Genomic DNA, 144,179 nt, shown 5'->3' with positions numbered 1-144,179 from the left:
TTATGTTAGGATTTCTTTAAAATATATACCATAATAGTAACTGAAATCGAAACACAGTAAATTGTGCACGCGATGTACTTTTGTCTATTTTGAAACTAACTACCTATGAAGCCGCATACGACTTTTTCTCGGTATGTGATGTGATATATAAAATAATTATTGCAAGATATCTAGATCGATTTTTTTTGCAATAATTTAAATTACAATCGTTCGTATTTTGTCTAAATCTTGGGATATTTCAAACGGTGAAACCTTAAAAAGAATCAGAGTGACAGGCCTGCAGCGGGGCGGATTCAGTGTTGTTACACTTGGTTTCACTGTTCTTCATTTCAAGTCCGCTGATCGAGTTTTTGAGTTGTAATGATTTTATATTGTCGTAAGACGTAAGTCGTCGCAACTGCAGGTTTCATTGAACACAATTAAGCCAATAAATACAGCATTTTAAATATTGCCGCATCCAGGGGCGCAGCCAGGATTTTTCAATGGGGGTTACGACGAAATTAAAAAAGAGTGCGCCAAAAGTGCAATTCACGACGACGTAAGGCGTTTAATAAACTAAAATGTATGGTCGTTCACAGCGAAATTCCACAGTTACGTTGTAGCCCATCTCTCTTTGCCTGATGGTGTTGGTGAATATTTTACAAGTCGTATTTCAAACGTCTACTATTAATCCGTAGTCAGCGGGTACCCGCATTTAGAAATAAAACATTAAAAATTCGGGAAAATTAATTTCAGAGAGAACTAAAACTCGCAGATGTCAGTAGTGTCATAATGGTTTATATGTACAAAAATACGCTCGCGTGTAGCGCCGATCAAATGCATGAAATTTGAAACTATTACTTGAAATTTATTGTTATGAAGTTGAACTTTTATTTCCATTCAATGATTATTTACTTGCGCGTGATCCGTGGCGGGCATAATCGTATTTTTTAATCGAGTTAATCGAATATTTTTAACGGACACCGAATAATCAGTATTGTCATTTTGAACGATATCAATTGGGATGTCGGCCGCCGAAACCTCCGTCGTGACAATATTTTTTTTTTCGGATTTTACTAGAACAGTGAGGCGTTTTTTATTTCATAATTTTGTCGTAATCGAAGGCCTCAGTGAATTATTTGTCACCGCGATCGTTCTGGCGGCCGACATTCCAATTAATGTTGTTAGACTATATTAAAGCCCTTTTTTATTACAATGGGGTTTGGCGGGAGCTTTCAGGATACCGCAGGGGTTTGACAGGCTCGTTAGGGTTCTGGAAAATCTAAAGTGTATTATTTTATTTGATGTTGCCATATCGCTAGAGCAGACAGGTACGAATAGATTTGTTCAAATATATATCGATTACATATCTAATTTATCGAATTACATTTTCGGTCATTCATAAACCCAAAACTTGACATAATTCATATAGTTCACATAATGTCATAGTTCGAAAAATTATTGGTACATTCGAATTTTAACCCCCAAGCCGAAATTAGATCGAAATAATTAAATTTACCATCTTCGAATACCACATTGTCCCACCACAACTTTTTGTTGAATTAAGTTATTTATTCAATTCTCGATTTAATGGATTATTCAAATTTTCCCCCGCTGGGTCCGAAAAGTTCGAAACAATTCAATATTTTTGAAAAAACGTATAGTGCAATATACTAATTATTTAGGTATATTACCACAGTTGTAAATGTTTCTTTGAAAAATGAGAGATTTGATTTGACCCAGATTTCTTTGGTAAATTTTTACTTAAATACAAAAAATTCTGATAAATAATAATTTATTTCTAAGTCATTGTCGCGTTAATTTCTCAGCCGTACAAAAATACATTTGTGAATGCTAAATGATGTTTATTGTAAGAGTAAGAGTAAGAGTAAGAGTAACAGTAAAGATGCAAAGTAAGAATGTTAAGCTAAAAAGTTAAATAGTGGGGAAATGAAAGAAAACGTATCAATAAAAAAGCGTTTGACGTTTCCACAAATTTAAGAAAGAAATGAAATGGTCAATTCTAATTCTCTGATGAAGCTTAATAAATTGGTAGATTCTAAAGCACGCAACATGAGAACTTTCGAATTTTCTGATTTTGTCGCAACGACACTGATCAGTTTGTTCTTCATTAGGGATTGCGAATACTTTTGCAGAGCAATGCTGTATTATATAACGATATTTTGAAATTGAAATCTTAAGCTGTGTAATGAAGAGAGGTAAATGAACTGCAAAATTCTTGTTTCTAACACCCTTTTTATACAAAATTTCTCACACTATATCTCCACGATAACAAAAACGCTTGATCGGATGTTTGAAAGCTGCACAGCAACAGATTCATATAAAAACGCAATTAACTTTTCGGATTTTGTCTCCCTTAGTGAATTCATTGGTGGTAAAAAATGTAAATCAAACAGCAGGGTTGTACAAATTATAATACAGGAGGACCAGATACAAATAACTGGGTGAAAAGTAATTACTTAGTATCCCACGAGCCAACATTGAGTTTCGCGTGGAATTTTATCGTATTTTCAACCCTAAATATTAACTTTTTAATATGCTTGTAGGAAGTAAAATGATATTTTCTGTTGTTTGCTGTCTAGTTCTGTTTTATTAGCTTTATTAGCTGTTTTATTTTACAAATTGTTATTTATCCGACGCTGACACTGAATATTCATAGTTTCTAATATTTGTATTAAAATGGTAAATTTTTGAACAAAAAGTTAACATGTTTTAAGCAAGCTGACAAGCTAGAAAAATCTTAGTTACACTGCACGCATGCCAGGTCATATTTATTATTCCCTCCTCGCTTAATCGTATGTTTTAATTTTAGCTGATTCTCTGCTAATAGGTGGTCATTTTGTACACGAAACTGGAAATAATAAAATACAATAATATGCAGCAATAATCGCGAAAGTCGTTCGAGTTCATTCGCGGGCCGTTTTTCCGGAGTTCCTAACATTTCAAATTTTTCATTTTGTCAAGGCTAGTTTTTCCTTTCACATTTTGTTTTGTCTCTGTACAAAATATTTCATATAGTTTTTGATTGTGATTAAATTGATGTGTTTGATTATTGCTCGATCTGTTTATCCTCGGTTTGTGCGCTTGATATTCCAACGGTTGTTGTTTCGACTCCTTTTCAGAAGGTGCACTCTGGCTGTCGGGTATCCAATGTAGTAAAAAAAATGATTTCTTGTGATTGGTTGCTAAATCTGTTGTATGCTGCACTGTTGTATACTTGACGCTTACATTGGATATTCATATTTTCCAGCGCATAGAAAACAGTCCCAAACAGGCTGGCAAAGCAGAAAATATTCAAGTTACATTGCACACATGCCGAGCCATAATATTTAAGCCTTTGCCCAATCGTTTGTTCTTCTATTTTAGCTGATCCTCTGCTAATAAGTGGACATTTATAAACTCGTTTTACTACTTTAACTTGCTTCTAATTTTAATGTTGGAGAGTGTTAGAATATTTTAGAATAAAACACGTCCAACTAACTGTTAACTGAAGGCGCGTGTTGGATGTAATTGTGACAAAATCATATCAGTTTGAGATTTTGAAAAAATAAAAATGCGAATTCTACCGGCTTTCATGTAGGTACATCATAAAACTCCTATTTGTATTGCGATTGTTTTAAAATCATATTCTAAAATATGTTAACGTGACTATAAATATTAAAGAAAACAAATCTCCCAAATCAAAAAAACCCTCTTTGGGTTTAGTACAAAATATAGAACGCCGTTAACATTATAAAGAGGAAAATATGGGATACCTGTAGAGAAGAAAAATGTCTGTTCATTACATACTTCTACAAACATTTGTTTCTGTAGTTCTTTGCGTTTCATACTTTTTCATTTTTTATGTTGTCAATACTTTATGATAGTTTTTGATTTTACAGTTTTTTGCTCTTGGTTTAAAAAAGAAAATATTATAGTGTGAATTTTTACACGCATTTTCTACTTGTTCTACTTGTTTCTACTACACGTCCAAATTTTAACTGAGGACAGCTAAACTAACCCAATATGATATGTGTATTTTGCAATAATATTGTCTGCCTTGAATAGTGATTTTTTAACAAATGTTCATATTACTATCGTGTATTATTTACTAGTTTTATTTTATCATTAATTGCGGTATATTGACTTTTCATTTATTCCAATTTCGGTTTGGAATGCTTAGTGTTTTACCTTCTGCTTAAAACAAACATCAATGTCGTTATACATGCTGTCAGTGCTGGTCAAAGCTAATATAAAAGGCTTTCGGTAAAAGGTATCGGTAATATCGGCAATATTTTGGTATCGGTATTCGTATCGATATCGGTTGAATGTAGACTGATATTTTCAAAATAATTAACTTTTAATCTATTCCTGAATGTTTTAAAAAATTGAAGGTTGAAATACTGATATAAAAATTATTTTTTGCTTGGAGTGATCGTGTTCGCGGTATTAGCCTCGTTAGGTAGGAGCAATGATGTTTCCCAACCGCGCGAATAGAAACGGGAATATGATTATGAACTGATTTTAGCCATTCATCAGCCCAACTAGCTCAACTAATTTGGCTAATTTTGCAACCTATTTTTTATATTGACAATTTTAACATACCATAGAAATTATGAAGAAATATATCGAATGTGAATTTTTCGATAAGCAAAATACAAAATAGGACGTTGGCATGGCATAAAATTCTGCGCACACAACTCGATTTATCAGTTGGATAGATTGAGTGAACATTTATTTATTTTACCACCTACAGAAGTACTACCACCTACAGTAGCCAAAACCGAACACCGATTTAATTAACATCAGTGTGCAATGTATTTAAATCAAAAAACGTATCAGGATCCAAAACATTAATTTCTTTTTTTCTGAAATATGGCTTTTTCAAATCTGAAAAATTGTGTGGCATGAATAATGCTTGTAAACTGTTACTTTAACTTGTTTGGACTGCACACCTGAGATAATAATTACATAGCATGTAAATGTCGGCAATTTCTGCTTTAGAATATTAATATCGTCGTTTTATCGTTGTTGTCGGATTGGTATCGGCGACAAAAGGTATCGGTAAATCTCTTAGTTGGAATCTCTAGCATAATGTAATGTACGTTAATGTAATGTTTAAAATAGATATACACTTCATGCGTTATTGTATCAAATAATATGTTGTAAAACAATGTACTCTTGCACTGCAAACTTAAAAAACTTGTATGATATCAAATACCATCTTTTTAAGCCATCTCAAGCATGTAATAGTATGTTATACATACTACTACTAAGATTTATTTTCTCAGCAACAGACAAAATTTAATTGTTTTCTTCCGTATATATATTTGACCCGGGGTTATTTCGAAAGTTATCGGGCATTGTACTTTCGGTGAATGACCGCTCATATACCTTTTTCGGGGCTCCCGAAGTATGCGAACCAAGATGGCGGACATCGGAATGTAATATGTGTACTAGGTTAGGGTTAGGCCATAATTTAGGTATAAATACTACGGGAGGCTCTTTGCTAGTCTTCGAACTCATAATAGGGCTAAAATAAGAAAAATGGAAAAAAATTATCGCCGAACCCTAGCCTGTTACCCATGTTACGTTCCGATGTCCGCCATCTTGGTTCACATACTTCGGGAGCACCCTTTTTTCTTTAAGGCAATTCATCTTCTGTTCGGGGGCAGAAAAGAGGCATGTTGACTTCAACAAAATCTTGTATCGGTCTTGTCTCTTCATACTCTTGTTTGTTTATAGTTATTTCGGATCATTGCAGGTCGGCTATTTAAAAGTTAATTCGCATTAGAAGTTTGTCGTTCAAGTAGTGTTAATTTATTTGCTGTAATAATCGGATTGTTTGCTTGTTTTTTTATTTTGGACCCTATGCAGCCGAATCTGCTGGATAATTTTGTATACCCCTTCTAAAAATTGTCATAACTGTCTGTTCAAACGTGCGAGAGCCTTCACTTTAATTTCATCGGATTGCGGTATTTCGTCGCCTTTTGCCAGACGTTTTTCGAATAGCGTGTGCTATTCGCTAGACCGTGTTACGTTGAAAATGAGAGATTTTTTTTTTTTTAAAAGTTTTGTTTTACTATCGGTGTGATCAATCCAAGCGAAACCGATTCGACAACCAGTTCTCTCAAAAAGGACAATTACGTCTTCTACCAGACAAGTCTAAACCTGCAATTCTAGACGGCGTGGAACTCTAGAAAATAAAGAAACAACGAACGCTTGTCGACGCGAGGAATTTCTCGCGCACGTAATCATTGTTTGTTTATTATTGTGCGTGTAATCATTTTTTAGCTTGTTTACAAGTCGAAATCGAATGCTCGTTTGCTCAAATTAGTTTTGTTAAAATAGTAACAGGTTCATTGTATATTTTTTGCTTTTCAAATACATAAGATATAAAACTCGTAAAATTGAAAATATAATTAAGAAAAATGACCGCTACCGTGAAAAAGAACAACGGACAAGCATGTATCATGCTTAAAAAGTGACGCAAAAGTTTCTTATTGGTTTTGTTTTGACTTAGTCCACGATAAGACGTTAAACTCACAATCATATTTGGGCCATATCTTCATAAGCGGTTAAATGCTTGCCCGAAAGAAAGAGGTTTTAATTAAATGATAGGGTTTATTCATATTACATAAATTAATGTTGCTATTGTTTGCATCTTTTGGGAATTAAGTATGTTGTCGACATACTTAGGTTGGTCGTAAACTTTAGCAGCCCAATACATTATGACCAAGTATGACAAATGTCCCAATATATTGGCATACGTGAAAAGTAGGGTTAATAGTTTTGGCTTCTACATTATGCGTTTCGACCTCTACAATAATAATTTTTATCAGCACACTATTTGACGTTTTTTATCACATATTATTCGTTTCTTGTACTTTGTTCATGTAGACTGGATATTTCATTGCCAGTAATAAACTTCAATAATATTCAAAGATGTGGAGTTGTTAATATCGAGAAAACTGGCAGGTTATAAGTCTTAAGGGAGTTGATGTCGCGCAGTGTCACCGCTCAACACGTTATAGGCGTCTTGTAGAGCCTCATCATACGTAATAAGTTGCTCATCATTTACTCCCTCTACTATGAAAGGACATAATACCTAAATGTATATATATTTTCACAGGATTCTTCAATTATGGAACTTGACGAATCTTTCTGTTTTTCAAAAAAAAAATACAACTCAATTATTTGAATGTAAAGAAGAGTTTTATTAAAGATAACTGAGATGTGCTAGCCAACAAATGCATCGAGTCCACACACAAGACTTCGATATATAAAAATAGACTGTTGTTTGAGACTGTATTTCATTGCCATACGAACTTTAAGCTCGTATATATGTGCACTGATTACCAATATGTGAGCGCAAAGAAATGCATTGGGCAGCACATACACATGTCTTATATATCAAATAAGACTGTTGTTTAAAACTATACCAAAATGTCATAAACACTGCAAAAGGATGATATGCGAAAGTTAAAACATGGGTCGACTCGTGATGAACTATTTATGTAATTTGAATAATTGCGAAAGGATTTTTGATTGTATATTTATTAATGAATTAAATCATAGTTCAGAAAACTAAATACAATTGTTAATTGTATTCTAACACCCTGCAATGCAATCCTGTATTTGATGTCCCGGTATGATAAGTTTAAAATAACTCTTTCGTTTTACATTATTCTTATTTTAATTACTGTTATTGTATATTATTGATTTATTAATTATATTGTCGTTTATTACTGATATTGTATATTTTTTAATAGGCTTTTTTGTAATATGCTGTTTCCATATTTAGCTCTCTTCTTTGTCATATTCATTATTTTCTATTGTATTTTTGGAGATATTTTCAACAGGAAAACAAGATATCGTGACAACGACAAAGGAAGAAAAGTATTAACAGGGCTTGCCATCTATAGTGTTCATTTTGATTTCAGTCGACATAATATTTTTCTGGATATATTAATACTGATACAATAATGCCCGAAGTATTATGTTTATTGCTGATATTGAATATTTATTATTAATTAATAAAGCTTTTTTAGTAATATGCTGTAGCCATATTTTCCTATATGTGTTTGTCATAATCATTATTTTCTCTTCTATTTTTAAGACATTTTAAACAGGAACCAGGATATCGTGACACTGACAAAAGAAGAAAAGTAATAACAGGGCTTGCCATCTATAGTGTTCATTTTGATTTTAGTTTGATATAATATTTTTCTCATTATATTAATACTGATACAATAATGCACGTAGTATTATGTTTATTGCCGATATTGAATATTTCTTAATAATTAATAAAGCTTTTTGAGTAACATGCTGTATCCATATTTTCCTACCTGTGTTTGTCATAATCATTAATTTCTCTTCTATTTTTAAGATATTTTCAACAGGAACCAGGATATCGTGACACTGACAAAAGAAGAAAAGTATTAACAGGGGTTGCCATGGCTTTTTTGTTTTTGATATTTTATTTGGTATAGATAGATTTTTAGACCCCTTCCCGCCATTAGGAATAATAGGGTTTTTATTAGGCTTAGATATATTTAATATTATTCCAGTTTCTCAGGCACAGAACTATGAAGGGACTGGGAAAATGAGGAAAAGACGGATACAAGGAAAATCTACAAATTACATGTAAATATTTTACGAATTTATTTAGGCTTAGATATTGTTAATATTATCTTAGCTTCTCAGGCACAGAATTTCGAAGGCACTGGAGAAATTGAAAAAAGACGGAATCAGAGACAAATCTGAAATTCCGGTAAGTATGTTACAAGTGTTTCATCAGTCAGGCTTACTCCTATCTAGTGTTCATTTTGATTTGAGTTGGATATAATATTTTTTTGATTATATTCATACTGATACAGTAATGCAAGAAGTATTATGTTCCTGGCTGATATTTAATATTTAATAATAAAGCTTTTTTAGTAAAACGCTCAACCATATTTGCCTATCTTATTTGTCTTTATCAATATTTTCTCTTCTATTTTTACGATATTTTCAACAGGAACCAGGATATCGTGACACTGACAAAAGAAGAAAAGTATTAACAGGGGTTGCCATGGCTTTTTTGTTTTTAATATTTTCTCTGTTATAAATAGATTTAGACCCATTCCCACCGTTAGAAATACCCGCCATTAGGATTAATAGGGTTTTTATTAGGCTTAGATATTTTTAATGGTATTCTAGATTTTCAGGCAAAGAATTATGAAGGCACTGAAGAAAATAGGAAAAGACTGATACAAGGAAAATCTACAAATTGAATGTAAATATTCTTACAAATTTTATTAGGCTTAGATATTGTTAATGTTATCTTAGATTCACAGGCAAAAAATTTTGAAGACACTGAAGAAATTTAAAAAAGACGGAACCAGAAACAAATCTAAAATACCGGTAAATATGTTACATGTTTTTCCATCTAGTGTTCATTTTGATTTTAGTTTGATATACTATTTTTCTGATTATATTAATACTGATACAATAATGCACGTAGTATTATGTTTATTGCCAATATTGAATATTTCTTAATAATTAATAAAGCTTTTTTAGTAACATGCTGTATCCATATTTTCCTACCTGTGTTTGTCATAATCATTAATTTCTCTTCTATTTTTAAGATATTTTCAACAGGAACCAGGATATCGTGACACTGACAAAAGAAGAAAAGTATTAACAGGGGTTGCCATGGCTTTTTTGTTTTTAATATTTTCTCTGTTATAAATAGATTTAGACCCATTCCCACCGTTAGAAATACCCGCCATTAGGATTAATAGGGTTTTTAGTAGGCTTAGATATTTTTAATGGTATTCTAGATTTTCAGGCAAAGAATTATGAAGGCAATGGGAAAGTTAGGAAAGACTGATACAAAGAAACAATGAAGAAAATAGGAAAAGACTGATACAAGGAAAATCTACAAATTGAATGTAAATATTCTTACAAATTTTATTAGGCTTAGATATTGTTAATGTTATCTTAGCTTCACAGGCAAAAAATTTTGAAGACACTGAAGAAATTTAAAAAAGACGGAACCAGAGACAAATCTAAAGTACCGGTAAATATGTTACATGTTTTTCCATCTAGTGTTCATTTTGCTTTTAGTTTGATATAATATTTTTCTGATTATATTAATACTAATACAATAATGCACGTAGTATTATGTTTATTGCCGATATTGAATATTTATTAATAATTAATAAAGCTTTTTTAGTAACATGCAGTAATCATATTTTCCTACCTGTGTTTGTCATAATCATTGATATCCCTTCTATTTTTAAGATATTTTCAACAAGAACCAGGATATCGTGACACTGACAAAAGAAGAAAAGTATTAACAGGGGTTGCCATGGCTTTTTTGTTTTTAATATTTTTCCTGTTATAAATAGATTTAGACCCATTCCCACCGTTAGAAATACCCGCCATTAGGATTAATAGGGTTTTTATTAGGCTTAGATATTTTAATGGTATTCTAGTTTTCCAGGCAAAGAATTATGAAGGCAATGGGAAAGTTAGGAAAGACTGATACAAAGAAACAATGAAGAAAGCAGGAAAAGACTGATACAAGGAAAATCTACAAATTGAATGTAAATATTCTTACAAATTTTATTAGGCTTAGATATTGTTAATGTTATCTTAGCTTCACAGGCAAAAAATTTTGAAGACTCTGAAGAAATTTAAAAAAGACGGAACCAGAGACAATTCTAAAATTCCGGTAAATATGTTACATGTTTTTCCATCTAGTGTTCATTTTGATTTTAGTTTGATATAATATTTTTCTGATTATATTAATACTAATACAATAATGCACGTAGTATTATGTTTATTGCCGATATTTAATATTTATTAATAATTAATAAAGCTTTTTTAGTAACATGCTGTATCCATATTTTCCTACCTGTGTTTGTCATAATCATTAATATCTCTTCTATTTTTAAGATATTTTCAACAGGAACCAGGATATCGTGACACTGACAAAAGAAGAAAAGTATTAACAGGGGTTGCCATGGCTTTTTTGTTTTTAATATTTTCTCTGTTATAAATAGATTTAGACCCATTCCCACCGTTAGAAATACCCGCCATTAGGATTAATAGGGTTTTTATTAGGCTTAGATATTTTTAATGGTATTCTAGATTTTCAGGCAAAAAATTATGAAGGCAATGGGAAAGTTAGGAAAGACTGATACAAAGAAACAATGAAGAAAATAGGAAAAGACTGATACAAGGAAAATCTACAAATTGAATGTAAATATTCTTACAAATTTTATTAGGCTTAGATATTGTTAATGTTATCTTAGCTTCACAGGCAAAAAATTTTGAAGACACTGAATAAATTTAAAAAAGACGGAACCAGAAACAAATCTAAAATACCGGTAAATATGTTACATGTTTTTCCATCTAGTGTTCATATTGATTTTAGTTTGATACAATATTTTTCTCATTATATTAATACTGATACAATAATGCACGTAGTATTATGTTTATTGCCGATATTGAATATTTCTTAATAATTAATAAAGCTTTTTTAGTAACATGCTGTATCCATATTTTCCTACCTGTGTTTGTCATAATCATTAATTTCTCTTCTATTTTTAAGATATTTTCAACAGGAACCAGGATATCGTGACACTGACAAAAGAAGAAAAGTATTAACAGGGGTTGCCATGGCTTTTTTGTTTTTGATATTTTATTTGGTATAGATAGATTTTTAGACCCCTTCCCGCCATTAGGAATAATAGGGTTTTTATTAGGCTTAGATATATTTAATATTATTCGAGATTCTCAGGCACAGAACTCTGAAGGGACTGGGAAAATGAGGAAAAGACGGATACAAGGAAAATCTACAAATTACACGTAAATATTTTACGAATTTATTTAGGCTTAGATATTGTTAATACTATCTTAGCTTCTCAGACACAGAATTTCGAAGGCACTGGAGAAATTGAAAAAAGACGGAATCAGAGACAAATCTAAAATTCCGGTAAGTATGTTACAAGTGTTTCATTAGTCAGGCTTACTCCTATCTAGTTTTCATTTTGATTTTAGTTGGATATAATATTTTTTTGATTATATTAATACTGATACAGTAATGCAAGAAGTATTATGTTCCTGGCTGATATTTAATATTTAATAATGAAGATTTTTTAGTAAAACGCTCTATCCATATTTGCCTATCTTATTTGTCCTAATCATTATTTTCTCTTCTATTTTTAAGATATTTTCAACAGGAACCAGTATATCGGGACACTGACAAAAGAAGAAATGTATTAACAGGGGTTGCCATGGCTTTTTTGTTTTTAATATTTTCTCTGTTATAAATAGATTTAGACCCATTCCCACCGTCAGAAATACCCGCCAATAGGATTAATAGGGTTTTTATTAGGCTTAGATATTTTTAATGGTATTCTAGATTTTCAGGCAAAGAATTATGAAGGCAATGGAAAAATTAGGAAAAGACTGATACAAAGACACAATGAAGAAAATAGGGAAAAGACTGATACAAGGAAAATCTACATATTGAATGTAAATATTCTTACAAATTTTATTAGGCTTAGATATTGTTAATGTTATCTTAGCTTCACAGGCAAAAAATTTTGAAGACACTGAAGAAATTTAAAAAAGACGGAACCAGAGACAAATCTAAAATACCGGTAAATATGTTACATTTTTTTCCATCTAGTGTTCATTTTGATTTTAGTTTGATATAATATTTTTCTGATTATATTAATACTAATACAATAATGCACGTAGTATTATGTTTATTGCCGATATTGAATATTTATTATTAATTAATAAAGCTTTTTTAGTAACATGCTGTATCCATATTTTCCTACCTGTGTTTGTCATAATCATTAATATCTCTTCTATTTTTAAGATATTTTCAACAGGAACCAGGATATCGTGACACTGACAAAAGAAGAAAAGTATTAACAGGGGTTGCCATGGCTTTTTTGTTTTTAATATTTTATTTGGTATAGATAGATTTTTAGACCCATTCCCGCCATTAGGAATAATAGGGTTTTTATTAGGCTTAGATATATTTAATATTATTCGAGATTCTCAGGCACAGAACTATGAAGGGACTGGGAAAATGAGGAAATGACGGATACAAGGAAAATCTACAAATTACACGTAAATATTTTACGAATTTATTTAGGCTTAGATATTGTTAATATTATCTTAGCTTCTCAGACACAGAATTTCGAAGGCACTGGAGAAATTGAAAAAAGACGGAATCAGAGACAAATCTAAAATTCTGGTAAGTATGTTACAAGTGTTTCATTAGTCAGGCTTACTCCTATCTAGTTTTCATTTTGATTTTAGTTGGATATAATATTTTTTTGATTATATTAATACTGATACAGTAATGCAAGAAGTATTATGTTCCTGGCTGATATTTAATATTTAATAATAAAGCTTTTTTAGTAAAACGCTCTATCCATATTTGCCTATCTTATTTGTCTTAATCATTATTTTCTCTTCTATTTTTAAGATATTTTCAACAGGAACCAGTATATCGGGACACTGGCAAAAGAAGAAAAGTATTAACAGGGGTTGCCATGGCTTTTTTGTTTTTAATATTTTCTCTGTTATAAATAGATTTAGACCCATTCCCACCGTTAGAAATACCCGCCATTAGGATTAATAGGGTTTTTATTAGGCTTAGATATTTTTAATGGTATTCTAGATTTTCAGGCAAAGAATTATGAAGGCAATGGGAAAATTAGGAAAAGACTGATACAAAGACACAATGAAGAAAATAGGAAAAGACTGATACAAGGAAAATCTACATATTGAATGTAAATATTCTTACAAATTTTGTTAGGCTTAGATATTGTTAATGTTATCTTAGCTTCACAGGCAAAAAATTTTGAAGACACTGAAGAAATTTAAAAAAGACGGAACCAGAGACAAATCTAAAATACCCGTAAATATGTTACATGTTTTTCCATCTAGTGTTCATTTTGATTTTAGTTTGATATAATATTTTTCTGATTATATTAATACTAATACAATAATGCACGTAGTATTATGTTTATTGCCGATATTGAATATTTTTTAATAATTAATAAAGCTTTTTTAGTAAAATGCTGTATCCATATTTTCCTACCTGTGTTTGTCATAATCATTAATATCTCTTCTATTTTTAAGATATTTTCAACAGGAACCAGGATATCGTGACACTGACAAAAGAAGAAAAGTATTAACAGGGGTTGCCATGGCTTTTTTGTTTTTAATATTTTCTCTGTTATAAATAGATTTAGACCCATTCCCACCGTTAGAAATACCCGCCATTAGGATTAATAGGGTTTTTATTAGGCTTATATATTTTTAATGGTATTCTAGATTTTCAGGCAAAGAATTATGGAGGCAATGGGAAAGTTAGGAAAGACTGATACAAAGAAACAATGAAGAAAATAGGAAAAGACTGATACAAGGCAAATCTACAAATTGAATGTAAATATTCTTACAAATTTTATTAGGCTTAGATATTGTTAATGTTATCTTAGCTTCACAGGCAAAAAATTTTGAAGACCCTGAAGAAATTTAAAAAAGACGGAACCAGAAACAAATCTAAAATACCGGTAAATATGTTACATGTTTTTCCATCTAGTGTTCATTTTGATTTTAGTTCGATATAATATTTTTCTCATTATATTAATACTGATACAATATTGCACGTAGTATTATGTTTATTGCCGATATTGAATATTTCTTAAAAATTAATAAAGCTTTTTTAGTAACATGCTGTATTCATATTTTCCTACCTGTGTTTGTCATAATCATCAATTTCTCTTCTATTTTTAAGATATTTTCAACAGGAACCAGGATATCGTGACACTGACAAAAGAAGAAAAGTATTAACAGGGGTTGCCATGGCTTTTTTGTTCTTAATATTTTATTTGGTATAGATAGAGTTTTAGACCCCTTCCCGCCATTAGGAATAATAGGGTTTTTATTAGGCTTAGATATATTTAATATTATTCGAGATTCTCAGGCACAGAACTATGAAGGGACTGGGAAAATGAGGAAAAGACGGATACAAGGAAAATCTACAAATTACACGTAAATATTTTACGAATTTATTTAGGCTTAGATATTGTTAATATTATCTTAGCTTCTCAGGCACAGAATTTCGAAGGCACTGGAGAAATTGAAAAAAGACGGAATCAGGGACAAATCTAAAATTCCGGTAAGTATGTTACAAGTGTTTCATTAGTCAGGCTTACTCCTATCTAGTTTTCATTTTGATTTTAGTTGGATATAATATTTTTTTGATTATATTAATACTGATACAGTAATGCAAGAAGTATTATGTTCCTGGCTGATATTTAATAATAAAGCTTTTTTAGTAAAACGCTCTATCCATATTTGCCTATCTTATTTGTCTTAATCATTATTTTCTCTTCTATTTTTAAGATATTTTCAACAGGAACCAGTATATCGGGACACTGACAAAAGAAGAAAAGTATTAACAGGGGTTGCCATGGCTTTTTTGTTTTTAATATTTTCTCTGTTATAAATAGATTTAGACCCATTCCCACCGTTAGAAATACCCGCCATTAGGATTAATAGGGTTTTTATTAGGCTTAGATATTTTTAATGGTATTCTAGATTTTCAGGCAAAGAATTATGAAGGCAATGGGAAAATTAGGAAAAGACTGATACAAAGACACAATGAAGAAAATAGGAAAAGACTGATACAAGGAAAATCTACATATTGAATGTAAATATTCTTACAAATTTTATTAGGCTTAGATATTGTTAATGTTATCTTAGCTTCACAGGCAAAAAATTTTGAAGACACTGAAGAAATTTAAAAAAGACGGAACCAGAGACAAATCTAAAATACCGGTAAATATGTTACATGTTTTTCCATCTAGTGTTCATTTTGATTTTAGTTCGATATAATATTTTTCTCATTATATTAATACTGATACAATATTGCACGTAGTATTATGTTTATTGCCGATATTGAATATTTCTTAAAAATTAATAAAGCTTTTTTAGTAACATGCTGTATTCATATTTTCCTACCTGTGTTTGTCATAATCATCAATTTCTCTTCTATTTTTAAGATATTTTCAACAGGAACCAGGATATCGTGACACTGACAAAAGAAGAAAAGTATTAACAGGGGTTGCCATGGCTTTTTTGTTCTTAATATTTTATTTGGTATAGATAGAGTTTTAGACCCCTTCCCGCCATTAGGAATAATAGGGTTTTTATTAGGCTTAGATATATTTAATATTATTCGAGATTCTCAGGCACAGAACTATGAAGGGACTGGGAAAATGAGGAAAAGACGGATACAAGGAAAATCTACAAATTACACGTAAATATTTTACGAATTTATTTAGGCTTAGATATTGTTAATATTATCTTAGCTTCTCAGGCACAGAATTTCGAAGGCACTGGAGAAATTGAAAAAAGACGGAATCAGGGACAAATCTAAAATTCCGGTAAGTATGTTACAAGTGTTTCATTAGTCAGGCTTACTCCTATCTAGTTTTCATTTTGATTTTAGTTGGATATAATATTTTTTTGATTATATTAATACTGATACAGTAATGCAAGAAGTATTATGTTCCTGGCTGATATTTAATAATAAAGCTTTTTTAGTAAAACGCTCTATCCATATTTGCCTATCTTATTTGTCTTAATCATTATTTTCTCTTCTATTTTTAAGATATTTTCAACAGGAACCAGTATATCGGGACACTGACAAAAGAAGAAAAGTATTAACAGGGGTTGCCATGGCTTTTTTGTTTTTAATATTTTCTCTGTTATAAATAGATTTAGACCCATTCCCACCGTTAGAAATACCCGCCATTAGGATTAATAGGGTTTTTATTAGGCTTAGATATTTTTAATGGTATTCTAGATTTTCAGGCAAAGAATTATGAAGGCAATGGGAAAATTAGGAAAAGACTGATACAAAGACACAATGAAGAAAATAGGAAAAGACTGATACAAGGAAAATCTACATATTGAATGTAAATATTCTTACAAATTTTATTAGGCTTAGATATTGTTAATGTTATCTTAGCTTCACAGGCAAAAAATTTTGAAGACACTGAAGAAATTTAAAAAAGACGGAACCAGAGACAAATCTAAAATACCGGTAAATATGTTACATGTTTTTCCATCTAGTGTTCATTTTGATTTTAGTTTGATATAATATTTTTCTGATTATATTAATACTAATACAATAATGCACGTAGTATTATGTTTATTGCCGATATTGAATATTTATTAATATTTAATAAAGCTTTTTTAGTAACAAACTGTATCCATATTTTCCTACCTGTGTTTGTCATAATCATTAATATCTCTTCTATTTTTAAGATATTTTCAACAGGAACCAGGATATCGTGACACTGACAAAAGAAGAAAAGTATTAACAGGGGTTGCCATTGGCTTTTTTGTTTTTAATATTTTCTCTGTTATAAATAGATTTAGACCCATTCCCACCGTTAGAAATAATAGGGTTTTTATTAGGCTTAGATATATTTAATATTATTCGAGATTCTCAGGCACAGAACTATGAAGGGACTGGGAAAATGAGGAAAAGACGGATACAAGGAAAATCTACAAATTACACGTAAATATTTTACGAATTTATTTAGGCTTAGATATTGTTAATATTATCTTAGCTTCTCAGGCACAGAATTTCGAAGGCACTGGAGAAATTGAAAAAAGACGGAATCAGGGACAAATCTAAAATTCCGGTAAGTATGTTACAAGTGTTTCATTAGTCAGGCTTACTCCTATCTAGTTTTCATTTTGATTTTAGTTGGATATAATATTTTTTTGATTATATTAATACTGATACAGTAATGCAAGAAGTATTATGTTCCTGGCTGATATTTAATATTTAATAATAAAGCTTTTTTAGTAAAACGCTCTATCCATATTTGCCTATCTTATTTGTCTTAATCATTATTTTCTCTTCTATTTTTAAGATATTTTCAACAGGAACCAGGATATCGTGACACTGACAAAAGAAGAAAAGTATTAACAGGGGTTGCCATGGCTTTTTTGTTTTTAATATTTTCTCTGTTATAAATAGATTTAGACCCATTCCCACCGTTAGAAATACCCGCCATTAGGATTAATAGGGTTTTTATTAGGCTTAGATATTTTTAATGGTATTCTAGATTTTCAGGCAAAGAATTATGAAGGCAATGGGAAAATTAGGAAAAGACTGATACAAAGACACAATGAAGAAAATAGGAAAAGACTGATACAAGGAAAATCTACATATTGAATGTAAATATTCTTACAAATTTTATTAGGCTTAGATATTGTTAATGTTATCTTAGCTTCACAGGCAAAAAATTTTGAAGACACTGAAGAAATTTAAAAAAGACGGAACCAGAGACAAATCTAAAATACCGGTAAATATGTTACATGTTTTTCCATCTAGTGTTCATTTTGATTTTAGTTTGATATAATATTTTTCTGATTATATTAATACTAATACAATAATGCACGTAGTATTATGTTTATTGCCGATATTGAATATTTATTAATATTTAATAAAGCTTTTTTAGTAACAAACTGTATCCATATTTTCCTACCTGTGTTTGTCATAATCATTAATATCTCTTCTATTTTTAAGATATTTTCAACAGGAACCAGGATATCGTGACACTGACAAAAGAAGAAAAGTATTAACAGGGGTTGCCATTGGCTTTTTTGTTTTTAATATTTTCTCTGTTATAAATAGATTTAGACCCATTCCCACCGTTAGAAATAATAGGGTTTTTATTAGGCTTAGATATATTTAATATTATTCGAGATTCTCAGGCACAGAACTATGAAGGGACTGGGAAAATGAGGAAAAGACGGATACAAGGAAAATCTACAAATTACACGTAAATATTTTACGAATTTATTTAGGCTTAGATATTGTTAATATTATCTTAGCTTCTCAGGCACAGAATTTCGAAGGCACTGGAGAAATTGAAAAAAGACGGAATCAGGGACAAATCTAAAATTCCGGTAAGTATGTTACAAGTGTTTCATTAGTCAGGCTTACTCCTATCTAGTTTTCATTTTGATTTTAGTTGGATATAATATTTTTTTGATTATATTAATACTGATACAGTAATGCAAGAAGTATTATGTTCCTGGCTGATATTTAATATTTAATAATAAAGCTTTTTTAGTAAAACGCTCTATCCATATTTGCCTATCTTATTTGTCTTAATCATTATTTTCTCTTCTATTTTTAAGATATTTTCAACAGGAACCAGGATATCGTGACACTGACAAAAGAAGAAAAGTATTAACAGGGGTTGCCATGGCTTTTTTGTTTTTAATATTTTCTCTGTTATAAATAGATTTAGACCCATTCCCACCGTTAGAAATACCCGCCATTAGGATTAATAGGGTTTTTATTAGGCTTAGATATTTTTAATGGTATTCTAGATTTTCAGGCAAAGAATTATGAAGGCAATGGGAAAATTAGGAAAAGACTGATACAAAGACACAATGAAGAAAATAGGAAAAGACTGATACAAGGAAAATCTACATATTGAATGTAAATATTCTTACAAATTTTATTAGGCTTAGATATTGTTAATGTTATCTTAGCTTCACGGGCAAAAAATTTTGAAGACACTGAAGAAATTTAAAAAAGACGGAACCAGAGACAAATTTAAAATACCGGTAAATATGTTACATGTTTTTCCATCTAGTGTTCATTTTGATTTTAGTTTGATATAATATTTTTCTGATTATATTAATACTAATACAATAATGCACGTAGTATTATGTTTATTGCCGATATTGAATATTTATTAATATTTAATAAAGCTTTTTTAGTAACATGCTGTATCCATATTTTCCTACCTGTGTTTGTCATAATCATTAATATCTCTTCTATTTTTAAGATATTTTCAACAGAAACCAGGATATCGTGACAATGACAAAAGAAGAAAAGTATTAACAGGGGTTGCCATTGGCTTTTTTGTTTTTAATATTTTCCCTGTTATAAATAGATTTAGACCCATTCCCACCGTTAGAAATAGGATTAGGATTAATAAGGTTTTTATTAGGCTTAGATATTTTTAATGGTATTCTAGATTTTCAGGCAAAGAATTATGGAGGCAATGGGAAAGTTAGGAAAGACTGATACAAAGAAACAATGAAGAAAATAGGAAAAGACTGATACAAGGAAAATCTACAAATTGAATGTAAATATTCTTACAAATTTTATTAGGCTTAGATATTGTTAATGTTATCTTAGCTTCACAGGCAAAAAATTTTGAAGACCCTGAAGAAATTTAAAAAAGACGGAACCAGAAACAAATCTAAAATACCGGTAAATATGTTACATGTTTTTCCATCCAGTGTTCATTTTGATTTTAGTTTGATATAATATTTTTCTCATTATATCAATACTGATACAATAATGCAGGTAGTATTATGTTTATTGCCGATATTGAATATTTCTTAATAATTAATAAAGCTTTTTTAGTAACATGCTGTATCCATATTTTCCTACCTGTGTTTGTCATAATCATTAATTTCTCTTCTATTTTTAAGATATTTTCAACAGGAACCAGGATATCGTGACACTGACAAAAGAAGAAAAGTATTAACAGGGGTTGCCATGGCTTTTTTGTTTTTAATATTTTCTCTGTTATAATAGATTTAGACCCATTCCCACCGTTAGAAATACCCGCCATTAGGATTAATAGGGTTTTTATTAGGCTTAGATATTTTTAACGGTATTCTAGATTTTCAGGCAAAGAATTATTAAGGCAATGGGAAAATTAGGAAAAGACTGATACAAAGACACAATGAAGAAAATAGGAAAAGACTGATACAAGGAAAATCTACATATTGAATGTAAATATTCTTACAAATTTTATTAGGCTTAGATATTGTTAATGTTATCTTAGCTTCACAGGCAAAAAATTTTGAAGACACTGAAGAAATTTAAAAAAGACGGAACCAGAGACAAATCTAAAATACCGGTAAATATGTTACATGTTTTTCCATCTAGTGTTCATTTTGATTTTAGTTTGATATAATATTTTTCTGATTATATTAATACTAATACGATAATGCACGTAGTATTATGTTTATTGCCGATATTGAATATTTATTAATATTTAATAAAGCTTTTTTAGTAACATGCTGTATCCATATTTTCCTACCTGTGTTTGTCATAATCATTAATATCTCTTCTATTTTTAAGATATTTTCAACAGGAACCAGGATATCGTGACACTGACAAAAGAAGAAAAGTATTAACAGGGGTTGCCATTGGCTTTTTTGTTTTTAATATTTTCTCTGTTATAAATAGATTTAGACCCATTCCCACCGTTAGAAATACCCGCCATTAGGATTAATAGGGTTTTTATTAGGCTCAGATATTTTTAATGGTATTCTAGATTTTCAGGCAAAGAATTATGAATGCAATGGGAAAGTTAGGAAAGACTGATACAAAGAAACAATGAAAAAAAAAAAAAAAGACTGATACAAGGAAAATCTACAAATTAAATGTAAATATTCTTACAAATTTTATTAGGCTTAGATATTGTTAATGTTATCTTAGCTTCACAGGCAAAAATTTTTGAAGACACTGAAGAAATTTAAAAAAGACGGAACCAGAAACAAATCTAAAATACCGGTAAATATGTTACATGTTTTTCCATCCAGTGTTCATTTTGATTTTAGTTTGATATAATATTTTTCTCATCATATTAATACTGATACAATAATGCAGGTAGTATTATGTTTATTGCCGATATTGAATATTTCTTAATAATTAATAAAGCTTTTTTAGTAACATGCTGTATCCATATTTTCCTACAATACTGATACAATAATGCACGTAGTATTAAGTTTATTGCCGATATTGAATATTTATTAATAATTAATAAAGCTTTTTAGTAACATGCTGTATCCATATTTTCCTACCTGTGTTTGTCATAATCATTAATATCTCTTCTATTTTTAAGATATTTTCAACAGGAACCAGGATATCGTGACACTGACAAAAGAAGAAAAGTATTAACAGGGGTTGCCATTGGCTTTTTTGTTTTTAATATTTTCTCTGTTATAAATAGATTTAGACCCATTCCCACCGTTAGAAATACCCGCCATTAGGATTAATAGGGTTTTTATTAGGCTCAGATATTTTTAATGGTATTCTAGATTTTCAGGCAAAGAATTATGAATGCAATGGGAAAGTTAGGAAAGACTGATACAAAGAAACAATGAAAAAAAAAAAAAAAGACTGATACAAGGAAAATCTACAAATTAAATGTAAATATTCTTACAAATTTTATTAGGCTTAGATATTGTTAATGTTATCTTAGCTTCACAGGCAAAAATTTTTGAAGACACTGAAGAAATTTAAAAAAGACGGAACCAGAAACAAATCTAAAATACCGGTAAATATGTTACATGTTTTTCCATCCAGTGTTCATTTTGATTTTAGTTTGATATAATATTTTTCTCATCATATTAATACTGATACAATAATGCAGGTAGTATTATGTTTATTGCCGATATTGAATATTTCTTAATAATTAATAAAGCTTTTTTAGTAACATGCTGTATCCATATTTTCCTACAATACTGATACAATAATGCACGTAGTATTAAGTTTATTGCCGATATTGAATATTTATTAATAATTAATAAAGCTTTTTAGTAACATGCTGTATCCATATTTTCCTACCTGTGTTTGTCATAATCATTTATTTGTCTTTTATTTTTAAGATATTTTCAACAGGAACCAGGATATCGTGACACTGACAAAAGAAGAAAAGTATTAACAGGGGTTGCCATGGCTTTTTTGTTTTTAATATTTTATTTGGTATAGATAGATTTAGACCCATTCCCGCCATTAGGAATAATAGGGCTTTTATTAGGCTTATTATATATTTAATATTATTCTAGCTTCTCAGGCACAGAACTATGAAGGGACTGGGAAAATGAGAAAAAGACGGATTCAAGGAAAATCTACAAATTACATGTAAATATTTTACGAATTTATTTAGGCTTAGATATTGTTAATATTATCTTAGCTTCTCAGGCACAGAATTTTGAAGGCACTGGAGAAATTGAAAAAAGACGAAATCAGAGACAAATCTGAAACTCCGGTAAGTATGTTACAAGTGTTTCATTAGTCAGGCTTACTCTTTCTATTTAGTGTTCATTTTGATTTTAGTTCGATATAATACTTTTTTGATCATAATAATACTGATACAGTAATGCACGAAGTATTATGTTCATTGCTGATATTGAATATTTGATAATAAATCTTTTTTAGTAATATGCTCCATCCATATTTGCCTATCTTATTTGTCTTAATCAATATTTTCTCTTTTATTTTTGAGGTATTTTCAACAAGAAACAGAATGTCGTGACACCGACCAAAGGAGAAAAGTATTAACAGGGGTTGCCATGGCTTTTTTGTTTTTAATATTTTCTCTGGTATAAATAGATTTAGACCCATTCCCACCGTTAGAAATACCCGCCATTAGTATTAATAGGGTTTTATTAGGCTTAGATATTTTTTATGGTATTCTAGATTTTCAGGCAAAGAATTATGAAGGCAATGGAAAAGTTAGGAAAAGACTGATACAAGGAAACAATGAAGAAAATAGGAAAAGACTGATACAAGGAAAATCTACAAATTGAATGTAAATATTCTTACAAATTTTATTAGGCTTATATATTGTTAATGTTATCTTAGCTTCACAGGCAAAAAATTTTGAAGACACTGAAGAAATTTAAAAAAGACGGAACCAGAGACAAATCTAAAATACCGGTAAATATGTTACATGCTTTTCCATCTAGTGTTCATTTTGATTTTAGTTTGATATAATCTTTTTCTGATTATATTAATACTGATACAATAATGCACGTAGTATTATGTTTATTGCCGATATTGAATATTTATTAATGATTAATAAAGCTTTTTTTAGTAACATGCTGTATCCATATTTTATTACCTGTGTTTGTCATAATCATTAATTGCTCTTCTATTTTTAAGATATTTTCAACAGGAACCAGGATATCGTGACACTGACAAAAGAAGAAAAGTATTAACAGGGGTTGCCATGGCTTTTTTGTTTTTAATATTTTATTTGGTATAGATAGATTTTTAGACCCCTTCCCGCCATTATAAATAATAGGGTTTTTATTAGGCTTAGATATATTTAATATTATTCTAGATTCTCAGGCACAGAACTATAAAGGGACTGGGAAAATGAGGAAAAGACGGATACAAGAAAAATCTACAAATTACACGTAAATATTTTACGAATTTATTTAGGCTTAGATATTGTTAATATTATCTTAGCTTCTCAGGCACAGAATTTCGAAGGCACTGGAGAAATTGAAAAAAGACGGAATCAGAGACAAATCTGAAATTCCGGTAAGTATGTTACAAGTGTTTCATTAGTCATTTATAATTTTGACAAGCCACTATTTGTGGGAGTCAACGTTTTGAGTGTCCACTGTGGTTTCATTGGTATAGTCATGTATACTTTTGGCATTTAAATATGGGCATAGGGCGTTTCAGATTTTTCTGAAGCGCGAAAGGACCCCATCAACAAGTCCTAACGAGTGGGAAAACCGACACCTCTTGGGTCCACATGGAAGCTCGGTATTATATTTTGACATTTTAGAAAATAATTTTTTTATTTTAATTATTAAAAAATGCAATGTTACTATATGCAATTGAATATATATTACTTACAAACCTATTTAGATTATTTAATTAAATATGTGACTACTCCACTTACTTTGCAATATGTTTTAGTTGTATTTTGCATATATATATTAAATGGAGAAAATATATCTGTATAATAAAATAAATTTATTTGCTTTGATCGATTTTGACTGTCTTGTTCTATTCCGTTTCGAAATGACAGAGCTAGTCCACAGTTAAAGTAATATTAGATACTAGACAAATATGCCGGAAGGCTATCACCAAAAGAAATGCAGTGAGAGGCCACCAAGAAACTTCATGCATGGGTGTTGAGCATAGTCAGTTTTACTTTGCAACTTCATGCATGGATGAGCATAGTCGGTTTGCTTTGCAACTTCGAATGGCAGTTTTGCCACTTCATGAATGGGTGAGCATAGTCAGTTTTACTTTGCAACTTCATGCATGGGTGAGCATAGTCAGTTTTAATTTGTAATGTCATACATGAGTGAGCGTAGTTGGTTCATTCTTGGGGTTGTACTTTGTGACGTCGTGCATGGGTGAGCGTAGTTTGTTTTACTGTAACTTCATGCATGAGTGAGCATAGTCATTTTAATTTCGTATCGTCATGCATGAGTGAGCGTAGTCAGTTTCACTTTGTAATGTCATGCATGGGTGAGCGTAGTCGGTTTTACTTTGTAACTTCACGCGTCATGCATGAGTGAGCATAGTCGGTTCTACTTTGTAACTTCATGCATGAGTGAGCATAGTCTGTTTCATTTTGTTTGTAACTTTATGCATGGGTCAACGAGTCAGTTTTACTTTGTAACTTCATGCTTGGGTGAGTGTAGTCAGTTTTACTTTGTAACGCCATGCATGAGTAAGCGTAGTCAGTTTTACTTTGTAACGTCATTAAAGCATGATTGGGCATAGTCAGTTTTACTTTGTAACGCCATGCATTGATGAGCGTAGTCAGTTGTACTTTGTAACTCCATGCATGGGTGAGCGTAATCAGTTTTACTTTGTAACTCCATGCATGGGTGAGCGTAAGCAGTTTTACTTTGTAACGTCATTCATGCATGAGTGAGCGTAGTCAGTTTTACTTTGTAGCTTCATGCGTGGGTGAGCGTAGTCAGTTTTACTTTGTAACGTCATTCATGCATGAGTGAGCGTAGTCAGCTTGACTTTGTAACGTCATGCATGAGTGAGCACAATTAGTTTTATTTTGTAACTTCATGCATGACTAAGCGTAGTCAGTTTTACTTTGTAACGTCATTCATGCATGAGTGAGCGTAGTCAGTTTTACTTTGTAGCTTCATGCAAGGGTGAGCGTAGTCAGCTTGACTTTGTAACGTCATGCATGAATGAGCACAATCAGTTTTATTTTGTAACTTCATGCGTTGGTGAGCGTAACAGTTTTACTGTGTAACATCATGCATGACTGAGCGTAGTCAGTTTTACTTCGTAACGTCATTCATGCATGAGTGAGCATAGTCATTTTTACTTTGTAACGTCATGCATGGGTGAGCGTTGTTTTAAGTATACTGGTAATGCGGTTTATTAGTTTTCTATATCCAACTTATTATTTAGTATACTTGCGTGATTAACATACAGATCTACCGTACAGCGGAAATTTTTATATTAATTTATGACATCATATCACATGAACATCTTTGTTATGACGCCAAAATAAATTTCACTTTGAAAACAATATGACGTCACTATGCTTTTTCGCATTGTTGGAAATACATGATACTAATTACATTAACTGGCGTAACTTATTTCCAACTATCCATAATCAAGTGAATTATGGTAACCTCTAGTACAGTGGTTCTCAACCTCTTTCAGTTCGCGGACCGGTACAATTTTAAAACAAATTTTGCGGACCGGACCTTCAAAATTAACCAAAAATGTCATGAACACAAAGAATAATTACAAAAATGCTATTACGACAAAAGTAGGCGGTGCAAAAGAAGACAATCCAATTTAAAGAGGAATTTGATGTTATACGTGTTTAATCCGGTTTTAATGAAGTTTATGCAAGGCGAAGTAGAACGTTGACTTCCACGCGATTTCGTTAGCTTTGCGGGTTTCATTGCGTCGTTTGAATGAATTTTTGCGCAGACTAGGCACATGGAAAGCGGTACTTTTTTGCTGCTGGGAACAATAGTAAACCTAACTCCAAATACTTGTTATCATACTGCCTAATGAAGTCTTCCTTTCGTTTTTTTTGCTTGGTTCTGCGTGATCCATATCAACATTGCTGCAAGCTCGTTTCGGGGCATGTTGTGAAGTTGAAGTAGCAGTCTCTTCCCCTGTACTGTCCACACCACTAACTTGGTTTTCACCGCTGAGTTTCTTTTGAAAGAACTGGGTAATAGTTTACTGTTTGTTTGCCACCATTTTACTCTCAAGCGTCGCTCAATTATAGGCCTACTCAGGGGCAGGCACTTTCAATAATTGGGGGGGAGGGGGGCGAACTTGGAACGCCGTGCAATAAACGCAACCGCGTATATTGTTACATAACAATAACATAGCGTTTTGAATGCGCGATGTATGTATATTAAAAATACCTGATATTGGACAATTCATTTAAAATATTCTGGCAAAACGATTGGTAGCCCAAACACTGGTGCAATGAAATAAAACTTTCATTAAATTTAGTAAATTGTACTATTTCACGAAAGCGTGATGGAATTAACGATTATTTTATATTTCGAATACAAAAACGTACATCTTTTTTGGATAGTTTCTGTGGTCTGAAAAGTCGGATAAACGTTTCGACATACTAAATGCTATGATATTTATCAAATTATGCTCGGGCCTTGCACAAACTTCATAACGTGAAAAAATATGTCCAGTGCTTAAAATTGTGTATAACAACGTTAAACCTATTTAGTGTTTTTAGCGATGATGATTAATTGTTGTAATGAAATACACTTCGTTGGCCCCTTCCACTTCTCTCGCAAGTGCCGACAATGGGAGAAACATATCAAATTATAACAAAAATGAATTAGGTTGTGCAAAAGTGAGAACACCTGTGATACTAATAACGGCGTAATGTGGAACGGAAAGGTAGAGCAAAACCGAAGCGCGTGATCGACGGTACGTTCGAAGACCACGTACTACCACCCTTGCGGGCCCTGCATCTTTTACAAAAATGGGCAGTGCTCTGAGGCGCTCTCGTGTACAATATTGTCAGAAACCAGTTATAATATCGGTAAATTTTAACCATTTGTTCGTGCTCGACTATCGTACTTATCCAAAATGATAATTTTGTAAGGCGGAAACAACATGCGTTTAAATATAGACAAAATTATAGGGGGCGACCGCCCCAATCAATAAAAGGTAAAAAATCACAAAATTACCGGACACGCCGTAAATTTTGCGATTTTCTTATGTATAACATATTTTATTATTGGAATATATTTGGCGGACCGGCAGCAAGGTTGCTGCGGACCGGCACCGGTCCGCGGACAGGCGGTTAAGAACCACTGCTCTAGTACATTGTGAGCTATTTTCACAGAAATATAGAGTGTGCTTCTCTCTCGTTTTCGTGGGATCATTTGAAGCCTCTCTCGTTTTGTCGACATGCTTTCGAATTTTTCGATGTGCGCAATGCATTTCTTATGGGAATTTAACAGTAATTTTTTATTTGTGTCGATTTTTTTTTGCATATTCGCATGTTCTTGATTAGTTTCTCATTATATATCAAACGCTAATATACCCCAGCCCACCATACGGTCTAATTTTGGCAGTTATATGAATATGCGTAAGTCGTGGTTACTAACATGGCCAACGTATCAGTCAGAAGCGAACAAAAACGATCACAGAGCATCAGCCAAGAGGGCTTTTCGGAATCGATTACCCATTTGCCTATATTTGGCCATATTTTATTGCCGTAAGTATTTTGCGTGGCCTGGCGCCGTAGTGGCCTACCCGAGATATATATTTAAATTGTCCAATATGGAGGTAACTAATATTGTTCGCCTACTTTACATCAAGTTGTGTAAAGGGACCGAAGGGTATATCCATTTGGGTAACACACACAGTACTCGAACTTGTAATGGAACTAATATAAGAAAAGTCGGAATAAAGTTATGGCCTAACCTCAACTTGGTACACAGACTACAGCAGTATCAACTAAACTTTTCTTCTTCCTATACTGGAGACTTAGGTGAAATCTTCCCCGTGGAGGTTATTGCATTTCATGATACCAGGCAAAAACAATTGTTTCCACTTATATCTATTGTACAATCGCCTAAACCTAAACAACCAAATTTTTTCAAGAACGAGACCTACATCAGGCTCTAAAAATACAACTCGGATACATTTGTATTTGAACACCCACAAAGTGTCGAATATAAATTCATATGCGGCGCACTGGGTAGTAAAATAGACGAAAACTGGCCAAAACCATATGCAACACGAAGAAACTTTGGAAGCATATATGCCAAGATGGCGGCCATCATATGATCCCGCGGCGAGACAACGCAAAACGAGAGAGAAGATCGTTCCATATATTTTCATTTCAGTGGCTATTTTCGACGAATCCCACTCGGAAAAATAAATTACCTGAAAATCGGAAATTGAACGCTGCACAGTAGAAATTCAGATTACAAGGAGGTAATTAGCCCTAAAATCTATTTTAATAAACTGTGGCATATTTAAAAGCTCTGTGACCTTTCAGCGGCTGTGTTCCTAATTAACAAATGGAATACTTGAAACTTGTTATTGAGACTCGTAGAAATGTAGGAATTAGGACAACTTTCTATACCGCAAGTCTAAGTCGCTCATGCCGATACCAAGTTGTTTCATTTTCCACTTTCATTCCCTTTGTTCTCCAGTTTGAATTATAGGATTAAGCAAACTCACGGTCATCAGAACACGAAACTTTGCATTCAATGGGAAAGGAAAAGTTAATTGCCTTCCTAGACCGGGCTATTGGATTTAATTCTGCGAGAATTCGAGTTTTCATACATCGCCGATTCTTCTTCCTGTTCCCGAAATGGCCGTATTTTCTCGACTATACGCCTATCACGCGGATAAGCCGACTCCCTGATAACAGCTTCAAAATAGTGAATTTATAAAAATTCGCATATGCGCCGTTTCCACAAATCGTAACACAGCGCACACATCTATTACAGTCAATGATGTTCAATTCAAATTTAATATTCAAATATCGCGATTCGCTACCTTCTTGTATATGGCATACACATTCTAGCGGCCGTCCACATTTTGATTAAAACTATTTTCGATTATTATATTTTCTGTTTTATCGTAATAGAAGACAGCACTTTGCGGCACAACTAAATTACTGCCAACATGAAAGGAATTAAATCAGCGCCGACTTGAAGTACCAAACGTATAACATGAGGACATTTTTGATTGAAAATATTTTACAATCATTATTTTATATTAAGGTAGTCGAGATATCCTGAGCGGTCACGGCAATAAATTTGGTTATTTTTCGCAAGTCTTCTCAACCATGATTTGTGTGAGCTTCATATATGGGCTGATATATTATATAATGTATGCCAAAGTGTCTGCCGATTATTTAATTGACTTTGTATACCAGCTGTTATTTGTCTTAATCCTAAAAACAAAAACGTGGCCGGTGCAATGAAGCACGTCCTGCCCGATAACAGCACTTCAGAAATAAAACGGCTACCACGAAATAAAGTGATTGATTTATGACCCTTCCATTTTGCTGATTCAGGAAAAAACGGAAAACACAGCTGTTGCCTAACCCATGGACGTACAGCACAGCATTTATCACATCCTATCCATATGTTATTTCAACCTTTCAGTTACCGTAAATGGTTGTTCAAAATGATTGAAATTACAGTTTTATTGTTAAGAATTAATGCTGTGAGTATTATTCTACCCGAAACTTCTATCTGATTCTTACTTGTGCACAAATGATAACGTTTTGACCACGAGGCGGCTGGTAGATCAATGCTGTTGCTCTTATGCAAAAGATACAATTAAATTTAATCAAATACAAGCGGTCACGTTTATGATCAGACAATCACATCTAGACAACCGATCGCGTGTGTGGTGGGTGCGTGCACGCTCTTTATCGTGAGAATTAAGCATGGTTTGTAGCTGTTGCAATTACTTGCAAGTCAGCATTATATCATTTCGTTGCGTGATCAAAGTCTCGATGCGCGAAGGAGCCGATTTTTTGGTGCTATTTGGTGCTGAGTTATGCGCGCATAAGACGGTCCCTTAGTTGGGCAACTTTTTTTTTGAGTTTTAAACTCGGCGTATTTGCGAATAAATACGGAACTATATTTGTTTAAAAAATGGTTAATTAATCAGGTGAAGGTTCGATTTAATGATGTGAAATACCAAGATACTAGGTTTAGTTTTAACTTGCTCATATAAATACTTTTAATTGCTAATACATTATATTATCGCTAGAAAACCTAATAATTACGGCGAAAATTGCGTTTTTGATAACATCACCATCCATCTTGAAGCGATATTTTGAGTTTTTTGCCTGAAGTTGATAGAAAGCACGTGCAATACACTTGTTATAATCAAATATATTTTAATACAACAAAAAATCGAACATCAAAGGCGGAAAATCAAATTATAATCAATGAAACCCTATAGTAACTTAATTCGATATGCGATAATAAGTAGTTTCTCAACCCCATTTATTTGCAAATTTCAAAATTTTTAATTTTTTTAGCTATCCAATCATTAAGTAATATATCGTCTCTCAAATACCAATTGAATGGTAACAACATTTTCGGTTTGTTTTAATTATATCAAAAGTTATGACCAAAAAACGATGAATAAAAAAATGTTGAACCCTATTTTCTCGAAAATTATTCAATGAATTTTGATTATAATATTATTTTCAGTTGTGTTTTATTGAAATATATTCGAGAATACTAGAATTTTCAGTACAGCTTCAACACAACAATTTTTATTTATTTGGGGGTCAAAGGTCAAATATGTAATTGAAACCACTCCGGCCACGATTGGGCACCAACTCGACTATATTAAACGAACTGTATTACTTGCGTAACATTTTGTCATACCATTTTTTATTAAAAACCGTTAAAAATAACGCTGCGAGTAGCTCATTATATGCCACAAAAAACGAGTGGCCCAACTGCAGCAAAATAAAGCTTATGTATATGTATATATATAGAGAGAGAGTCATTCGAATGATTTACATAAACAGTCAATGTATTTTAGATGCATGTACTCTATTCACATGTCACACAATTGTGTCTGTGTTATCGACCCAACTCCGATAAGAAAAGGATTCGCCTGCACAACTAATATTTATCACAATGCATTCTGATAGGCTCGCGAAATTCAGGTTCGCAGGCCGTGGGCAAATGTAGCTGCAAAATTTTGAAAATATTGCTTTATGCGAAAAGCGAGAATATGGTTTCGCGAGCACGAATTACATTTCCTAAAATAAAGCTATTGTCAACCCGGATTTTTTCGCCAATATAGTTTTGCAACAACGAACGTTTGCGCACTTGCCAAAACGAACTTACGTGAGAATGTAATTTTACGATAACTAACTCTTGGTTGGAAGAATTTAGATTTGCGCGTATGAACTCTTTCAGAAAAGGTCTAAGAAATTTCGATGCCAAGGCTTTTTCAATCGAAATCAAATAGACATGGACACAGTATATGCACAAATGAACCTAAGTTCTACAAGGAGAATTTGCAAACATCATGCGATAATATATCTTGGAGAAAAATCTTCAACACACGTCAACACAGTTTTTGTGATATCATATAATAGCTTAGCATCTTTAAGGAAAAGTTTTAAAAAATGGAAAGTCATAGATCTGACAAAATACCGAAACTTATGCCTTTTTAATAAAACAAACTAAGCACTGTTGCAATCTATCACTATAACAAAAAGGCGGTATGCGATACTGTTGTATAAAATATACCAAGTAACCCAATAGTAAACGAAAGAAATCTAATGAAAATCCTAATTTATGATCTGATTTATTTAATATTTGTACATTACTTTCTATTGTGACCACTTGTAACACAAACATTTGTATAACTTATGTGTTTATCTATACAGTTGAATCTCATGTGAATAGCAACACAAAGATCTTATTTGCATCAGATTATTTAACAAATATTCTTGCTGTTGATTGTAATAAATTTGAAGGTAATCTTTGGAGTGTAACAATTGCAGGGAACAAATTAGTTTTTACTTTGCGTGAAAGTAAACATGAGTAGAAATCTTATACTTTAAGTCCCCGTTTCGAGAAACATCAAATGCGTTAAATGAGACAAAAAAAACATAGTAGCATTGTGTTTCCAGCGGAATCAGTCACGCACAAAATAACAGATGTCAAAATCTAATAAAATGAAATAAAATCCAAATTGTGTGAAATTTGATACCAAAACGGATACCTTGGTGTACTTAGTTTTGATCAGTTCTTACTAATATTCACTACAGTAAATATTTTCATAATACAACGTTTATTACAACAAAGTCTCAAATTTTTCAGGGATTCGATGGATCGGAGTGTTTACACCAACACCATATCCAACAGCGGAAGATCTTCTTGGCGTCAGAAATACTTTGATTGATTCGAATGTGACATCGCCTCTAAATTTTTCTCAATGCCACTGCCGAAAATTGGATTGTTTGACTCATATTATATCCACTCATCCTATTATAGAAAATTATAGCAAATAAATATTCAGACGCATAACAAAAAATATTCACCAATTTCACTGTTTGTTTGATTGACAATGTTTGGAATACTTGCTTTATTTACTATCGGATCTGAAAAACTGATTGCTCCATTGGTTGTAGCAGAATAAATTGCAACAAACAGTAAACTTCAATTATTCATTAGATTTATTAGTGATACCTCTGCTGCTGTTTTTCGGTAACCAATTGAGAGATACGTGGCTTCGATTCAAAAGGGGCAATTCTCACTCGCCATTCTCGCATCGGAGTCACGTTCAGTTGAGCAGGTAAAGCCATACTTCAAATAGTCATCAGACCAAGTTCTTTTCTTGAATGACATATTTAACGAAAAAATCCTCGGAATTGCAAACAGTTTTTGTAGGAAAGAAACGTTGAACCAATCTGAAAATTGTGGTGTAATCTTAGATACCAGTACGCCGGGTCGAAATGACTTGGACGTCATTTGTGATATTTTTTATAGCTTGACAATTGACTACTCTCGAAAACATTCCATCTGGAGATTTAGATGCCAGATATCAGACTGAAGAAGGTATCTATCAAGAAAAGTTAAATATAATTTGATCTTATTTGCAATTGGGTATTAAAGAGTTTCCCAAAATTGCCGTACCCCATTTCGAAGGGCAAGCGTTCTCATAATTACTTATTGAAGTATTCCATTAGTTTAGCATGTATACTTCATACATCAAATACGTTCATAAATACTTGCTTGAGACCAGTCTACATTCTCATTTGGTGTCAAACCACATTTGTAATAAATGAACGAGGTTGGATGGCTATGGACATCTATAACCACAGTAATGCACGCTGTTAGAAATAGGATGCATGTCAACATAATGCAGTTTAAACAACCTTCTTCCAGCAAGATTTTCAGAATTATATCGTCAGATGTAAGTCATTCCATGTAGATATCAGACGGGATAGAAAATGACGTTTTCAGAGATACTACATGATTTCTACAGCTTTGTTTACAATTCTCTTCCATGTACTGTTATATATCTGCACATTTTCTAGGTGTACTTTACAGTTGCAAAGCTTTAGGTTTTCGCAAAAAAAACGGCAGAATATAATTCAGAAAATAAAAATCACTCTGAAATTAATGACTTTCGAAATCAAAATTTTAGACAAGTTACAGTAAGGAATATCGATCACGACATTCTTCATTCCATCATATTATATGATACTACGTTTCAAAATCCTTACTGCAAGAATATTATTTGACTGTTTTATTATGCTTTGAAATAAATACCCAGAAAAGAGAAATGCTCATAAAATTAAACGAAACCGTGCAGTAAAACGAAATTCGGCATCTTTTCATTATTATGGCGGTAGGCAATTGGCACGGATATAAAACCTATAGTTACGCCGTGGAAAATTCTGTTGCATTTCTAATGCAAATTTTACTTCAAGCATATATATGTTTGCTCATTTGTTCAACTAAAGCTAATTCATCACGAGTTTATTAAAATTTGTGATAAAGGCAATAAAGCTTTCAAAGTAAGTTCATATATATATCTGGAATTGAGTTAAGTAAATATTTGTGTGAAATACATACTCTTGACATATCAAAAGTTTTATATGTATTGCAAAAAAACAATTCGTAGCATGAATTGGTGAGAGATATCACAAAGTGTGGTTCAAATCATTGTCAAAGTAGTGCCGGACCTTTTTCTCCCCCTTGTACCCGAATAAGGAGAGGAAATATATATAAGAAATCCACTTTGAACAAATCAATGAATCGCAGTGGTTATGAATATTATTGGTCAAAATTTATTCGGAGTGCATCATCTTTCAAATCAATAAAGTGTGACTTCGTTTAACTTATTTTATATACACTGTAACAAAGACATCGAGAGCGAAATCATTGAGGGTCATTGGTCAAAAATTTGGGTGTGGTCAACAGAAGCAGCCTCAGTCAAGGCAACTTCATTACATATTCTTATCGATACCACCGATGTGGATTGCTTCGCGTTGAGACTTGATTTGCTATTTGGAATTGAAAATGTTGAATGATTAGATAACGAACTTTGTGGTGAGTTACGCGTCAAAATAATTCGTGTCCCAATTGTATGATTGTCACCTCATGTGAATACCGTAATCATTTGCTCCAAGATATATATATATATATATATATATTCTATAATCTATATGGTAACAGTTCAGTTGGAATAGTGGGAATTTGGTAAATGTGAGACAAATGCCCTAAAATGGCACAAATTAGAAAACGGCATTTTTAGACACCGTGAGCTACGGGTACTGTGTCATTGTTAGTCATTGTACATTCGTACCCATCTTCGGACATTGCTCTCTCAAAATGGAAAAAATAATAAATACTTTTTTAGAATAAAAACGAAGACTTCTGCATATTTCAGAGAAAAAAGTTGTTTTTCATTCTCGTTCAATCTGACCAATTTGTTTCTCTGTGGAACTAGAGATGAGTGGAATTCTATCAAACAATAGTGGAACGCTGAGACACGAGACCTGTGGCAAATAAATTTATTGAAACCCTTTTTCCTGCCTTTACTAGCTATGATACACCAGGGACTCTATTGAGCCCACTTGCCTTTGAGTCACCAATCGTTTTACACAGTGCATAATATACTTTCTTTATTTTCTATCAGCTCTCTCTATCTGTATTTTTGTCTATTTAAACGGTAAAGAAAAATTAACATTTACATAAAATCGGCTTAGTTTTCATGGCATTATTTATAGGGTTTGAATCAGCAGAAATCGATTACAGCCACTTCAATGAACTGAGCTGATCTTAGATGACGCTGGAAGCAGAGTCCGATCCCAAACTTTGATTCAAGTTATATATATGTCGTCGTAAGGTACCATTATTTTCTATATTTGATTGAAGCTTCTCTTCGCGTAGGTAGGTGGAGAGAAAAGAGAGAAAGTAATTCACGTAAGGACGCATATTACAATATATATCATAGATGTGAAGTACGTTTTGGTAGGAGAGTGGGTACTGAAATGCTGATTGTGTAATTAGTTTGGGGTTTCTTTTTGGCTTGTAAGCTGTGTACATAGTAAAGTTACTTCCAACGTAAATGTACCGCCCTTGGAGATTGCATCGTGCGCTGCCTACATGCTCACATCATATTCAGTGTGATGCGAGATTGTAAGATGTTCAGAATGCCAGAAGTTATTGCATGAAGACTTTTATTTGGGGGTCCAAGTGACAGGACGTTTAGAATAGCCTACTTTCCATATTTCAAAGAATTTGATTCTATTCAATTATCTAGGAATTTTGGTTTACATAAAGTCGATCAAGTTTCCAAGTAATGCCATTTTAAGGAACACTGAAGGAAAAGTGTGCGAAATGAACTAGAAAGTGCCTTGCTATATTTAAACAGCAATGGTCGAGGTCTAGGTGAAGTATAGGGTCCCATAGTAATCGGGGAAAAAATGAATAAATTCAATAAAGCTGCTCTGGCTGCTGCCGTTGACCATCTATGTTAGAGTCGTCAAACCCAGTGGCCCGCGTGGTATTATTCGAATCGCAATGTCCTTCACAAATCTGAGCCTTTATTGAAACTTCTAATAAAAAATGTCGTTCAAACGCACGAGAAGCACCACCTAGCTATCGAAAGCTTCTTTTATGTCCATTTATGGTCGTTATTGCTAGTGAGACATGTTTGAATTTATTTTTATCGTCTGCCATGTATTTCAATCTGTTTTCCTGTATTTTTTTTCTGTGAAGCTAGAAGAAGCAGTTTCATGACCTCAATATTTGACAGCATTCACTTCTACGAGCAATTTTTTTTCAAGGATGAACCAAGGAAAATCCTCCGTAAGACTAATTTCTGACAGCCTCGTGAAAAATCCGTTCCGCATTTCTACATCGTCCATTGCACCTATGATTGACAAACTTGTTGGATAAACGCAGTGCCATACTTCCCATAAATATTTATGTGTGGTTAAAACTTTTAACTTTACTGTATCTTCGTATTTTCATTGTTCTAATAATTTAGGTGCTTTGTTTGTTTTTCCTTTTATCTGTAGTCGGTGAAACTAGAATATAACTACCATGTCAAGTGGACCGCGCAATCATTCGTAAACTAAATGTGGCTCTTCGTCCATAATGGTTGGACAACCCTGATCTATGTTATGAGCTTATGAGGCCACACTTCAATGGTGAAAAAGATGATGCACCTCGAAATAAGTTTGAGACCAATCATATTAATAACTCATTTGATATTGGTCATGAAGGTTAATAACAGTACAGGGAGCACCAGCACAAATGTGGCAACAATACTCCATAATAGACTCCATCTTCAGATTGGTATCTTTCGTTCAAATCATCAAATGAAGTATTTTCGAAAGTTGTCAGGTGATAAAAATTATCACAAAATGACCTCGAAGGCAGTGCAAAATTTTAAGAAATATTATTATTATGGGTGAGTTACTAATCGTCCTAAGCTTTGGGAATACGCTCGCCAACGCATCTCTAATTACTCTGTATGGGTTCGCAGGTTCGAATACCATGCGGGGATAGTTATGTGCGAAAGGATTGCTGGACTCCTCGCCACCGTAGGGTGATTCACGTAACCGCTGATCGGATACGCCTTCCTCCACCAGCAAGTCCATGGTACCGAAGACAAATAACTAACTAATCACATACCCGACATGGAATGGAAACCGGACGAGAGGCCGTGGTTCGCCATATGGTACCCTTTATATACGTTGGTCCCAATCGACTTTTTATACCCCTTTTATAATATGACATAAATAGTTAATCAAACACGCTAGTACATTTCCCAATATATCTTTAAAAAGCTTATTTTCGTCGCTTTCCACTAAAACGCGCCCGAATTACGTAGCGCAAATGCGTTCGACCATATGCCGGTAAGAAGAGAGAAATTTCAAAAAATTTCGAGATAAAGTTTCTCACTTTTAACGCTTGGTCAACACGTGATTGATATGCTAGAGAAAGAGTTTTCTTTTGGACGAGCTTTACGTCACCTTCAAAATAAAACAAGAGTGGGATTTGATTTTGAAGTGAAGTGATATTCGTTTTATCGAAGAGCATTTGATCGCGTGCTGTCTGGTATCTTTGTTTGTTTATTTATTATGAGCCGGAGAACGTTGCTCGCGCGTTCAAATTACTTCGTTTTCAACTAACAACAGATTCTTTGTTTATTTTTAAGCTTTGAAATATTCATACAAATAAAATTGATCTTGTATCAAAATAAAAATTATACATTAAAAAAAAATATGATGACGTCACCGTAATTAAGAACACTCGGATCAAGCATGGATGATTTAAACTCAAACATTTTGAGTTTTGAAATTGGTTTTGTTCACATGCAGACCACTATGCATACTATTGACCCCCCAAAATACATTTAATTTAGCCATAATCTCAAATTATGACACAGGTACGTCACCGTAATTAAGAACACTCGGATCAAGCATGGATAATTTAAACTCAAACATTTTGAGTTTTGAAATTGGTTTTGTTCACATGCAGACCACTATAAAATATTATTGACCCCCCAAAATGCATTTAATTTAGCCATAATCCCAAATTATGACACAGGGCACCACTTTATTACCAGGCCGATCCTATAGCTTATTTGAAAATACAATGTTAATAATGACATAGTCAACATCTCGCAGGGATTCAGTGGATCGAAGTGTACACACCAACACCATATCCATCGGCAAAATACCTTTATGACATTGGGAATACTTTAATTGATTTGAACGACATCACGTCTAAATAATTCTCAATGCTCAGATGTTATGAGTGCTTCTCAACGAAATAATGCAACGACGCAAATATTACATTATCTGACGGTTCTTATGACTTATAATTATCTACTCATTTTATTATAGAACAATGTAGCAAATAAATATTCAGACATAGGCTATGATAGAATGTTTCTTTTAGAATAGTAACGTAGATTTCGGCAGGCCTGGAACGCATTGTTTTTAACTTTTGTATGGTCTTATGCGATCGCTTCATTGTGGAAGTGGGAATAAGTTGAAAGCGATCAAATGAAAGTCGAGCCCTCGGACGAAGTAACAAAATTTGTCGCAATGCCGCAGGAACGCTTATTAATGCTTTACATATTATCAGTGATTCGTTATGTCACAATCCGAAACATACCTACCGTAAATACTTTTGGGTCATTGATTTTATTGTTCGTTTGATAAACTTTGTTTAGAATACTTTCCATATTTACTATCTATTTTGAAGGTAGGTTACCACGGAAAATTTATTTTCGAGAATTTGATTCTATTTAATTATCCAGGACTTCTGGTTTTCGAAAGGTCGGCTAAGTTTTCAAGAAATGAGGGATTTTTGAGGAACACTGAGGAAAAGTGTGCAAAATAAACTAGAAAGTGTCTTACTATAAGTAAACAGCAAAGTTCTAGGTTAAATATCGAGTCCTGTAAGAATCAGGAACAAATTGAGAAAAATGGATTTATTTAAAAATCGTTGCCTTAACTGCTGCTGCTGTTAACCATCGAAGTTTTAAGTCAATGTGACTCAACACTTCATTGGTGAAAAAAATGACGCATCCCGAAACAAGTTTGAGACCAGTCATATTTACAACTCTAGATATTGGTCATGAAGCTTAATAACAGTACTGGGAACGCCAACGCAAATGTTGTAACGATACTCCATACAGCGGCAATTAAGTGAATAGTTCAAGAAATGCTCTAATTTGCAATCATTGTTCTATTTGGTTTAAAAAAGGCTCTTCACCCCTTTGATTATAATCTGAACCAGACCTTGTAATATCTTTCATCAAATTATGCGAGGAATTGTTTTTACGACCCATATATAAATATACAACTTTTAATGATATGTCAACAATATATTTTATATAAAAAGATGTCTGACATGAAACGTTACTAAACTTGAGATATATGAACATTGACAGCTTTTATCTCGAAAGTTATTGACATCGTTATGAATTAATTTAGTCCGAGGAAATGAGTAAACTCATATATTATAGTTAAAATAAAATTAGCTTCAGGAATGAAACAAAATTTTTCACGGCGTGACTGAGTTTTCCTTTAACTTATATCCAATGTATGTATGTTATGCCAGTTGTATACCGTCATAATATTACGCTTTTTTTTATTTATACAAAGCATATTGAAATATCTAAAATAATATTCTTTCAGTTGTGATTTTGGAACCTAGTTTTGTAAAGTGGAACCTCGAAGCAATATATCTTGTGAAAACCCGAAAACATGATTTGCAATTAAAATTTGTGATACGATTCAGCGGGTTCGTGCGAACCCGTTATTGGAATGAACGCGTTCTTGTTTTAGACGTTAAACAAATGCAACACCGTAGTTAACGATTACGATTATATTTGGCGTTCCGTAGAACCTGTTGTTGGAGGTCGATACAAGAGAAAATTCATTTTTAAATAATAAAAATTTTACAATTGATCCAATAGGTGCTGTGAAGTTTCATTTTACAAATTACTATTATTCGGAGTAGGTCACCGTGAAAATGAGATTTTTTAGTTTGAAGGACATTTTATCATCCCATTTCCGTGGCCGGAACATGCTTTTGCTTAGTTCCAGAAACAGATCAAATGTTCTAATAAATAAATTTGAGTGTGAATATAACCAATATTGCAGGGGAAGATGGGGCACGTTGGGACATGGGGCACAGTGGAAAATCAGCTCTCGCACTGATACTATATCCGCAATCCTGTCCGCGATTCGATGTTTCAATCCGCCCATCGGTCAGTTACAACGTCCCCGCGAACGGACAACGGACGGGTAAAGCGGCGCAAGTTATGAGGTGAAATTGGTTTTGGGAGGTTGAAACTAAAATTTCACGGTTCCAGTTTTTTTTTCTACCTTAGCTTTTCCAACATGACAAACCACCGTCTGATATTTTTCATTTTTTCAATAATATTTTCAGATTTAGATTCGAGGAAGGAAATATTCAAATTTGTTTGCGAATTTTTTTGTCAAAATATTTGAACTATTTCAGTTGAACATTGATTTCAAAAATATTAAATCTTCAAATTTGAAGTCTCCCTGTTCGTTAGACGATTATGCAGATTAATTGCCAATTTTTAAGGGCTCACTTCGTTGAATTTTGACAGACTGACCCACTGGGCCCCAGGGTCTGACCGAATGTGCCCCACAAGTGGAGTACAGTGGGACACTTAACAGACGTTTTTCAAAGCATTTTGGTAGTAAGATGTGTGTAAGAATTTCTTATTCGCTGAATAAAATCTACATTTACCCCACTATGCATTAGTCCCGCCAAACTAAATTTTTTATCACCAGGTGTACCCAAACAAAACGTTGTAGCTCATGATTAACTTTAATATCAAGTCTCTCATCATTAAGTTCCAGTCAGTAATTTGCCTAATTTATAATACAAAATATCGAGTTAAATGGAGAGTGAATAGCCTTTCCCCTCAACTTTTCGTTATTCAGTGATAATACATCTATCGATCCAAACTTTTCGACAACTAGTATTGCATTGTATTTCGCAAATTCGAGTCGAGTCCGTATACAGTCGCCAAATTAGTGGGCGCTTTGTCTATGATTCATGTTTTTTTGAAGAGAAAATATAACAGTTCGATGATTGAAATCTATCCATCTTGATTTTTCTCAAATACCGATGGGCCGATTATAGAGTGGCTTTTATTTATTTTCAAAAATAGCACATTGCTCGCTTGTACGTATGGTGCTATAAAATCTAATCTATTACCTAATCGATTCCTCTACCAGTTTAGAGTCGATGTATCGGTATCGGGTATCGGTATCGGCAATATCGGCTATTTTTCGGTATCGGTCATGTATCGGTATCGGCTGAATTAATACCGATATTTCCGATATATTAACCTTTTAGATATGATCCAGAATGTTTTAAAAGGTAAGTTAAAATATTACTTTTTAATTTATTTTTTTGTCCAGACAGATCGGGAACTATGAGCCATGCATGTCTACACCCCCGCGAGTGGTAACGAGAATATGATTCGCCTGTTTTTAAATATTTACTAGCAGAACCAGCTCATCTAATTTGACTTTTTTTTTGCTGCCAACTTTTTATATTGACATTTTTAATACATATTACATATTAATTATGAAGAAATATATCAACACGACACAGAAAAGAGAGCAACTAGGCGCTCAGTTTTAAATCATACAGTGGAATCGAAGTCCTTTTTACAGGACATGCACTGTTTGGCACAGTTATAAATTCTGTTTATCGTCAAGCGCGAGTGTCATTCAGTCCATGGACATCGTTAGGCTAAATTCCGACGCAATTATCTCTCTACACAGGTATTAAATATTGTGATTATAGTAATTTTAATTTTGTTCAAATACACAATTTCTTTATAGATTTTTTTATGTGGCCGCCTAGTATCATACGTGGTATAGGTATTTCTAGTCGGCACTGATTGATATCCTTTAATTTTGGCAGTAATTGTCGCGACGATCACGATTAAACACAAAATAAAATATTTGCATATATTCGATATTCTTTTAAACACAAAAAACGATATTCGAAGGTCGCGATATTAATAATAAATTGGAATTGGACATCTCGGCATATGAGTTTTCTAATTGGACACCGAGATTACTAGCGTCAGTGTACAATGCATCCGAATCAGTTAATGCATTCGGATACCAAACATCAATTTCTTATGTGATATATCTTTTTTTTCAATCTGAAATATCGGTGACAAAAGTGGTATCGGTACATCTCTAGTTTAGACCCGTTTTATGGTGGTCATCCGTTATTGCCCGTTGCATATCCATTTATATATAGGTGAGGTTTAGAATATCAATATTTTCTTAGATATTTGTACCAGTGTATGAACAATTGTTACATTGATGACAAAATAATTTTAATGACGACACTAGGGATGATTATCTGTAATATCTTTCGAATTTTGAACAAACATACTTATTCATACTAGACTTAAACCAGGAAAAATTTTAGGCGTTTTTGGATATTGAGATGTGACGTTAAAACAAAGTAAGGCCAGATATATTCGAATAAGAGAAAATTATTTGCGAAACATCTAACCTTCCATGGCCATATAATTCCGTTTGGTATCCATGTCTTTCAGTTGCGTTTCGTTCTTTATATATAGCAGAAAGAATGAAAAGTTTTGACTTTCGGATTCCGGTTCTTTTTTGAACGACATTTTCTGTCTTTGAAGTCGTCTTTTTCTAAAGCTTCCGGTTTTTGAATGTATACTACCATTACGATTGGAGACCACATGGGTGGTTTGTTGTTGTATAGATGTTATAGATTCCATTTTAACATATTATAGTAATTAGACGTATTGATGTACAGCCTAATTCTAAACTGCTCTCTGTGTCCTAAAGTACCACTAAGAACGGGTATATAAATGAACATCTTCCATCACTCAATGCTGTATGCATCAGATAAATGCTGATGACACACTTTTTTATACAACCACAAATTTCTCTATAATTTGCATTTACGTGGTTTTTAAATTATAGGTGAATTTCAATAATCAAAATATATGAAGTTACAACACATTTTATCTTCTAAAACAATATCATTTTCTTTTATTCGCGAACTTTTCAAAGTTATTTGCTATTATACTGTATATATACTACGTTGTCGAGTTTAAGGAAATGTTAGGTATAGTCATAACATAAGGTGATTATTATTCACTACTCAGCTACTATCAAAAGGCGGTAGACATAAACGGTAAAGTGTTGAAGGTACCGATTAGGTATTTTTCATATGTTAGTACTCTAGATATAAACTCTGCATAAGTAACAATTTAATTAGTATATATGTATATGTCAAAACATATTTAAACTTCACCTGCTGTGTACCAGTATATCATAATCCTAATTATTCATTAAAACACATAAAGACACAAATCTTTGAAAAGGTTTGGCTTTTAATAGACTTATACTCAAAAATCTGAATTCGGGTAAATTGAAAATGGTTTGAAAATAAAAATTAAACTCGGATTCCGAATCGAACAATAAAATTATTTGTAATAAGCATTAAGGTGAACAAAATGATTTAAATAACAAATTCAGTCGAACAATGTGTATTTGGCAGCAGAGCCTTCTGTCTCTAACTTAAAATCATTTATAAACCCATATGTTTGTCTGTTTATTCACAATATTCTTTCAAGAAAAACTCAATCTACGCCCTGACCCGGAATACCTTGTGCGACTTATAACTTCGTACCTGTTATCACTTCCTTATGCACTTTAAAATAATTTCTTTGGATTATCTTATAATTTTGATGAATTTCTGCAACAACAAACGTTTCATTTCGACATTCTGGCACGGCTTATTTTATATTTACTTAAGACTCGCAACAATTCTTTAATCGCTCGATTTCTACCTTTTCATATGGTTTCGACCTCGCAAGCAAATGGCTTTACATTCCATAACTCAAACCTATAGACAGTGCTTTGATATGTAAGGCCGATGAAAATTCTTTTTTTAAAATAAAATAAGACATCGTCAAATACCAACCAAGTCAGACTACGTTGGTTTTCGGGACCTAGCTAAAAAAAACTGGATTACGCGGCGTTAAGTCGGCTCTGCGTTTCGTCACTACTGTCACATGGCCGACGCGAGTGTTTTTACTAAAATAAAGGCACAAAGCGTTAGAAAAGGGGTTGGAATTTCGGGATACCAACCCCATCTAAAAAAACTCAAAAACGTTACTCCATTAGATACAAATATACGCTAAAATTGTTCTGTGAGCCGCACGGAATGTATCAGCATGACAGAGTTTGGACCACCCTGGTCTACCTTATCAAGAAACTCCCGACTTTGCTGACCAATATATCGTTGAAATGCGATCGTGGAACCGCCACATAGTGTAAATAGTTTATTGGTCCAATTGTTGAAGAGAATAGAAATTTTTTCAAAATAAAAATGCAGCAACAAGGTAAATACTAGAAAGCAAAAACCACAACATTTTGAGAAAACGACTCATAGGCTCATTTCGTGTCCAATAAATAAGTTTCATGGTTTCTTTTTAGTAAAGAAGGTTAATATGATACTTGAAGACAAAAAATAAGCGAACATTTTGAAGTTTGAGTCGTCTGTTGAACTCGTAATATTTTAATAAATACCGATAAACTATATAAAATTCTGCTCTAAAATTTCTGTGATGCCCCTCCTTGCTTGATGCCCTAAGCACGTGCTTATATTGTTTAATGGCTAATCCGGCGCTGTCAGTACCTGTCATGTTTGTTCAATGTATATATATATATATATATATATATATATTTTTTATACAATATGAATTTTTTCTTTTATTTTTTCAAATTTGGTATACTGTTCCTTGAACTGACACATATTAAATTTGTATTGCAAAAACTATGCAAGTTTTACGAAAAATCAACATTGAACCGTGCATACAGAATCTGCCTACTCATTTAGAAACTGGCTATACACTCTCAGCAGTACTCGACCTGTTGTGATATCAGATTTTCCGCAAACAAGAAAATTTATAAACAAATATATTGTTACTAAGAACTGTTCTATATCAAAAGTTATCAACTAGAAATCAAGCTAAAAATATTTACCGTCTTTATTACCGCAGACAAAAAATCAACATTGAACCATGCATATACAGAAACTGTATTAATTTAGAAACTGATTATACACTTATACCAGGGGTGTGCAACCTTTATTACAGGAGAGCCAGGTACAAGTAACTGGGTGAAGCCGCGGGCCGCACCTAGAAACTCTACCTACGAAAGGCTCTGGATACGAAAAGTCCGAATTACGATAATTTTTATCGTAAAAATATTGCTACGGCTATCGTAAGATTTTCTACATACGAACGGCCGAAAACTTAAAAATATGTGCAGTGATATTTGTTTATCTTAGAAAAATTTAATGCAGTGCTTGAATAAGCAATGTCCAATTCGAATTTAAAAATCGAATATCGCGACCTTCGAATATCGTTTTTTCTTGTTTATAAGAATATCGAATATGGCGCACATATCCTAGCGCCGTCGTCCACGTTTTGATTTGAAATATTTTACAATTATTGACCCGTTTTTTCCCCGCGGGCAAAGCGAAATTTAGTGAGAAGACGATGATACAATAAAAAAATTTGAATTGCATGTTTGTGTGCTCATTATCGAAAATTACGTTCTCTCTCAGCGGTCAGCTTTTGCCGCCTCCTCCCACTCTCTGCGGTCTTCGTTTAGCGTAGCCTAGTCTACCCAACGCCAAAGATAAACAAACATACTGTTCGTAGTGTTTTTATTCGGTATTTCTCTGTTCTTTCTTTTTTCCATATGTACCTTCTTTATTTATTATGCAGTAATTTAAGTCTGACATGTATTTGTTGCGGGTTCTAACCATTATTATGATTTATACAAATGTTATGTCCATTTTGTAGGGGCTTAGACCGTTAGGGCATTTACAGGTAAACTGTGTCCCTACTTAAGGAACTTTCTACCTACAAAGGATTTTACGAAACGAATAAATTTTGTAGATAGAGTTTATACTGTAGTTGCAAGCACAACTTTTTTATTGATTTTATGGCATTGTTAAGGGTTCTAGCAGAAATGTTGAGTTAAAATGCATAGATTTCTAATGAAAACAGATATTCAAATTTATTATCACACCGACTTTAAACGAATACAGTATAAGAAACATGTTTTTATAACATTTTTTTGTTTGTTTTTGGAACAGGATTTTGCTAGCTAGTTTTGCTAAATGACAGTAGCAGTCAAGTACTGGTATTGGCTTTGCGCCGCAAAGAGATTAGAATTGCTCGCACATACCAGATTAACTAAACTAAAAACTCGTTTCGCGAACACACTTTTTAAAATCGGCACTTCTCCGCGGTCCGCACAATTTTTCCTTGCGGGCCGCATTTGGTCCGCGGGCCGCAGTTTACACCCTCCTGACTTATACATATTTTAAAAGGTCATTTTGATATCACTATGAACAATACTCAACCTCTTTTGATATCAGATATTTCGCACACATGAAAATTCATAAAGAAATTTATTGTTACCAAGAACCGTTCTATATCAAAATTTATCAGTTAGAAATCAGGCTATAAATATTTACCGTCTTGATGACCGCAGGTTTTGTCAAAATTTTACTTGGCTGTTGAGTTATCAATGAAACTAATGTTTCTATTCTATCACCCTACTATTCTTAAAATAAATATTTAAAGCCTCACCGTTAGCATTGCCCCCTGGTATGTATATCGGTCATCGCCAGTTTTTCCTTGGATCCGAACTATGGAAAAACAAAATAATTAGCAGTTACCGACTGATAATGTTATCTAGAGACTGTAAACATTAGAAAAAAATTTTAAAGCGATTTCGCCATACTTCTCACACGTCTACATCACAATAGTAATAATGAAATATTTGAATTTAGAAAGAGTTCAAGGATTAAAATATGAGGTACCGTGTCGGTTTGCAGAGATAGCATTATACGCATTAAAAAAGCGAGTTATCTTTGAATATTGAACACTAATACTGACTGTAAAGTTTTTATCCCGGTAAGAATCTATATTTATTCACAACAATTCGATAAATCGAAGATTTGCAAAATCCTTGGCAAAAGGGGGTAAAAGCGGCTTCATGAAATCACACGCAGTGTCTTCTGGTCCCCACATGTATCCGTGCGCCATACACACGTACAGCAGAAGTAGAAGTTTTATCACTATTGTCATCTCACTGGACTAATTGAGAACAAAGAAACATTTTAATAGGCGATACAAGAATGGCACCTAAATCTATATAATTGTCTTCAATCTGCACTTCGTTGTCGGTTGTCGGTTAGGTTGTCGACATTAGAAAGAAAAAAATGGGTACTCCTGAACCAAGATTGCGGGCACCGGAACGCAATATGTGTACCAGGTTAGGGTCCTGCCATATTTTCATTCCAATTTTCTTTATTTTAGTTCTATTCCAAGTTCGGTGACTAGCCAAGCGACTCTCGTAGTATTTGTGCCTGAAATTATGGCCTAACACTAATCTGGTATGAATACTACGTTCCGGTGTCCGCCATCTTGGTTCACATATTACAGGAGTACCTACCGAAAAATGTATGATTCAAGTATTGTACAGCGAATTGATCGGCCTCGTGTAGTCATATAGTAGGGGCGGTTGGGCGAAATATTTATTCATTCATCCAACATTAAAACTAACTACTTATCCATTCAGTAAGAACAACAAAAATATCAATTTTGTTTGAAAATTAACCCCACCTCGTTGCTCAAAAAGAATCCGCGATAATTCACTTTATACAAGGTAACGTACACCAACCTCTGATTCTAAACATTATATCTGATGCTTTACAGGCTGGAAATTCATTATTGCCAGAGGGCAAAACACAAAAGCATTACCTAATATTAAAAAATTATAATATATACACATCTACTGTAGGCTACTTGTGGTATTGCGACGAATTTTGTTATTTCTACCGAGTTTTCGACTTTCGTTTGTTGGCTCTCAACTTATTTCCACTTTCACAATTAAGCGATTGCGACTCCGATCCACTGAATCCCTGCAAGATATTATCTATGATGTTATTGACATTGTAATTTGAAATAAGACATGTTTGATATTTGTATGAAATAATCAACAATAAATGCGATACCATTTCACGTCACGCTTGTCTGATTTCCCCGGCAGCACAATACTCAAAACCACATTTCAAAGTTATACTTCGATTTCAGTTAACGCATTTGCTGTAACTTGAAACAGTTAATTTACAAATAAGTTGCTTAACTCGTTTTCATATACCTACGGTTGTGTATGAATAAAAAGCTAATTCGTTTCTTGCCATCTCCAAATCATAAACAAATTACCTTCAAAAATAATACAATCAATACAAACGATGTATGTTGAATAGTCGGTTGCAACCGTGATCTCCGTGTCGCCCTTTTCAATAGATTCAACTGTAACCGTACACACATGGATTATACAAACGGTTTTGTTACAACCATAGTGATAACAATCGAAGTAATTGATCACACTATATAGAAATATTGAATCAATCAGATAATAAAATGTTATTTTTCAACACTGCCCTCGTTGACTAATGACTTGCTTAGTTTATTAGATATCAGATATTGCTTTTTTGCTAAAAATGGATTCCAGTGCATAGTTACTTTTTTTATAAATCGAAAATTCTAGTATCTCGTCCGTTGGCCCAATGCCACATTTTCACATATATACTTACTTCCACGCAAGGCTGTATTCACGAAAAAAGCTCATTTTTCAGCTACCACTATCTGCTGCTTTTGAACATGTATATAATCGCCGTGATATCCTGATGAATTCCTTTTGAAAATAACACAATACCTTCTTGCGCAGCTGCTGTGTCATGGACGTGCGAAGAAACTCGAGAGTCTCTATGATCTGCGTCTTCTGTATTTTTAGAAATAGTTCCAATTTACAACTAATAAATCAGATAGTGTTTAACAACTGAGAACTCACGAATTCCTCCATATGTTGCTGTTTCCTTGGTTTTGAAAAGTGCGACCACGAATTCTTTAGGCTCAGATCTATGTTTGAAAATTTAAATAACGTGTAATAGACTGCATTGTCAAAATAGAATTATGAAGCTGCTTTAGATTCATTTTATATTAAGCTTTTTAAAACAATTTTTCTCATTATCTACTCAAAAAGAAATAGCAGGTGAACATCCAATTTTGTTAATGTGCTTCTCACAATCCTTCACAGGTTACACTCAACATTTATTTATCTGCACAATCGATATGCTTTGGCGCTCTAAAACAGAATGTTGCTGCCGCGGGAATGCGATGTCAAAATGCCCATTAAACTCAACAATATCATTATCATAGTAACTTACCCAGAATAATAATAGTTCTTAAAATGAAATTTCACGAATTCGGCCCGCGACGCCTCACTGAATTATATTAACAAAACAGCTTTATGGACGAATATATTCTTTACGTGGCAAAATTTGTTTTGAGAAACTAAATTATACTATAACCTAACAAGTATATAATTCACAATCACTCGTTTATTGAGCCTATAATTGATTATAATTAGAGAAATGGCAACAGAACGTAAAAAAGTAGATGCTGAGCGCAAATGGTTTAATGACGCTGAAAATATTCAAAGGATCAGTCTTCGCGCACTGCTTGAAATTTCTGGGTGAAAAAATGTGATTCATTGGCCATTCCTTTGGTTTTTAACTTTCCAAAATACGTGCTACCCGCCAATGACTTGCAACCTTTAATTTTGGCCCGCAAACGACAAAAGTTTGCCGACCTCTGGTTTACACTTTAGAGCCAGTGAAGTTATACAGACATCCCAACACAAATCCTCGACCCACTGCCCTATCTCCCTCGACTTTCCTATTCTCGATCCTCTGCCCTGTTTCCCTCGCCCAACTGCTCCACCTCTCTCAACCTTCTTATCCTTGACCCACCGCCCTATCTCCCTCAACCTTCCTATCCTCGACCCACTGTCCTATTTCCCCCAAACATCCTATCCCCTTCAACCTCTTTATCCTCGACTCATAGACCTATCTCCCTCAACTTTTCTTTCCTCTATCCACTGCCTCTGCCTTGAATTTCCCACCCTCGACCCACTTTCCGACCTCCATCAGGTTACTTATCTTCGACCTACGACGCTATACCACTCAGCCCCTAACCTAACGGCGCTACAATCACGACTAGATCGTCAAAATGAACTCTACCATCTTGCAACCAACTTCCATGTTTTATAAATAAAATTATAAAATTTTGAAAGGCCTTTCGATATCGACATACCTGAGTTCATTTTCCGAAACTCATTCAATGTCGCTTGTATTTCGGTTCAAGGCAAAACGATGAGAAAATAATAAAATATTTGCACGCTTAGTCATTTTCAACGAATGTTCTGCCATATTCTGTTGTATATACAAATTTTATTTACGTGACTGAGAAGGCTGAAAAGTCGAAAACAGTCAAAAAAATAAGTCGCTCAGTGAGTGTAATCCCTTCCAAACTATTTTAGAGCCATGAAATGTTTTGTCGTAGCTAGCGTTACCAACTGCCCTTTAATTCAGCGTATAGTCCCAAAATTGACCTAATCTTATCTGCAACTTAATGAAGTTGCAAAGGACGCAGTTAGTACGTAATCTTTGGCATCGCTTTTACTATAAAATGTTTAAGAAAATTACTACCAGAGCACTATTGCTTATTTCGGATCAGCATAATATTTGTCACGAGACTGACGACATGGTCAATTATTAAGGGCATAAAACGGCCTGTTAAAATTTAGAAAACCGTTATTCCAAACAAAAAAACCATCAGTAGCCCAATTAGTAAAACGTTTTTAAACTGCCAATTAAGGTTATTGTTTAATATTTGAGATTCCAGCCTACATATACGAATGCTGTCAATCATGTTTTGTCGAAGTACGATTGAATCATCTCATTGGCATACACGACCAGTATAACCCATGGAAGTTGGTCACAAGATAGTAAAGTTCAGTGTGGCGATCGGGACGTGAATAAAGCGCCGTTAGGTCAGGTACCGAATAGTATAGCACCGTAGGTCAAAGATAGGTAAGTTGTGGCAGATAGGGGAGTGGGTCTGAGGATAGCTAGGTTGAGGGAGATAGGACAGTAAGTCGGAAGGAGAGAGGTTGAGGGAGATAAAGCGGTGGTTCGAGAATGTGAAAGTTGGGGAGAAAGAGCCGAGGGTCGAGGATAGGAAAGTTGAGGGAGGTCGGGCAGTGTGTCATGGAGATAGGGCAGTGGGTTGAGGACAGTTTTAAGTGTTTAACGGGGTAATTTTGGCACGCAAACGACAAAAGTTTGCCGACCTCGGGTTTAGACTTCAGAGCCAGTGAAGTTACTGCCCCTTCTCCCTCAACCTTCCTATCCTCAACCGTCCTATCCTCGATCCACTGTCCTATTTCGCCCAAACTTCCTATCCCCTTCAACCTCTTTATCCTCGACTCATCATCGCCATATCTCCCTCAACTTTTCTTTCCTCTATCCACTGCACTATCTGCCTCAAATTTCCCACCCTCGACCCACTTTCCGATCTCCATCAAGTTACTTACCTTCGACCTACGACGCTATACCACTCAGCCCCTAACCTAACGGCGCTACAATCACGTCTAGATCGTCAAAAAGAACTCCACCATCTTGCAACCAACTTCCATGTGTTATAATGGTCGAGTATGCCAATGAGATGATTCAAACGTACGTCGACAAAACATGATTGACGGCATTCGAAAACGTAGGCTGGAATCTCAATTGGTAATCAATAACCATAATGAGTGGCTTAAAAACGTGCTACTACATGCAGCTACTGATGGCGTCGGGTTTGAGGTGATTGTTTTTAAAATTTTGAAATGCCATTCGATATCGCAAACCTGAGTTCATTTTCCGAAACTCATTCGATGTCGCTTGTATTTCCGTTCAAGGCAAAACGATGAGGAAATATTAAAATAATTGCACGCGTAGTCATTTTCAACGAATGTTCTGCCATATTCTGTTGTATATACAAATTTCTTTTACGTGACTGAGAAGGCTGAAAAGTCAAAAACAGTCAAAAATATAAGTCACTCAGTGAGTGTAATCCTTTCCAAACTATTTTAGAGCCATGAAATGTTTTGTCGTAGCTAGCGTTACCAACTGCCCTTTAATTCAGCGTATAGTCCCAAAATTGAGCTTATCTTATCTGCAACTTAATGAAGTTGCAAAGGACGCAGTTAGTACGCAATCTTTGGCATCGCTTTTACTATAAAATGTTTAAGAAAAATACTACCAGAGCACTATTGCTTATTTCGGATCAGCATCATATTTGTCACGAGACTGACGACATGGCCAATTATTAAGGGCATAAAACGGCCTGTTAAAATTTAGAAAACCGTTATTCCCAACAAAATAACCATCAGTAGCCCAATTAGTAAAACATTTTTAAACTGCCAATTAAGGTTATTGTTTGATATTTGAGATTCCAGCCTACATATACGAATGCTGTCAATCATGTTTTGTCGAAGTACGATTGAATCATCTCATTGGCATACACGACCAGTATAACCCATGGAAGTTGGTCACAAGATAGTAAAGTTCAGTGTGGCGATCGGGTCGTGAATAAAGCGCCGTTAGGTTAGGTACCGAATAGTATGGCACCGTAGGTCAAAGATAAGTAAGTTGTGGCAGATAGGGGAGTGGGTCGAGAATAGCTAGGTTGAGGGAGATAGGACAGTAAGTCGAAAAGAGAGAGGTTGAGGGAGATAAAGCGGTGGTTCGAGAATGTTAAAGTTGGGGAGAAAGAGCCGAGGGTCGAGGATAGGAAAGTTGAGGGAGGTCGGGCAGTGTGTCATGGAGATAGGGCAGTGGGTCGAGGACAGTTTTAAGTGTTTAACGGGGTACTTTTGGCACGCAAACGACAAAAGTTTACCGACCTCGGGTTTAGACTTCAGAGCCAGTGAAGTTACTGCCCCTTCTCACTCAACCTTCCTATCCTCAACCGTCCTATCCTCGATCCACTGTCCTATTTCGCCCAAACTTCCTATCTCCTTCAACCTCTTTATCCTCGACTCATCGCCATATCTCCCTCAACTTTTCTTTCCTCTATCCACTGCACTATCTGCCTCAAATTTCCCACCCTCGACCCACTTTCCGATCTCCATCAAGTTACTTACCTTCGACCTACGACGCTATACCACTCAGCCCCTAACCTAACGGCGCTACAATCACGACTAGATCGTCAAAAAGAACTCTACTATCTTGCGACCAACCTCCATGTGTTATACTGGTCGAGTATGTCAATGAGATGATTCAATCGTACGTCGACAAAACATGATTGACGGCATTCGTAAATCTAGGCTGGAATCTCAATTGGTAATCAATAACCATAATGAGTGGCTTAAAAATGTGCTACTAATTTAGCTACTGGTGGCCTCGGGTTTGAGGTGACTGTTTTTAAAATTTCGAAAGGTCATTCGATATCGACATGCCTGAGTTCATTTTCAGAAACTCATTCAATGTCCCTTGTGTTTCCGTTCAAGACAAAACGATGAGGAAATAATAAAATATTTGCACGCTTAGTCATTTTCAACGAATATTCTGCCATATTCTGTTGTATATACAAATTTCTTTTACGTGACTGAGAAGGCTAAAAAGTCAAAAACAGTCAAAAATATGAGTCGCTCAGTGAGTGTAATCCCTTCCAAACTATTTTAGAGTCATGAAATGTTTTGTCGTAGATAGCGTTACCAACTGCCCTTTAATTCAGCGTATAGTCCCAAAATTGAGCTTATCTTATCTGCAACTTGATGAAGTTGCAAAGGACGCAGTAAACGGCCTGTTGAAATTTAGAAATCTGTTATTCCCAACAAATTATATAAAATGTTGAAGAAAAATACTATATACGGACCAGAACACTATTGCTTATTTCGGATCAGCATCATATTTGTCACGAGACTGACGACATGGCCAATTATTAAGGGCATAAAACGGCCTGTTAAAAATTAGAAATCTGTTATTCCCAACAAAAAACTGCAATTAAGGTTATTGTTTAATATTTGAGATTCCATCCTACATATACGAATGCTGTCAATCAAGTTTTGTCGACGTACGATTGAATCATCTCATTGGCATACACGACCAGTATAACCCATGGAAGTTGGTCGCAAGATAGTAAAGTTCAGTGTGGCGATCGGGTCGTGAATAAAGCGCCGTTAGGTCAGGTATCGAATAGTATAGCACAGTAGGTCAAATATAGGTAAGTTGTGACAGATAGGGCAGTGGGTCCGAGGATAGGTGGGTTGAGGGAGATAGGACAGTAGGTCGAAAAAAGAGAGGTTGAGGGAGATAAAACGGTGGTTCGAGGACGTGAAAGTTGGGGAGATAGAGCAGTGGGTCGAGGATAGGGAGGTGGCGTAGTGGTCCGAGGATAGGATGTTTGAGGGAGCTAGGACAGTAGGTCGAGGATGGGAAAGTTGAGGGAGGTCGGGCAGTAGGTCGAGTATAGATAGGTAAGTAAGTAGATGGAGGTAGGGCAGTGGGTGTTTAAGTGTCTTCAACGGAGTAATTTTGGCCCGCAAACGACAAAAGTTTGCCGACCCCTGGTTTAGACTTCAGAGCCAGTTAAACATTCATCCCATCACAAATCCACCACCCACTGCCTTTTCCTATTCTCGATCTTCTGCCCTGTCTCCCTCGCCCAACTGCTCCACCTCCCTCAACCTTCCTATCCTCGACTCACCGCCCTATCTTCCTCAACCGTCCTATCCTCGACCCACTGTCCTATTTCCCATCCCTGGCTGGAATCTCAATTGATAATCAATAACCATAATGAATGGCTTAAAAATGTGCTACTAAATAAGCTACTGGTGGCCTCGGGTTTGAGGTGACTGTTTTTAAAATTTCGAAAGGTCATTCGATATCGACATGCCTGATTTCATTTTCAGAAACTCATTCAATGTCGCTTGTATTTCCGTTCAAGACAAAACGATGAGGGAATAATAAAATATTTGCACGCTTGGTCATTTTCAACGAATGTTCTGCCATATTCTGTTGTATATACAAATTTCTTTTACGTGACTGAGAAGGCTGAAAAGTCAAAAATATAAGTCGCTCAGTGAGTGTAATCCCTTCCAAACTATTTTAGAGCCATGAAATGTTTTGTCGTAGCTAGCGTTACCAACTGCCCTTTAATTCAGCGTATAGTCCCAAAATTGATCTTATCTTATCTGCAACCTAATGAAGTTGCAAAGGACGCAGTTAGTACGTTATCTTTGGCATCGCTTTTACTATAAAATGTTGAAGAAAAATACTACCAGAGCACTATTGCTTATTTCGGATCAGCATCATATTTGTCACGAGACTGACGACATGGCCAATTATTAAGGGCATAAAACGGCCTGGTAAAATTTAGAAAACCGTTATTCCCAACAAAAAAACCATCAGTAGCCCAATTAGTAAAACATTTTTAAACTGCCAATTAAGGTTATTGTTTAATATTTGAGATTCCAGCCTACATATACGAATGCTGTCAATCATGTTTTGTCGAAGTACGATTGAATCATCTCATTGGCATACACGACCAGTATAACCCATGGAAGTTGGTCACAAGATAGTAAAGTTTGGTGTGGCTATCGGGTTGTGAATAAAGCGCCGTTAGGTCAGGTACCGAATAGTATAGCACTGTAGGTCAAAGATATGTAAGTTGTGGCAGATAGGGGGGAGTGGGTCTGAGGATAGCTAGGTTGAGGGAGATAGAACAGTAAGTCGAAAGGAGAGAGTTTGAGGGAGATAAAGCGGTGGTTCGAGAATGTGAAAGTTGGGGAGAAAGAGCAAAGGGTCGAGGATAGGAAAGTTGAGGGAGGTCGGGTAGTGTGTCATGGAGATAGGGAAGTGGGTCGAGGACAGTTTTAAGTGTTTAACGGAGTACTTTTGGCACGCAAACGACAAAAGTTTACCGACCTCGTGTTTAGACTTCAGAGCCAGTGAAGTACTGCCCTTTCTCCCTCAACCTTCCTATCCTCGACCCACCGCCCTATCTCCCTCAGCCGTCCTATACTCGACAGACTGTCCTATTTCCCATCCCCTTCAACCTGTTTATCCTCAACTTTTCTTTCCTTCATTCACTGCACTATCTGCCTCAAACTTCCCACCCTCGACCCACTGTCGGATCTCCATCAACTTACTTACCTTCGACCCACGACGCTACACCACTCAGCCCCTAACCTGACGGCGCTACAATCACGACTAGATCGTCAAAAAGAACTCCACTATCTTGCGACCAACCTCCATGTGTTATACTGGTCGAGTATGCCAATGAGATGATTCAATCGTACGTCGACAAAACATGATTGACGGCATTCGTAAATGTAGGCTGAAATCTCAATTGGTAATCAATAACCATAATGAGTGGCTTAAAAATGTGCAACTAATTTAGCTACTGGTGGCCTCGGGTTTGAGGTGACTGTTTTTAAAATTTCGAAAGGTCATTCGATATCGACATGCCTGACTTCATTTTCAGAAACTCATTCAATGTTGCTTGTATTTCCGTTCAAGACAAAACGATGAGGAAATAATAAAATATTTGCACGCTTAGTCGTTTTCAACGAATGTTCTGCCAAATTCTGTTGTATATACAAATTTCTTTTACGTGACTGAGAAGGCTAAAAAGTCAAAAACAGTCAAAAATATGAGTCGCTCAGTGAGTGTAATCCCTTCCAAACTATTTTAGAGTCATGAAATGTTTTGTCGTAGATAGCGCTACCAACTGCCCTTTAATTCAGCGTATAGTCCCAAAATTGAGCTTATCTTATCTGCAACTTGATGAAGTTGCAAAGGACGCAGTAAACGGCCTGTTGAAATTTAGAAATCTGTTATTCCCAACAAATTATATAAAATGTTGAAGAAAAATACTATATACGGACCAGAACACTATTGCTTATTTCGGATCAGCATCATATTTGTCACGAGACTGACGACATGGCCAATTATTAAGGGCATAAAACGGCCTGTTAAAAATTAGAAATCTGTTATTCCCAACAAAAAACTGCAATTAAGGTTATTGTTTAATATTTGAGATTCCATCCTACATATACGAATGCTGTCAATCAAGTTTTGTCGACGTACGATTGAATCATCTCATTGGCATACACGACCAGTATAACCCATGGAAGTTGGTCGCAAGATAGTAAAGTTCAGTGTGGCGATCGGGTCGTGAATAAAGCGCCGTTAGGTCAGGTATCGAATAGTATAGCACCGTAGGTCAAATATAGGTAAGTTGTGACAGATAGGGCAGTGGGTCCGAGGATAGGTGGGTTGAGGGAGATAGGACAGTAGGTCGAAAAAAGAGAGGTTGAGGGAGATAAAACGGTGGTTCGAGGACGTGAAAGTTGGGGAGATAGAGCAGTGGGTCGAGGATAGGGAGGTGGCGTAGTGGTCCGAGGATAGGATGTTTGAGGGAGCTAGGACAGTAGGTCGAGGATGGGAAAGTTGAGGGAGGTCGGGCAGTAGGTCGAGTATAGATAGGTAAGTAAGTAGATGGAGGTAGGGCAGTGGGTGTTTAAGTGTCTTCAACGGAGTAATTTTGGCCCGCAAACGACAAAAGTTTGCCGACCCCTGGTTTAGACTTCAGAGCCAGTGAAGTTAAACATTCATCCCATCACAAATCCACCACCCACTGCCTTTTCCTATTCTCGATCTTCTGCCCTGTCTCCCTCGCCCAACTGCTCCACCTCCCTCAACCTTCCTATCCTCGACTCACCGCCCTATCTTCCTCAACCGTCCTATCCTCGACCCACTGTCCTATTTCCCATCCCTGGCTGGAATCTCAATTGATAATCAATAACCATAATGAATGGCTTAAAAATGTGCTACTAAATAAGCTACTGGTGGCCTCGGGTTTGAGGTGACTGTTTTTAAAATTTCGAAAGGTCATTCGATATCGACATGCCTGATTTCATTTTCAGAAACTCATTCAATGTCGCTTGTATTTCCGTTCAAGACAAAACGATGAGGGAATAATAAAATATTTGCACGCTTGGTCATTTTCAACAAATGTTCTGCCATATTCTGTTGTATATACAAATTTCTTTTACGTGACTGAGAAGGCTGAAAAGTCAAAAATATAAGTCGCTCAGTGAGTGTAATCCCTTCCAAACTATTTTAGAGCCATGAAATGTTTTGTCGTAGCTAGCGTTACCAACTGCCCTTTAATTCAGCGTATAGTCCCAAAATTGATCTTATCTTATCTGCAACCTAATGAAGTTGCAAAGGACGCAGTTAGTACGTTATCTTTGGCATCGCTTTTACTATAAAATGTTGAAGAAAAATACTACCAGAGCACTATTGCTTATTTCGGATCAGCATCATATTTGTCACGAGACTGACGACATGGCCAATTATTAAGGGCATAAAACGGCCTGTTAAAATTTAGAAAACCGTTATTCCCAACAAAAAAACCATCAGTAGCCCAATTAGTAAAACATTTTTAAACTGCCAATTAAGGGTATTGTTTAATATTTGAGATTCCAGCCTACATATACGAATGCTGTCAATCATGTTTTGTCGAAGTACGATTGAATCATCTCATTGGCATACACGACCAGTATAACCCATGGAAGTTGGTCACAAGATAGTAAAGTTTGGTGTGGCTATCGGGTTGTGAATAAAGCGCCGTTAGGTCAGGTACCGAATAGTATAGCACCGTAGGTCAAAGATATGTAAGTTGTGGCAGATAGGGGGGAGTGGGTCTGAGGATAGCTAGGTTGAGGGAGATAGAACAGTAAGTCGAAAGGAGAGAGTTTGAGGGAGATAAAGCGGTGGTTCGAGAATGTGAAAGTTGGGGAGAAAGAGCAAAGGGGCGAGGATAGGAAAGTTGAGGGAGGTCGGGTAGTGTGTCATGGAGATAGGGAAGTGGGTCGAGGACAGTTTTAAGTGTTTAACGGAGTACTTTTGGCACGCAAACGACAGAAGTTTACCGACCTCGTGTTTAGACTTCAGAGCCAGTGAAGTACTGCCCTTTCTCCCTCAACCTTCCTATCCTCGACCCACCGCCCTATCTCCCTCAGCCGTCCTATACTCGACAGACTGTCCTATTTCCCATCCCCTTCAACCTGTTTATCCTCAACTTTTCTTTCCTTCATTCACTGCACTATCTGCCTCAAACTTCCCACCCTCGACCCACTGTCGGATCTCCATCAACTTACTTACCTTCGACCCACGACGCTACACCACTCAGCCCCTAACCTGACGGCGCTACAATCACGACTAGATCGTCAAAAAGAACTCCACTATCTTGCGACCAACCTCCATGTGTTATACTGGTCGAGTATGCCAATGAGATGATTCAATCGTACGTCGACAAAACATGATTGACGGCATTCGTAAATGTAGGCTGAAATCTCAATTGGTAATCAATAACCATAATGAGTGGCTTAAAAATGTGCAACTAATTTAGCTACTGGTGGCCTCGGGTTTGAGGTGACTGTTTTTAAAATTTCGAAAGGTCATTCGATATCGACATGCCTGACTTCATTTTCAGAAACTCATTCAATGTTGCTTGTATTTCCGTTCAAGACAAAACGATGAGGAAATAATAAAATATTTGCACGCTTAGTCGTTTTCAACGAATGTTCTGCCATATTCTGTTGTATATACAAATTTCTTTTACGTGACTGAGAAGGCTGAAAAGTCAAAAACAGTCAAAAATATGAGTCGCTCAGTGAATGTAATCCCTTCCAAACCATTTTAGAGCCATGAAATGTTTTGTCGTAGCTAGCGTTACCAACTTCCCTTTAATTCAGCGTATAGTCCCAAAATTGAGCTTATCTTATCTGCAACTTAATGAAGTTGCAAAGGACGCAGTTAGTACGTAATCTTTGGCATCGCTTTTACTATAAAATGTTGAAGAAAAATACTTTATACGGACCAGAACACCATTGCTTATTTCGGATCAGCATCATATTTGTCACGAGACTGACGACATGGCCAATTATTAAGGGCATAAAACGTCCTGTTAAAATTTAGAAATCTGTTAATCCCAACAAAAAACCATCAGTAGCCCAATAAGTAAAACATTTTTAAACTGCCAATTAAGGTTATTGTTTAATATTTGAGATTCCAGCCTACATATACGAATGCTGTCAATCATGTTTTGTCGACGTACGATTGAATCGTCTCATTGGCATACACGATCAGTATAACCCATGGAAGTTGGTCGCAAGATAGTAAAGTTCAGTGTGGCGATCGGGTCGTGAATAAAGCACCGTTAGGTCAGGTATCGAATAGTATGGCACCGTAGGTTAAAGATAGGTAAGTTGTGGCAGATAAGGCAGTGGGTCCGAGGATTGGTAGGTTGAGGGAAATAGGACAGTAGGTCGAAAAGAGAGAGGTTGAGGGAGATAAAGCGGTGGTTTGAGGATGTGAAAGTTGGGGAGAAAGAGCAGTGGGTCGAGGATAGGTAGGTGGCGTAGTGGGCCGAGGATAGGATGTTTGAGGAAGCTAGGGCAGTGTGTCGAGGATAGGAAAGTTGAAGGGAGTCGGGCAGTATCGAGTATAGATAGGTAAGTAAGTAGATGGAGGTAGGGCAGTGGGTCGAGGACGGTTTTAAGTGTCTTTAACGGAGTCATTTTGGCCCGCAAACGACAAAAGTTTGCCGACCTCTGGTTTAGACGTCAGAGCCAGTGAAGTTAAACAGTCATCCCATCACAAATCCGCCACCCACTGCCCTTTCCTATTCTCGATCCGCTGCCCTGTCTCCCTCGCCCAACTGCTCCACCTCCCTCAACCGTCCTATCCTCGACAGACTGTCCTATTTCCCATCCCCTTCAACCTCTTTATCCTCGACTCATTGCCATATCTTCTTCAACTTTTCTTTCCTTCATCCACTGCACTATCTGCCTCAAACTTCCCATCCTCGACCCACTGTCGGACCTCCATCAACTTACTTATCTTCGACCCATGACGCTACACCACTCAGCCCCTAACCTAACGGCGCTACAATCACGACTAGATCGCCAAAAAGAACTCTACTATCTTGCGACCAACCTCCATGTGTTATACTGGTCGAGTATGTCAATGAGATGATTCAATCGTACGTCGACAAAACATGATTGACGGCATTCGTAAATGTAGGCTGGAATCTCAATTGGTAATCAATAACCATAATGAGTGGCTTAAAAATGTGCTACTAATTTAGCTACTGGTGGCCTCGGGTTCGAGGTGACTGTTTTTAAAATTTCGAAAGGTCATTCGATATCGACATGCCTGAGTTCATTTTCAGAAACTCATTCAATGTCCCTTGTATTTCCGTTCAAGACAAAACGATGAGGAAATAATAAAATATTTGCACGCTTAGTCATTTTCAACGAATGTTCTGCCATATTCTGTTGTGTATACGAATTTCTTTTACGTGACTGAGAAGGCTAAAAAGTCAAAAACAGTCAAAAATATGAGTCGCTCAGTGAGTATAATCCCTTCCAAACTATTTTAGAGCCATGAAATGTTTTGTCGTAGATAGCGTTACCAACTGCCCTTTAATTCAGCGTATAGTCCCAAAATTGAGCTTATCTTATCTGCAACTTAATGAAGTTGCAAAGGACGCAGTTAGTACGTTATCTTTGGCATCGCTTTTACTATAAAATGTTGAAAAAAAATACTTTATACCGACCAGAGCACTATTGCTTATTTTGGATCAGCATCATATCTGACACAAGACTCACGACATGGCAAATTATTAAGGGCATAAAACGGCCTGTTAAAATTTAGAAAACTGTTATTCCCAACAAAAAAAAAATCAGTAACCCAATTAGTAAAACATTTTTAAACTGCCAATTAAGGTTATTGTTTGATATTTGAGATTCCAGCCTACATATACGAATGCTGTCAATTATGTTTTGTCGAAGTACGATTGAATCATCTCATTGGCATACACGACCAGTATAACCCATGGAAGATAGTAAAGTTCAGTGTGGCGATCGGGTCGTGAATAAAGCGCCGTTAGGTCAGGTACCGAATAGTATAGCACCGTAGGTCAAAGATAGGTAAGTTGTTGCAGATAGGGGAGTGGGTCTGAGGATAGCTAGGTTGAGGGAGATAGGACAGTAAGTCGGAAGGAGAGAGGTTGAGGGAGATAAAGCGGTGGTTCGAGCATGTGAAAGTAGGGGAGAAAGAGCAGAGGGTCGAGGATAGGAAAGTTGAGGGAGGTCGGGCAGTGTTTCATGGAGATAGGGCAGAGGGTCAGGGACAGTTTTAAGTGTTTAACGGAGTACTTTTGGCACGCAAACGAAAAAAGTTTGCCGACCTCGGGTTTAGACTTCAGAGCCAGTGAAGTTACTGCCCTTTCTCCCTCTACCTTCCTATCCTCGACCCACCGCCCTATCTCCCTCAACCGCCCTATCCTCAATCCACTGTCCTATTTCCCCTAAACTTCCTATCCCCTTCAACCTTTTTATCCTCGACTCATTGCCATATCTCCCTCAACTTTTTTTTCCTCTATTCACTACACTATCTGCCTCAAATTTCCCACCCTCGACCCACTTTCCGATCTCCATCAAGTTACTTATCTTCGACCTACGACGCTATACCACTCAGCCCCTAACCTAACGGCGCTATAATCACGACTACATCGTCAAAAAGAACTCCACCATCTTGCAACCAACTTCCATGTGTTATACTGGTCGAGTATGCCAATGAGATGATTCAAACGTACGTCGACAAAACATGATTGACGGCATTCGTAAATGTAGGCTGGAATCTCAATTGGTAATCAATAACCATAATGAGTGGCTTAAAAATGTGCTACTACATAAGCTACTGATGGCGTCTGGTTTGAGGCGATTGTTTTTAAAATTTCGAAATGCCATCCGATATCGAAATACCTGAGTTCATTTTCCGAAACTCATTCAATCTCGCTTGTATTTCCGTTCAAGGAAAAACGATGAGGAAATAATAAAATATTTGCACGCTTAGTCATTTTCAACGAATGTTCTGCCATATTCTGCTGTATATGCAAATTTCTTTTACGTGACTGAGAAGGCTAAAAAGTCAAAAACAGTCAAAAATATGAGTCGCTCAGTGAGTCTAATCCCTTCCAAACTATTTTAGAGCCATGAAATGTTTTGTCGTAGCTAGCGTTACCAACTGCCCTTTAATTCAGCGTATAGACCCAAAATTGAGCTTATCTTATCTGCAACTTAATGAAGTTGCAAAGGACGCAGTTAGTACGTTATCTTTGGCATCGCTTTTACTATAAAATGTTGAAAAAAAATACTTTATACCCACCAGAGCACTATTGCTTATTTTGGATCAGCATCATATCTGACACAAGACTCACGACATGGCCAATTATTAAGGGCATAAAACGGCCTGTTAAAATTTATAAAACTGTTATTCCCAACAAAAAAAAATAACAGTAACCCAATTAGTAAAACATTTTTAAACTGCCAATTAAGGTTATTGTTTAATATTTGAGATTCCAGCCTACATATACGAATGCTGTCAATCATGTTTTGTCGAAGTACGATTGAATCATCTCATTGGCATACACGACCAGTGTAACCCATGGAAGTTGGTCACAAGATAGTAAAGTTCAGTGTGGCGATCGGGTCGTGAATAAAGCGCCGTTAGGTCAGGTACCGAATAGTATAGCACCGTAGGTCAAAGATAGGTAAGTTGTTGCAGATAGGGAAGTGGGTCCGAGGATAGCTAGGTTGAGGAAGATAGGACAGTAAGTCGGAAGGAGAGAGGTTGAGGGGGATAAAGCGGTGGTTCGAGAATGTGAAAGTTGGGGTGAAAGAGCAGAGGGTCGAGGATAGGAAAGTTGAGGGAGGTCGGGCAGTGTGTCATGGAGATAGGGCAGTGGGTCGAGGACAGTTTTAAGTGTTTAACGGAGTACTTTTGGCACGCAAACTCCCTCAACCTTCCTATCCTCGACCCACCGCCCTATCTCCCTCAACCGTTCTATCATCGATCCACTGTCCTATTTCCCCCAAACTTCCAATCCCCTTCAACCTCTTTATCCTCGACTCATTGCCATATATCCCTCAACTTTTCTTTCCTCTATCCACTACACTATCTGCCTCAAAAAAAAAAAAAAACGAAAAAATTTTGCCGACCTCGGGTTTAGACTTCAGAGCCAGTGAAGTTACTGCCCTTTCTCCCTCGACCTTCCTATCCTCGACCTACCGCCCTATCTCCCTCAACCGTCCTATCCTCGATCCACTGTCCTATTTCCCCCAAACTTCCTATCCCCTTCAACCTCTTTATCCTCGACTCATTGCCATATCTCCCTTATCTTTTCTTTCCTCTATCCACTACACTATCTGCCTCAAATTTCCCACCCTCGACCCACATTCCGATCTCCATCAAGTTACTTATCTTCGACCTACGACGCTATACCACTCAGCCCCTAAGCTAACGGCGCTACAATCACGACTAGATCGACAAAAAGAACTCCACCATCTTGCAACCAACTTCCATGTGTTATACTGGTCGAGTATGCCAATGAGATGATTCAAACGTACGTCGACAAAATATGATTGACGGCATTCGTAAATGTAGGCTGGAATCTCAATTGGTAATCAATAACCATAATGAGTGGCTTAAAAATGTGCTACTACATAAGCTACTGATGGCGTCGGGTTTGAGGTGATTGTTTTTAAAATTTTGAAATGCCATTCGATATCGACATACCCGAGTTCATTTTCCGAAACTCATTCAATGTCGCTTTTATTTCCGTTCAAGGCAAAACGATGAGGAAATAATAAAATATTTGCACGCGTACTCATTTTCAACGAATGTTCTGCCATATTCTGTTGTATATACAAATTTCTTTTACGTGACTGAGGAGACTGAAAAGTCAAAAACAGTCAAAAATTTAAGTCGCTCAGTGAGTGTAATCCCTTCCAAACTATTTTAGAGCCATGAAATGTTTTGTCGTAGCTAGCGTTGCCAACTTCCCTTTAATTCAGCGTATAGTCCCAAAATTGAGCTTATCTTATCTGCAACTTAATGAAGTTGCAAAGGACGCAGTTAGTACGTAATCTTTGGCATCGCTTTTACTATGAAATGTTGAAGAAAAATACTTTATACGGACCAGAACACCATTGCTTATTTCGGATCAGCATCATATTTGTCACGAGACTGACGACATGGCCAATTATTAAGGGCATAAAACGGCCTGTTAAAATTTAGAAATTTGTTATTCCCAACAAAAAACCATCAGTAGCCCAATAAGTAAAACATTTTCAAACTGCCAATTAAGGTTTTTGTTTAATATTTGAGATTCCAGCCTACATATACGAATGCTGTCAATCATGTTTTGTCGACGTACGATTGAATCATCTCATTGGCATACACGATCGGTATAACCCTTGGAAGTTGGTCGCAAGATAGTGAAGTTCAGTGTGGCGATCGGGTCGTGAATAAAGCACCGTTAGTTCAGGTATCGAATAGTATGGCACCGTAGGTTAAAGGTAGGTAAGTTGTGGCAGATAAGGCAGGAGATAGGACAGTAGGTCGAAAAGAGAGAGGTTGAGGGAGATAAAGCCGTGGTTTGAGGATGTGAAAGTTGGGGAGATAGAGCAGAGGGTCGAGGATAGGTAGGTGGCGTAGTGGGCCGAGGATAGGATGTTTGAGGGAGCTAGGGCAGTGGGTCGAGGATAGGAAAGTTGAAGGGGGTCGGGCAGTAGGTCGAGTATAGATAGGTAAGTAAGTAGATGGGGGTAGGGCAGTGGGTCGAGGACGGTTCTCAGTGTCTTTAACGGAGTCATTTTGGCCCGTAAACGACAAAAATGTTTGCCGACCTCGGGTTTAGACGTCAGAGCCAGTGAAGTTAAACAGTCATCCCATCACAAATCCGCCACCCACTGCCCTTTCCTATTCTCGATCCTCTGCCCTGTCTCCCTCGCCCAACTGCTCCACCTCCCTCAACCGTCCTATCCTCGACAGACGGTCCTATTTCCCATCCCCTTCAACCTCTTTATCCTCGAATCATTGCCATATCTCCTTCAACTTTTCTTTCCTTCATCCACTGCACTATCTGCCTCAAAATTCCCACCCTCGACCCACTGTCGGACCTCCATCAACTTACTTATCTTCTATCTTCGACCCACGACGCTGCACCACTCAGCCCGTAACCTAACGGCGCTACAATCACGACTAGATTGTCAAAAAGAACTCTACTATCTTGCGACCAACCTCCATGTGTTATACTGGTCGAGTATGTCAATGGGATGATTCAATCGTACGTCGACAAAACATGATTGACGGCATTCGTAAATGTAGGCTGGAATCTCAATTGGTAATCAATAACCATAATGAGTGGCTTAAAAATGTGCTACTAATTTAGCTACTGGTGGCCTCGGGTTTGAGGTGACTGTTTTTAAAATTTCGAAAGGTCATTCGATATCGACATGCCTGAGTTCATTTTCAGAAACTCATTCAATGTCCCTTGTATTTCCGTTCAAGACAAAACGATGAGGAAATAATAAAATATTTGCACGCTTAGTCATTTTCAACGAATGTTCTGCCATATTCTGTTGTATATACAAATTTCTTTTACGTGACTGAGAAGGCTAAAAAGTCAAAAACAGTCAAAAATATTAGTCGCTCAGTGAGTGTAATCCCTTCCAAACTATTTTAGAGTCATGGAATGTTTTGTCGTAGATAGCGTTACCAACTGCCCTTTAATTCAGCGTATAGTCCCAAAATTGAGCTTATCTTATCTGCAACTTAATGAAGTTGCAAAGGACGCAGTTAGTACGTTATCTTTGGCATCGCTTATACTATAAAATGTTGAAAAAAAATACTTTATACCGACCAGAGCACTATTGCTTATTTTGGATCAGCATCATATCTGACACAAGACTCACGACATGGCCAATTATTAAGGGCATAAAACGGCCTGTTAAAATTTAGAAAAGTGTTATTCCCAACAAAAGAAACATCAGTAACCCAATTAGTAAAACATTTTGAACTGCCAATTAAGGTTATTGTTTAATATTTGATATTCCAGCCTACATATACAAATGCTGTCAATCATGTTTTGTCGAAGTACGATTGAATCATCTCATTGGCATACACGACCAGTATAACCCATGGAAGTTGGTCACAAGATAGTAAAGTTCAGTGTGGCGATCGGGTTGTGAATGAAGCGCCGTTAGGTCAGGTACCGAATAGTATAGCACCGTAGGTCAAAGACAGGTAATTTGTTGCAGATAGGGAAGTGGGTCCGAGGATAGCTAGGTTGAGGGAGATAAGACAGTAAGTCGGAAGGAGAGAGGTTGAGGGAGATAAAGCGGTGGTTCGAGAATGTGAAAGTTGGGGAGAACGAGCAGAGGGTCGAGGATAGGGAAGTTGAGGGAGGTCGGGCAGTGTGTCATGGAGATAGGGCAGTGGGTCAAGGACAGTTTTAAGTGTTTAGCGGAGTACTTTTGGCACGCAAACTCCCTCAACCTTTCTATCCTCGACCCACCGCCCTATCTCCCTCAACCGTCCTATCCTCGATCCACTGTCCTATTTCCCCCAAACTTCCTATCCCCTTCAACCTCTTTATCCTCGACTCATTGCCATATATCCCTCAACTTTTCTTTCCTCTATCCACTACACTATCTGCCTCAAAAAAAAAACGAAAAAAGTTTGCCGACCTCGGGTTTAGACTTCAGAGCCAGTGAAGTTACTGCCCTTTCTCCCTCGACCTTCCTATCCTCGACCCACCGCCCTATCTCCCTCAACCGTCCTATCCTCGATCCACTGTCCTATTTCCCCCAAACTTCCTATCCCCTTCAACCTCTTTATCCTCGACTCATTGCCATATCTCCCTTAACTTTTCTTTCCTCTATCCACTACACTATCTGCCTCAAATTTCCCACCCTCGACCCACTTTCCGATCTCCATCAAGTTACTTATCTTCGATCTACGACGCTATACCACTCAGCCCCTAAGCTAACGGCGCTACAATCACGACGAGATCGTCAAAAAGAACTCCACCATCTTGCAACCGATTCCATGTGTTATACTGGTCGAGTATGCCAATGAGATGATTCAAACGTACGTCGACAAAACATGATTGACGGCATTCGTAAATGTAGGCTGGAATCTCAATTGGTAATCAAAAACCATAATGAGTGGCTTAAAAATGTGCTACTACATAAGCTACTGATGGCGCCGGGTTCGAGGTAATTGTTTTTAAACTTTTGAAATGCCATTCGATATCGACATACCTGAGTTCATTTTCCGAAACTCATTCAATCTCGCTTGTATTTCCGTTCAAGGCAAAACGATGAGGAAATAATAAACTATTTGCAGGCGTAGTCATTTTCAACGAATGTTCTGCCATATTCTGTGGTATATACAAATTTCTTTTACGTGACTGAGGAGACTGAAAAGTCAAAAACAGTCAAAAATTTAAGTCGCTCAGTGAGTGTAATCCCTTCCAAACTATTTTAGAGCCATGAAATGTTTTGTCGTAGCTAGCGTTGCCAACTTCCCTTTAATTCAGCGTATAGTCCCAAAATTGAGCTTATCTTATCTGCAACTTAATGAAGTTGCAAAGGACGCAGTTAGTACGTAATCTTTGGCATCGCTTTTACTATGAAATGTTGAAGAAAAATACTTTATACGGACCAGAACACCATTGCTTATTTCGGATCAGCATCATATTTGTCACGAGACTGACGACATGGCCAATTATTAAGGGCATAAAACGGCCTGTTAAAATTTAGAAATTTGTTATTCCCAACAAAAAACCATCAGTAGCCCAATAAGTAAAACATTTTCAAACTGCCAATTAAGGTTTTTGTTTAATATTTGAGATTCCAGCCTACATATACGAATGCTGTCAATCATGTTTTGTCGACGTACGATTGAATCATCTCATTGGCATACACGATCGGTATAACCCTTGGAAGTTGGTCGCAAGATAGTGAAGTTCAGTGTGGCGATCGGGTCGTGAATAAAGCACCGTTAGTTCAGGTATCGAATAGTATGGCACCGTAGGTTAAAGGTAGGTAAGTTGTGGCAGATAAGGCAGGAGATAGGACAGTAGGTCGAAAAGAGAGAGGTTGAGGGAGATAAAGCGGTGGTTTGAGGATGTGAAAGTTGGGGAGATAGAGCAGAGGGTCGAGGATAGGTAGGTGGCGTAGTGGGCCGAGGATAGGATGTTTGAGGGAGCTAGGGCAGTGGGTCGAGGATAGGAAAGTTGAAGGGGGTCGGGCAGTAGGTCGAGTATAGATAGGTAAGTAAGTAGATGGGGGTAGGGCAGTGGGTCGAGGACGGTTCTCAGTGTCTTTAACGGAGTCATTTTGGCCCGTAAACGACAAAAATGTTTGCCGACCTCGGGTTTAGACGTCAGAGCCAGTGAAGTTAAACAGTCATCCCATCACAAATCCGCCACCCACTGCCCTTTCCTATTCTCGATCCTCTGCCCTGTCTCCCTCGCCCAACTGCTCCACCTCCCTCAACCGTCCTATCCTCGACAGACGGTCCTATTTCCCATCCCCTTCAACCTCTTTATCCTCGAATCATTGCCATATCTCCTTCAACTTTTCTTTCCTTCATCCACTGCACTATCTGCCTCAAAATTCCCACCCTCGACCCACTGTCGGACCTCCATCAACTTACTTATCTTCTATCTTCGACCCACGACGCTGCACCACTCAGCCCGTAACCTAACGGCGCTACAATCACGACTAGATTGTCAAAAAGAACTCTACTATCTTGCGACCAACCTCCATGTGTTATACTGGTCGAGTATGTCAATGGGATGATTCAATCGTACGTCGACAAAACATGATTGACGGCATTCGTAAATGTAGGCTGGAATCTCAATTGGTAATCAATAACCATAATGAGTGGCTTAAAAATGTGCTACTAATTTAGCTACTGGTGGCCTCGGGTTTGAGGTGACTGTTTTTAAAATTTCGAAAGGTCATTCGATATCGACATGCCTGAGTTCATTTTCAGAAACTCATTCAATGTCCCTTGTATTTCCGTTCAAGACAAAACGATGAGGAAATAATAAAATATTTGCACGCTTAGTCATTTTCAACGAATGTTCTGCCATATTCTGTTGTATATACAAATTTCTTTTACGTGACTGAGAAGGCTAAAAAGTCAAAAACAGTCAAAAATATTAGTCGCTCAGTGAGTGTAATCCCTTCCAAACTATTTTAGAGTCATGGAATGTTTTGTCGTAGATAGCGTTACCAACTGCCCTTTAATTCAGCGTATAGTCCCAAAATTGAGCTTATCTTATCTGCAACTTAATGAAGTTGCAAAGGACGCAGTTAGTACGTTATCTTTGGCATCGCTTATACTATAAAATGTTGAAAAAAAATACTTTATACCGACCAGAGCACTATTGCTTATTTTGGATCAGCATCATATCTGACACAAGACTCACGACATGGCCAATTATTAAGGGCATAAAACGGCCTGTTAAAATTTAGAAAAGTGTTATTCCCAACAAAAGAAACATCAGTAACCCAATTAGTAAAACATTTTGAACTGCCAATTAAGGTTATTGTTTAATATTTGATATTCCAGCCTACATATACAAATGCTGTCAATCATGTTTTGTCGAAGTACGATTGAATCATCTCATTGGCATACACGACCAGTATAACCCATGGAAGTTGGTCACAAGATAGTAAAGTTCAGTGTGGCGATCGGGTTGTGAATGAAGCGCCGTTAGGTCAGGTACCGAATAGTATAGCACCGTAGGTCAAAGACAGGTAATTTGTTGCAGATAGGGAAGTGGGTCCGAGGATAGCTAGGTTGAGGGAGATAAGACAGTAAGTCGGAAGGAGAGAGGTTGAGGGAGATAAAGCGGTGGTTCGAGAATGTGAAAGTTGGGGAGAACGAGCAGAGGGTCGAGGATAGGGAAGTTGAGGGAGGTCGGGCAGTGTGTCATGGAGATAGGGCAGTGGGTCAAGGACAGTTTTAAGTGTTTAGCGGAGTACTTTTGGCACGCAAACTCCCTCAACCTTTCTATCCTCGACCCACCGCCCTATCTCCCTCAACCGTCCTATCCTCGATCCACTGTCCTATTTCCCCCAAACTTCCTATCCCCTTCAACCTCTTTATCCTCGACTCATTGCCATATATCCCTCAACTTTTCTTTCCTCTATCCACTACACTATCTGCCTCAAAAAAAAAACGAAAAAAGTTTGCCGACCTCGGGTTTAGACTTCAGAGCCAGTGAAGTTACTGCCCTTTCTCCCTCGACCTTCCTATCCTCGACCCACCGCCCTATCTCCCTCAACCGTCCTATCCTCGATCCACTGTCCTATTTCCCCCAAACTTCCTATCCCCTTCAACCTCTTTATCCTCGACTCATTGCCATATCTCCCTCAACTTTTCTTTCCTCTATCCACTACACTATCTGCCTCAAATTTCCCACCCTCGACCCACTTTCCGATCTCCATCAAGTTACTTATCTTCGATCTACGACGCTATACCACTCAGCCCCTAAGCTAACGGCGCTACAATCACGACGAGATCGTCAAAAAGAACTCCACCATCTTGCAACCGATTCCATGTGTTATACTGGTCGAGTATGCCAATGAGATGATTCAAACGTACGTCGACAAAACATGATTGACGGCATTCGTAAATGTAGGCTGGAATCTCAATTGGTAATCAAAAACCATAATGAGTGGCTTAAAAATGTGCTACTACATAAGCTACTGATGGCGCCGGGTTCGAGGTAATTGTTTTTAAACTTTTGAAATGCCATTCGATATCGACATACCTGAGTTCATTTTCCGAAACTCATTCAATCTCGCTTGTATTTCCGTTCAAGGCAAAACGATGAGGAAATAATAAACTATTTGCAGGCGTAGTCATTTTCAACGAATGTTCTGCCATATTCTGTGGTATATACAAATTTCTTTTACGTGACTGAGAAGACTGAAAAGTCAAAAACAGTCAAAAATATAAGTCGCTCAGTGAGTGTAATCCCTTCCAAACTATTTTAGAGCCATGAAATGTTTTGTCGTAGCTAGCGTTGCCAACTTCCCTTTAATTCAGCGCATAGTCCCAAAATTGAGCTTATCTTATCTGCAACTTAATGAAGTTGCAAAGGACGCAGTTAGTACGTAATCTTTGGCATTGCTTTTACTATAAAATGTTGAAGAAAAATACTTTATACGGACCAGAACACTATTGCTTATTTCGGATCAGCATCATATTTATCACGAGACTGACGACATGGCCAATTATTAGGGGCATAAAACGGCCTGTTAAAATTTAGAAATCTGTTATTCCCAACAAAAAACCATCAGTAGCCCAATTAGTAAAACATTTTTAAACTGCCAATTAAGGTTATTGTTTAATATTTGAGATTCCAGCCTACATATACGAATGCTGTCAATCATGTTTTGTCGACGTACGATTGAATCATCTCATTGGCATACACGACCAGTATAACCCATGGAAGTTGGTCGCAAGATAGTAAAGTTCAGTGTGGCGATCGGGTCGTGAATAAAGCGCCGTTAGGTCAGGTATCGAATAGTATGGCACCGTAGGTCAAAGATAGGTAAGTTGTGGCAGATAAGGCAGAGGGTCCGAGGATAAGTAGATTGAGGGAGATAGGACAGTAGGTCGAAAAGTGAGAGGTTCAGGGAGATAAAGCGGTGGTTAGAGGATGTGAAAGTTGGGGAGGTCGGGCAGTAGGTCGACTATAGATAGGTAAGTAAGTAGATGGAGGTAGGGCAGTGGGTCGAGGACAGTTTTAAGTGTCTTTAACGGAGTACTTTTGGCCTGCAAACGACAAAAGTTTACCGACCTCTGGTTTAGACTTCAGAGCCAGTGAAGTTACACAGTCATCCCATCACAAATCCGCCACCCACTGCCCTTTCCTATTCTCGATCCTCTGCCCTGTCTCTCTCGCCCAACTGCTCAACCTTCCTATCCTCGACCCACCGCCCGATCTCCCTCAACCGTCCTATCATCGACCCACTGTCCTATTTCCCATCCACTTCAACCTCTTTATCGTACGTCGACAAAACATTATTAAGGGCATAAAACGACCTGTTAAAATTTAGAAATCTGTTATTCCCAACAAAAAACCATCAGTAGCCCAATTAGTAAAACATTTTTAAACTGCCAATTAAGGTTATTGTTTAATATTTGAGATTCCAGCCTACATATACGAATGCTGTCAATCATGTTTTGTCGACGTACGATTGAATCATCTCATTGGCATACACGACCAGTATAACCCATGGAAGTTGGTCGCAAGATAGTAAAGTTCAGTGTGACGATCGGGTCGTGAATAAAGCGCCGTTAGGTCAGGTATCGAATAGTATGGCACCGTAGGTCAAAGATAGGTAAGTTGTGGCAGATAGGGCAGTGGGTCCGAGGATAAGTAGGTTGAGGGAGATAGGACAGTAGGTCGAAAAGAGAGAGGTTCAGGGAGATAAAGCGGTGGTTAGAGGATGTGAAAGTTGGGGAGATGGAGCAGTGGGTCGAGGATCGGATGTTTAAGGGAGCTAGGGCAGTGGGTCGAGGATAGGAAAGTTGAGGGAGGTCGGGCAGTAGGTCGACTATAGATAGGTAAGTAAGTAGATGGAGGTAGGGCAGTGAGTCGAAGACAGTTTTAAGTGTCTTTAACGGAGTACTTTTGGCCTGCAAACGACAAAAGTTTGCCGACCTCTGGTTTAGACTTCAGAGCCAGTGAAGTTAAACAGTCATCCCATCACAAATCCGCCACCCACTGCCCTTTCCTATTCTCGATCCTCTGCCCTGTCTCCCTCGCCCAACTGCTTAACCTTCCTATCCTCGACCCACCGCCCGATCTCTCACCGTCCTATCATCGACCCACTGTCATATTTCCCACCCCCTTCATCCTCTTTATTGTACGTCGACAAAACATGATTGACGGCATTCGTAAATGTAGGCTGGAATCTCACTTGGTAATCAATAACCATAATGAGTGGCTTAAAAATGTGCTACTAATTAAGCTACTGGTGGCCTCGGGTTTGAGGTGACTGTTTTTAAAATTTCGAAAGGTCATTCGATATCGACATGCCTGAGTTCATTTTCAGAAACTCATTCGATGTCGCTTGTATTTCCGTTCAAGACAAAACGATGAGGAAATAATAAAACGTTTGCACGCTTAGGCAATTTCAACGAATGTTCTGTCATATTCTGTTGTACATACAAATTTCCTTTACGTGACTGAAAAGGCTGAAAAGTCAAAAACAGTCAAAAAATATAATTCGCTCAGTGAGTGTAATCCTTTCCAAACTATTTTAGAGCCATGAAATGTTTTGTCGTAGCTAGCGTTACCAACTGCCCTTTAATTCAGCGTATAGTCCCAAAATTGAGCTTATCTTATCTGCAACTTAATGAAGTTGCAAAGGACGCAGTGACTACGTTATATTTGGCATCGCTTTTACTATAAAATGTTGAAGAAAAATACTTTATACTGACCAGAGCACTATTGCTTATTTCGGATCAGCATCATATCTGTCACAAGACTCACAACATGGACGATTATTAAGGGCATAAAACGGCCTGTTAAAATTTAGAAAACTGTTATTCCCAACAAAAAAAAACATCAGTAGCCCAATTAGTAAAACATTTTTAAACTGCCAATTAAGGTTATTGTTTAATATTTGAGATTTCAGCCTACATATACGAATGCTGTCAATCATGTTTTGTCGAAGTACGATTGAATCATCTCATTGGCATACACGACCAGTGTAACCCATGGAAGTTGGTCACAAGATAGTAAAGTTCAGTGTGGCGATCGGGTCGTGAATAAAGCGCCGTTAGGTCAGGTACCGAATAGTATGGACCTTTCCCCGAGCATCGACTTCCTTGTTTACTTCGTGACATTGGCCAATCAGCAAGATGAAAAAAGTGACGTAACAATGCCCCATTTTGCATCCGCTCAGACACTTTTCTCACTCAGACAGATTTTCAAGCGTGGTTGTAAACATTACCTCGTTTTCGCGTTTTTGAACTCTATTCGTTAGTGTTCAGTTGTGTTTCGGAAACTTAAATAAAAATCAGATAATTCAATAATCACTCTGTCTTCCTAGGAGTTTTAATTTAATTGCAGTAATAAAAATTAGTGTAGAAATAGCTGTGATAGACTAGCCTGAAATTCTTTACCGGTACTTTGAAAAAACCGATTGTTGTGTGCAATGAATCATAATGATGGTTTAAAACACATACCCCATTTTACAGGCGCCAACTCGCAAAAGCACTCCTAAAATAGCACTGAAAATTTTGCAATGGTAAAGTATGGGAAGAATTTTCCGGGGGTCAAAGGTCGGGGAAAGGTCCATAGCACCGTAGGTCAAAGATAGGTAAGTTGTGGCAGATAGGGGTGTGGGTCTGAGGATAGCTAGGTTGGGGGAGATAGGACAGTAAGTCGAAAGGAGAGAGGTTGAGGGAGATAAAACGGTGGTTCGTGAAAGTTGGGGAGAAAGAGCAGAGGGTCGAGGATAGGAAAGTTGAGGGAGGTTGGGCAGTGTGCCATGGAGATAGGGCAGTGGGTCGAGGACAGTTTTAAGTGTTTAACGGAGTAGTTTTAGCACGCAAACGACAAAAGTTTGCTGACCTCGGGTTTAGACTTCAGAGCCAGTGAAGTTACTGCCCTTTCTCCCACAACCTTCCTATCCTCGATCCACCGCCCTATCTCCCTCAACCGTCCTATTCTCGATCCACTGTCCTATTCCCCCAAACTTCCTATCCCCTTCAACCTCTTTATCCTCAACTCATTGCCATATCTTCTTCAACTTTTCTTTCCTTCATCCACTGCACTATCCGCCTAAAACTTCCCACCTTCGACCCACTGTCGGACCTCCATCAAGTTACTTATCTTCGACCTACGACGCTATACCACTCAGCCCCTAACCTAACGGCGCTACAATCACGACTAGATCGTCAAAAAGAACTCCACCATCTTGCAACCAACTTCCATGTGTTATACTGGTCGAGTATGCCAATGAGATGATTCAATCGTACGTCGACAAAACATGATTGACGGCATTCGTAAATGTAGGCTGGAATCTCAATTGGTAATCAATAACCATGATGAGTGACTTAAAAATGTGCTACTAATTAAGCTACTGATGGCGTCGGGTTTGAGGTGACTGTTTTTAAAATTTCGAAAGTTCATTCGATATCGACATGCCTGAGTTCAATTTCAGAAACTCAATCAATGTCGCTTATATTTCCGTTCAAGGCAAAACGATGAGGAAATAATAAAACATTTGCACGCTTAGTCAGTTTCAACGAATGTTCTGCCATATTCTGTTGTACATACAAATTTCCTTTACGTGACTGAGAAGGCTGAAAAGTCAAAAACAGTCCAAATTATAAGTCGCTCAGTGAGTGTAATCCCTTCCAAACTATTTTAGAGCCATGAAATGTTTTGTCGTAGCTAGCGTTGCCAAATGCCCTTTAATTCATCGTATAGTCCCAAAATTGAGCTTATCTCATCTGCAACTTAATGAACTTGCAAAGGACGCAGTTAGTACGTAATCTTTGGCATCGCTTTTACTATAAAATGTTGAAGAAAATACTTCATACGGATCAGCATCATATTGTCACAAGACTTACGACATTGCCAATTATTAAGGACATAAAACGGCCTGTTAAAATTTAGAAAACTGTAATTCCCAACAAAAATCCATCAGTAGCCCAATTAGTAAAACATTTTTAAATTGCCAATTAAGGTTATTGTTTAACATTGAGATTCCAGCCTACATATACGAATGCTGTCAATCATGTTTTGTCGACGTACGATTGAATCATCTCATTGGCATACACGACTAGTATAACCCATGGAAGTTGGTCGCAAGATAGTAAAGTTCATTGTAACGATCGGGTCGTGAATAAAACGCCGTTAGGGTATCTTGATAATAAATCCTGTATCGATCTAAACGGCAAGATGACAAATGCAATCACCAAAAAAGCGGGGCATAAGACAGCGATGTCCTCTAAGTATGTTGCTCTATGCAATAAGCGTCGAGCCCCTGGCAAGATCTGTGCAGATGAATACAAACATCCACGGTATCAAACTGGGTAAGTACGAACACAAATTAGACTAATACGCTGACGATTTAACTTTTACAGTAGCAAACCATATATCAATAAATGAAATTTTCCAGGAACTACGCAATTTTCAGCTCGCATCCGGTCAAAAAATTAACAAACAGAAAACCGAGTTCCTATGTATTACCAAACCTTCTCAAATTTTAATGTGCAACTCTCCATATGGACAATATATTAAAGATGACGTCAAAATATTGGTGGTAAACTTTGGACAAAAGCGACAGGCCAAAATGTGGGACGAACTCGAACGTGAATTATCTCGGACACTAAACTATATAAAATCTCGGCGGATGACGTGGTATGGAAAATCGGTGGTTATCAACTCGTTAATCATGTCTGTAATACTATTCCACGCGAAGGTGAAAACAATGCCAATGGGAAATATAAAAACATTTCAAAAATTAATTTTCAAATTTTTGTGGTTCCCGGAAAAAATAGAATCAATCAATAGGAAGAAGATGCAATTACCTTGGAATCAGGGTGGAATTAACATGACTAACATGAAAGCAAAAGTAGAAGCCTGTCTTGTAGAAAAAATGAAGACACTCGTGAGCGGTAGTAATCTTGACCAATTTTGGCATTTCGAAGCCCTGTATTCTTTGGGCTCAAAAATAAAGATCGTAAATAAGGAGTTGTACAGTAATTCGATGCCTCACGATATCTCAGTACCTGCATATTGGACATACCTACTAGAAATTTTTCGATCGGTGAATTTTTCGCACGATGAATGGGAAATAGCCAAACACAGAGACATTTATCTAAAACTTAAGAAAACTGTTTAGACCAGCGACAAGATACCATCAATTGGGAGGAGATTCATCTTTTATAAAGAGATGATCGTTCCTATTATACAAACGCGGAACGAGTCTGCTCCTATCGAATTGCACGGGAAGGCTATTTTTTTGGGGATAGATTAAAAGGAACAACTCTTAGATTTGGACCAACTGGAATCTTAAAAATGATGAACTGCAAGTTCTGTAAAATTGCGTCTGATAGCACCAACCACCTATTTTTCCAATGTAGTATAATAACGGCATATATTGCAGAAATTACCGAGATCCTGAACAGCCTTCTTAGCAATTCCATCACGGTGTCAAAGGAGCACATATACTATAACAGCTACAATGGTTTGCACAGAATACTGGTTACAAAATGTTTCGTCATCCTAAAAAACATTGTAATAAAACAGAAGGTCCAGCTAGACATAGGAAACAGGTATTTGGTATTTGGTAAACAGGTACTGATAAAAATATAGTAACAGCGATAACACTAAAAATTGCAGAATTCTTTTTTATAATGGATAACAAATTCAAAGATATACAATTTCTCGGACTCAGGACAAATTGGAAAGAAATACTAAACGGGTATTCCTCGACGTAACATTTTAAAGAATGATGGCGTTTCTCCAGCCACCACAAATGGTAGACCGAACACAATGGCGAAACCGCCCATTTTTAGCCTTGCTAATACCATCCAATATAAGCGGATGTGATGAATCCGGAGCCTCACGGTGGAAGTCATGCCGCGTCCCGTACGCGGTATGTACGGGAGCCGGGTGGCGGGAGTTGTGCTGTGCCCCGTATGGCATAGGCGGAATCTTTGGGTGAAAGTTATGCTGTGCTACACATAGCATATACAAAAACCCCGGGGCGAAAGTCTGTGCTCTTTTGGTGCATGGCACATACCGAAGCCTCCAGAAGTAGATGATTACTGCATGCAGTAATGGAGGGTATTCATTATCGCCACTGAGCAGTAATATGCTTACGAGGCGATATACCTCTATGGCTCGGATATGACGTGTCTCTAAGACACTGATCCGAGTTTGAAAAAATTTCTTATCCGCAAAGTTAGAAAAGGAAAAAAAAAATAAATAAAAAAAAAAAAAAAAGCGCCGTTAGTTCAGGTACCGAATAGTACCGTATAGCACCGTAGGTCAAAGATAGGTACCGGTAAGTTGTGGCAGATAGCGCAGTGGGTCCGAGGATAGGTAGGTTGAGGGAGATAGGACAGTAGGTTGAAATGAGAGAGGTTGAGGGAGATAAAGCGGTGGTTCGAGGTTGCGAAAGTTGGGGAGATATAGCCTAGCAGTGGGTCGAGGATAGGAAAGTTGAGGGAGGTCGGGCAGTGGGTCGAGTATAGGTAAGTAGATGGAGACAGGGCAGTGGCCAGTGGGTCGAGGACAGTTTTAAGTGTCTTTAACGGAGTCCTGAGGCTCCGTACGGAGCACTTTGAGAACCCAAAGTCTACGTAGTAGGATATAACAATGCGAACAACTAAGTACCGGTAACGAATGTTTCTCTGACTTTTGATCTCTTTAATTCTTCCTCTTTACACTCTACCATTGCAAAATTATTGGTACTTTTCTCAAGAATGGTTTTGCGAGTTTAGGACTTATATTTACCAAAACACAACTAAAATCTAACAAATAACACGCGAAAACCGACAAAACGAGGTAATATCACAACCACGAGAGACTGTCTGAATGGCAAAAGTATCTGAGCGCTTCTGAAACATTTATTGTTACTTCAATTTTGCACTTATGCTGATTGGTCAATGTTACGTCAGTAAATAAGGAAGTGTATACTCGGGGAAACATTCATAAAATATAATCAGATATTTATAAAGTTGTTATACATAAATACCCTGCACAGACGCGATTCTCATATTTATGGAAAATTTAAATTGTTTCGCGACCCAGAGCGGAGGACTCCGCGACCCAAATTTGGGTCGCGACCCCGTAGTTGCGGACCCCTGCTCTAGAACACTGGTTCTCAACCAGTGGGCCATGGCCTCTGGTCCACAGGAACATTCAAAGGTGGGCCATAGACCTATTAAAAATTGCTAGAGTTGCTGATAAAGTTGGTTAAATTTGATGGTAGTAGCAATGGATGCATAGTTAATGCTTTTTGCTGATTTTCATACCGTCTCGAATGGAGCCCAAACTGACTTTGCTTCAAGCTTGTTGATCACCAAACTTGCACACCTCCGTTGTGTCACCCAACCCGCAGGATCGCTCTTCTTGATTGAGAATTTACTCTAATCTTTATTATTCAAAGAATCAATAACACTTACTAACTTGGTGAAGCTTTTTAGGAATCTGCCCTAATATGGATGACAAATTAAATGTCATCTACAGTATCACAGTATTAAGGAAGCTTGATAACTATTGTTCATTGCAGCTTGATAAAAATACTCTCACATTCGATTAATCTTCTGTATTTCACAGTTCAACAGCAGCATAATTTGGGATCTCAGCGAGCATCCAGTCTATCAGATCTTGCTGCAACGGATCCTTCTGTGCAAAGTATGATGGAAAAGGGTTTATGGGATGCTGATGCAGGCATTACGTTATCAGGTAGATGTTGTTTGTTGCTCTTACTATTAACAGGGCAACTCATACAATCTAAAAATTTCTTAATTACTTCAATGAAAATAAAAACAAAATTTGTTTGAGTATGTTGTAAGCCTACCCAAAAGTTATGTTCCCTCTAGAACAGGGTTGTGCAACCTGTGGCCTGCGGGCCAAATGCGGCCCACAAGGGAAATTGTGTCACGGAAAAGTGCCAATTTTGAATGGTGTGCTGCCTGCGGAACGAGTTTTCAATTTAGTTTAATCTGGTATGTGCGAGTAATTACAATCCCTTTCCCTTGCAAAGCCAACACTTGAGTTCAATTTATTATCTATGCCTATGATAACAATGCTCTCACAGATAGCTTGTGCAAAACAAACAACTGAAATTTTATTGTGCATGCAACTACTGGAAAGCCTATGTTAAATGAAGGTTCGGCCAACGGTTTCACCCAGATATTTGTATCTGGCCCTCTTGTATAAGCAATTGCACACCCCTGTTTTAAAATATGAATTTTTTGCAACATTATCATGTAAAATTAAAATAGCTTAAGGAGTGTTACGGTACTACTTGGGAACTGACGTAAATGTGATGAAAAAAAAGAGATGCTTTTGATCGATGTTATGACAATGCCACTGTTTCATGCAATCATCTATGTTATCTGAATATTATTTTCTATTAAATTGAATTTTTTTTTTTCAAAATTGATCCAAATCGCTTTGATTTATTAAAATTCTGAAACTTACATCGCTGATGCTGGTAAACAGCTCGTTTGGCGCTTCATAAGTGTGTGTACTAATATGGAGGGAACTAATTTTGTTTGCCTACTTTACATCGAGTTGTATAAAGGGACGAAGGCTATGGGCAGTGGGTATATTCACTTGGCTAACACAGACAGTCCCCGAACTCGTAATCGAACTAAAATAAAAAAATTGGAATAAAATTATGGCCTAACTCTAACCTGGTACACACACTACGTGAGTACAGCTCTTTTAATATGCATAGTGACGACATCACAAAATTCATCAGTTTTAAATAGATTTTTTGATATGTTCTTACCACAGGTGCCAACAAATACAGAAATATTAACCCAGCTGGTCAATCTCAGGCATTGGCTGAACAAAGCAAAGAACTTCTGCAAGAAAGCAAAGCCAAACATCAAGCCATGGTGGCTCAGGTAGCACGGGTGAAAATGATTTCTACTAATTTCAATAATTCTTTTTTTATTAATTTATATTAATTAAAAGACCTGTTTTGCATAGTATTTTGTTGTGTTCAGTTTTAATTGCATAATAATACATACTAATTTTTAAATAATTTTTCATTCAATTATAAAGAGTACAGCGCTTTTACGGGTGGCACGATGACGTAGCAGTTAAAGCTTTAGGCGTAATTGTGCTGGCATTGTAAATTACATATCTTGGGTACAAATCCCATGCCCCCACTTCACCCAGGGTGTAATAAGTAGTGTGAGCGGCGCTCCAGAAGTGTGTGTACCATTATGGAGGTAAATAATTTTGTTCGCCTACTCCACATCAAGTTGTGTAAAGGGACTGAAACCTATTGGCAGAGGATATATTGACCTGGCAAACAAACAGTCCCGAACTTAAAATAATGAAGATTGTAATAAAAATGATTCCCTAATTTTAACCTGGTACACATACTACTGGAGTACCGGCTAGGCAATGGCGAACCGGTAAGGTGCCGGTTCTGCCAAATAATAGTAGCTCCGAGCATATTAGATATCAGCATCTGCTTGTATAAAACCAGCAAAAGGACGTGAAAAATATATAATCAACAGATTACTTTCACATGGTTCATGATTTACAGGTTATTGATGGGTGGAGAGGAGAGACAGATATTGAGGTTAATAATGCAGGAAATTTTTACGATGAAGAAAGTTTTATTTCAAGTGGAGTTCAGTGCATTGAGCCACAGAGGAGAAATTTCCTCGATTCTTTAATGTGTGGATGGGATGAGGAAGAATGTGAAGAAACCACAGAGGATCAATGTTCAAAATTGTGCAGAATAGAAACAGTTTCAGCTTATAGATGGGAATCACCAAGAAACAATTCACCAGAAAAAAGTCTTTTCTATTACAGACTTGTAGAATCTTATGTTCCATTAAAATATTCCGTCACCAAATTTTGCCCATGCAGTAAAAAAGCAGTTGATGATTCTAAAGCTAGTTTGCCATCAGCAAGTGAGAAAGGTTCCTTGACCGAAAGTTAAATCATGTATTAACCATGACTGCAAAGATATGAATGAAAAAGACCTAGTCAAGGGGAATGGTAGCATGCCAATTTCGATCATAAACGCCAAATCAGGCCAAAATCAAGAGTAGAAAATGTTTGGAATTCATACCATAAAACTGGTTCAAACAGTAGCAATCCATCCGCAAAATCATCGAAATCTCTAAAAAAAAATTCCAGAGAAAGTTCGGACAAATCATCGAATGAATTGAGCCTTGATACGTCTTCAAGTACAATGGTATATAAGAATGCCCTAGACTGGGCAAAAACGGGAGACAATCATACTGTACAAAACGCTATATCAGGCATCAAAGGAATGTTTGAGGCAGGAGAACTACCTTGTAAAAGATGGAGATATCAGAATTCATGCGCAGGTTCCATAAGAACAGCAGAGAGCTGTAGGAAAAACAAAAAGGAAGTTGTTAATAGTAACAAAGAAAGAAAAGCTACCCAAGAAAAAACAGTTAAGAGAAAGGTGAATGTATTTGGGATTTCCACTACAGAGAACTAGAAGCTGTAATTTAAAACTAGTATCGGTAATATTTGTGCTGTGTTGTAATTTATTAAATTCATTGCTGTTGTAATTGTTTTTTTTTTGCTAAAAAATCTTGGTTGAATTGAAATATATCATTGTTTTTTGTTTTTTTTCCAACCTGTATTGCCGTTTATTACTTTTTTAACAAGTTTTTGCATCACATGCAGGCACATAACATGGTTTCGATGGGAGTTGATGCAAAATCACAACACGTATATGAGAACAGATGACTCATACTCACTCAGACATCGTCCAAATTCAGCCTCATCAATAGCTCATAAACTGTCATCTTCAGCGAATGCATCTACCAATAATAGTTCTTGACCACCTCAGGTGCCATGACCACCAGAAAAACCTAAACCTGTTGAAAGAGTTGTTCCTACTGTGAGAAAACAATTAGGTGAGTTCTCTCATTATCATTGATGGAGTAGAATTGTATAAGTTTTGAAATCCCAACTAACATCAGTTAATAATGCCTGGCAGTGGAGTCTGGTCACTGGTCAGAGTTTGGTGTTTTTGTTGATATTGGAGTCAAAGCTGTATTTCAATTTCACGTTGAAAATTGTTTCAATTGTAGCATAGTATAGTATTCTAGTATGTGTCTAATTTTGAGTAGGCTGCGTTTGGACTCAACTTGTGTGCAAAGTTTGATTAGGAATGGGGCAACAAATTGGCTTTTTTAATTTTGCAGATCTATTCTTATTAGGAATCAATTCACACACTATATTTACATTATCTAGAATTATTACATTATTCGTAGATGAGAACAGAATCTCCAACTTTAAAATTTCCCTCAAGTAAATTGAATTATGTCATGATTCTCCTCGTAAATACAAAAAAATGGATGATACAGTAATAAATGAATTTCCATTAACAATTTCTGAAGAAACTTCTGCTTTTTTTGTTTGATTACCATATTTATTTCACAATTTGACTTGTTTTCAGAATTTTTTCGTAGATTTCAATAATATCTTGTGATATTATATTTGCTTGTGTGTTGTGTTTTTATTGGTTTGCATTGCTTATTGTTTTTGAATAGGAAATACTAAAATCACTCGAACGGGAAGTCACCCAATGTTGACGGGTTTGTCCCCAAATCCTTCTACTATGACAGTGAATGATGATAGCCTTCAACTTGACTTTTACAACAGTTTCAAATATGACAACTCGACAGGATCAACTAGTATCGTAGAGAAACCACAAGAGTATCACACTGTGGGAAATACAAATGGTGGTAAGTTGTTTTGTAATAGCTTTAGTAAGAAAGCAAGTTGGATTACAAATTCCGATGTAAAATAAAGGTTCTTACGCTATTATTGAGTTATAGTGTAAAGGAGGGTTTCCCAAACTGGGGTCCATGAACCCTTAGGGGTCGGTGATGACTGCACAGGGGGTCCGCAAAGATATTGAAAGAGTCCTAAACATGGATACAAATGGATTGTAATCTTATCAAATTTCTGTTAGTTTTATTTCGTTTTAAAGTATCTCAAAATTTATTTATATATAAGTTCTAAAATTCTAATAAATTCTACTAGTTAAATTTGAGTCTGTGATATTTCTTACTGTTCTTCATGAGAATATCATGAATTTTTAAAGTGCTATAATAAATAATCATTTTTTTTAGCTGTAAATGTTGTATCAAGACCATCCAGTGCCAAACGACCGACTTGGAAACCTTGAACCAATTTCTACTTCATCTGTGTGTTCTATTCAGATAATGACATCAAAGATTTGTTCTGTATCGATTCGATTCTTATTTTTATTCCAAATGTTATGCAATACGATATTCAACAATATCAAAGTGAAATGCTGAACCAAACTAATTTTAACCATATTAAGTATTAAATTTTATATAGATATTATTAACCACTATTATTTTTTATTTTCATTATTAGAAACTGGTATTTCATTTATTACATATATAGCACATTAATTCTGTTCCTGATGTTTAGTAGTATTGCTAAATTAACTGATGCTCTCATATTGTTTGAATAGACTATTAGTCTTTGAAAGCATCATTTAGTTTATTGGTGCTCTATGTTCTCGCTTAATTAAAACAATACATAACAAGATAAAGAAGGTTGATAGAAAATTAATGAAATTTCACCCGCTTTTGACACTTTCAGAGATTCTAGCATTGTTTCTGTAACACAACAGCACTGTGATTTCTCTAAAGTGATGAACTGCTGTATTACCAGTAACTTGAAATGTTCTACGTTTTTGTACTTATCACATTTGTTTCTAGATGTTTTTAACTCTTGTATACTACTTTATTGTATTCTTCGCTGTAATTACCTATATTAATCCGCAAATTCTCTTACTAAATATTTGTTTTATAGGATTTATACCAATGTGAGTACATTACACCTTTTATACCTGTCGAAATTGATTTTCCTATTATGCCAAACTGTGGTTACTATTTCTGTTTTTTCCCCTTTTTTCTCGCTTGGTGAACATACTTAATTGTATAATTTATATTATAGTGGCAAAATGTTATTTGGTCTTTAACATTGAAGAGCTGTACTTAAGACTATCAAATTTTTACATTTATTTGAATGTTTTGCGTCATTGTTTTTTGTATTGTACTAATACCAGTTAACATTGTTTGCTGCATTTAGTGAGAAAGAAATCTTTTTCAGTGATTCAGTGAGCAACATTTTTGCTACACCAAGATAATTTATCAATGCAATCTGGTAAACAAATATTAGCAAGTATTGCTCATGAATTCTGTTTCTTTTCAGTACAATATACATGTAGGCTCATGGACGAGTTTTAGTAGTAAATTGAAAGTGAAATGCCCACTTCTGAAAGAGATTTCAAACTACATGCTTGGATTTGATTATATATTATTCATATTTACATTCTTCACGAGTGAATCTTCTATTGCAACGTTGTCGAATTGTCAGTCAGACAATTGAAGTGCCCAGTGAACTTAAAACATTTAGCATTTTAGCGAGTTATGAAGACGAACCCAGCGCATTCATACATTATGGGTGGGTTAAGCATCATCCAACTCACTAGGAGTGGCTCGTCATTATATATATAGCAGGGATGGCGAACCACTGACCCGTTTGTGACCCACCGCGTTTTATTCGTGACCCACCAAGGCACGAATAAAATAAAAATACCAACATATCAGTGATGAAGTTTGATAAAACCCGCCTTAAATTAATCCTGCAAAAACTAAACTATTATAATGTAGGGGAAGGTGGGGCACGTTGGGACATGGGGCGTCCCCGCGAACGGACAACGGACGGGTAGAGCGGCGCAAGCTATGAGGTGAAATTGGTTTTGGGAGGTTGAAACTAAAATTTCACCGTTTCAGTTTTTTCTTTTTTCTACTGTAGCCTTCCCAACATGACAAACCACCGTCTGATATTTTTCAGCTCTAGTCCACTGTAAAATATTCATAACGTTGGCGAGTGGATGTGCCTTCCGAATTTCGCCGTGGGATGGTCTGAAAATATTTGTTTCCTATGGGGAACAATGGACCTGGGTTCAGTGGGACATGCCCTACAGGGCACAATTCGACAGTGTTTGATACAATAAGTGCTTAGAGACCTAGAGATGCGTTATATTTTGTGTAGTATTATGGTTTCTTTCGACCCATGGCCCAATATGGAATATATTCGAGAATCAATAATATTTCCACATTTAGATTCCCGGAAGGAAATAATCAGTTTTATTTGCAAAATTTTTTGTCCAAATATCTGAACTATTCCAGTTGAACATTGATTTAAAAAATATTAAATCTTCAAATTCGAAGTCTCTCTGTTCTTTAGACGATTATGCTGATTAAGTGCTTATTTTTGAGGGCATACTTCGTTGAATTTTGGCAGACTGACCCATTGTGCCCCAGAGTCTGTTCGAATGTGCCCCACAAGTGGGGTACAGTGGAACACTTGACAGACGATTTTCAAAGCATTTTGGTAATAAAATGTGTGTCGCAAGGAAATTTCTTAGTCGCTGAATAAAAACTACATTTTTCCCTCTATGCATTAGTCCCGCCAACTTAAGTGAATATGCTGAATTAACGGCTCAAAATATGAAAAAGAAAAAAAGTGTCCCAACCTTCCCCACTTTCCCCTACCGTCAGTTGGGCAGTCAGGGCTGCGATCGCTCATATTCAAAATTTCAATTTCCTGGCCGGTATGGTCATTTAAAAAAAAACTAATTTTGGACCTCCTGAAGTATGCGCACCAAGATGGCGCACAACCTGAACTCTGGTCGTGTACCAGGTCAGGGTTCAGGTTGTGCGACATCTTGGTGCGCAGACTTCCGGAGTACCCTGAATTTGGACGCATGTCCGCACCGCTATGCACAGTACTGTTATCAGCTATTGGCTTTGACATCGTTTATCACATAACAATGCAATTGATGTTCATTTCTCTCAACGTCTTGTCACTTTCCTTTCGAAAGTGCATCTGCAGAATGTTTTAGGGGTTATACGGGGTTATACGAGAACTAGATGCTACTTTGCATTTTATTAGTTTCTCGCTTACAATGCCGTTGAAAAAACAAAATCTTTCAGACTTGAAATAAAAACGTAGAAATCTGAAAATAACAATAAAGCAGTGTAAAAGTGCATTAATGTGGTTCAAAGCTGATCGAAAAATATAACTCTATCGGAGTGGAATTCCCTTCAAACTCTTTGAAAAGTAATTTGCCGCATCATCCTAAACGTTTTTGGTAATTCATATGCGTGTTTTCGTTGTCTAATTTCATAAAATCGAGTGCCATCCCTGTTAAAAGTGCTGCATAAGTGAAGCCCAAAACTACACCTACATCAACAGAATCTTATAAGATTTGTTTCTCCCGGAAATTATTATTTATAAGATTTGTTTCTCCTGGAAATTTATCCTGATTATCCTGGAAATCCCATGGCTATATGCCATATTTTTGAAGTCAAATTTCGATTTCAATTGTGGGGAAAATATTTCGAGTAAAACCGTGCTACTACTGCTGTAAGTGCAAATGATTCACATACCATTAAACGACGCAGGTATGAAACGATACGCTGGTCCACTGTTGCCCATCCACCCGAAACTTGGACTGCGGCCAAACTGAAGTTCATGTTTCACCATATGATGAAGCCGTATTTTCGGCTTCATTCCTAGTGACATAAATATAAAATATCATAGAATTTTGGAGGGGATCGCATAAACATATCAGCTAATGTCTTCTGCCCGTCTGCGTATTTGATGGGTGTATTGAACTGTTGGGATTCAGGGGGTTCGCTCGATCTCGCTTTTGAGGTGGAAAATTTGACAATGATAAATTCAGAATCAGATTGTGGTCAAAATATATTATTCACTATTTTATTGAGAAATCGTCTATTCAATGTGCGCAGTTGATGCTGATTTTCTTTATGATATCTCCCAATAGAATTTGCACATAGAACACTGAGAATTTGTGACATTTAGTAACGTAATCGGGTTTCACTAAAATACCCACGTATGTTCGAAGCACGCTGCATATCTCTTGCAGCAGAGCGATTACGAAACTATCACGATTCATGAATAATTTTTAGAGATACTGGGATAGATCACACGAAATTACTTTCTGATCATTGTGAGTTCAGTCTTTTTCTGTCCGCTTGGAAACAGGAGAATTCACCAGATTCGTCACGATCACCAAGCAACGAAAACGTCCACAAGACGTACTTTCTTTTTTTACGAAAAAGTAAGCGTTGCTCATTTTACATTTTAAATATCCTTTTTTGAATGCTATTTGGGTTCCTAGGTAGCCTATGGTAGAATTTTTGATGGGTCTACAAAGTGAGTTTACAAATCCTTCATGTTGATTAGGGTGGTCGGAAACACAGTTTCACAATACAACAGGCCCAAATACCTAGGAATAACTGCATTTTGGGGCAGTGAAGACGACATCAAATGGAATCCCACCAACTTGCCAAGCTAAATATTTTTGTCAATGTTACATTTGAAATGGGCCCTTTTTAAACACTATCGCCGCATAATTGGATTGTAAACGACTATTATTTATGACGGTACAGCGATGGTGTCTACATATACGGAGGGGCCTGTTGATGAAATCCACTTTGAATATAGATTGAAATCGGTTCGTTAGTAGTTGATTGGAATTTAAAAAAATAAATCAAAGCACATATAAATAGCACCAAACTTTATTATATTGATAGTTTTACGCTGTTTTATATCATTAAAACTCGATTTGGGGAAAATACTCCATTTTAAAAAAATCAAAATTTAAAAAAATTAATGCCATTTTTCTTCAGTTTTGAGGTGTAAACAATCAGAAAATAATAATAATTACAAGCCAAGAACAAAAGGTGTGTTACACGGTGATTATGTATGAGGTGATAAAGGTGAAGCCGTGGGAGAAATCTGACACTAGCTCGTGGCTGATAACTTGGTGATTTTTGTATCGTGTTATGCTGTAGTTTGTAAATTATGATCAAATAATGCATTGTTACTCTCTGCAACTGAAGTGTTGAATTTTGCATTGGGCCCTAGTTCAAGCTTGAAAAACAGTAATCGAACTATCCATAAGTGACGTATATATATATATAGTAGGCCCGTCAAATACGGATACCACTATAGCAAAATCTTAATTTCTCGTAATCTTTACCATATAGGAGCGTAACTCCCGTATTAAAATAACCAATTTGAACGTGCCCAACAGCCCACTGTCAATTTCGGCAATCCGCTTTATATTTTGTTAGATATGAGCATTTTTCCCAAAAAATTTATTCGGGTAAAACGGACACATGGATGGGTAAAACGAACATTAAACAAAATTAATTGAACACACTACTGAACTATTTGAATGCGTATAAAACGCCTAAAAAATCATAAATATTAAGCCTCGAGCATTACAGTGGGGGCGAGCAATGATGTTCATATTACCCCATCAGACATTAAAGCTTATTAATCATCCAGGCATGTACTTTCAACTGAACAAAAGCTTTGCTGATGCATGCACAATCTTTAGTTGATCAACTGAATGTCCTTTACCATAAATAACATAACGAAACTACCCTAATGAAACAGTCAAGTTATTTATATGTAAATTATTACTGGCTTTCCTCACATGTGAAAGCTTGAACGATTCTTCCATAAACACCAGCACAAATGTCATGAAACCATCTGAGGCATTGCTGACATTGTATCCACCCCTCATCTTCCTCATCATCGTAAAAATTGCCTTCACAAAACCCACAAACATCACTATTTCTAACAAACAGCCTTGGCAGATTCTTTCCTGTTTATAATTCTTCCTAATTTGACCTTGCTCACATGAGGTTTATTCAAACTGCTGGCCTCTATTTTCTTGGAACCTGCTTTTGCTTTTTTCTTAGTTATAATATCAGAGTCCTCTTTATTCTCTAGGACTGCTAGTTCTTTCTTATATCCTTCACTGGTGAGTATTCTCATACAAGTTATGATCGCTTTCTCACGATCACGAGGTGGTTTTAGTCGAGGTGAGGCCGGAAAGGGCAGAATCTCTTCAAATGAAGTGTCACTCGAATCCAATAAACTATCCTCTGGAGATGCTGGTGAACTACTCTGTTGTTCTGTAGAGATTTGCTGCCTAAACTTGGGACCTGATGTTTGCTGAATAGTTTTACTAGAACAAGGTGAATCATTGTCAGCTTGCTGCAAACCACATGCAACAAAATTATTACTTGTCGACGAGATAGTAATGGGGAGCGGTGGTTGGGAAGTGATGTTGCTAGGCTCTAATAAATCGAGGTTTACTAAAGTTTGACAGGAGCTGCGGTTTTCGTATATTTATTAGAGATGTACCGATGTATCGGTATCGGGTATCGGTATCGGCAATATCGGCCATTTTTACGGTATCGGCCATGTATCGGTATCGGTGAGATTAAGGCCGATATTTCCGATATATTTACCTTTTTGATATGGTCTAGAATGTTTTAAAGATAAGTTGGAATACTACTTTTTAATTTATTTTTTGTCTGGAGAGATCGTGAGCTATGAGCCATACATGTCGCCACCCCCGCGAGAGAATATGATTCACGTGTATTTTTATCAGCCAAATTAGCTCAACTAATTTGGCTATTTTCGCTGTCAAATTTTTATATTGAAATTTTTAATATTACATAGTAATTATGAAGAAATATATCAACACGGCACATAACAAAAAGCAATTAGACGCCCAGTTTTAAATCATACAGTGGAATTGGGGTCCTTATTAACGGCACATGGACTTTTGGCACGGGTATAAATTTTGACTGTTTGTCGTCAAGTACGAGTGTCATTCAGTCCGTCGACATCAATAAACTAAATTCCGACACAATTATCCCTCTACGCAGGTATATATAGATATATTGACATGACCGCCTAGCCCTAGACTATAACAAAATATATGATAGCAATTGTATAATATTATAAAATAGTAAAGTAAAAAAATGTCCTCGACGGTTATAGGTAGGCCTTCTTTTGGTCGGTGCTGATTGATATTCTTTCATGTTGGCTTTGACTTACTTATTGCGTCGACGATTACGATTAGCGACGAAATGAAATATTTGAAAAATGCTTTTAATTTGATCTTAGGACGGCGGCTCTAGAATGTGTGGGTGATATTCGATATTCTTTTAAACACGAATAACGATTTTTGAAGGTCGCGATATTAACATTAAATTCATATTGGACATCCCGGCTTATGAGTTTCAATTGAACACCGAGATTACTAGCGTTACTGTACAATGTATCTTAATCAGTTAAAGCATATGGATACCAATCATTAATTTCATATTATGCGACATATATATCTTTTTTTTCGATCTGAAATATTGTGTACTATGAACAACGCTCAGAGACCATTGTTTTAACCCGTCTGCCCTACACAACACACCTAATCAAGTAATATTTACATAGTATCGGTATCGGAATATCGGTAATATCGGCCTTTTTGTAGTATCGGCGTATCGGTATCGGTATCGGCGTTTTTAACTGGTATCGGATCGGTATCGGTATCGGCGACAAAAGTGGTATCGGTGCATCTCTAATTCTTACGCTCCACAGTTTGATAGCCTGACACAATTCAGCAAATGTGCTCATCCACAATACCGAAGACCTCAAATCAATCAGCTGCATACGGAAGCCGCCAACATTCACCCAATCAAATATAGACAAATCTAAATCGTCATGGCTGTCTGGTTTGAAACAAAAAATACTTTACCAAAACATCGTAAGTCTTGAAATCTATTGCAGAACTGTGTCTTTAGATCACTCATATAGCCACAAATTACAGAAGAATTAACTTCGTGATCACCCAAAATTTTTTGAAGATTTAGGAAATGGAAGTGTAACATTGAACATCTTGAGTATAGAGATCGAGTTCGACAACGAAAGATTTCCACGTCTCCAAAAGATCAAACACTGTTTGACCAGAACCTTGCAAACAAAGATCTAATTCGTTTATGTTTGTAGTGATATCTATAAGAAACACTAAATCCATAAGCCATTTATCTGGGTAGTGTTTTTCTTGATTCGGCAGAAAATCTTTATTTCATTCAACTAATTTCTCATGAACTCTACCGCAACCCAGCCATCTGGATGTACAATGCAAAGAAAGGTCACAGTGTGCTCTCTCCACAAAAAAAGACGCAAGTAGTTGTAGAACGAGCAACAATGAAGTTAGCAATTTTAACCATGTTTTTTAACGCGTTATTCCACCGTTCGAGCAGACAGGATTTTGACAAATCCTCAAAGAGAACTACGAACCAATCAATGAATACTTTTTAAATGAGATTACCATTGGTAAATGGCTTTTTACAATTCGCAATACATTCTGCAACTTTGTAGCTACTTTCCGTAGTTTTATTTGTAGACTACTGTCAGTGGCTTTTCAAAAATGCTACTTTGTTTTTCGTAATGAAAAACTACCTTTTTAAGAGCTCCATTCTTCTCAGAATCATCTTTAAATAATAATTATTTGTGTAATTTTTTCAAAATGACATTTAATACTTGAGATACGGCAAACGACATTTCACAGCAGGGTGTACAAACATCTCTGTCATTACGACAGACAAACCCCAAATCTGGTAGCCACGACTCTTGAAATTCTCTCACATCTGATTTCGACCTTTGACTGCTTACATCACGTTTAACATCACGACAAACGCAATTACCGGCATGCGAGTATCGATGACTTCACAGTGTCGTTGACGCGAGCGTACAATAATGTTAAAAAAGTGATGATGATGTTATAATGATTTAAGACACAGCAGCACAGCAAACACGTTTCGCACCGAATGTACGGTAATTTTTATTTTTTTTTATTTCCACATTTTACGTGTTTTCGGAAAATTTTTTAGGGCGCCGCGTGCCTTATAAAATCACTTCGCTTACCATGATTGACACGCGTGCCGGGTTTGTCGAACACTTCATACTGTAAATGGATTGGCTTTGAGCAGATGCAATTTTAGACCATTTTCATTCTTATTCGTGACGTAACAATATTTACATCCGAATGAATCTTAAAGTGAATTTAACGGTGACAGCACATTTGAACCCACGTACATTTGAACCCATATATTTGCACCCGTATATCCGCGGGTTCAATTTATATACGGGTGCTAAAATCCATGGGTTAGGGTTAGTGTGGGTTCAAATATCCGTAGATGCAAATTTCCATAGGTGCAATAGTATGCAGGTGCAATTATCGTGGGTTCAAAGTACGGGCTCAAATGTACGTGGGTTCAAATGTAATGGAACCGAATTTAACAATTCTATGCTAGGATGCCACTACTATGCATATGATCGTAACTACAAGAAAGACACTAAATTACCCTCAATTTTCATGGGGATAATATTTCATTCATAATCTCATTTAACAGCAAGAATTTTTAGCCCATAGCGGGATGGTACAGGTCAGAGTGAGATGTCATAGCCTAAAGCGCCTCATTTAGGAGTGAGTTACAAATAAAGTGATCAAGTCTGGATTGTTCGCGTATTGTTACTTGAATAACATTACTACATTCCAAAATAATTTAAGCTTCAAGATTATATAGATTTGCTATGGTTTACTCGTATTTTACAATAGTTAATGTTATTTGCATTAGGCTAAGTACTTATCAGTGTGATAATATGTAATAATGAGTTTTACTGGATGATCGGAACAGTTCGCGATGTAACGCGCGCCGCCATATTATGGGGTACTTATGCATACTAGTATAACAGCGACCTGGTGTAACTCCATTGTAGTAGACCACGGTATAGTACAATTTTGTCATGCCAACCCATTTGTCACACGGCCAGTCGATATTTGAATTTCGAACCTTCAATATTGGTCAGCATGCCAAGGCATTCTGAAATATGTTCCTTCGTGTACCTAGTTTATAGAAGTTTATTGCTTTGGCATGCGAAAGTCTGACATACTCATCTCGTTAATATTTGTTGATAGGGTACATATAGCCTGCATCCATATTTTTGAATGGAACCATTCGACATGCAACTGTTCGGCATAGTGAAAATCGTGTGTGAAATGGTAACTAGATATCATTCATCGTATTACTCGAAATCTTAATGGGCCAACATGCACGCGGTAATGTTGATCATATAACACACTGATCTTCAAAAAACAACCAATTTTTGTGGGATTGATTTTTTGAATAATTCGTAGTGTTCGATTTCATGAAATTATAATCACTGTTCCGTTCAGCTTTAATTGGAATAAACCAATCTTGACCAAAATAAAATATTATTTTTTAAATTAGAAGAACCAATAAGAAGAGCATTTTAATATTTAATGATCCAACTTGGAGGGTCGTCATGCACCCGGGTAGCATTTCTACGCCTGTCGTTTATTATGCACGTAAAATAAATAAACTCTTATAAGAAAAGCGAAAATGTTTTTAACCTTCTTTAGACGAGATAAATCCACAAGGTGATATTTTTTGCCGACGCTTATGCTCTTTTTCTAATGAATTAGCTTTTTGTGTTGAATTTCTTAACTGCTTTTCTGAATTATTCATGGTGAACTTGCTTTGTGATGGTTTTGAACGAAAATGCATTGAATATTCATTACTCTGTATGGCCCTTCTATGCTTGATATTTGGACATAAAATCATCAATGATTATATAGGATTCATATGGTTGACGGAGTCTAGTCATAAATACCTGCTATTGCCTTGCTGGAGTTTCTATAAAATGTATCTGACGCACGAAAACTTGTCAAATGTTAGTAGGATAGGACGGAAAATTTCCAATGAATGAGATATAATAGTGTAGTTGTTAGCTAATATAAATAGATTGATTCTGACTTTGGAACATATTTTGTAGCGAACTGATATGATGTCATAGATGGAATTGCTTCAATCAGGTTTGTCTTGAAATTCTGCTCCATTATTTTACTCTTTGATGTATTTAAATATTCTTAGTAACTTCATGTGGTTTTCTATTCCACGGTTAATTGCCAAGAACGACCACATTGACTAATTGTGTGGGAATTCTGATTGGAGTTTTAATGAACACATTTATATATAAAATTACACTGTGCAGAAATACAATAAATACTATCGCATTTTTATAATAAATCAAACAATAATGTTAAAATATATGCATTCTTCTTGAAAATCATTCTTCAGCAGTGTCTGCAGTATGAACGGAAAATGCTATATAGTTACGATTTCATGCTTTGCATATCAAAAATTTCGTTATACTTAGCTAACTGAGTAGGTAAGATGGCTTATGGTTAGTATTTGCTGAATCAGCTTGGTCAAGATGAAGTTGTGCAAAGTGTTGGATGGTATTAACAATAAATGAACATTTATATTCTGTGTTAAAATATATGACAGTTAAACTCATTGAGTTGACATTGGTTACGTCTGCGATGACCATATGAAAAATTTTTTTTTTTTTATATCCATTTCATCCTGTACCACGTCGATTTCCTGATTTATATCAGGATAACTCGTCTTGCGAAACAGGTTTTTGATAAAATCATTTTGGCAATATACACGTTACACACGTCAAATAGCCGATTACTTTCTCTTTTGTGTTAAATTATAACGGACAATTTCATCAAGGGACTTGGAGACGAGACGCTCTTACGACAACTTAATGACGTATATTTCCTGCTACGATCTAATTGCTAACTACCCCGATTAAGCTTGAACAATGATAACAATTTATTCCGAATGAGCGCTAATTATCCTCGTTCTTCTTTGACATAATTCAATTTGTTGTGTTATCATCTGGTTATTTGAAAACAATAAATCCTGAACAAGTGAGGTAACGGATACGGTCATTTACTTCAATATACAAACGGAAGTATTCTTTTATATTTATTGGTCTAAATATTGTTGTCGTGCTTATTGAGTATACAACTAAAATTGTGCTACGCTTTGTTCCCAATTAATAACATCAATCTGCTGAAAATGAACTACTCTAAAACTAACCGTAATAAAAAAACGAACTTAAAAAAATAATTTATATACCATACTCCAAGAATTCAAGTTGATTTCCAAAAATCAGTTATCTAGCCCTTATTGCACATCAATGTTAAAAAAAAATAATATTTCGGAATCATAATATTGGGCTTCGTTTATTTAACATAAATTAGACCGTTACTTAACGAGATGATATGAATGGAAATTTAAATTTTATATATTATGCAGGTTCTGTATCATTATACAATACATTCATTAATTATTCAAATTGGATAAGCTAAAATTAATATGCTATTGAACTTGCAGTAAAAGAGAGAATATGATCATATTTTATTGAACACGACGCTACATATTATATTTCACAAACTTGTCTCATCCGGGAGATTCTGTGTGGGGGTAGTAGTTATCTTGAATTGACCAAGCGTAATGTTGTGAAAGCGTTATTATTTTAATTTTTCTGTAACCGATCATTATATGCGTATATTGTAAGATAATCCCATGCAAACATGCTACAACATGATCGTTGTTTTAGATGGTCTTGCATTGGTGATCTACACAGTGCACAAAGATAGTGTTTTTTTTGTGATTGATGTTAAATTGAAAGATATCTTCCCGATTATTAAACTATCGGCATTGTCAAATTGTTGGATGTTTCTTGGGTGCAGGAGAACAGATATACCAGATTTTGTGTACGGTTTTTTTACTATACAAATAATTTGTATGATATGAAATATTAGATTAGTTAATTTTTTGACGAGCAGCCAGTGGAGATTTTAATCAAACAAAATGCCAGATTGAGTGACTGGCAATATATCGAGTTTAATTTCACTATAATCAATACTTAAACTTTTTAAATTTAGTTTCCTCTTTTTTTCATAGTTCAAATATTGTGAATTTCATGACGTCGATATTAAACACCTGAGCAATCCTTACTTAAATCCTTAATTTTATGTACCAGATCATTTTGTTGTACTCGCGAGTTTAACAAATTGATTCGTTCTGTCTATTGTGAAGAATCGCAATCGGAAACTTTCTCTGTATTGAACAAACATAGTTTGCTGCAACCTGAATGTGTGAAATTACACAACATAAAGTTGATAGCTTTGAGATCAGAAGTCAAAACCCTTGACATAACCTCATTGAGGGAAGTGTTAAGTTTACGTGCAGCATTATTATGTCAAATAGTTTTGACAATTATGACAAAAAAATATGAATATAATTTATGACTTGTCTTTTTAGCACTTATGATGGATCGAAATCGGAAATGATACTCTAAAGTTGCAAATTGAAAATCTAATCGATTGGATCAATGGTTCCGAATCGCATTTTAGTATAAACGAAGGAAACAGTCTCAGTTTTTCATTTTATTATATATATATATATATACTACTTTGCTACCCAGTGACCATAGAGTTTGTCCTTTACAAAGTATAAACATAAACAAATGGTTATTCCCAAGATCAGTGCAGTTTTTCAGGTGTTCTAATGTTACTAATTCATCAACTTGTCGCCGCTAAACAGTACTAATTGTTTGTTAGTTGTGGTTTTGTTTCGTTTAGTTAGTATTTCAACAGATATGATACATTACAGACTGCAAGTCATCAGGTTACAGTTTGATAGTATAATAAGATTATTTTGTACATTATATGATGAGAAATATTTAGCTACTGGTTTTATTTAATTTCTGATCTTTATATCAAAATATGTTTGTCAATAAGTTAATTTAAGGTTGTCATTTGAGTCATTTAAAAACCTTCACTCTTAGGTAGCTTGCGCAAATGTAGAATAGTTTTGTATAATTATATAGTGGAAATAGTAATCAATATTAAAATATTATCTACAGAGTTTTGGTGGTGTATAAATTGATGAGACAAATCAAGATTTTATATTAATTAAGGATTTATAATATATAAATACCTCAATTATTATGGGTGAAAGTCTTCCGTGTTTCTTGTTAGTTTACGTCAATGAATGATTGAGCCAAATTTTCAGTTTTTTAGTTGCAGGTATTAATGAATTATTACTTTGTGAAAATATTACAATACAATATGTTTCGCTTAAATTACGATTCGTGGTGGAATTAGTTTCATCCAAGGATAAAAAAAAGAATTTCAATCCTGAGCGAACAGATAAAATGAACTGAAAACTCAAATCCTTAATAATTTATATATTTGAAGATTGAGGTAAAAATTACTAAAACTACAATTTTAACATGGCGTTTGCCCGTTTCCAATTGAAGTTTATTAACTTTTTCCTATGCTGTTTTTCCTATGAAGAGTATTGAATCTTATCGGTTTTATATTAATATGATTACATAGATATTTCAATTAACATATTTCATAAACTAGTAATGTAATCTTTTCTTTTGCAAATAAGACATAAAACTGTGAAATTAAATTGATGTTCGGAACTATCTGTAATTATTTGGTTCTCAAGCCGGTAATTATCAAATTTCCAAGCAGACATTCCGACTTTTCAAAGTAGGATTTCGAATGTTGATAAACCAAAGGGTAATTACCGAAAGTATTGTTTTGAAATCGTGAAATAATTTTAATGTTCCAATTACGTTTTAATATGCATGGGAAAATAAGTCTGGTATGTTGTATGTAATATTTATCAAGTTAAATACTGTGAAAAAATGCAAGTGCTTGTTTTTACAGTTAAAGCAATATCTATAAGTCCAAAAGTGCAGCAAGGACAAAGTGAATTTTTATCAAATATTGTAGGGATTGTAAAACATGTGGTAATAAATTACCTAATACAGTAAATTAATGATGCACCACTAATTTATTGAAACTATTTGCTTTTCAGAAAGCTTTGAAAAGTACGAAGATGAAAGATTTCAAAAAGTGAAAAGGGAGTTAAAATAAAAATAAAACAATCTATCACTATAGGAATCAATATTTTATATAAATTATAAAATTATAAAATATTACCTTTTACTTGTCTATTGCCTGTTCATATGGCGAAGATTGGATAGGCTTTACATATTTATCCCAAGCGAAAGAAATACAGAATAGACGGCTCAATCATATGTCAAACCACAGTCTTCCGTCCGGTTACTAGACTATGTCGGGTATGGGATTAGTTTGCCATTTATTTGTTTTTGGACTCATGGGCTTGAGATATTGAACAACTCGGTTAATAGAAACCTAACCAAACAGTATTACTTATTTCCAGCTTAGTCGGAAAGATCGTTTGGACCATTTCAAAATCTTAAATATTTGGAATATAAATTACAAACAAATAAACTGGGCAATTCTGGATATAACACAAAAGCCTGCTAAAGTATATTCTGAAAAAGCTGCCAAACAATTCTGGATTCCGAAACGATAAACAACTGGAAAAAGATTGCCGACCGTGTTTTGTCACAATATGAACTTCGAATTTTAATAAAACTCGAATTGAGGTTGTTGCTGAGTCTTACACCGAATTAACTCTTCTCAAAATCGGAAATATTTAACGATTGTCGGCATTCAGCTGTTCGTCATCTTGATGGTGGAGAAGCATCGTCTAGTTTCTCAACCTTGAGACGTTCGTGATCGAAAAAGGTATTGAGATTGAAACAACAAAAATCATTTTTGTAAAGGTAAGAAGGAAATGTTATATATATGAATATATTTTTACGCTATAATTCCCTGTTGCACGACTTTGTCATTATTACAAGGGTATGATGGATTCATTGGTAAATAAACTACCGCCTATATATCAACATTGTGATACCTTCCGGACTTATGAATATTATATATATACGATTGAGTTCACTTATTAGTTTTATCAGCAAATAAATTTTTGACTACTTACATGCATTTTTAACATGGTTTGCACATTGCCAAAGAATTACGTTTTTACTGTCTGTTTTGATATGTAAAATGAAACAAAGTTTTGATATTACGGAAAGTTATTCCTATAAATTAAAATATGTTCAAATTAAAAATTCCTGCGGCAGTAATAAGAATATTTCTTTTAAATCGAATTTTATTATAATAGTAAAAAACGCTATTTTGATCAGTTCGTGATAAAAAACCATCTAATTATGAATCCTAACCCTACATTTACTTATATTAATTTTGCATTGCTCCTAAATTGCATTTTTTCTAGTCATATTTCATTTACGATTGTCGAATGGTAATCGAATTCTGAGTAAACCAAGCAGACTTAGTCTATTGTTCTTAGCCACGAATAATGGGTTTCAAAAATGCTTTAATTGTACGCGTTGCTCGCGAGAACGCTAGAAAATTAATGCTTTGGTTGGCAAATGTATCAATTAATCAAGTTCTCAAGTCTTTACCTTTCCCGTTTGATTCATACTTCATACGAATTTGGTGAATTCGTGACCATTATCAGACGAAAATTTGTTAGGGTCGCCCGGTTTCCTTTCTAATGTGTAATTACACAAGGAAATATGAGAGGATTATTTGTATTGTTGCCATAAGCTTTTGAATGGAATAAAGCAATTACAGAAATTTGGTTGAAGTGACTTGTAATTGTAAACGAATTAGGACAATTTTTATGAAATTATGCATCGCAGTTTAATCAGCTTATTCGTGAGATTCAAGAGAAAGTTGGGAAAAGTTTGTAGGAAGACGTTGTTCTCACCAGGCATGAATTATAAATGAACGAAACCCTTGTCCAACCAATGAGTCAGTTTTGAATTCACCAGCATCTTTCGAAGAAGATGGCGAATATGATAAAATTGAACGATGGCCAATATAAGGCTCTCGTGCTCAAATTGAACATTATTTCATTTTATTTTTACATCTAACCATTGGAAGTTTGTTCTGCTTACTACCATATTCTGCTCCTTTCTCCGCAGTAAGTGAAGTATGTACTTGAATGCATTTTTATATGCATTTTGCTTTGATAATGAATACAATGAACTATAACACATTGTAACCAAGAAGCAGATTAAAAAGAAGTGAATATTTTAAGAAGATCCCAAGACTGCAAATTCGCACTATTTTGCACACGTAACTAGAAGTACCGCAATTTGTTTATTAAGTTTACATTAGTTTGAGACGCATCTACCATTTGGCCATATATCTATTTCTACTACGTCACTGGGTTTTATTATCTCAACACTCGTGTAAAAGTGCTTTCAAGTACTTCATTACAAAGCGATGCAGATGTCTCTGACATATATCTGTCGGTTTTATATTTGAAGAGTCATGAAACAAACTACTTCCAAAAATATATTTTTTAAATTGCTGCAAGAAAAATGAATTGAGACTTTGTCTTTTTGCCACAATAACCAGTTTAACATTCCCGCATGTGCAATAAAATTTGCAGGTGGAAGTCACCGGAAATTACTTGCTATTCAGCACAATAGAAGGCTGTTATTTGCTAACTAGTTGTAACATGCAATTATGTAGTAAACTCCAACAAAGATTCTTCTATTTCGAGTTTATGAAATTGCTTCCTGTGTTTTCATTTTAAATTGAAGATTTGAGCATAAAACAATGAATGAACAAAGCAATGAGCATAAAAGCCCATTAAAGATTTTCATAATTTGCACCATATTGTTTATCGTAAATGTTGGAGTTTCCTCGTCGATTTCATTACGAATTAGACACAGAATCTAGAACATAGAATTTTTCTATGTAATATTAGTCATTCAAATTATAAATAACTTTGACTATTTTTACTATTTCGCACATAGTGTATACTTTCCATGGTGCGGAAATTGAAATGCATCACTTTAGTTTTACATTTGAACCTTTTCATTGTGTATTTGCATGGCGATAGATATGAGTTACATGCCATGAAGTATAGCTACATCAGAAATCAATCAAAAACAAAATAGGAGTTGGATAAAAAACCAATTTCTATATTTTAAAATTTTCCTTTTGTTTGGTCGCGCAGCTCCAAAATTTAGCAGATATAGTCATATTAAAAAAATAGTCAGATTGTGATTTGGCTTAAGTTTGCAGTAATGGATCCGGACCCAACTCAAAACAGTCTAGCTAAAACAGTGTTTCTTAACTTTTTTTTCAAGCAACCCAAATTTTTCAAAAATTTAAGTTTGTAAAAACTAGCGACCCAAGCCCTACCATATTATACAAAAGAATGATTTTTACATACTGTTTAATCTCCGAAAAAACGCTTCAAAGTGAGATCACGCTTGTTTTTCATCAACGATTTTTTGATATTGTGGCGTGGCTTTGCGCTAAGCAAAATAGCTTAGAATTACTATTGAGCAACACTCTAATATCAAATGAAAAATAAACAATGAAATTTCTAGAAAATAAAATCAATAACTTTTGTCATAAGTTTTTTTTTCCAAGTTCTGGGTCATTTTTGAGTCGCAACCCGTAGGTTCAGTTGGGTAGCACTGATTTAAAACACTTTTTTAATCTTAAAAGTTAAAAAAAAATTCACTAGTTAAATAGCGTTGAACATGTGCAACAACGAATCAACTCTGCTTTAGATAAATTTAGCAGTTTTTACAAAAATAGTGGTAGATTAATCAAACGTTTAGCTTAATGGCTCTAACTCGTACCCAGGAAAAGCCTATTTATAACTTTATACGTATTAGATTCAAAGCATCTAAATGTACTTGTTGTTGACTTGCTTTTTGTAACATTTCGCATAACCAACTTAATTCCATGTTATATGTCTACTTTAAATCAGAGAGAAATTTAATTATAATACATACCTTCAACGTTCGAAAAGAAGTTTAGTTGTCGTACATGATAATTAGGCTTTTTCGTGAAATTCGTAAAGTAGCAGAAGTAGACATTTCGACATTTTCAGATATAGCTCGGCCTAACTAAGATCTATAGGCTCAATTGAGGTATATTGTAAAGGAGCAGTCAGCGGCAGAATTGCATAGTTTAGAAGTACGTCACCTCTAACAGTAGCAATGTAAAATAATTCCATGACTACGTTACTAATTTTGTTTCAATGTAGATTGATTGATCAGTATGAAAACGAAAAGTTGATTTAATATATTTTTTGTTGTCGTAAATTTACTATAACTGAAACATTTTTCATTTCAATTGTTAAAATATCACCTTTATGGTCTAGCTAGGGGTTTTTAATTTAGTTGTAATGCAATTGTGGTTTACTGTACCTAAGATTTTTTCGATAATTTTTAATTTTTTTCCCCAATTTTCAATTAAGGTTGAAAAATATTACTTTTATGACAAATTCAAAATAAAGGAATTTATAGTTTGTAGATTGCAAGAAATTTTAAATGCATTTAACGTTTATTAAATATCATACCATATTCTTTTAACCTATAAAACTTATATAGTAATTATATAACTATTATTTTTGATTCTAGAGTTTGTTGTATTAATCTTAATTTATTCAAACACATTCTAATCCAAACAATTCAAAATCATAGATGACAATAATGCGTCATTAACGTTTAATTTACATAGTTCGATTTTCATCTTTATTACCGGATGATTTTATTTTATCGCAGATTCACATTTAATCTATTTAGCTAATGTTAAGCGATCCCTCTATCCAATTTCTTAGAACGCATTTGCGTTGACGTGATTTACCGTTACGTTCATTGCAAACCAGCATAACCATAAATTGTTATTCGCTAACTTAGTGCTCCAAGTCATTTGTATCATCTAATAAAAATACTATGATTTTGGTTAAGCATGGTCGTTATTAAAACTGTGTCTCCGAAACACTATTTTATTGTAGGCCTTGCGCGTCCTATCGAGTAATATCCAACATGGAATTTTATAGTTTTACAACCACTTTGTACGTATTGAAATCTGGAACGATGCTGCGTGAATGCATCTCTCCACCATATGCAGTTTTGAGAGACATGTTGCATTAGATAAAAAGACACCAGTCATGAGCAGTTTCTCTAGAATAAATGTGTTTGTTTGTTTATCTTTATAAAGTTTAGTTGTTGTATTAAGTGTTTTAGCTTACATCAAAAGGGATATTATCTAGTATGATGATCGTTAATAGTGCGTGTTTTAGTATTGGTTTCCTTGTAGTAAAGTAAAAATAAAAGTGTAAATATTATTAGAATCGGGCATCAAAAGGAATGATGTAGTAATGACATCACGAATTTTTCTCAACAACTTATAGACTTCCTCCCAACGTATAATCCTTCCTCCAAAAATAATTCTTTGCCAATTGGAATCGATAATAGGACATTGATATTTGACGTGTGTGTGTGGCCTCTCGCCAGCGATCGTGATATAATGGAATGATATTTTACTCAGGCCTCAAAAAACCACAAGCACATACCTTATTGTTATACCCCATATTGGAATTAAAAACTTACGTTTACTAATTCGAACCAATTTTGACATTATCTTGGCCAAAAATGGAGATTTTGTTAAAACTCAAATATTTGGTGAATATGTCATAAATGAGTAATTTTGAGTGAAGTGACGTTTATGTTTTCTTTTGTTTGTTTTATTTAAACCCAACATAGATTATTAGTTTTGAAATCAGATTAAAATTCCATCGCAATAAAAACATATTCGCTATTAAAAAAATCGAAATCTCATTTTTACTTTGATTTCCGCGTATAGATTCGAATAAACCAGCCGGGAGTTTGTAGAACGAGCATTAGTTGAATTGTATGTGCCAATCGTCCAGTTTTTGACTTTAGTTTAACTGAGTTATTTTATTCAATAATTCAACGCATTCACTATAGGGAAAGTCACCAAAACATTCGAGTGAATGACACGTTATTTTTTCAGTATCGGTCAGTCGATTTCTTATGGAAAAACATTTCCTCAGCTTAACGGCTGAAAATTTGTAAGAAATGACCAACGGAAATATTTTCCTTCATAAGCCGTGACGCCGATTAATATTTAACTTTTTTTATTCAAAAGGCTTGAGATTAAGGTGTGTAGCATTTAGAAAGGTAATTTGTTAGTGATCAGTTGTAAATTTTGATTAAAAAATATATATTCAAGATGAATATTTCAAACAAAGCAAGAGAGTTTTTGAGTATCGAGAAAATGAGTAATATACAATATTTTTTTGTGTCGCGGAATAAGGTGATCAAAAGTCAGGCCGCTCTCTATCAGCAATATATATATATAACCGTATGAACTATGAATTCCGGCGTTAACTGTATAATTTCATATCACTAAACGTTTATATTCACTCCTTTTGATTTATTTATTCCTCAAATAAAGCTGGCGTATTTGTAAATTAAACGGCCGTAAAATATTGATCGATAAAGTACTTTACATAAACAAGATGTACATCAAGAGAGAAAAAAAGTTGCATTTTTATGCCTAAGATCCATAATCATGATACTCTCTTTCAATGTACCAGCTAAATAGACAAGTTTTGTCCAAATGTAAATTTTGCACGAAATCTTTTAGTTTGCGAAACTTTGGAATTGGAATAAATCTTTGTTTGTTCTAAACCAGTTCAATTCAATTCCGAACCGTACCCTGAAGCCATTGAAAGCGTATTATTACTTTTATCTAATTGAACAAATGAAACGTTGAGTAAAGTAGAAAATACGGCTATTTTCTGTGAGAGGGTGACGTCATTTAGCTATCTTGCATGACGTCATCCAGAAAGTATTGACGATTTAAACAGGATTTCTGCCTTATAACACTTGCTGATGAATAGAAATTTACGGGAACAATCCGAAGTAAGACACTGTGAAGGAATACAGCATCTACTGTTATAATTCGCAAATTTCTGTTTTTTTTTAGAAATCAAACCAATTAGCGACTATTGCGTTAATGCTTGCATAAACTATAAATTTTCGATGAAAATATTTTTCTTTAAAAAAAAATTTGATAATTTGATTGTCAGTTTTCTAAAGAGACGAATTTCATTTAATTATTCCTAATGTCAGAGCTTGTGTTGTTTTCTTTTGATTAATAATTGCAATTTTGACGTGGAAGACCTTTGTCAACCGTTGATACAAATTACGACTTTATAGCAGGAATTACACATTGGAATAGTTTTTATCAGTATTTGGTAAATATTAATCTTAGAATGGCATGCATTGCTTATATTGAAATAATATGAAACCTATGAATTAATTTTATACAAAATATAAATCGTGAAAAATTCTTTGATTGCTGTTGGATAGTTTCAACCATATGACAGGACGTGTCTACCTATTGACAGCGTGTAGACAATGTCACATTGTGAACTTTTGCATATAGTATTGTGAAATTAAATTTGTAAAACATGACCTTATTTTTCTCTGAATATTTTGGATGTTTCACAACACATTGTTATAAAATTTTGGTAAGATTCGTATATTCGATATTAAAAGAGTTACTTTTATTATTGTACTCATTTATTGTAAGTAATTTATAAAATCGTAGTCGTTTTGTGTTATCAAATAAACATTTTGCTATTCATGATTATTAAAATTTTATGCAGAATAGACTGCATGTTAGTTTTATATTTGTTACGTCTTAAATGTATTAGGTTATAATCGACAGTGACATAGCATTGACGTTGCCATGCGATTTTGAAAAATGTCACGGACTCAACAAATTAAGCCTCAACAAGATTGAAATTTTTTTACACAGCGTCGAGTTATTTATCATAATTAGCGTTTTACCAACGACTTGAAAAATCGATGACGTCAATAAAACTTGACTTGTAGCGGATGGATGAACAATTAGTCAATAAGCATAATAAAAGTCATCCATGCAGCTGCATGTTTAGTTTTTTTTTTTAACTTTATATAGGGTAATTACCATTGTTCAATGCAGTTTATTGCATCAATGGGGGCAAACTTTTTAACCAAGAATTTGCTTTAGGAATACAATAAAACAGCACCAATAATCTCAGAAGAAGAATAAAAACTTGAGAAATTGGGATATGGTTGTTTGAATAAATATCAGATTTTTGCCTATTATGTGTACATAAATATAACTCGAAGGGGTGTCGGTGCAGCCGTTGACGTTGTATATATGCATGCAAACTTTCTGTAACAAAGTACCAAAAATATGAACATCAGGCGTACAGTATCAAGTATAGATTACAATTGAACAAATTACAATTCGGACCACTAATAGACAGGAGAATAGTATGGAAAGCAGATGATTCTGGACTGTAAAAAGCCAAGAACGTGTAAATTTTATTTTTACAAAATGTGTTGTATGTTATAGTATTGTAACATTGATTATTTTAATCTAACGAATATTTTTTTTTAATTAAATTTTATATTTAAAACCTGTAATTCATTTTCAGATATAAAGATGGGTAGGGGCTATAGATTACTTTCAATATGCTTCTTGCTGACATCATCTTTCTACCTGCTGATTTCTGCTATAAGTGAGTAGATGACTAAATAAATATATTTTATTACTTCATTTCTATAGTTTCGTCAGGTTTTCCAGTATACTATAAAATATCTTGATGTCGATATTATGACAAACTATTTTATATGTGTTATCTTTTATTCATAAAACTGCTAAGCTTGGTACAAACTTCCGAAACATTTGGCGAGATGTCAATGTCAAAACAATCATCCAGATTTTCATCGAGGATTACAATGTTATTCTTGACAAAACTATTACGTAATGTTTTGAAAGTATAAATATTCTTGGCATTTTAAGTCATTATTAAGTTACAAAGTATTATAAAAGTTTTTGAAGCTTAGAGATTTTAGACACGGTGTACATCCCATTTTTTTTGAGTTGAAATTATGAATTGAATTCTTTTTAATCAATAATTATTTGCAAATTTACGATTGTTGAAGTAAGATATACAGCTACTGATAATTGTTTACTATTTAAAATTGTATTCATAAATTTTGTGCAATTCATTTTTAAGGTCCCCCATCCAATTTGAGAGTAGTTAATCTGAGAAGCAACACTGTAACAGTATCATGGACTTCACCGACAGAACCAACAGATTCTTTCTCCATTTCTATATCACCACTGGATGACGGTGAATCAGCTTTACCTCAGGTAGATCATCATTTTCTTGTAATTTTATATAGACAATAATTACTTGCTGTTCAAATTGATTATGGATTTAGTTCATGATAGTAGAATGTAGATGGTGGAAGCATGGTGATTTTTGGACGAATTCATAATTTTTTAGATACGCGGATTTGCATGGGTTGATTATCCATAAGAAGACTTAAATCACGGTAAAATGAAATTGAATTTGCCATCGATTAGAGTTTGACACCTCAATAAAAGTCAATTTGAGCATTCAAACATTGAGTCTTGAGACAGTTCTTAGAATTAAGTCTTTCCTGCAAAAAGGTTTAATTCGCTTTGTAAATTATCGAGACGTACAAATGGCTTTGACCTCGAACTTTACGACGCATTTCCCACGTAATGCGACTAAGTATTTGAAATAAATTGAATTAAATGTGCAGAATTACGATATAATTCGACTTGCACTATGACTTTTATCGACGTAAAACGTTTCTTAAGGGTTTTTAAAACTAATAATTAAGTTTATAATGTGGAATACTTCAGCATATAATTTGATGTAAATTAAACAATTTTGTTGTTCGAGTGCCGATTTTATAAAATATATAGATTGTTCTTGAAAGCGCACGAGCAGAGTAATTTCAAAAAGGCGTGGTAACAATATCCAATTTAAAACCGTGTTCCTGACTATATTCATTCTCTCTGCCTTTCTGTTGGTGGATCCGTATGTACGGGCTGCAAGTCCAATGTGAAAAGAATCAAAACGGCCTAATTAAGTGGTTCAAAAGCCTTGCATCAGACTTTCACAATTTTATTATTTATGATTTTGTCCAACCGAAGTAAAATTTCTTCGGACAAGCAGTTCACAACAATGATAAGTAAATGTTCGCAACGTTTTCATAAAAACAACATATCCCGACATTCAGTACGATGTGTAACTTCTGGGAATAGTTTCTCCCAGCAATCGCACTTGCATTCCCGGTCATTAATTAAAGTGTTTATTGGGCAGTTTAAATTTTGAAATTTTATTTGTAAATATACAACGGGATTGCTACTATTAGCGCATATTTGACCTGTAAATCTGACTTGTACATACTAAATTGCCCAAGGCTAATTTTCTAAGGTCGTTAGAGCGCATTGCCGTATCAAATACAACTCGTAAGCATTACGAAAGCTTCTGTGGGAATTGATACCCTTGTGGAATTTATTTAGAATGATCATTATGTGTTATCAGTGAACACTACTGGGCTACATAAGTAATCGAACTGTATTTCTTTAACCTGGCCAAATTTGTCGTTATTACCCCCCGATTGAAAGCTTATATTATTATATTTGGCTATTCTGTTATTATTTAGTTTCAGATGCTCGCCTGTATATATAATGCAACATGATAAAACAAATATTTTCATTAATTTGTTCTGGTTTGTCACAGATTTTCAATCTTACTTAGTCGACATCATAATATTATTGTCATCGTCGTTAAACACATTATGTTTTTTTACTGTTTTCTTTTTTTACTTAACACTCAAATACTTCAAATAAACGTATCTCTTTGTTAAAGTTAAGTCAATCCTTTAGGGCTTAGGCCATCGCATTACCGTCGTGTCATCGAAACCAAATAGCCCAATTATCACGTACTCTCTTATCGGTTGTGACGTAAAGTATAGTTTAATGTGGTAACAATCGATTCCATGAAGGGACAGAATGGGTGAAGACAAATGCATCGTTCATTTCTATTATAACAAAAGTTTGAATGATTATATAACGAACAAATAATTAGATTGTTGTGACATAAATGTTACTTGTAGTATAATTGTACAGTGGTGAAATACTTCAATATAGCGATCCATTGATGGCATTGATTTACATGAAAATTACAACATTATTTTTCATTTTCCGGCAAAATTTTCCTTATTTTATCAACAATTTAGTTTTCCGATTTAAGAATTGTTTTCAGTCCATATTTCTACGAGATTGCTAAAAATTGTGCGGAATTTTTTGTGTTGTACTTCACTAATGAGTATAATAATTTTTGTGGTATGCCAACTGTAAATATAAACATACCGGCGTGCGGTCACACCGCATCACAAAACGTCGCATCTAAGACATAAATCTGTGTATGTTAGTTCTGCTTTTGATTTAAATATAATTTCGGCTATTCTGTCTATCGAATATTTGGTGCAATACTGCCCACTTTATTATTGTGATTTAGTTTTAATTTTGTTTTGTGGTATTTAGATTTCACGGAGTACCATTTATACGAATTTCTAGTTTTTTTTTATTAATATTACACAGCAGTTTACAACTATAACTTACTACATGCCGCTATATTTATTATTTTGTAGTTCTTCAATTCAAGCCATGCTACATGGGACAACTTGGTATCTGGGAAAGAGTACACTGTTGAAGTCAGGTCTGTTGTGGATGGCGAGGATCCAAGTTTACCGGCTGTTCTTATTATAACCACTGGTAAATACGCCTTGTATGTTTCCCAACATATTAGTAATTCACGATCAAAAACATAGCTTATATTTCAATGCTTGGTAACAAAATTAAACAAAGCATTAATTCACCGAGAAAACAACATTGGCTTATAGTTACTATACTTTTTAGCATTTGAAGCGACCTTTAGAATATAGGTAATACAGTATATATACCTATGCATTTTCAACAAATATGAGAAAAAAGGGATTTAATTAATGGCTAAAAAATGAAAATATTCTAAGACTTCCAAATATTGGTTGTGATAAGGCAAATATTTGAATTACGTTTGCCTGAATTTGAATTTGTCTTTTTGGCATAGTTGAGAATTTTACAAATTTTGTTTATTTCAATCATGCTTCCCATGCAATCGTAGGATCCCAAAGTGAAAACAGTGAGTTCCATGTCTTACCTAAATCATCAATTTCTGTTGATTATTTTGTATTCAAAATTTGGTGCCCCTGAAGTATGTGCACCAAGATGTCGCATACCCTGAACCCTAACCTGGTACACAACCTGAGTTCAGGTTGTGCGCCATCTTGGTGCGCATACTTCAGGAGGTCCCAAAATTTATGCCTTATTATAAAATATATGTGAAAATGTCATTTCATGATTTTATCCGCGAGAAATCTTTTTGTAAGAAAGTGATGTTTTTAGTCCAAAAAATATTGTTCAATATGAAAAAATGTTTTAATGAACGGTCTTATTGAAAAGTTGACCTATTTTTCAGTGCCAGCTTCACCTTATAATATTCAAGTATCAAAATTTGTGAATCCTCTCATAAATCAGTACCGAGTAACCGGTTCAAAGACAATGATGTATCCGGTATACGGCGCTGTAGTATCGTGGGAGATGCCAGATATGGGAATGCTCGATGATTTTGTTTTAACTGTGGATCCACCACACGGATCGGTCCGAGTTCCAATAAAGTTAAAAAGTAAGTTTAATAGTTTGCTTCTTTAACCTGTTTATTTTACTATCTTCATCTACTTATCTATAAAATTGTAAACTTTTGTCGTCAGGTGGAATATCTTCGGAAGCGCGCACTGAACAGCGCCGTATTGTTTGGGAGCTATTACCTGGAGTCGCATATGAATTTACAGTTCAAACAAAAAGCAACGGGGTTCTCAGTAACCCTATTACCGGAAAAGAACGAATGCGTAAGTGTAACTTATTTTCCAATACTAATAGACATTTTGTTTTTTTCGTGTTTTTCTATAAAATCAAATTAAAGTAAAAGTGTAAATAAAATTAATTACATTTTCATAGCCCCGGAAATACCTGGTTCGATAACAGTGGAAGAATTGAAGTCAACATCTGTAGTAATATCCTGGGAAGGAAACCACCGTGGCATCCTGGATGGATACGCAATTGAGACTGAGCCTGTGGGAGGAATTGCAGTTCAAATTAGTGATGATCCTTTACATCAGAGGAGAAAAGTCGATAACCTAATTCCAGGTAAGCTAGTTGTTTTTGTAGTTTGTACACTTTGTTGTCTAAAAGTTAAAAGCTGAGTCTATCAGTTAGTACCGAACGGAGATAGGTAACTATAGGATTCACGTAAAGAAATTGCAAACTGAAAATTGCAAATATAATTTTAGTGGTTTGCTTCATTTTTGGGTCATGCGATCATCCTAAATATATATCTTAATCATTATATATATTTTATAGCCACAGCCAGTCATGCCTTCATGTATATCGACCCAATAGTGTTCTGACTTTGTGTAGAGGAAAAGATGTCAAATTTTGGACATAGAGTGTACATATAAATCCTTTTGCTTAATTCTTGTTGTTGTTGTTGCTTTTGTTGTTGAAAAAAAATCGCTTTTCTTCGCAACTAATATGCCGACCGATGACACATTTTTATTACTTAAAGTTGATTTGAACATTTTTGTAATTGTTTTATAAAGGCACGACATATGATATTGAAGTGTATAGTACTATGGATGGTTTGTTAAGTTTTAAACCAAGTGTAATTGTGATCAACACTCCTCCTGCAACTCCAAGAAAAGAAGTCAAAAGCGAACAAATAACATCTGAATCAGTTTTCATCACATGGAATCCTCCGCCAGGGCAATTCGAATATTACGAGGTAATTTTTCAACAGTTTGTATTCGTGTTAATATTTCAGAATCACTTAGTTGTAATTTCATATAAAATATTTATTTATGATTTTATTTAATTTATTATATGACTTTTAATAGATTGTGTACTACCCAACTGATCGCGACTTCGGCCGTCTTCGAGAACGTGTTTGGGATGCAAGAGTTAATCTGACTCGACTTGATCCAGGAAGTTCCTATCAAGTCGAAATATTTTCTTTTGGGAACGATCTTTTCAGTGAACCATTGCTAGAGACAGTGTACACACGTAAGTAGATATCTGGATTCATTTCGTTGAAAGCCTAAAACGGTATATTGGAATTTCGACTTCATTAGTTTATTGTACTTGTCTTTTTGATGTTTTGACTATTTTCACACAACCTCATTTTTTTCTTGTTGTCACTTCTACCTGAGCTTTAGGTGAGTATTTATCACCTAGTCGTGACCTGAAAATAGATTAAAATATTGAAATAATAAACTTTAGATATACGCGGCTAAATAGGCTATATAAAAGCTATTTAATATATACCACTTCAATTTTAGGTCCACTGCCACCAAATAAAGTAAAGACTACGTCGACACATGACACCATTATTATGAGCTGGGAAACTGTATATTTTGATGGGGGAGCAAAGATTGACTACACCATTGTTGGGGAAGAGGTAAATTCACTAAACAAATTCATTCTGAGAATAATTGCACAAATTTTTATCGTACACATGCGTTCAAACCTGGTGCTGAGATCTTAAAAAGCATAATGAGAATTGCTCTATAATACATGTTTTTTAAGTTCAAATTTTCCGCAAACATTTCACAACAGATTGCGGTTTGCTCATGACTAAATACGTTGTTTCTCCTGGTCTAGTACCTATCATTTATAAAAGTTTATTTAAAACCACATATTTCTTTCTCCTCAGAATGGAACAATTACGAAGTACTTGGGCCCTGGGATTACTGAATTATCTATTACCGAACTTGAGCCAGGGAGCGATTACGTCATCAACGTGTTTACTGTGAAAAATGGCGTTGAAAGTGATCCAGTGACTGTACAAACACGAACAAGTAAGTTTGGTTTGCTTAATTAATATCTGTTTGACAAAACAACAACAAGATGGTGTATTTATTCACAGGAAATACCGAAACAACATTTGGGGTCATTTATAATTATGGACAAACAATAAATTAACTGTAGGCAGTCATAACCATTGAACTTGTCCCGAGATTGGTTAGGATTAAATGATACAGTTATGCGAAAAGAAATAGTAACTACTAATATGCAATTAATTGGTTAAGCGTCATAAAACCAAAAACTCGCATCATTAACGGACTAGCCAAAACACGTCAATTTGTCCCTTGGGTCCTTAGCTCGAGACTATTACTTAAACATGAAACTCATTATAAGAATATCATTTGAAGAAGCGTTAGCATGTGCTAGCGGAGTTGATTCTAGACAGTACTTCTTGAAATTTTATTAATGATGTTTGGTATGGGATGATATAAGGCTAAGTGGTAATTTGTTTGGACAGAATTTGCTGTTGTTTGAGCACAAAACACAAAATGTATTGTTTAACATAACAGATAGAATGAATGAAAGAAGTGCAGAAACTTATATTAGAGCAGTGTATGTTCATTGCAATTGATTGCTACGTCAAGATATTCACATATTTGTAATTCACAACGAATGATTGAAACATTGGTATTGAAACTAGTAGTTAGTCATAGTGTCTATAGAAGAATGACAATGAAGAGAAAGAAGCGTGCAGTGCAGGGCCATTTTCTTTTAGCCTAAGCCTGTTGCCTGCTAAATGTTACTACAGCTAGTGTTCTTATTTTCACGAAAGTGTTTATGCAATATATGTTCTATAAATTTCGGTGCTGCACAACAAAATATTCCTATAATGTTTAATTTCTGTCAAAATTTCTTAGAAACGTAGGTATAATAATACTATACCATTAGAATATTTGAATTTCACAAGATATACGACATTTCAAGTATAACTATCATATTGCAAGTGAATGTATATTGACTGCATTTATCTGAGATGCCACCAAAGGTAAGACTCAGAGCGGTGAGAATAGCTAATTCTATCAGACCTAAATAGTTGATGCATTTGTTTACGTCAGTCATTTTGATTGATGTTTTTTTAATTCACAGACCCAGAACCAAAAGCGCCCCCAAGCGACAACATCCCGGTCCCGCCCGAAGCAGCAGCAACAGAAAAAACAGTCTGGACAGAAGTAAGGATGCGCATTTGATATCGGTGTCATAAAATATATATATAGTTGAAAATCTTAATAAATTCGCTATTCTTACAGCCATATTCGTACATATATTTCAAATGCGAGTTTGTAATACTTTTTTATTCAATTCATACAGAACAAACTAAGAAATAAAAGCTTTCTAATAAATATCTCCGACTATTTATTAGAAAAGACAAAAACAAAGTACATGCTAGTCGATATAGCTGTTTAGATATAGTAGAGTCCACTAAATATAACTATTCCATGGGATATCTAATGAGATTATTATGACTGTAATCATCCAGACCACAGGCACAACAGCGCAAACAAGCACAGCAGCAGCGGCAACAACGACACCAGCAGCAATTGCAGGTCTTGTCGAAGAGACAACAGCAGAAACAGAAAACTATAAAACAACAACAACAACAGCAGCAGCAGCAACAACAAGCCAATCAACAACGACAGAGCGAATCGAAAAATCGACAAGAAAAGAATCCAAGTTCACATCAGTCATCAACACAGCAAACCCAGCAACGCAAGCAGCTGTTGGTATGCGATTAGAATTCCATTATTCGGTTGTAAAATTATCATTTTCGCTTTGCTTTAATAATTACTCTAGGGTGAAATGAATCGTCAAATCTAGTAGCTTCATTTCGCAAAAAATTGATTTCAAATTTCAAACAAATTATTTTTACACCTTCCCGTCTTTCCCGCAGTCAATTTACTCGTTTTTATTCATAAACTATCATTATTCTGTGGTGGTCAAACTCTGTGATTACAGTTAATTTTAGATGTTGCATTCAAGTGAATCACAAGGTAGTGAATAAAGTGTGGATAAATAGTTTAAACTTTTAAAAATCATAACAAGACAGTGCATACATTTTCGCATACAACATTTGTAGGTACGCCAGTTGCAACAACGGCATCTCCTATTGTTACAACAACGTCGGTTCGCGGCTCTGCGGCAACGGAGGAGCAGCGTAGTACGACGACAAACGCAGATGCAACGGGAACAATACGATCGCAGGTGAATTTATATTATTTGAATAATCACAAAAAGGACATTTTGTCTATATATATCATTTAAATAAAAAAATGCTGCTTATGTGGGTATGTAATAATAAGAAGTTCAGATTCAGACACTGATGTGAATATATTTACATGCTCCGGTTATAATTGCAGTAATTTAAGAATTTGGCCTGGTTGACGACCGGAGGTTATAGATACGGTCAGCTCAACAATCTTTTTGAGTGACTGACTTTTTGTTTTTTAACCGTGTAAATGTCGTTTTTTTAAATGAATAATGAAATGACATATCGTTTCATTGAAGGAAACGACAGCTACGTATACAACAGCAACAAATGTTACAAGCGAGACTCGTGCACCAACGAAGTCATTCGACGAGGACACAACACCAACATCACGACAGTTCCCAGCAATCACAAAGGAAGCCGTCACAGAACAAACCACCGACAACCAGAGAGAAGGAAAAAAGTCACAATCAACAACAGAAGCCGCAAAATCACAACCGTCCGCAATTACAATGTCATCCACACCAACAAAAGCAACAATCGACAATACAACAGCATCAACAGCAGATCCCGCGGAACCAGCAGCACGCGCAAATCAATTTACAGGCGCACCAAGTACGATCCCATCACGATCCAGCTCTACAACATCAGAGACAACAACAAAGTCATTTGCCGCCACAACAGAAGCAACACATGCTACAACAAATATTACGATCGAATACAGCGAAGCAAGCAGAGCTACAACTCAGGAACCGTAAGTAGTTTGTACATTTTTTCAGCATGAAAGCTTCAAATTTACCAATGTAAGACAAATACTGGAAGCTCCGACTCCTTATTTGTACAATCGACGAATATTTTGTGTATCGCTTCCTTAATTTCATTCTATTCTTATAAATGAATATTGATTTCTATTAAGGGAAACAACCTACCCACCTCCGTTCCCCGACAAAGAAAATCCCGGACCGCCAGGCGACTTCAAGGAACTTAACACAACGACTTCGACAACCACAAAAACAACTAGCAAACCTTCTACAACGACTCACAATACGAGTGAGTCACTTTTGTATATTCTGGTGTTGAAATACCCACTGAGGGAAACATATTATATGCATAAAATAGGTAGTGATATTTTGGGTTTTTAAAGGCACTTTCAGTTAGGCCAAATATCGGAATTTGAAACGTTTGATATAGTGTTAGATGCATGTCTTATGGCTAATTTGATGAATTACATGCTTTTCATTCGAACCGATTGAAAAGTTGCTCTGTCATACCATTTCATATTTTTCATTGATAAGTAAATACAAAATTTCCTATCTTATGTTCACCAAAATATGTGATTTGCACATGTTTTGGATTTGGCTTTGTTTCTTCTTGAATTAAGCTGCTTACAGTTAAACTTAGTGCATGATTGCTTTATAACAATGCATGTGGCTTTCTTTGTTGCATCGCAGATTACGGCATGCCTCACAACAGTTACAGTAGTGAAGTTCACACTGAAAGAAAGAATAAACATATAAATGTAAATGCGTTTGCTAAGAAGTTGGAGTCATCGTATACTCCAATGAACCCATTTAGGAAAACCAGTGTTCCACCGGATGTTACTTTTGAAAAGTTTCACCAACTAGATCCTATTGCGAAAGCCGGAGAAATTTTCTTTCCAAATACAGTTGGAATTGGGTCTACGATTGGACCGCATTTTTCGCTACCGAATATAATAGTCGGCAGAACTGTGAAACCTTTCCCTAAAACACAATATTACCCGTGGAGAACAACAACGGATCCTCGACGTGTAATTCAGCAATCTACTGAAACTTTGAGTACATTTACATGGCCGATCACAGTAAGTTCAACAGACCCGACAACAACGTCCAGAAGTACAACAAAGAGCCCTTTATTTCCTTTCTGGACTTTTACATCGACAACTACATCAACTTTAAAGCCTCAAACTACTTCTGCACCACCATACAGTTCGTTTACATTGCCTCGTAGACCTTATACGTGGATCCCTACTACTCGACCTGCGGTGGAAAGCCGGTTAACAAGAACTTCAACACAATATCCGCCTGTTGTTCCATCGTGGACTTCAATAAAGTATCCGAAACCAAGAAGCACTTCAAGAAAAACAGTAACATCGTCGCTTCCAACAACCGAATCGACGTACACTCCCTTTACGTGGAGATGGACAAAACAAACGATTCCAACATCTTCGACAACGATGCGCTCGCAGATACCTAATGAATGGTGGAAAACTACCACACGAGCTACTCAACCTCAACCAGTACGATCGACTGTTACGTCTTCCAGGCAGCCATCCGTGTATACTATACCTACCTGGCTTACTCAAACACCAGTTACGTATCGTAGTACGAGCACAGCGGCGTCGAAGGCAACAAGATATACTACGTCGTCTTTTAAGGTATTGCCAACAGTACTACCGTCAGAAAGTACCAAACCTAATAGGCTCACAAGTTGGCGAACAACTAAAACTTCGCAACCGTCATTTCGTAGTACATATAAAAGTACTAAAACAACAACACCGACTGTTCGAACGAGAACAGGCAATGGAGACAGCTCAGTCACTCGGAAAACTACCACTGACATCAACAACTGGACGCATCTAAGTACATTTTTGGTGCCTTCAACATTTGCAAAAACAACTACTCGGCCGGAAGTTGATGTAAAGGCCTTAACTCCACGATTAACTCCGAAATATACTTCAACAAAATCAACAACTAATGCACCGTTTTACAGGGTCTTTCAGCACACTACAACAAATGCTAAAACACTCAAACAAACAGATTCAGTTCTTTCAACTCCACAGTTTACAGTCACGACATCGCCCCCAAGGCCGTCTAGTATCCCAAAGTCGTCAACATCGACACTTTTTACTTTGTCGTCTACCTCCGAGCCAAGTCCCAGAAGACGAACCACAGACCTGTGGTTTTCGGCAATTCCGACTCTCTCAACCGCAACAAAATCGACGAATCAAAGAGCTACACTTTCCTCCAAAATGGATACTACGTCATTGCCAATATATAAAGTGTTTACTACTGCTGGTATTCACAATAGGTCACCGGTGTCCACAGCTACCTCTTCGTCGTATACCTTTGAGCCAACTACCGGTGGGCAGAATCGTAACGCTACTTTGACAACTACAACCACTATGAATTCCGCAATTTTTCCTCTTTCCTCTGCATCATCCATAGCTTTCACCGATTTGTCAACTGCACCAAACACTGAAATACCTGTTGCAACAGTTGCAGAATCGGCAAAGACAGTAAATCATTCTATTGCAACAGGAGTAGACAATAATTCGTCCAATAATAATAAAAGTACTCACACGGTGCCTGTTAAAACAACAAATGTTCCACTTGTTATACCGGAAGGAAGGGCATTCGAAATCACAAAAAGGCCCGAACCTAGAAACATTAAAACTGTAGAAACTTTTCCAGTTATGTCGACAACTCAACCAGTTATCGAGAGTACATTAACTTCAAACCACTTCAATAAACCTAATAACGTCACAAAGATTCCCCATATAGAATTTCTAACCACACGAAGTAGTGTCATTAAAGGTCAAATCCAAACGACCTCCGGATCCAGTTTGAATCAAAATACTTCGGAGACCATTTCATCACCCACGCAAACCGAAAAGACGCCTGATGATTCGTCAATGCGTTATTTTGAGAGCACCGCAAGTGGCATTCCCCAACCAACGACTGTCTCATTTGAAAATTCCACCAATAGAGGTCAGGCTGGAACGTCGTCTACACAGAAAATGGGAGTTACACATAGGCTTGTTATGCCTTCAACAACCACCCTTTCTATAACAACTGCATCGTTATTGATGACGACCTCTATAAATGAATCACACCCAGGGAAGGCAGTGGAAAATATGACTGCAGCCACACCTATAATGTCCGAATTTTCAACTATAGCATTATCCAATATCACGATATCTTTTTTGAAAAATGTACCGGCCACAACCACAACTGCCAAAGAAACTCATTTTCTGTCATCTACCACTGATTCTACTCAGTCATATTCCAAAACAGATCAATCCACGGATCATGTCCACACGACCGGAACGACTACCACTGCAACAAATGGAACATTAAGTCCAACCTCAAAAATTGATGTTGCAGAAATTACTACTGACAGTCAGGTCATATTTAATACGACAAGCACATTGAATGAATTGAGAACTACCGATGAAGTTACGGGAAAACTAACAATGCTTCCACGTTTTCGGTCAAAACTGGTGACCCTACCACCAAGTGAACTGGGCGATTTGACGACACTGATTCCGAAAGATACGACAATCGGTAATACAACAACCGCTGAAGAGACAACAACAAAACAAATCGACAGTAATGTAACTCAATATAGCTATACGTCTGAGCCAGGTATGAATAATACTACTAAATTTCTTCAATTTTTACGTTGATAGTATCATTATTTTCATGACGTAACCATTAGCTAAAATTTGAATTCAAATTTTAGCTTAGGATGTTGCATGTTTTAATTCTCCGATATGCTTTTTTAGTCATATATTCACTCATATTGTATTGAATATATTGGTTCAGCATGTTTAGCTATTATGGCACCGTTGGCACGCTGTATTAGTTAGGAACGTTCTTTGATGGTACAAAACAATTATTGAAAACATTTCTGCTGTATGCTTTTTTACAAATAATTCAATAACTTGAGTTTGTGAAAATTTTTCATCTCATGCCTATCATTTCACAGTCACAGAAGAAGAAATAATCATAGAACACGACCGAGAGACAATTACAATAAGAAACGGTTTCAAGACAATTTGTAAACCGAATAACATAACGGTCTTCGTTGACAAAGTAAGAACAAGAAAATATAAACTATGTATATTCAAAATATATATCCAATGTTAAATTTGTAGTTAATCAATAAAGAGACAGTATTTGTGTGCTATATTTCACATCATTTTCCAAATCACGCAATTCGATTTCAAGTAGGATCTACTAAGAATTGGAATGACCAACTTTACTCCCTGGGCAAAATCTCTTCCAAGGGACTAGTACCTCGGTATCTCGCTCACAGTCAAAGGCAAAATTTGCTGGGTTGAACTTGTTTCTGTTTTTAGGTTTGAATTCTGACTCAGTCTAGCAAAGCCTAGACTTTTACCATATTTGATTTATTTAGCTATAAATGTAACAGTAATGTGTTTGGTTTTCATGCGTTCACACTATTCACAATGATTTTGTTTATATATAGAACGTAATTGGAAAGTATGAATCAGAGTTCGGACCGCTCCATTTTAATAAAGACGATGGGCAAAACTGCAAAGGTGTTGAATATGATAAATATTATCGATACACTCTTGCTCCAAACATACTTGGATGTGGAACCCAATTTACGGTAGGTGTCCGACTTACTTCTTCTTAATAACGAATGAAACAAAATAGTATGATGAAACACTCATTTGTTGTTTAGTGAACTTTTCTATTCGACTATTACAGCCACATCTTCTTCATTCTTAAATGATGAGAATGTCTCGCTTGGGTACGACTCGACTGCTAAGTTTTGAATTTCGCTGTTCCCTGATTTCAAGAAAATAGAAAAAAAACTTTGTTATATAACGTTAGAAGACAACAGCATGTAAATATAGATATTCTGATTTGTTTTCCAGGTGAATGATACTCATGTTAACTTCACTAACACTGTATCAAATCGCCGTAATCACGACTCGTGGTATGCTGACATGTTGGATCCTTCAGGACATATTCTTATAGGAGGAACAAACATAAAACCCTATCCACTTGTACATATGAATTTTTATTGCACATTCCCACTGGAAATGACGGTACACACGGATCTCATACCTGATCTCAGGTAAAGGAAGATTGCTAGTTATAATTTAAAGAAAATATGTGAAGTATATTACGTTATTTCGCAATATAAAGTATTTTTTGTAATACAATTTCTAAGAATAACGTAACCAAAAATAATGCGATTTTCAAGATATCTCATATTTGATACATGGCTATTTAATATATTGCTCGTTAAGCGACAGACGTATGTTGTGTTGCGCATGTCATTTGAACCCGATTGGCCTCTTTTTTCAACTACAAATAATCATTCATGAATTTTCGATAATTGAAGAATGAATCATATACAAGAATACTAATACTAATAATTTTTTGTGCTTTCGGGTCACCACGTGTATTCCCGATCGATTTCAGCCACTCACCACATGTCATATTCTGGTTCTTATCTAATGGTAGTCTACTTTCCATTTCAATATTTGCACAAAACAAATATAAAATTATACATTATCATTTATATCGTACACAGAACCAGTAATCTCCAGTTAGAGTAGTTCAAATAAAAATATGAGATGTCTTAAAAAATGCATTTTTGTTAAACATTGTAAGCATGATTAGAAAAAATATTTAACTCTCAACTTATTTTGATATTTATGCTATATTTTGTAGAGTTGAAGTCAAAACTTTCAATGTGTCCGGCGTGGGTGAATTTTCTGCCATCATGCAACTATTCAAAGACAAACAATATCAACATCCACATTTTGCTGCACCTTCTCTAACACCTGATCAACTGCTAAGGGTTGGAGTGACACTTTTAAAAACGAAGGACGAAGATATCTCAATTGTGAGCTATAATTTCATACATTTTGTATTGTTGTTTGACATCATCTCTATTATTTTCAAAACATATTTGAATCAGAATAGTCTTTCAATTTCAATCAGTTACAGTACTAATTTTTAATTTGCATCAACTGTGTTCAACAATCTGTTCTATATCTTTTATTCTAGGCTGTGAGAAAATGTTGGGCTACTCCTGTTCGTTTATACGATTATGATACCTTTTATCCTCTGATCGAAAACTATTGTCCACAAGATGGAGCTCTCAACAACAATTTAACTATATTGGAAAACGGAAAAAGCAAAAGATCAAGATGGGAAGGACCTGTGTTCAAGTTTGTGAAATACACAGAAGTCTGGCTACACTGCGAATTAAAAGTTTGCTTCGGAGATAGCTGCAATACGGTAAGCTCGTTAGCCTACCACTATTTGCCAAACGAAATCGATTTCATACTAGAATTACACGTCAGTAACTCTATCGTGTGTTTAAATACAAATTTGCGGTTTATTTCAGACATGCAGTCAACTTGGATCTCCGAGAGCTAGAAGATCTTTAAATCCTACACGCGGGGCCGCTATTGTAAGTGCTGGCCCAGTTTTTGTGAAACGAGAAGAGAAAATAGAGAAACAGGCTCCAAAACCACCAGTGAATACAGGTAACTAATTACGTTTTATATATACTCATACACTATGTATTGAATACATAGTTTTCTGAAAAAAAATGGTTTAAATACATGCATAACTTGTTAAAGTATAAAAATAACATAAAGAACGTAGCAACAGTATATCATTGCGATGGCTAGTCAAAGTTTTTTCAAACATGGCTAAATAGGATGAACTTTTATTCATGATTTTTAAGCTTTAGTTTTATAACTTGGATTATACAAACGTGTAGTTCTATGTTTCAAAATGTAAATTACAATTTGTTAAAACATTCAATTTCATCTCTGTCTACTAGTGTGACATCGCGTTTTACTCAGTATGTGAGATATATAAATAAATTCCCCCAAGTAATTTATCATATTCAAACTGAATTGTTTTTTTTTACAATATATTGATATACATTATACTTCGTAAAACAACAACTCGAGTTTAAATAACTAGTATGTTTGTATTCTCATAGATGCACAAGACGACTTACAAGAGACCACTGTCATCATCATTGTAGCAGTCCTGTGTGCCGTAATATTTTTGATGTGCGTTTTGTTTGTTCTAATTATGGTAAAATGTCGACGCAATCGTCGGGACAAAGACACTGACGCAATTACGTGTCCGGAATCTTTTGCGACATCTACATTAGGAAGTCGTAGAGGTGAAGACGCCTACTGGGACGCAGATGGGCAGTATAAAGTGAGATCGTCTCCCGTGCACAATCCTAATGCACCAGCTTCAATCGATCCGAATTTACCTCCTGTTCCGTGCATTTCAGCGAGTGGAGAATTTCCAGACAGCTTTGCAGTTGTTGAAGATGTCCCGTCGATTTTGGCGCCTACACCTAACTGTTATTCAAATCCAACTTTTGATAGTAAATCAGAAAACAGATAATTATGTTTTTTTTTTATTTCTAGGCAATGAGGCGTTTTATTTTTCCATTGTTCAAGTTGGAGATAATAATTTTCCTATCGTGGCGCCGTGGCTAGATTTCAATTTGAATAAAAAATTTGAATTTATAAAGCATTGGTCATTGAGAACTACTAAGTTTTCTAATGTAAAACAAACAGTAGCATTTTATGTATAAAGACTTTATTTCGAAAACCTTTTTCGGATTACAGACGTGAAAACGTCCAAAAAAAATTCATATTCCTTGTCAAATGTCGTAGTGACTAGACCCGGCAAATCATAAGTGTATTTCATTACTTTTATCTCCCATGAAAAAGTGTTATCTTCATTTCTTGCCAATGATAGACCAGTTAATTGTACTCTTTGAAAAGCCAATTTTTATATATTTTTGTTGATATACCCGCAAATGTTCTTTAGTATTAATGATTTTGATTATTCTTTATTCCTTTATATTTCTTTCTGCGTTTATTTATCTGCTTCTATTAGGTTGTTACGCTTTGTTTGTATCGGATCTTTCGGCGACTTGATTTAAATTTACATATTTGCACAAAATTATATAAAAAAAGTGTTATTGGTGATACAGTGCTATATTTATAATATGTCACAACTTCACACGAGCAAAGAGGTTTGAAAAGTGGCAATATTAAAGCTAAAAAGATTACAGACAATTTGTTTTGATAAGTTTATGATGAATAAATGTTTTGTTTATTTTGTTTGTTGTAAGTAGATTTCATTCAAAGTCAGAACTTAAAGATCATTTTGTGCTCTGTAATTTGATTTTTTTGCAGTCGAAATGATAACCTTTTAATTTCTCATTGATGGTACACAAGTTGCTATCGTTTTTTGACATTTCTGAGATAATTCAGAATATTTCCATGCCAAATAATCTCAGATCACTCTCAAATTCGGATGGTGATATATTAAAAATTAAAAATATCGTTTGTGATTCTTTATTTTTAAAATTATTTACAATAAGAGGCTGTGTTACTTTATTGCACATGTGCGCTAGTTTTTTTCTTTCAGTTGAGTAGTTTATATTATATAATGTTATACTATTTTGTCTTCTTTACTTATTCTATTGCATTATTACAGTTCTGAAAATACAAGAAAATAAGTATTTTATGTTGTTTTTTAACATGAGGATAACAAAATCGTACAGTGCAATGTCAGATAATTTATTTTCGATGACGTGTTACCACCTATTGCTGACGAATTAGGATAATTTTGATTGCCAAATTCAAATTTATCTTAAAACTCTGCCAAATCTAATCTGACTTATACGCCATAAAAACAAACAACGTGGTATCGGATATGATTCATTTGTCTAATCGTGGTTGAGAAAGCCGGTCACGAGATCGCAAAAACACCGAAAAATCCTTGAACGGACAACACTTCTAAAAACGATTGATTTAATCAATATCGTTCTTAATGAAGGAGAGTTCAGTCTTGCATGGCAAGACCACTGTGAATAAGAAATTTCATAGCAGACAGCTTCAATCATATGTGTTTGGAGTTGGGTGTGACAAAGACGAATTAATGACTTAATGACATGATGACTAAGATCGTAGAATCGGTTGATCTGAAAAACATCTCAGAAAGAGTTGTTGAAGTAATTAGTGAATCAAATAGGAGAAAAACACTAAAGAAATTGATTATTTAATTTTGGATATACTGAGATCATTTTAGGAATTTGCCCCATAGTATTGTAACACTTGTCTACGCTAGTTTAAATCCTTTATTCGAATACCAAGAAGATTGGGAAGTCGAACAATATATATTGAGTTTGGTACATTACAACGTTACAACAATGTTATGAGCATTGTCGCATCTTTAAAACTATTACTGATCAGGTTATTCCATCAATTATCTCAGAATTAAACCCCAGGCATCACAGAAATGTCTTAATTACTATTATTGTCTTTCCGGCATTCTTGCGCTACTTGGATTTACTGGTGGCATCACCTGTATTGTACATGCAATGTATAGTAATTAGGCCGACTTCACAAAATTATCATTGATCCTCAGCACAGCGCTTCACAACAATCACAAAACCTTAATCTTAATGCCTCAGTAAAACTTGTGAATAAAAACGAATCATAAAAACTTGTGTAGAATAGTCAAGTTCGCCATTGAGGTAAAAAACTTTTATAACCGCGCTTGACTACACAAATTATACAAAACTTCCTTTATTAGACGAAATTCTATTAGGATTGCGATTTACCTCATAAAACATTATAAAAGGTCAATATAATTGAGTGATTATGACGAAAAAAAGGTTTGTGTAGCCTACTTTCTTGATAGTCCTTTCGTATCTATACAGAATTGGTCAGACAAAAAGAATTTTGTCTGTCATCGCATCTATATAGTTAATTTTAGAAATATTTATAACTGAACGTAATTACACAAAAACGTAACTCGCTGACTGACCTGTAATATGCGACTTACATGCGAATTACTTAATCTCAATCGATATGAATTCACCATATTTAAAACTTTATAGGATTATGTGTCGTTTGCTTTCATTTTCTCGTTGGGAAATTTTATAACTCAATACTGATAATATATGATAATATAATTATTAGATGAGTAGTCTAAAAGTCACGCGGAAAATTCTTGAGATGAGCTGAGAAACGTCAACAATAGGTAAAAAAAATAGGTAAAACTATCAAAATTTCATTACAGTCATCGATCTAACAGTTGTTTCAATTTCTTATACGAACAAATATAGAAATTATATCGGGAGTATTCAATCTAGTCAAATTAACAAACAAAACCTGGTTGGTAGCCTGGGGCATCGTGAAAACCGACTAAATTTACGCCATGCATAAAAAAAAAACGATTGAAATTTTCGAGACAGAAACTAAAATGATCGGAACTCTTTTGGAAGAAAAAATAGAAATAGCTTTAACGAATCAATACACGGTGCAAACAGAAAAAGCGGTTTATGCCTGTGAACCGTGATGCAATATTTGAACCCAGACATTGTTCAAACCAACATGACCGGCCAACGAACTGTTAAAATATGGCAATTTAGTAACGTTCGTATGGTTTATTAATAAAGTATTTTGATTTGCTTTATCGCACTGTACTAAAATATTCTGTACACGGTTATCCCATTGAAAATATACCAATTCCTGTATACACCAGAACAGCCCTGATTGACATTTGTATTGTTGAGTGAGAAAATCCCATTTTATGAACTGTATGAAAGTGAAACTCTCAAGAAGATCGCATCGAAAATAATCGTGACTACACGTGGCGAAATTTATTCTGGCAAAGTCTGCGATGGCGTAATTTTTGACTTGGAATGTCTGACAAACGACTGGAAACCGCATTTTCGGTCTGAGTAATACAAGTTTAAAGAGTGTTTGAATAAATATAAATGTTCAAACACCAATATCTTAGAACTAAATAGATGTTGGATAAAATGTCTCAAATTGGACAGGCGACAGATGTCATCAACATACCTCAGATTGATGTTCAAGAAAATGATGATTCAAAAGTGAAGAAAAGATTTATTTTCACGTTGTTTAAACTCGGAATTACAGAAGTTATTTTGGGGATTATATCAGTTTTGCTAGGTGTTTCTACAGTGACATATGCCGGGTTGAACACATTCTCATATTATCGGAATTGGGATGAGAAATTGGTTCCATATCGTATAAATTACACCTATACCTGGATTGCTCAAGGAATATGGTGTGGGTTAATCACCATGACATCTGGAATTCTCGCAATTGCAATTAAGTATCGACCGTCGCAAAGATTTTATAATGTAAACATAATCATGAGTGTCATTGCTGCAACAAGCATGGGTGTTCAAACTATTTTGTCGGTGATATCTGCTCTGATGCTTAGAAATGTTGATACCGTGAACGCCGTTATCGCTTTACACGGTGTCATTGGGTTTGTCGGATTGATTGGTATAGTCATCTGTATCGTACATTCAGCCTATGGTTGTGCTGGAGTCTGCTGTCTCAACAGATCATATGTGACACCAATTGTATATATTCCGCAAAATATGACATCTGAAGAACACCCACGGATTTGGAAAATAAAAAATGGACCGAGCATCGTTGTATCACCAGCTCCGACTGAGGGCAATTATGAATTCAATCCGTGCGTTTCCTCCAAGAAAATATTTTACTAGCGGCCCATCGGAGAAATAAATGCAGACCTCAAAGACCAGATATATATCGTAAAATCGCACAGCTCAATATAATTTAACATGGAAAATATTGCTCAACGACTGAAAATCGTAAAACCTTGTCTGGCGTATAAAAGGCCACTCGCGAATAATACTAGTTTTGAGATAAAACCGACATAAGAAAACAACTCACTAAACTATTTTTTCTATATCCTATGTCAAATCCAAATTGGTTTGCAGAAACAGATAGCAAGCAATTGTAGTAATAAAAATGGGGACAATTTTGTAGTTTGATAAGTACGGAAATGCTGCATCAACTTGTATTGACATGATTTCTTCATATATATTAGACTAGAATTTAATTTGTGGTGAGCATCATTTAACCGATGTGCGGCTAATATGTTGTTAGTAAAGTGCATACAATGTAGCTATTGTCAAATATAAGTGCAATTATTCCATGCTACGGCTTTTGTCAATGTGTTTTCTACAATAAATAAACGAAAGATGAGTTATTTAGTCTGCTACATTCGTAAGTTACAAACCGATTACGAAGAAGTGTGAGTTGTTGTTTGATGCAAAATGGCCCCCTGCCTAAACTCCTTTTTTGCCTAACCAGTGCATATCTATTTTGAGGCCAGCGTCATCAACATATTCCACGATTAGGCCCACCCATAACAAAAACAATTAATGAGACCATAACTTGGCAATTATTTCCATCATGAATGATGAGCTTGAAATAGGTGTGAAAATATGGTTGATATTCATGGAATACCAATCACTGTAAGGCCTACACATCGGCCAGGAACATGATGGGAGTATCATAGGCATAGTACTATTTGGCGCACGCAAACATTTCAATAACTAAACTACGGATATGTCTACTATACGCATCGATACTGTCTTAGCAGCTGTGATCATTCTTTACAGTGTGTTGGATTTTATCCAACACCGTCTATTCCAGTGGTTCCCAACCTTGGGGTCGCGAACCACTTTTTGGGGTCTGGCCGCATCAGGGTTTCCACAATGAAAGCTTACTTTATTTATTCAAATTTCTTTATTTTTTCTCTAAACACTAAATAAGTTAGAACAAGTTATTTATCCCGGGGAGAGAAAAAACGATAAGACGGCTTAACCACATGGCGATCCACGGCCTCTCGTCCGGTTACCAGTCCATGTCGGGTACGGGATTAGCTAGTTACTTGATTAGCTAGTTACTTGTTTTTCGGAAGCATGGACTTAATGATCTTCTGACACATAACTATTCCCGCATGGGATTTGAACCTGCGAACCCACTCAGAGGTGCAGTTGCGAGCGTATTCCTAACGCTTAGCACGATGGGCCACACCGCCGCGCCGAGTCTACAGAAGGCAAACTTCTGAAATTAGTAACATGAAAGTATGGGTTAAGCATTTCCATTACCGTATTTTCTGCTACCGCCTAGGCCCTAGACCGATTATGACTCCCTGTGTTTTTGGTCGAAAGCTAATCCATCACATATAGTGCACTCAAAGACATTTACAGAAAATTTATTTTTTGGGATAACGAAATATTTGATAGTATTTGAATTGATTCAAGGTAACAATTTAGAAGAAAACATGTTGATGTTTAATATCCTTTCTTTTGTAGGATCTAGGCCTACTAATTTAAATTTAGCATATATATATATATATATATATCTTGAAGGAGGTCGCGGAATGTTGAAAAATATCCAAATGGGGTCGCGAGGCAAAATAGTTTGGGAATCACTGGTACAGTCTATTGTTTTGCATCTTCTGTGGCAGTTCATTGTCATAATTTACAGTTTGCATTTTCCTTAGCCACATCGAGCGACGCATCTACAGCTGCAAGAGCAAAAGCACTGCTGTACCACAGATCATAAAACTGACAAATCAGACGGCCTGTTTGCTTACGAATCAAGGTTGGGGTGCAAGATTACAACGCACTGACGAAAAATAATGCTTCAACAAAGCAAGTGACTACCTAAATGTAATTACAGCATACCGCCGCAGTCTGAACGGATGTCAATCAACCCATCAAAATTCGAGTCAGCGAGTGGTAGACTTTGTAGTATATTTTACTGAAGACCTTGATGTAGGTAATAACTGGTGCTATCACCAAAAGGGAATATAGAGTGATATTGTGTAATTTAATGTGTGGCAACACCAGAAACGCTTAGAAAGCCTGATCCCAAATAGACCATTCAACCTTTGTTGATTCAACTTATTGCAGTATTGCAGTTATTCCGGCAGTTATACACAATTTAATATATTTATATGACCACCACTACAAATATTAGCTGAATAAATAAAACAAACATGAAAAATAAAACTTACAAATAACAAAATTTCAGAGCTCAATGGCAGAGGCGCGCTCACTTAATTACAAAAAAAAGAGCGGCCTACAGGAGAACCCACCGATGCCAGAAAATTGGTCGGTATAGACAGCCAAGTTGGCTCAATCAAATATATTTGGGACTGTATGTCACAAAGCATGGAAATGACACATGCAATTAATTATTGGTATCAAATTTTAGATAGAAGTCTGTTCATTCAATCAAGTATGAATCTACAGCGCTTATAAAATTAAATGATGATCGCAAGACTGGCAAGACTACTGAAATACACATAGCGTAAGATTTCAAGAATACGACCTAGTGTCCATAATTAAAATGAGGGAACATTTCTTACACTTGATCAAAATGAGTTTGTGGGCGTGGTAGGTAGGTCCCGGTGGCACATTTATGTAAGAACGCATCTGTACCGTTTAGTGAAACAGGTATGAATAAATAAAAAACATACTTATTGTAATTACATCATAACCATGCAGTGTAAACAGATGTCATTCAACCCATCCCAATTCAGGACAGCGAGTGTTACACTTTGTAGTGTATTGTGCTTAAGCCCTCGATTGAAATGCGTCTGTGGGTATGGTAGATAGGTCCCGGTGGCAGAGGAAATTGTACCGTATTAGTGAAACAAATATAAATGAATGAATAATACAGGCGTCAGGCCAAGGTGTTTATTTTGCTACTTAAAAAGCAAAATAAAAGTTGTTTTATTCATTTTCATTTATAATGTCTTGGTGCAGGGGTTTGTGGAGTCGAAGCTGTTGTTTCGACTTAAGGTCTGTTTTAACTGTACAAATCCGTACATTTATGCTGTAAAAAAATATTCTTTAATGGCGTCATCATATTACCGAACCTCTTGTATGTATTGCGTGGCTTTTCCGCACACGGAATTTTTTTGAACGAACACACTTAATTGTGAAACCCCGCCGCTGCAGCAGTATTCTGCTTCTGGCAAATTCTGTAGCCTGGTTGTGGCAACAATGGTTGACGATTTCAGCTAAAATCGTCTTTGGCAATTAGTAGAGACTGGTACACATAGATAGGCGTCCTGTTTTTTAAATTTAATTGGACATCTTAAATTATATTACGACATCACAGCTATTACGACTGCATGATATTAGGACACGATTTTTGTCATCAGTTTATATTATAATAATAACTTATAAAGAATATAAATTTTATAGAAGATAGGTATATATATTCACTGCATATTATTCTAGGTATCATTTCTATTAGGTACGATTTGAGAACACTTTTTTAATAATTAGAATTTCAAGACTTTTTCACTTTCTTCGTAAGGAGTCCATTTTTCAAAAATAAAGCAAGACGATTTTTCCTTTTGCAATTGTTGAAATAGAAACCTAAATTAAATTAGAAAAATTTAATAAAATGATATTAGTGATACAATATGGAACAACTTATCACATGAAATTAATTATCACATTAGGTGAGCACAATTTACTTCTGTTATTGATGATAATATAATGATAAAAATTAGATCACCTAGAGTCCTAGATAGAAACTTACAAATCATTGTTGGAAATTACGTTATAGAATGATTTTGTTCCAAATCCACAAAATCTGGTACTGCATGCAAAAGAGTACTCTCCCATATCTGAACATAAACAACAAATTTAAGTATTGCTGAATATGAGATTATCATTTTTGTTAAACAACTAAAAATATTAAGATATTATTGAATCATCTAAATATTTATAGCTTCTATTTGATACTCAAAAATCCGAAGGGATTATTGAAATTTCACATGAAGGATAAACGACCAATAGTAAATAGCTGGAATGACTTATATCTAGGCATAATTTTCTGTATATTTCCTTCAACTCACTTCTCCAGAATATCCAATCACCAATGTCAAGTTCAGGAAGAATAATTTTATCTATCACTTTGTCTGCGCAGTTCATAACGGGTCCCCATAGTTTGGAATTCGTTGCGGATCTTTTTTCGATTGACTGTGAGAAATAACGTACCGGTATGCTTGGACGTAATTTATTAAACTACTTTTGAGTCAAGTAGTGGGTTTGAGTTAGAACAGTTGTTCCCAAACTGTGGGTAATCACCTCACAGGTGTAATTTGAAAAAAGTTGAACTTGCCATGTTCTGATCTAGTTAATAAGCATTGTTATGTCACGGTGCCAGCACATTTGCACCCGTAAACTGCACCTATTTTCACTCATGGATTTTAGTTCCCGCGGGTAGATTGCACCCGCGGACATTTGCACCCACGAACATTAGAACTCATGGACATTTGCATCCCAATTACATTTGCACCCCTGTACATTTGCACCCTGGGCATTTGCACCCACGGATATTTGCAGCCGCGAATATTTGCACTCACGTACGTTTGCACCCACGGGCATTCGCACATTTGCAGTTTTTGCACCCATGGACATTTGCGACCACAAACGTTTGGATTCATGTACATTTGCACCCATGTACACTTGCAGTCATGTACACTTCCATGTACACTTGTAGTCATATTTCCACTAATGAACATTAGCACCCACGTACCTTTTGACCCACGTACATTTGCATCCATGTACAATTCCGCAAATGGACATTTGCACCTACGTACATTTGCACCCATGCACATTTGCACCCACGTACATTTGCAACTATGCACATCTGTATCCACGGACATTTGTACCCATAACATTTTCACGCATATGCATTCGCATCATAAACGCATCCACAGCCGTGTTCGCGACTAGCCGTGTTCCAGACAAACTTTAATTACCAACCATAAATATATATTCGAAATGAAGACGGGTAACAAACTTTAGGTAGCCCGTGTTCTTGGGTAGAGTCGCTACGTTTTACTGTCATTGCGAGTTATATTCCTATCCCTCTTCCGTTGCTCATTTCTTTCGATGAAATAAAGCAAACCAATGAGTATATATATATATACGGCATACGGCAATAAAACCTCATTTACTTCAAAGACTGGTATCCATGAGTGTAAATGTTTACGGGTGCAAAATTCCATGGGTACAAGTGTTCATAGATGCAAATATCTGAGGGTGCAAATGTTCATGGGTTCAATTTAACGTGGGTGAAAATGTACGCAAGTGCAAAAGTACGTTGGTGCAAATATACGTAGGTCCAAATATACGCGGGTGCAAATGTGCAAGGATAAAAATGTACGCGAGTGAAAATGCGCGAGTGCAAATGTCCGCGGGTGCAATTGTACTGGGTGCAAATGTCCGAGAGTGCAAATGTACATGGGTGCAAATGTCCGTGGTTGAAAATGCCCATGGGTGCAAATGTCCGTAGGTGCAAATGTACGTGGGTGCAAATGTACGTGGGCGTAAATGTCCATAAGTGCAAATATCCATGGCTGCAATGACCATGGGTGCAAATGTTCATAGGAGCAATCTGTATGCAGGCGCTAAAATCTGCGGGTGCAAATGTATGGGTGCAATTGTTCATGAGTGCAAATGTCCGTGGATGCAAAAGTATGCAGGTGTAATTGTCCTGGGTGCAAATTACTTGTGCAAATGTACGTGGGTGCAAAGATAATTGAACCTTATGTCACAATGTAGCCAGCCGCGTGGTTGGTAGAGACATAATAGCAATTCTTCGATGTACTTGATGTAAGCTAAAACGCTTAGCAGCCACATGTATGTGCAATGGGCGTATTGTCATTAAAAATTTGTTGACTTTATTGTTGACTACCCTTTTATTGTATCAACGGGTATAAGAAAATGTGGGTTGGCCTCCAACATAAATATCGCATCCTTTCCAAGTTGAATTAACATTTTTAATTTAATGTCATTCAACTTTATGCTAGAAAGTAGCATTTCTGCAATGTCATCCATTAAAACAAAATATCAAAATAAGCTCATGATTAGCAACGATATGGGATGCAGTATGCGTCCATATCTGTTGGTTCGGTCGTTTGATAACTGCTAAACAGTTCTCACCATTTTGTTAAATCAGGACGTTCTTCTTGTATTTATGAATGTATAGTTGATGAATTGCGCGCTGAATATTTCACTTTGATAAAAGGGGTATTTGAGTTTTTGGTAATATGATTCAAGGGTAACGAGTTTTGAATCACCTGGTTAAACAATGTCATAACTGAACCTAGCAACGCATATACTATTATCAGTAGCTAATTTTCAACAGCATAATTTTACATAGGAGTATAAAAACGAATTATTTATTTTAAAACATCAAAAAGCTATAACCGTAGCTATAACGTTTAATGTTTACCTTAGACATGATGAAGTATTTTAGCTCTTTAGGTAACGTAAACGTGGATAAGAATGCTCCATATATTCCCTCGTTCAAATAGTAGTGGTATTGAGTATCGCTTCCTTTAAACTCTAAACAAAGTACTATTTTCACTAGTATAAGATTGCAACATTAAAAGTTGACAATATATACACAACAACCTGTCCTTGGAATATTGATTATCGGGCAGTTTTAGCGTGCTGAAAATCGTGATTGAATTAACTTGATGTATTTTTTAAATACGAGATTAATCAAAGCCCAAATATTTCACTCTTTAATTTTCTTCCCTTAGGTGAAAAAAGGTTGGCTGACATTATCGAACAAAGACACATTGAGTCACATTAAAACCTATAGACTGCAGAAGACTCAAATATAAACTCTCTTGCTTTACACGAAGTATACATATGAATCATTTTGTCATTATGTTGTTGTTGTTTTTGTTGATATTTTTCTTCCTATTGTTATGGAAAAATTACTTTTTTTATTGACTAGATGGCCGATTGCTTTTCCATTGGTTAAAGATTGTATTTATTGTTAGAAGGCTATTATTGGTTTCTCGCTATTCGTGAATATTGCCGCACCGGTAGTCTACTGTGACAGATTGCATAACCTCACTACTTTGTTTTGGCTTTCGTGTCTATATATTTGAGTACTCTCATTTTTATTGTTACAAAATCCATGGCAACAATAATGGCAACTAAAAATCAAAAGGGAACAAATTACTAATGTTCATATACTAAAAGATTTACCCCTTTTTCCTATCACGTTCGTTGCCAATGTGAAAGAAGTTTTAGAGAAAAATCCACCTGGTTCAGAGATTATATCCAGGTCAGGATATTTCGACGTAGGAAACAATTTTTCTAGTGCCAAATTGATTGAAGACACCGTCTAAATATTAAGAAATGTTTAGATTTATATTTTTGATCACCCAACAACCATTATACGATTTTCGACAAATTTTTACAGGTGCATAGTAATCAAACCCTCCTAGCGTAAATTAATAGAACATATTGAAAATCACTTGTATTTTTGAATGAATCCGTTAACAGGCATTGCAATTAAAACTCTCAGCGTATCTTTGTTGGAGAGTGGCAATAAATAATGCAGTGGCATAAAAAAAAAACACCGTCTTATTTTTTTTGTGATTTTCGTAGTATATCAAATCAACTGTGTTCTATTCCCTATTTAATTATAGAAAATTTTTGTTAGTTTTGGTCAAGTTATTATATATACGTAATTAAAGATCCCTTTCAAAAAACCAAATTTTGTTATAAATGTATTAAAAATTAATTCAACACAGTTGTAGGTTGGAATGAAAAATATAACGCAATTGGTATTAAATCACGTCTAATATCCACTCTCATACCTGCCGCAAGTTAGAATTAGTTGACCTGAGTCCACCACCAATGTTGAGCAACTTCAAAGAAACTCCATTTTTCTCAGAAAAATCGAATAATTCTTTTGCATCTGCGAATGCTTGTTGGTAATGAACTGATTCATCGATGGTACACAATCCAACGTGGAAACTGAAAAATGATAACCCCCCATCTCAGTCTAATTTTGCGATTATACTTCCATTTTCGATTTTCTTCCATTTTCCTTACCATTTTCGAAATGTTATTTTCACTTGTCTGATTTGAAATTGTCCAAATTTATATTGATCGGCTAATTAAAGAAACGAACAGATACATAACAAAACAGAATTCTGGAATTCCACACCCAGCATTCAAATATCAATTAGCTTCTCTAATGGGTTTAATAACTTATATTAATAACTAATAATAAGGATTTTCAATTCACGATTTGTCTGTATTCGTTATTATTATTCAATGAAATTACTAACTACACGCCGACAACGTTCAAATCCAGTCCCTTGGCCATAAGTATAAGTTCACGAGCATCAGAAATAGCGGCTCCATATTTAGTACTATACATTTTTTTCTTCTCACTCTCTTCGACAGATATTCTCAATAACAATCTGAGAAAAAAAAAATGCTCGAGATATTATGATATAATTTGCTTAATTATGGATGACAGCAATCCCATATCATATATCCTTAGATTTTTATTTTGAGTAATGTCGAATTGCTCCGGTTCCATCACATTCGAACCCACGGACATTTGAACCCGTAATTTGAACCCACGACAATTGCACCTGCATACTATTGCACCAATGGAAACATTTTTTTACGGATATCTGAACCCATACTAACCCTAACCCATCGGGTTTTAGCACCCACATATAGATTGAACCTGCGGATATACCTGTGCAAATGTACTGGTTCAAATGTCCGTGGGTTCAAATGTACGGTCACCAATTGCTCCATATCTCGTGATCCTTTTGACTCACATGATGATAATTTCCAAATCTTGAAATCTTTTAACTAACACGTTTGTCAATTCTTATTTTTACAAATAATCAACAGTAACTCAAAGCTCATTAATACTGTATTTAATAAATATTTTTACCTGGAAGTTGGATAATATTCTTTCAACTTTCTTAGTTCGTATTCATTATCAAAAACTAATAGGCTGACTCCGTGTTCCTTTGCAGTTCTCAAATGCGATATTTGCTTACACGGGTTTGATAACATAATTTTTTCAGGCCTTACTCCGAGCCTTTTGACCTGATTCAATTCTTCCTGCAACGCATGTCAAAGAACTATATTACAGAAAGGTTCACTTCCTCCTTCTCTTCAAATATAGTCAGGAATAGCATCAAAATCGAGAAAAGAAATGCATTTATGCCAATTGTGTATTTTAGTAAAATTTTTCAATTGGATTAAGTTGAAATGTATTCCACTTAAAATATTAAGATATTCGCTGTTATTCTCATCGTTTATATAATAATTGGAGCAAATACTTTAAAATAGTGTTACCTGACTGGCGCAATAGAAACCAGATCCTAATTCCATCAATGCACTCAATAAAGGATCATATGCAGCAGATTTGACAGCATAGAAAGTCTTAACACGAGGTAGTAGACTATTGTAAAGCGTGTAAAGTTTTGTCAGCTCTCCCAGGTCGAAAACGTAAAAACTATCGTCAGGGTTCTAAAAACATTTAGTCATCAAAATAAAATGGAAATATATGTATTTCTTTTTCACTATGTCTTCACTTTTTGTTAAATTTGTTGTTTTTTGTTTTTTATGCAAAGAAGTGTTTCTAAGTAGATTTTGGACAAAAAATCTTCATTTTGATTACCTTGAATTGAATAAAATTGAAATAAATACTTACTTGACGGCCATCGTCATGTTTAGCAATATATCTGCAAACATTGTCATGATCTGTTCCGTTGTATGCTTGAATGCTGTAAACAATCTTGCAAAACAATATTACAAATACGTAATATGAAATTCAAATAGGCAAATAAAATTGAAATATGACACTGCAACATATGAAAATGCAAGTACGTGAGAGACGAAAATAGCTTGAAGATTTAAGTTAAATATTATATAGAATTGTTGTACACACCTTTGAATCCATGGACATCATTCGATAGCTTTTATTTTCCTGAAAATAATACTTTTCTACTGGCTGAAGAACAAATTGTCTATGACTTTTATGAATGACAATACGGATATAAAACAAAATGGTTAGTATTCATTGCATGAGCAATACTTTGAAAATAACACAATGTATGCAATATATATATTAAAATTAAGTGATGAAATAATATTTTATTTTGATGTTGCCTGTTGCCTCTATTTTGTCGTTTTGACGCTGTTATTATGATTCAGGGAAACGGAAATAGTTTAAAGCTATAGTAATCGCTCTGAAAATATAGTTTTAAGTAGTGACATTATTGTCGATTAATGCTAGATTCTATTAAAATACCCAAATCCTCTCGAGACAAATCAGTTTAAACTGATTGAATTTATTAATAATATCAAAAATGAGATAAAAAACATACATATATATATTTACTCAGCATGAATTCTAGAACACACTTAAAACTGGTTTGTGCGTCTATATTAATTAGTAGCTTTGTATATGCAATTGACATTCTTCATTTGAGATGATTTTTCAGTGTTTACTGTTAACTGATATCCTTTCTTTTCTTGACTTAACTCACTGTTGGAGCTATGTGCCACAAACTACTAAGTCTTATTCTATGCTTTGGCACTGGCGGCAAGAATAAAGATGAATATTCTATGTGATTCAAAAGCTTTGTTGCACTCGTATATGAGTATACACGTTTCGTCTGATCACACGAATTATATTAGAATTCGTGCTAGCGTGCAGCAAGTTTCTTTCATGAAGTAGATATGTAAACAGATTTGAAAGATTATTGTCTTGAAATTGATTGCCATGTTGGGATGCAGTTAATCGACGAATTGCAAGTACAGAGTTTTCTGGTGTACGGCTGTAATTTCATGTATGACCTGAAATGGCAGTCACATAGATATATATATATATATTATATAGTCTGGAAGAAGCAGGGCCTAACCTCCCTTTGAGACATAAAGTTTCTTTTATTGTTTAGATATAATCTTGATGACATAAAAATTGATACACAGGTGGGTGTGGAGCTTATAATGTTGAGCATTTTTTTCTAAATACGTTTTCATTTGCATATACGTAAGCAAAAATTCAACCCCCTGAAAAATATGCCTTTTTCATAATATTTGCTTCATTTCTGTTTATATAAACAAATAATTCAGAACTACATGGGATATTTTTGAATATATAATTACATTAAATCTCTTTACAATGTCATAAATTTAGTATTATTTCACCCTCATAAGACAATATCCGTCGATCACACCTGGGCGGTTAAAACTGTATTCTGTTGAGCTTCCAACTTAATGAAAAAGAAGCTTCCAATTATATTTGCGTTCCGCGAGTATGTCGTTTTTCTTGCATTGAAGCTTCGGGACTGGGAAAATATTTTATTAGTTGAAATAGATCGGGAGGTTCGGCCTTTAGATGTCTAGGAGCAGGTATCGCAATGAGCAATTTCTTGCGTTCTTACATCGACTAACCACAAGTAAAGTACTTCAAACGAAGCACAGGCCCGCCCGGTTCTTCCGGAAACACGTCATACACGTTTTTCTGAGTGCTCCGGTTGTACGTAGTAACGCGCAGTTTCATGCTCACGCGGTGTCTCCAAAATGTCGTGTCCCACTTGTCCCAATTCTCTCACGTGTCCGACTTGTCCCACGTGTCCCACTTTTCCCAGGTGTCCCACTTGTACCACGTGTCCCACTTGTACCACTTTTACCACGTGTCCCACTTGTCCCACTTTTCCAACTTGCACCACGTGTCCCCTTTGTACCACTTGTACCACGTGTACTGTACCACCTGTACCACGTCTCCCACTTGTCTCACTTGTACCACGTGTCACTGTAATCACTGTACTACGTGTCCCATTTTTCCCACGTGTCCCACTTGTACAACGTTTCCCACTTGACACGTGGTACAAGTGAGATAAGTGGGACACGTGGTGCAGTGGAACACGTGGTACAGTGGGACAAGTGAGACACGTGGTACAAGTGGAACAAGTGGTACACGTGGTACAAATGGAACACGTGTACAAGTGGGACAAGTGGGAAACGTGGTACAAGTCGAACACGTGGTACAAGTGGTATAGGTGGTACAAGTGGGGCACGTGGTACAAGTGGGACACGTGGTACAAGTGGGACACGTGGAACATATGGTACACGTGGTACAAGTGGGACACGTGGTACAAGTGGGGTACGTGGGACACGACATTATGGAGACACCTATGCTCACGATTCAAGTTTTACTTGTTTATGCACACATAGGATTTCTGCACTTTTTACAAAACCACAATATGTAGCCACAGTGTCTCATTAATTTAAACCATGTGTTGGAAGTAAGTTTTTAGTTTGGTAATATTGCTTGGTGGTGTTTAACTGATTTATTTATCCATGTCTTTCTTGAATCGGGGATGCAAGTAAATCTTAACGTTAGATAGGAAAAATGAAGAAGAATTACGGAAATATCGGTATCCTTTGCAATAAAAACAGCAGTACCTCCTGGAATGACAGCAGGCGAGTGGATAATCAGGTTCCATTACATTCGAACGCACGTACATTCGGATATACACATGGGTTCAAATGTACGGTCACCGGATAATCATATTATCTGCTCCATCATGTGAAGTTACAATATCTGATCTACCATTTTACATGAGGTACTAAGTACCATCTAAACTCAGCAAGAGATGAGAGTTTGTTACTGCAGTTGGCGTGACGAACTGTTTTAAATATATATTCTACAACAAGATTAATTAATTGCACATTTCTGAAAGTTATGCAGCATATTTAACTGATTTATATAAAATCAGTATTATACAGCGTAGTCTCCAAAAAACGGAACCATCAATTTCTCAATCAATTATACGAAAATGAAGTGAATAATTTAATTTTGTCCACACTTGAACTTCTGTTTGCGTATGTTTGTACCCAGAAGTGTCGGAAAATGTAGGACGTTTTGCACAAAAATTATGTTGTTCATAAAATTTGTTCCAAATGCTCTCCTCGACATTGAAGAAAGACTTGCATTCTTTTTGCAACATTGTCAATCACTCTTCTTTGGGGATTTGCTAGTTAAAAATTCGTCCAAGAAGGCGCTGGCAGAAAAAAGGTTGGGAAACGCTGTGCTAGAGCAATGAGCATATATACAATGAGTGGAAACTTGCAAAGATTTGCTCATTGTGGCATTGTTCCCTGCATTTTTACGTCGTCCAGCTAAATGTTTCGTTGCATATTAAGAAAATGCATTGCTCGCTGCCAAAATCCCTTGCTTCAGCCGAGTCAAGTGCGAAATTGGCCGTATTAACTTGACTTGAGGTCTTTAATTCTTCAATACATATTTGATTTTGGGTTTTGAAGTATGGTACGCTGAAAGCATACAACTATGAGCATATGCTTATTGGAAATGCATATCTATTAGACAGAAAACGTATCTACAGAACAGAATATGAACCTGTCGCCGAGAGGAGTGCGGTTATTTATGTATTTATTAATTGATATAACATGGGATTTACATATTTATCCAAGGGGAGAGGAAAGCCGAAAAGAAGGCCTGAATATATGGCGAACCACGGCCTCTCTCAATCATAGCTCTGTGCTCCATATGAATCACATGGCTCTGCGAGCTATTCGTTTACTTATTAAAAATACTGATTTTAACTATAAATTACTCTGGGATATCTTGCCATTGAAAACAAAATACAGAAATTGGAAGAAAAGCAGGGAATGAAATGTGTGTATTATGTAATGGAGAACCTGAGTTTGTTTCACATATTTTCATGTATTGTAAATTTACAAAAAATATTTATGAAGATTTTGTTTTAGATATATTAAAATTGATTAGAATACATTTTGTTATCAATATGATTCTTGCATATTATTTAATTTTAACGATCCTTTATGTAGTCGTATAGATACTGTTGATTTGGATGCAATTATACTTTTGTAAGCAATAGTGAGAAATATTTCATGACTGCTATTAACTATGTGAGCTATTTTTTCTGCAATGCAAAATATTTCCTTCGTCTGCTATTTACTATGTGAATTAATTTTTCTGTAATGTAAAGTATTTCCATAACGGCTTTTACTATGTGGGCTGTTTTTTCGGTACTCGTAGCATGTGTACCAGGTTAGGTTACGATTCTCCTTATTTTTGTTCTATTAAAAGTTCGGGAATTGTCTGTGTTACACAAGTGAATATCCCCCTACCGATAGAATTTAGTCCATTTACACAACTTGATATAAAGTAGGCGAACAAAATTAGTTACCTTCATATAGGTACACATACTTCTGGAGCACCATTTTTTTTGTAATGTAAAATATTTAATATGTGAACTAACTTTTCTGTAATGCAAAATATTTTCTACAGCTTCTGTATTTTTTATATGTCACTTTCCATTTCATCGATAATACACATTGTTCATTCTTTGTGGAGTTTTTGGTAACTTTACAGATGGAATAAGACCGACATTCAGCTTTTTCTGTTTCACAACTGTAATACAAAAAGGTACTCTTGAAGTATGTAAACCCAGTTGGTAGACACCGGAACCATGTGTACCAGGTTAGGGTCTACTACATACAAA

General features: G+C 35.5%; 3 protein-coding genes across 9 annotated transcripts; 2 read left to right on the top strand and 1 right to left on the bottom strand.

The window, feature by feature from the left end:
• The first annotated feature begins 79,327 nt into the window (after positions 1–79,327).
• Positions 79,328–86,891, top strand: LOC120342535 (uncharacterized). Of its 3 annotated transcripts, none has more exons than XM_078116941.1 (7): positions 79,328–80,034; positions 81,122–81,250; positions 82,310–82,422; positions 83,076–83,972; positions 84,200–84,432; positions 85,072–85,266; positions 85,657–86,891. In XM_078116941.1, the coding sequence occupies exons 2-4, from the start codon at positions 81,202–81,204 to the stop codon at positions 83,475–83,477; spliced, it is 564 nt and encodes a 187-aa protein (XP_077973067.1). In that variant the 5' UTR covers positions 79,328–80,034; positions 81,122–81,201; the 3' UTR covers positions 83,478–83,972; positions 84,200–84,432; positions 85,072–85,266; positions 85,657–86,891. The 3 variants fall into 3 exon arrangements, with proteins under 3 accessions (XP_077973067.1, XP_077973066.1, XP_077973065.1); XM_078116940.1 differs by having other exon boundaries at positions 79,328–80,178; XM_078116939.1 differs by having other exon boundaries at positions 79,334–80,710.
• A 13,650-nt stretch (positions 86,892–100,541) lies between these two features.
• LOC120337462 (uncharacterized) lies at positions 100,542–126,462 on the top strand. 3 transcript variants are annotated; one of them, XM_039405227.2, is made up of 24 exons: positions 100,542–100,979; positions 108,595–108,678; positions 109,180–109,316; positions 111,638–111,761; positions 112,504–112,710; positions 112,796–112,933; positions 113,043–113,231; positions 113,684–113,865; positions 113,978–114,143; positions 114,419–114,537; positions 114,793–114,937; positions 116,031–116,113; positions 116,422–116,665; positions 117,019–117,143; positions 117,447–117,901; positions 118,064–118,197; positions 118,599–121,553; positions 121,897–122,003; positions 122,401–122,544; positions 122,816–123,018; positions 123,621–123,795; positions 123,960–124,193; positions 124,303–124,444; positions 124,912–126,462. In XM_039405227.2, exons 2-24 carry the CDS (start codon positions 108,603–108,605, stop codon positions 125,331–125,333), a joined length of 6,906 nt encoding a protein of 2,301 aa, XP_039261161.2. In that variant the 5' UTR covers positions 100,542–100,979; positions 108,595–108,602; the 3' UTR covers positions 125,334–126,462. The 3 variants fall into 3 exon arrangements, with proteins under 3 accessions (XP_039261161.2, XP_039261160.2, XP_039261162.2); XM_039405226.2 differs by having other exon boundaries at positions 100,542–101,017; XM_039405228.2 differs by lacking the exon at positions 118,599–121,553 and having other exon boundaries at positions 100,595–101,017.
• A 5,327-nt stretch (positions 126,463–131,789) lies between these two features.
• On the bottom strand, positions 131,790–139,647 carry LOC120337928 (antizyme inhibitor 2-like). 3 transcript variants are annotated; one of them, XM_039405839.2, is made up of 11 exons: positions 139,571–139,647; positions 139,334–139,417; positions 138,976–139,149; positions 138,566–138,738; positions 137,940–138,074; positions 137,463–137,622; positions 136,903–136,984; positions 136,076–136,188; positions 133,689–133,812; positions 133,370–133,457; positions 131,790–133,203 (listed from the first exon to the last, which is right to left on the bottom strand). In XM_039405839.2, the coding sequence occupies exons 1-11, from the start codon at positions 139,589–139,591 to the stop codon at positions 133,107–133,109; spliced, it is 1,251 nt and encodes a 416-aa protein (XP_039261773.2). In that variant the 5' UTR covers positions 139,592–139,647; the 3' UTR covers positions 131,790–133,106. The 3 variants fall into 3 exon arrangements, with proteins under 3 accessions (XP_039261773.2, XP_077973368.1, XP_039261771.2); XM_039405837.2 differs by having other exon boundaries at positions 131,791–133,203; positions 136,846–136,984; XM_078117242.1 differs by lacking the exon at positions 133,689–133,812 and having other exon boundaries at positions 136,846–136,984.
• Between the last annotated feature and the right edge of the window lie 4,532 nt (positions 139,648–144,179).

The sequence above is a fragment of the Styela clava genome, chromosome 10, assembly GCF_964204865.1.
Source record: "Styela clava chromosome 10, kaStyClav1.hap1.2, whole genome shotgun sequence".
Taxonomy (NCBI): domain Eukaryota; kingdom Metazoa; phylum Chordata; class Ascidiacea; order Stolidobranchia; family Styelidae; genus Styela; species Styela clava.
Note: the sequence above shows the minus strand (reverse complement) of the source record. Positions and strands in the feature narration are given on the sequence as shown.

Coding starts and splice junctions, on each gene's coding strand:
- LOC120342535 (XM_078116941.1), top strand. CDS start 81,202: ATGATGGAAAAGGGTTTATGGGATGCTGATGCAGGCATTACGTTATCA. Junction 81,251..82,309: donor TGCAGGCATTACGTTATCAG/GTAGATGTTGTT, acceptor TTCTTACCACAG/GTGCCAACAAATACAGAAAT. Junction 82,423..83,075: donor ATCAAGCCATGGTGGCTCAG/GTAGCACGGGTG, acceptor CATGATTTACAG/GTTATTGATGGGTGGAGAGG.
- LOC120337462 (XM_039405227.2), top strand. CDS start 108,603: ATGGGTAGGGGCTATAGATTACTTTCAATATGCTTCTTGCTGACATCA. Junction 118,198..118,598: donor TACAACGACTCACAATACGA/GTGAGTCACTTT, acceptor GTTGCATCGCAG/ATTACGGCATGCCTCACAAC. Junction 122,004..122,400: donor TAACGGTCTTCGTTGACAAA/GTAAGAACAAGA, acceptor GTTTATATATAG/AACGTAATTGGAAAGTATGA.
- LOC120337928 (XM_039405837.2), bottom strand. CDS start 139,591: ATGATGTCCATGGATTCAAAG. Junction 139,418..139,570: donor TGATGTCCATGGATTCAAAG/GTGTGTACAACA, acceptor TTGTTTTGCAAG/ATTGTTTACAGCATTCAAGC. Junction 133,813..136,075: donor AATACTTCATCATGTCTAAG/GTAAACATTAAA, acceptor TATTTCTCACAG/TCAATCGAAAAAAGATCCGC.